The sequence below is a fragment of the Heloderma suspectum genome, chromosome 1, assembly GCF_057233095.1.
Source record: "Heloderma suspectum isolate Gila_16-S chromosome 1, 16-S_ref, whole genome shotgun sequence".
In the NCBI taxonomy this organism is placed as follows: domain Eukaryota; kingdom Metazoa; phylum Chordata; class Lepidosauria; order Squamata; family Helodermatidae; genus Heloderma; species Heloderma suspectum.
Genome location: NC_139458.1, coordinates 123,894,371 through 124,038,549, shown reverse-complemented (window position 1 = coordinate 124,038,549; position 144,179 = coordinate 123,894,371).

The window sequence follows — 144,179 nt, the reverse complement described above, 5'->3', positions numbered from 1 at the left end:
ATACCCATATTAACATAAGACCAAACTGAAATATACTAAAACCTTGCCAATTTGCCTAGAGTCTGCTCTTCTTCCTAAGCAAACGTTTAACCATTTTGAAATTTGTATATTAAAGTTCCTTGATCTCAACTCACTGACTCACTGGAGGGGAGCATTGTGTGAACATTTCATATTCATCAATGGGACAAGGTGGAAGCACTACATGAAACTTCTTGTGTTTTTTATGTTTGTAAATACAAATAAATTTGTGTTTTGGCACCATTGTATGATTAAGTAGCCAGTTTTTACTTCTAAGTAAGAAAATGAGAAACTGGGGAAGGGGCAGGGGACTCCATCTCAGAGACAAAAATGCTATTGCAGCAATTAAATTCAAGAAGGACCAGCAAGAGGGCAGCAAGAAAACAAAAATGTTGAAAAGCCATATTGATGATTCAAACAGCAGTGTCAAGTTCAAAATAATGGTCTGTTCAATCAAGGTGGAAGCAGTTAAGTATAATTTGGTTTTTCAAAAGCCTGGCAGTAAGAAGACAGAAGAAGGGTGAAGGCAGAATAAAGTGATGATTAGGGTTGGCGGAGAATTTCTCCCCGAAACTTCGGGGGGCCGAGCGCCAACGTGTTCGGCCCCCCAAACAAGTTTCGGGGAGAAATTCTCCGCACCCCCCCCCCGGGACAGGACTTACCTTTCCCGAATGTCCCTCCCAGCGGCAGGTCCCGGCGGCGGTTCGTCGGGTCTTCGTCAGGGGCGGGGGTGGCAGCCGATCTTTTGACCGGCTGCCGCCGCCGCCATTCCAATAAAACTAAAAAAAAAAAAATGCCCCCGTGATAGGCTATGTGACGATTAATGTAGCCTATCACGGCTAAATTTGCAAAGTCAGCCGTGATAGGCTACGTAAATCGTCACGTAGCCTATCACGGGTGACTTAAAAGAAAAAAAAAAGCGTGTACGGCTAATGGCGGCCCCCATAGGGAGCCACCATTCCCGTTCCTTATTTGGTCGCTGTAGTCTACGTAAAGATTTACGTAGACTACAGGGACCAAATAAGAAACGCGAATGGCGGCTCCCTATGGGGGCCGCCATTTGCGTACGCGCTTTTTTTTTTTTAAGTCACCCGTGATAGGCTACGTGACGATTTACGTAGCCTATCATGGCTGACTTTGCAGATCTAGCCATGATAGGCTACGTTAATTGTCACGTAGCCTATCACGGGGGCATTTTTTTTTTAACTTTTAATTTCGCTGCCGGGCGAGGCGAGGCACCTCCTCCCCGGCCTGAATTTCGGCCGGGCGAGGTGGGAAGCCTCCCCCCCCGGCCTGAACTTCGCGGGGAGAGCAGCAAAGCGCCTCCCCCCCACCGCGAAAAGCTGCGAGACCAGGTAAGTGGGTTTCGTGCACCCCTAGTGATGATGGGTGAACTCCTCTTGGCTTGATTTGGAACACCATTCATTTTCAAAATAAATTGGAACACAATCATTTTTAAATGAAGCCCATTCTAAAGTTTGGCTCCATGAGCACAGCAGGCTTCCCACAAGCCCATACCACCCTTTCCTTGAATCACACTCTCCCAGTAGTGGCAACAAAGGATCATGACTCCATTAAGCCCTTGATGCTGAAAAAGGCCACTGGTTACGATGGGAAGCATTGTTCTCATGGCTGCTGGTGGGACCTCAGCAACATGGAGGCTCTAATGGAGGGCCCTCCCCACCTGGTAAGTGTGGGTCAGGGAAAGGGACAGTGGTGGCAGCAAGGGTTTGCAGTTTGGAGTGCCCAAGTGAGCCCATGTTGCTGAGCCTGAACTTTAGAGGCATCTGGGTTCAGGGGGCTAAAACATCAAAGTTCATATGTTGAATCCCCCTGCCCCAGAAACAAATGTTGCCACCTTACTAGAATAAAATGCACTTTCTGATGCATGATGGTAGTTTTTTGACCAGTGTAAAGATTAATCATTGGCATGACCTCATAATGGCAAAAATATCACAATCAGAAATTGAATATTGATGGCCTATGAGGCTGGGCAGTTTTTGTCGGTAGAAATCCAATCAGACAATGCTGTGTCCACCAGTATTGTCTTATGAAACCTATTCATGCGCCCCCAAACCTCACACATATTTGGCAGAACTTTCATCTAACCAATGTCTGGGTTGTCCTCAACTTGATCCTTGATTTCAATGGCAGCCCCTTACTAAGGATGGCTGTGTGCACTCACTTGCTATGTCTGAGCACAGTGGTTTGTCTGAATGTGTGCAAGCAAGGCCAACAGCTGGCAGCAGCACACACAGAATTGCATATCCACATGCACCATTCATGCCACCAAGAGCATGTCACCTAAGAGGAGCCACAAAGCAACATTTAGAGGAGAATTCCTAGAGGCCACTTTGTGGTGAGCACATGTCATGTTAAATACATACTGTGCAGCTCCCTTTGTGGTTGTGGTTGTCTTTTTACTTAAAAGTGTGGAGGACCCACCACTGCTCCTGTCCAGATGGGAATCCCAACAATTTTCCATCAAAGAAAACCCCTACAGAGTTGCATACTACATAATGGAACATGAAGTTTGGCCATCGGGCGAGGTATGGAACGAAAGGCAACCTGGGTTGTAGCATACTGTACAGGTTACGCTGTAGGAACTAGTTTTTCTTCCACATGTATGTCCTGATCCACCATGATCAATGCCACTAAGAGGAGGCAACAGACCAAGCAAGAGGGAGAAAGGCAGGGCCAGGGTTCTGGAGCTGACTGGCGCTAATACAACATCAGGACCCTGGACAGAGACAGAGGCTCTGGTTCAGTGGCTAGAGTTCAGGACCATGGGCAGCAATCCTGCAGCTGAGACAAAAGGAAAAAGTGGCCTCAGCACTGGCCTGGCGCAACTCCCAGAACATTATAGTCTGGTCTACAGAGTCAAGACTAAAATCATGCCCCCTGAGTGTTGCACTGGGCCAGTTAAAGGTCCAGTGCCTTTTAATGCAGCAGTGGGGTTTTGAATTGTGGGGACTCATTCGCAGCTCTTCTAGGCAGTGGGGTTTTGAATTGTGGGGACTCATTCGCGAGATGCTTCTGAGGACTTTCCTGACCTTCCAAGGTGTCTAAGGTCCATTCATTTGAGGTCCATTCATCTGAGAATAGTAGCAGAGCTACCTCCTTGGTGTTCAGGGGATAGGACATGGAATCTGGTGCTGGAATGGAGTCTGGTACTCAGGATGGGCCAGGGAGTGAATCCATCTCCTCCTGAAAGCTACTATAATTCATGGACTCCTTGTCTGGAGCATAGCAATGTATGCACATACATGCTCACACGCTATGTCCACAAACCAATGGGCATAAACACACCTAACTTTGTCTAGCCTATACATAAGGTAACTGTAGTACTTCCAGACTTCATTCTACTACTTCATCAGATGAATTGGTTAGAGAATCTATTTGAAATCTAAAGCCATTCCTTTGACTGGACAAATGATTTTGGCACAAGAGTTATGCAAGCTTTTCACTTACACAGAATTCTTCCAAACAGAATTTGCTATCTTAATTTCAGTGTACACCATGAAATCATCACCCTCTTGTTTTGAACTTTGGGCAAATCACCAATGTGGCAAACAATAAGTGATGTTCCAGATGTGTTACAGACTCATTAATCAAACAGGCCTATCTATCAGCAGCTGCATTGTGACAAGGAATCATGGGTGATTACAGTTGGCATGGTCTCCCCCTCCCCCCCCCACTCGCTCTCATTCCAGTGTTTCCCATCCTGTTTCCACTTTTAACTACATTTGCTACCTTCTCATTTTTGACTGAGCAAACTGCACTGAAAAGCACTAAAGCCTGTTAAATATTCTGTAGCCTCCGGGGATCTTTTCAACAACCATATAGGTTCCAGGACTAGGAAATTGTTTGGGGAGTTAGGCTGCTGCTGCTCGGTTATTTGAAATTAATATTTATGCTGAGAAATCAAGAGATAGAGAATACATACATTGCTACGATAGTGACCAAATACAAAGTGATGAAAGGTGGGTATTGAAGAAAGGGGTGGGGGGGGTCATCTGATATCAAGTAGGATGCTAGGCACAGAGGTCTGTAATCTTTACGTGTCCATGGATTCAATCCAGAGATAGGGCATAAGTAGGTGTTAGGGACATGTGGCTGTTGCCAATCTGCCTCTCTCCCATGTGTCACCCTGGTAATGTCTGGTACAGAAAGTATGTGACATGATGCCATAGTGTTACCTATTTTCCTCCCCCCCCCCCCCGTGGAAAAAGCAGCCAATGAATCAGAGCATAGGTGGGGAAATACTGAACATGAGGATGCCCAATTAATGTTACATATTAATTTTGCTAGGTGTCACCAGAGAAATACATGGGAGAGATGTGAGATAGTGGCAGCCATGGCTGTGTCCCTTGTAATGTTTAATTAGGCTCTTAGGCATGTCTCAGTCCCATAGAAATCCATGAGACAGGGTACAGCTAAATGCCTGAGGCTATGATCCTATGCACACTCATTGCAGAAAAAATTCTCGCCAAACTCAGTGTGCTCTCCCTTGTTTCAGATGCTCAGGGGTGAATTTGAACTGCATTTTCTACAGGATAGCAAATGCAACTCAACACCCCTCAGTCGACCAAAGGAGCCACTGGGTGGAATGACTATAGGGAGGCCAATGGTGCATCCCATGAGCTCTCTGGCTACAGCACCAGCCTCCTCCAGGATTCTCCCTCCTGCTACCAGTTCTCTATCAATGGATCCTTTCAGCACCCTCTTTCTTCACCACTGAAAGGACTGAAATGGGAGGGGAAGTGAGGGTGCATATCTTGTGTCCATCCTTGACGTCCAACCTTCTCCACAAGGGATCTTGGGGGGGCGGGAGAGAGATTAGCTCTGAGGACATATGTCCGTGAAAACCAAGGAAAATTCCAGTGATGGTGAGAGGCTGCTTCTTCACCCCTGAAAGGATTGTGAGGACAAGGTGGGTGGGGGATTAAACTCCCCCATTTTCACAGGTCCCCATTTGTATATCATGCTTTCAGTGTATGGTCACTGCAGCTGCTGTCTTCTGTCTGCTGTGCCATGGCCTTGTTGATGATGTCCATAATAATTTGGGGGTGGGGGGACATAACATGATCTTGCAGTATTCGCAACTATGAAAAGCACCAGACAAAGCTGTGGATGTGACATAAATAGATGTTTCCAGCATACCATGGCACACATGAATAACCTTTCCACAAGCAACATGCCCTAGCTCTCGTTGCAGGTGCAAATGGAAAATGGCAGGGTCAGGAAAGGGGCACCATTTTCCCGTTATTCAGTCTCTTTGTCACTGTTTGCGGCACAATTTCTTTCCCCGATGACATATACTTATGTTGTTGAAATGCATATATCTCCCTGCCCTCCCCCATCCTTTCTGCTCCCTCTCTCTACCTTTGGGCAGTGGTTTAAAGTCAGCCAAGAAAACAGCAAGTGCAGCAGTGTTACCAAGTAATACTCCTGGTGGACTTACAGCAGAAAATGGTCTACCTGTCATGGTGCAGAACCATTTAATTCTAGGCTCAAGGGTCTGAATTCTTACAAATACCATCATTTCAAATGAAGATAGCCATGAGTTTAGTCATATGTGGTTATATTTAGAACATTTTATGCACAAGAATGAAGGAACATAGCTGAGGTGATTTATTATGGCAGTTGGAGTAGATCATAATTAGAATTTATTGACAGCAATTTTTATTTATTTATTTATTTCTATACCACCCAATAGCTGAAGCTCTTTGGGCAATTCACAAAAATTAAAACTACAGAGTGCAGCATAAAAATAATATTAAAATATAAAAGCTTAAAACCACAATATAGCAGTGCAACCAGAATAAAATCTAGCAGCAATGTAAATATTTAAAATACAGATGTAAAACACCAGAGCTAAAAGATTAGGAAGCTAAAATGCTAAAATACTGGGAGAATAAAAAGTTCTTGACCTGGCACTTGAAGGAGAACAATGTAGGCACCAGGTGAACCTCCCTAGGGAGCTCATTCCACAGCTGGGGGCCACAGCAGAAAAGGCTCTTTTCCTGGTAGCCACCTGCCTCACTTCCTTTGGCGAAGGCTCCTGGAGAAGGACCCCCTTTCATATGGATGGGTGAAAGCCTCTGTTGGCTGAAAACATTATTTCCAGAAGGGAGTAGATCAAGGAAATAGCTTACACCTTCTGTATAGGTACTCAGAGATTCTGGTACTCTGGAATATTTGATGCTTTGATATTGTAATGTAAACTTCCTAGAGAACCTTTCTTATTAAACATCCTTAAAATAACATTAATCAGCCTTTCCCAACCTGGTCCCCCTCCAGATATTTTGGACTACAGCTCCTATCAACCTCAGCCACAATAGCCAATGGTCAGGATGATGAGAGTTGCAGTCCAAAACAGTTGGAGGGCACCAGGTTGGGGAAGGAGGACCTAAAAAAAATAAATGAATAATATTTCCAGACAAAAAAGTTTCTTGCTTTCTGGATCTTATTCTGTAACATCCCCATGAAAACTTTCATCACACAAATTATTAACCTATTCCCCAAATCAGACATGGTATAATTCTCTGCCTCTAGGTATAATAATGATTGACTCCACCAATGGTGACAGATTCACATTTGTGAAGGAACAGAACTATCTTCTTTTTTGTTTATAGTTTTTTGGACATTATGGGGTAAATTTCCTTTCTGTGTGTACTAAAACCAAAAAGTCAAAAGTTCATACTTCAGTGTTGCCAAGTCTAGAGAAGTAAAGGAGAAAAAGGAGGTTCCGCTAACAGTCAGGAGTCTTGCTCAGTTTTTTTGGTGCTGAAAGGTCTACTCTGAAGGGGAAATAGTTTTGCAGTTCTGTAAGATGTTTAAAAAAGTGTGCAAAGTTCAGCAGAAGGAATTTAGGACAAAGGTGAGCCCTCCTGATTTGTTAGAGTTGCTAGAGCTCAGGCTAGCTTTAACATACAAATAGAAGAAAGTCAAAAGGCTGGAAGGAAAGAAGAATCAGAGAAAAAATCTGAGAGCTGCTTGGGAGAAGCTGAATGCTTTGGAGAGCTGAGAACTCTTGAGAATAAGATATTGCTGGAGAAAACTTGAAAAAGAGGGACACAGTCCAGTTAGGATTAGCTGAGTCTATTTACCCTGTTTCTTACCCTTTTTGTTTTTATGGTTTTGGTGTGTGTGTGTGTGTGTGTGTGTGTGTGGTAACCATTCAGATGTTAAACCCTGCTTCCAAATAATAATATTTTTTCAGTAAAACTTTAAAATTGTGTGGTCTGCTTTCCTGTCAGATTACCTACCCAACACCTAGAGGCCAAACCCCACATTACCTAAAGGTATTTACAAGAGACCCAGCAGGTTTCAAGGCTGTTTGGTGGAGACAACAAGGGGAAATAAAGAATTCCACCTGAAAGGTCTTTGGAAGGGAAGGGCAAACAGCAGTGTATCAGAATCAGGGCCTAGGAGGTCCAGTGACAACATTTCACTACCATTACTTTGGGACAGGGTCCTAGAATGAGGCTTTTGCAGGAAAAGGGAGACCACAGCAGGCAGGCCAGTGGCCACAAAGACAGAGCTGAAAGGAAATTCAGGCCAACAGCAGCTTACAGGAAGGACAGCACTATGTAGAGCAGGCTCCCCCAACCTGGGTCCCTCCAGATGTTTTGACTACAACTCCCATCAGCCCCAGCCAGCCTGGCCAGTGGTCAGTGATGATGGGAGTTATAGCCTAAAACATCTGAAGGGACTCTGGTCAGGAGAGGTTGAAATAGAGAATCCCAGGCACAGAAAAAAGCAAGCAAGTCTATTGTTGCTTTCTTTTACACAGAAAGGCTGGGACTCACCACCCCAGGGCATCCTCATCCTCATTATCATCATCCATTTCTTTGTATGTTGCTTTTCCATGGTAAAACCTCCATGGCAAAATATGGTAAAAAAAATGGTTTTTTAAAAAAGCTTTAAAAAATGGTTAAAACAAAGGTTAAAAAAAAATGGTTAGAAAAAAACATGGTAAAAACATGGTAAACCTTGGTAAAACCTCCATGGTAAAATCTCCTTTTCCATGGTAAAACCCTGCTGAAAACAGTTAACAGCCACATCAGAAGAAACATTGATAAAATAAAGCAACATTTCCAGATAGTTAATCATTACAAGTCATACCAACATTGAAACAGCCATACAAATAGGCTCACATCTCACAATAAATATATACCAAGATTAAACAATCCACAAATGATTCATGTTTAACATGTGAGCCTAACAAAAGAGAAATACAAAACAAAAATCTAACTAGGAACAAAAATGATACATCTCGTTGCAAGGTAAATGTTGCCCCAGCCACAAAACCTAAAGGAGACCTCGCCCTGAGGGTCTCTAGGCACCTTCACCATGATGGGCGGCCTTTGGAGCTGGAGTCAGTCGGGCAGCCCCACCCTCCCAGGTCAGCTGGAAGTGAGCCAGCCAGAGGAACAGGCCTTGCAGCTACATGGGCAGTCACTTTACTCAGCCATTCTTTAACTGAAAGTCAGCAGAGCCAGTAAGCTCAAGAGGTGCTTCCTGACACATCAGGGCTTATTTTCCTCCCAAACGCAAGGAGTACCCTTGTTATTCTTACCCCCGTGAATCCCCTCTGATGGTCCCCTCTGACAGTTCTCACAATGCCATGCCTTCCATGGAGCTTCCTGAGTCCTGCTCTGCTGCAGTTCCCTTTGCCTGAAGGGGATTCCATGATTATACCCTTTCGTTGGGGTCACATTTGACTCATTTGTCTCACCACTGTTGGGTTCATTGTGCTTTGTTTCCCTGTCTTTGTTTTTCTCTCTCCCTCATGGGGACGTGCCGCCTTGGGGCCAGGCAAGTCGAGAGGGTCCACATAAGTGACATGATAACTGCAGGCTTTCAGTGAATCTAAATTCCTTCCTGACATTTCCCGTCTAAGGCTCCCACTGACTCAGCTGCTGCTTGTGATATTTAAACAAGGATTATCTCGTTTGCGATTCTTTTTCTTTGGATCATAAAGGGCAGTTATTTTAACACTTTCCTGTGATCTCCCTTTGGTATTGGAGGCATATCTGGTCAGGCTGCTGCTAAATCTCTAGTTTCTTCAATCACTGGATGGAGCAAGGCGTCCCATCACAGACTCTGATTCGCACCACCATGCTCAGCTCACTGTGGTTTCTGTTGGTGCTTTGGAGACAGGGAGTCAGTTTCATGAATGCTTTAGTGTCTTTCAAGATAATAGCTTTCCATGGCTAAATCCACTTTTCAAACATATCCAGGACACGGGAAGGTGATTCTTGACAGAGATCAGTGCATTCACAAAAACTGGAAATCATGTGAGCTGCCATCCAATCTTAACAAGGCTTAACTACGTCTGGGATATTATGATTATGGATAACCCTACCCCTCCAAATCAACTAGAAATCCAACTCAGGCCCATGGTTTGATGGCTACTTAGTTCTATGGAATCCTTTCCATTTAAAGGCCAAGTACCCTTTAAATACAAACATGTATTTACCTTGACCTAATTAATACAGTATCTTGTATTTAGATCCACCTCAAGTGGGACATATTATCTCTTTTGTCCTATATATGGTTCAGTATAAGCCACCTTGGGGGCCCCGGTAAGGGCTAAAAAACATGGTATAATTTATTTAAGAACAAACAAATAAACATATCTTCAGTTTATTTGTCTTCTCATTACCTTAGGGAATTCATTTTTTCTTTTATTATTTTTAAGTTACAATCTTCAGATTTCCTTGCTGTATGCATTGTGCTAATTTTTTCTATGTCTATTTTGCGTGTGTGATTTGATTACCTCTTGCTTTTGGTTGTGTGCATTCCTGACAAAAAGTTAAATAATGTTTTAAAAATTGCGAAACTGGTCAGTAGGAAAGCCAATCTGGTGTACAATCTGGGGTTAGGTGTACAGCTTGCTTTGTATGGGGTAGCATTCCCCTTGAAGAATCAGATTCACCACATGGGACTGCTCCTGGCCCAAACTGTGCTCCTGCTGACCAGGCAATGGCTGTGGCCAGAAAGACTTTCCTACTGTGCATCCCACCACCATTGGAGGTGTGGCTGGCAGGTACATGGTACAGGACCTTTGTGATTTTGGTCCCCAGGCTATAGAACTCCTTGCCCCAGAAGGCTCATCTCACCTTCTTGCTGATGGTATTTTGGCATTTGGAGAAAACGTGCACTTAAAATCTTGCACTTTGGCTCTGCTCTGTTGCTGGTTTTTATCTTGATTTTATTCTGATGCTGTTTTAATTTCTTTCTGATATTCGTTTGTTTTCAACTTTTATGCTGAACAAGACTTTTTGTTGATGGGCAGTATACAAATGGTGCAAACAAGCAAGCAACGTTATTCTGCTGTGTGTATGGCCTGAAATTATTATTCTTCTGTGTTACTTTCTGCTGCTGTTGGGCTTTTGCTGATTTGTTATAGTATCGTTTTCTTTTGTGACCTGTTTTATCGATTAGTTTTTATTTGTTTTAAACTTTGATTGTTACTAGCCATGTTGTGAAAGGTTCCTCTCAGGACAGAAAGATGGGATACAAATGTTTTAACCAATAAATACTTTAAAAAAACAACAACTACCCAATAGCTAAATGTAACTTTGGTTGTTAAAAGATATTTTAAAAACCCACAAAGCATGTTCTTAAAATATATTGTGTTGTTCTAGTTTGTTGTTATTTTTGCAATAATATAATTCCAGAATCAGGTCTTCAAACCTTGCTATGAATCTTGCTTCCATTCTGAAATGTTGTTGCCTCCTCGCCGACTACCATACCTTGAAATGGCACCCTGACTGAGCTTTCAGGCACTTCCCTTAAAAACATAGTGTTATGGAAAGCTTAGAGGGCACATCAGTCAGGAATCTAGACCAGGGGTCCCAAACACAGCACCTACAAATGGGTCCCCAATGCATTGCCTGTGGGCACCTGAATTTTTAATATTTCTTTTTGCATTTTTAAATATACATACATGGATTTGTATGAAGTGCATACAACTTTCTAGCAATTATACATGGGCTTCAACAAAGTGGACCAAATATCCAAAGAAGTATCCATTTTAAGGTGATGTCTATATGCAACCCCTTCAAATACTGTATGGTCCTCAATCCATTGTGCACTGGAGGAGGTGAATGTTTATCCTTCCAATGTTGTAATATTAGTCTTTTAGCTGTCAAAAGGCTGCAGAGAATCCATTCACTCTGATCATTTGTTAATTTCCATGAAGCAGGTAAATAATTTAAAAGAGCGTGTACATCAGTGAATATTAAAGACTGTTCCAGTGCAAACTTTTTCTGTTTAATAACATCCCTGCAAAAAGAAGCAGCAACTGGACCCTGCCAAAACGTTATGTTTGAAAGAAGCATTGGCTGTATCGCACTGTCAGCAATTAGCCAAATTACACACTCCCTTATTAAAGAGATATTGCAGTGCCCAATAGACAGGAAACCAAAGTTTTTGCTGAATAAGACACAGCCTAAGATGCATAGACGTGAAAGGTAAATGCCAAAGCGGCGATCCACTGATTTTGTGGTGGTGCCCACAGCAGTATCTCATATTCCCAAATGTGCCCATGTGTCCAAAAAGGTTGGGGGGCCCTGATCTAGGTCATTTATTGATTTACTCCAACACAAATAAACAATTGCAGGAAACTCCAGACTCCACCCAGATACAACTAAGTCCAGTGCCATCTAGTGACTTAACTAATGACACTATCCACACCCTAACTTCCTTTGAAATTGTCCTTTCAGTTTGTGCATATTATTTTAATTTTTAAAAAATCTATCCTGCCTTTCAGCTCTAATTTTCAGAGTGGTTTTAAACAAAATCTAAGTAATTAAAACACCACCGCCACCACAATAAAGGAAATCAGTATAGTAAAACCACAGCAAAATACTGCAATTAAAAGCAGCATAAGAAGTAGTTCTGACCATTTTAAAAGCCTGGAAGAATAACAAGGTCTTTGCCTGGCACTGAAAAGCACATATGTCCAACTCCTTCAAGGGAGCTCATTTTGAGCTGGTGCAATGAGGTGCACAGCTTCTCCAAATAAGTTGATCTGCTTCAGGTGAGGCCTTGGACTGGTGACTGCGGGGGTAAGTTGGTCTTTTATTGCATTTATGAAAAGAACAATGGTATTACCTTTAAAATAAAATGGGTTTTTTAATCCTTGAGAGAGCTAACAGGGCATGAGGATTAGGCGAAGCTAGCAAAAGGTTTAGTAAAATATTATTGTTCCAAAAGTTGCTCTAAAACATGGCAAATGTCACTTTCAGCCAGATCTGAAATATCACTGAGACTAATATAAGCTGAAGAAGTAGAGAAAGGGGCATCATTGCTAAGAAGATAAATAAGAGAACTTTTCAAAACCCGTGTGAAAGAGGGATATCTCAAGAATATCTGGGTGATCTGAGAAAGAACCAAGGGTGTGCCTGAGGTGGTGCTGAAGCCTCAGAGTTGGATCGAGATCTGTAGTTCTGCCAGCAGAAGGATACTAGTTGCAGAATGGGACTTCTGCGTCCTTTTCTCCCCCCTGCAGCCCCCCCATGCCAGATTTGGAGGGGGTGCGCAGGGCTGCAGAGAAAAGGAGAGGATGCAGACGTCCTTCCACTGGAGCAGCAGATCTGGATCCAACCCCACATGTGATGATTATTTATTTGATTACTCTGGCATGACACAGACCAATGGGGGGATCTTCAATCCCTCCTCCAGGAAAATTTATAAAATCCCATGTGTATTAGGAGGTGGCAAGCAACAATAATATCTGAAAAGGGCCTTTTCAGTTATAACACCCTATCTCTGGAATGTTACCCTTGAGGAGGCTTATCCGGCACTGTGTCTGGGGTTGGTTTTGGCACCAGGGGAAGACCTTTTCAAGAGCATAAGAAGAGCCCTGCTGGATCGGACCAAAGTCCCATGTAGTTCAGCATCCTGTCTCCCACAGGGGGCACTTGGCAATCCCACAAGCAGGACATCGCCCTCTCCCACTGTTGCGGTATGCTGAGGCGTGCTGGTATTCAAAGGCATGAGGCCTCTGATCCTGGAGGTGTATATTCACCCAGGCATTTTAGTTTTGCTCCATTTTGGCCCCTCTCTTGGCAGAGTTGGACTGGCAGTGGAGGGAAGAGGGTGTGGAGTTCTGCTTGTGTATCCACGAAGATGCACCGGCGGTTCTCCGCTGGCAGAGGCTTATCTCAACATATGCCAGTGTAGCAGGGTTTCTGCCATGTCCTGAAGCCCCACAGCCCCACCCCCTCAGCATTTCTTTATTGCCGTAATCTGGCTCATATTATTTCTCTGCTGCTCTTGTATTATGTTGTATTTATATGTAATGATGATTCCTTTATCGTTATTTTACTGTTATTTTAGCCACTTTGAGAGCTGGGGGCTGAAGTGTGGGATATAAATTATCATCATCATCATGTTATGTCTGTGACTTGTTACAACATTAAAACAAAATATGAGCATGGCCAAAAATATCCCGCAGTCGTGGCTTGTCCATCTCAGACATTTGAATCTACCCATCATCTCAGGCTGATTTTGAACAAAACAAGGTATTTTTTTCTGCAATGGGCATTGCCATTGCCAAATTGTACGATCAAGTATATAAACTAAATAGTGTTGTAAGTACAGGGTTTGGACAGGAGAAGGTTAATGGGGGCAGAATGGCTGCAAATATTCCAGAATAGCAGCAAAGCTGCTAGGCACATCTTCTGTTAGGGAAAATACAAGTAGATGGCCTAGAAAGGCTAGGAGATGGTTGGAGAAGATGACTCATCCTGACCACTGAAACAGTAAGAGGGGAAGGCACTTATGTGTCCCAAAATGGAAGAGAAGACATTGTGAGGTGGTGCCTGACAAAACCTTTATTGTGCCCAAAACATTTTAGAAAGGACTATCCTTCCTGAGCTTATCTTTCTTCAGCTGTGTTGCAAAGAATCTTTCCAACACTTCTTCTGTCTTAAAATGCTTAAACATGAGCATTTTAAGACTGAGGAAGGATTGGAAAGATTCTTTGTGATGCATTTGGACTAATATTAGAGGTCTCCAAGGGAGGAAAGTCTCATCCTGACCACTGCCACCTTCCAGCCAGTGGTTGTGAGTGAAAAAAATGAGAGAGCATTTGGGAAGATAAACTGCAGTTCTGAAAGAGAAACACAGAGAAGCATAGAATAGTAGGGTTGGAAGGGGCCTATAAGACCAGTGAGTCCAACCCCTGGTCTCGAGAGCTGAGATTTGGGATGCTGTAAGCTATCAGCATCTTTGTGGGGCCTGGCTGCCTCTCCGTGGAGATCTGAGCTGGGGCAGTGGACTGGCCTCTCTGTTGGAGTGCTTCAGCTATGCCTCCACCTATGCTCAGCCTGTATATCCACAAATAAACTTGAATGTTACAGTAAGCAAGGGGTAGGCAATGTGGTGCCCCCCAGATCTTTTGGACTATGATTCCCATCAGCCCCACCCAGCATGGCCAGTGGACAGGGACAATGGGAGTTGCAGTCCAAAACCTCTGGAGGGCACTAGGTTGCCTAAGCAACCTATTGCCTAATAAGCCTCAAACAACCTCTTTCCAAAGGAAACCAGGCCCAGGTGAAGCCCTGCACCCCGGAACCTCTCAGTGCTTGGAGAAGTGGGGTGAACCTAACTAATCATGAAATAATTAAAAAAACAACCCTAGGTTCTTTTTAGGACATTCATCATGTAACTGCCACTGGATAAAGAAGTAAGATTTGCACCGCTCTTTTCTAAAATGGTTGCCCATATACTGGTGGCCTCTTGCTTCGACCACAATAACCTGCTCCTTATTGGCCTCTGCTAATCCCATTTTCCCTCTCCTCAGGGGCCTCCGCTGAGTCTCTGTCATGTTCCATCGATAACCACTTCAAGTTTCTAGTGCTTCTTGCTATTAAAACTCTTCACTCTCTGCCTCGGATGGCTCCTCCCCTTACACCCCCCCCTACTCTTGACTCCTCCCTGTTCTGCACAGGCTCATTTATAGCTGCTCCTGTTTTCTGTTCCCATCTCTGTGGCTCTTCCTTCTGGTTGGAACAGCTGCGCCCTCCCTCTGCAAGGGACATGGCGGGACCTCAGGTCAATATGCTGTAAGGGCCGTACCTGGTGAGGGGCTAGTAGCAGCACAGACCAATGAGGTCATTTGAGCCACCCCAACACAGGAAAGTTTTCAAGCTGGCGTTTGGTAATGCAAAAGTGGCCATTTGTGCCTGATAACATGCAGTTACAATGCGCTCTGTATTGCTTCTTCCTTGTAAATCATCATTAGAAGTGGCCCTCCATTAGAGAGCAACTGGGGACCCATTTATTTCTGAAATTGGCAGAGAAAGTCTTGCGGCATCTGCTGAGGAAAGAAATCCTGATAAGTGCTTGGTGTAATTTCCTGTGGCCTCAATATCACCTTGTGTGTCCGGTGTTTGGTGCAGTACACCCCGCCCCCCCATTTTAGATTTCCAATGGATATCAAAGGATTGAGATGCATGACAGGGGTTCTCCAGTCTCTGTAATGAAGATGAGCGGGGGGGGGGGGCTACATCTGCCACAGAAAGAGAAAGCTGAGCGGCAGTGGCACCAAGGGAAAATATTGCAGGGGAGGGGAGACCGAGAAGGGCCAAAGTGAATTTCAGTGGGGAAATCTCATATGTTAGATTTCTAAAAGAGAAACGGCAGGATGGTTCACATTAAGAACATATTGAGAGCCCTGCTGGATCAGACCAAGGGTCCATCTAGTCCATTTTGTCACACAGTGGCCAACCAGATGCCTGTGGGAAGCCCACAAGCAGGACATGAGATGAGTCCAAGTTTCCCAGCCAAGAGACTGAAGAACCACCACCAGGCCCACCAGACTCGGAGCACAGTAGTTCCTGGGCAGGAATTTGGCAATCATAGCAATGCAAATGTGGCTATTGGCCATTAGGCTTTACACAAGCCTTCCTCATGATGAGACAAACACTAAACAGGCCAAGCAATCGTGGGGGGACAAGGAGAGAAAAGTCACAGGACCACTAATACAAACCTACCTTTCCCTGGGCTATCTCACAAAAGGGAGAGGTTTAGCACTACCTCCACTGGGGGACAGGAGTCAGAAGAGACCTTTTCAGCCCACTCCTCATTTGCAAGATTAAAACTACCCCGCATTTGACCGCATTTTTCCTATTCACCAGATGGAACCCCAAGGAGGAAAGTAAGTAGCCTGAGGACTGCAGCCTTAATGTAATGTATTTAAACTGGACAATAAATCCAGACAGAAATGGAAACAGGAAATGCAGGCTAGATCCTGTGTCAGTAGGAGGACATAAGCACACACGTCACAACAGAGATAAAAAAGGAGGGGGAGGAAGCACCATGTATCTCTTGCCAGCTCCTATCGCTCTGCCACATTCAGTCTAAGCAAACATAGCCCTCAATGAAGATACTTGAGTGGGCCCATCATGAGCAATGTAGGGCAAATGCAGAAATGGCTGACTGTTGGTTCCTGCCACCGTTGACGCAACTCCTGCTTTCAGTGAGAACACAAAGTGGCAAAGGTCTCTTTATGAAGCCCCTGTTTGATCAGAACCAGGGCTAATTTGGACTGCATTGGGAACAAAGGGGAAGGGTCCAGCAAAGAAGGCCGTCGGCGCTTTACAAGTAGCGTGCCGCCACCGCGCTTGGCTCCAAGCTTCTGTCTTCCTGTCGCCCTCCCCACTTGTTCCAGTCATGCACGGGGGATGCTTGGGGGCCACACAGGCCAGAGCAGGCTCAGTGGGGTTGCCAGAATGTGCAGGTTTTTGAAGGGAGACTAGTGAGAAGACAAGGGAGTATGGACTCATGCCCGTGCTTGGTGCGCCACATTTGATCCAGATTTGAATTGTGATGCCAAAAGGGAGGATGTCTCGAGGAAATCTCCCCTGACATCCCCCAGATCTTATCCTTTTTGAGCAGATTGCAGCTGTTTACACGGCTTGCATGTGTAAAGCAGCCCTAGACCAGCTCCGAAGAGAAGCCAGTCCAGAACACGAACCCGCTGGATAGAAAAAAAGAACATCTTCCAGCTTTCCCCAACTTGGTATCCTCCAGGTCTGTTGGCATACAAGCCCCATAATCCCCACCCAGCACAACCATTGCCTGCCCTCTCTGGGGATGATGGGAGTTGGAGTCTAATACATCTGGAGGGTGCTGGGTTGAGGAAGGCTGGCTGAGGACTCCCTGGGGGAAGGGGGAACAGAGTCCCTCTGAACTCTGACAGATGTAGGCCTCTTGACAATATGACCAGCCTATTGCCCTGAAGCCATTTGTTGTGTCTTTGTTTTATACATCTGAACAATGCTCTTCAGCTCAACATTCCCTGAGGTGGTTTGCAGAAAAATGCAAACAAACATAACATCTGTACAATAATAAAAAAAATCAAATCACATTGCTATGAAAAGCAGCCATCCTGACAGCAGTGAAAATAATTTACAAGCTGGGGACTTTAAAAGGCAGGGGGGACCAAAGGATCTTTGCTCAGCACTAACAAGACTGCCAAGCAGCTACCAGGCAAGCCTTCATGGAGGAGTTCCATAAACAGGCCACCGCCACCACCAAAAAGCCCCCTCCCCAGGCACCACACACCCCACCTCATCCTCCGCAGATGACTGCAACACTACAGCAGGCTGATGCAGGCACAGGCATCCCTTTGGATACCCAAGTCTCAAGCCATGTAGGGTTTTAGAGTTAAGCACCAGCCACTGGATTTGTGCTTGGAAATGGATTGGAAGCCACTCCCACATTGCATCACATGTTCCTGACATTCAGTCCCAGTTAGTAGGCCAGTGGCCATTTTTCGGAATGAACTGTAATGTCCAGGCAGCCTTCAAGGTACTGTCTCATATAACACGTTTCGGTATTATTGCTTTACAGTAGTCAATCCTGGATGTTCCCAGAGCATGGATTACCACGGCCAAGTTATCTCTGTCTGGGAGACCCAGATCTGGTGCACCAGACTCAGCTGATGAAAGGTGCTCCATCCAGAGCTCACATCAGCCTCTGGTGACAAAGCTGGATCCAGGAGCAACCCCAGACTGATACTTTAGGGCAGGGATGGGCAGCTTTCAGGGCTTGGGAGACACATTTCCCCCTGGAACCCACCCGAAGTGGGTTCAGTTAGAAGAATTCCACCCCTGCCACTGAAATTGCGTCGCTGCTGAATTTGCAGTGGCAGCACACACACACATACACCCCACTGTGTTTTTAGAAGGAAACAAGTCACATGGGGAGTATGCGCTTGGTTTACAAGCAGAATCATGCTCCCAGGAGGATTCCAGGAGTGTGATGCTGCTTCCAAACACGCAGCTTCCAAAACAAGCTTCCCTGGGCACTTTCTTTTCTTTCAAAAACAGTGCTATTTTGCCACCGCTATCACCATGGGGGACTTTGGTGGTGGGCGGGGGGCCTTGATGGTGGGCGGAGGGCTTTGTCAGTGAGCAGGGGGGTGGCGGTGGCAGGTGGGCCCATTGGCAACATTATGCGGATGGCCCACTTGAGTCTGGTGCCAGCCCTGCTTCCCCCAGCCTGGCGCTTTTGACCTCCAGATGTTTGGACTTTAACTCCCATCAGCTCCAGCCAGCATGGCTAATGGTAAGGAATGGTGGGAGATGTAGTCCTGAACATCTGGAGGGCACCATGTTGAGGAAGTCTGAAATACACCAATGTTTAATTTATCCCTCACCTCTATCAGCCCACCTAGCAGAAGGTGTTGAACCCAGTTTCTTCCAGTTGCTTCAGCTCCCTTCAGTGGAAAGTCAAAAAACATACAGCACACGCTATCTTCCTTAAGTTCAAGTACCATCCTGAACCTCATTTGCCATACTCTGAGGGCTATTTCACCTGTTACACAGAGGCAAACCCAGTTTTGCCACAGAGGGCCAAACTATGGGGATCATCACACGGAGCTTTTATCCTGCTGTTGAGACGGCTCTCTCTCGGAAGTTTGCGGGCTCTTTAGATGATGCCGTTACCCTCCAGGGTGTGTCCCGCCATTTCCTCCAGCCTATCCCGTGTTTTCCCCCAAATGCAAAAAATGTGGTATTTTTTCCAGCCCATGGAACAGGAGCACCCTGACCTCAGTGTGAAATTCTCCAATAGCAGAAGAAACCGCTGTGTCTGCCTGCTGTGGGCGTTTGTTTTCAGTTGTTGGGGGTGCCGTCAGGATGAGATTTGACAAGAGCAAGGGCAAGAATCACCTGCAGATTGTGTCTTCTGCACCTGCATTTCTCAGTTGGAGGGAGAAGAGGGGAAAATGCCTCCCGGCAATGAAGGGAGACACATCTGATTCCCCCACCCCACCAAGCTCAGAAGCAACGTTCTCTGTTGTTTCAGATCACCCCATTAAGTTAAATGGGGCTTACTCCCAAGTAAGAGTGCTGAGGGTTGCAGGCTTACAGCACAATCTTACATTTTATATCTACTCAGAAGTAAGTCAGAGGCTTCCTGAGGGCTGCAAGAAGACAACACAGCAGAAGTTAAGCTACAAAAACAAGACTCCCCCCCTCCTTTGCACACATGCCAGGAAGGGAGGGAGGCACTCCCTCAGTTCAAACCATGTGGCTGCCATGTAAAGGAGCCCTTCCTAATCCTGCAAAGAAACCGAAAGCAGGAAGCTCCAGAAAGGATGTGGGTTTTTGTGGTTTTTTTGCTTAATGTAGAAAGAAATGTCCTATATGTTACATTAAATGCACTATTGCATTTAAATAATGTCACTTCACACACACACACAAAAAGTGGAAGCAGGAAAAGGGACCAGGATGAGTGGGGAGCAGGAGGTTTGATCTTTCTCCTCCTGTTGCAGTCCTGGCAAAAATCTCCCTGCCAAACGAATAGCAGCTTTGGGAGAGGAGGCCATTTTCAGTGGGCTGCAGCAGGAGGAACGGGTTAGACTTCTGGTTCCTGCCCACCCTGGTCCCAATTCTGAGTGTTTTGGTTCTTCTAAACACACGCGCACGCACACACACGCACACACACACACACACTCAGTACCATAACATATTTCACAAAACATGTCGTTTGGCCTTGAGTATATACACTCAACAGGGGGCTGCAACAAATCCTAGCTCCCTGCCAAGAGAACCTGATGACAGAAGTGTTTGTCATATTCTTACTTCAGAGTTTTAGGTGTACACTAACATCCTGCAAAACATAATGTAAGAGAGGTGGTTCTGGACTAGATTGCCTTAAACAAAAGGGCTGGTTGTGACTGTACATTTTTAAAAATAAAACAACACCACAATTAAAAAAACACCACTCTCCATAATAATCCTTTTTAGCCTCTTTTTCTGATGCACATTCCCTGTAAAATGCAGTTTGAATTTCTAAGGTTGAATGACAGTAATATTGATGCAATTAATTTTTAGAGGATTGCCTTGAAAATGTCAACAGGGGAAAGTGTGCCCATAATTTGCAGCCTGTCAATAGGTTTTTGCAGAGTTTTTAGTCACTCTTTGATAAAGGACATGGCGTTGCTGATTACACAGCACCTGTCTTTCTCCTTCTACTCTCTTCTTCTCTCTTCTGCTGCTGCTGCTGCTGCTGCTTTTTCTTCTAATTGGTGTTAGTCATTAGGCTTGTTAATGGATCCACATCCTCATGCCAATTATGGCTTTCCACAGATGTGTTCTCAGAGCTGGGCTCTGTAATTTCCAGCCCTCTTGCACATCTGTTATTTCCGTGACATAAAATGCTTGATGATCATCTATATAAAACAACTATTCTGACAGGTGGCCAGGAAAGAGCAAGTGAAGAAATGGCAGATGTGGTAAATCTCTTTGGCTTCAGATCAGGACATCTATGCTCACTTAGAGCAGGGATGGTGAACGTTTTTGTTTTGTTGAGAGCCTTGGAGGTGATCTGCTGAGCTTCACATGCCAGTGGTGGGTGGGATCAGAGTTAAAAGCGGGTGGGGCCACCCCTTCCTCTCTCTCTGTCTGCCACCTCCCTTCTCTCTCTCTTTAGGATCATAGGGGCTTCCCCCCTCTAAGTCCCAGCCCTGAATTAGATGGCTGGGGGCCTCATCTGGACCCCCAGAAGCTTCCCATCTGGTCTCCATAAAAGCCCCTGATCTCAAGGATCTATGATGCACCTCAGTTGTTTTCTCTTGAGCTAAGCTATAGGCCGGGAACGGGTGGCTTTCCCCATTTTGCTGGACTATAACTTCCATAATCCCTGACCATTCTCTATGCTGGCTGGGGCTATGGAATCCTAGTCATGTGATGTTTCTAACATGAAAAGTTCATAGAAATGACAATAACCTTTGGCCCTTGGGCATGCCAAGGTGTTTCTGTCGGTTATAAGATAACCAGCGATTTCCATTGTTTTGAAGCCCCATCTGGAAACATGGTCCATCTACACAGGCAAGTCATCACCTCCAATAGCCTTCCCCCATCTGGCTCCCTCCAGATGTTTGAGACTACAACTCCCAGCATTCCTGAACATTTGCTATGCTCGCTGGGGCTGATGGGGTCACAGTCCAACAACATTTGGGCCACAGGTTCGGCAAAGGGCTCTTTAACCCCCTTACTGCCTCTTGGACTGTGAAGAGCAGTAGGGAAATCGGCTTCTGCTTCTTTTATAAGTACGCTTTTCTAGATTGCAGCCGTGTGCCAGTCCCTGACTTTCCTCAGAGAGTCATGTTCCCTATCCGAGGCTTGCTGTGGCACTGCAAGAGGAGCTGCCACCTCTCCAGTAATGGCTAAGAAATGTAGCACTTTTGTCATCTGGACTACTTTGGAGGCGAGGCGATTCTCAGAAGCTTCAGAGCAGCATGGGCTTCCTGGAGCAATACGGGGCTGGCAGCAGGTTCTTTCAGTAAATGCTAATTTGCTTAATGGGTGGGGAGAATGCGTTGCCTTTTTAAGGCTGCACCCTTTCCTCAATAAAATTACGTGAAAGCAAGCACGGGGCTGCTCTCTGTCACTGGGTGCCAGGATTTGGGAGGGCAAGGCTAGCAGAGAGGCCTCCTTGCCCCTTCCCTGCTAATGACAACAGACTCTCTTTCCATCTCATTTGGATGCTGTTTTGGCCAAAGGCGATTTGCGATAAAGTGGAGCAACATGAGTCCTGGCCTCTCCCTCTCCACTTCTGTTTCCACCTGCAGCCCTGGCCTATGTCACAGACAGCGATGGGGAACAGCGCCGAGCGTCGATGTGCTCCGTCTCCCTCACCCACCTCATTTTGGAACAGCAGGGGTGTCCCAGTGGCTGGCTCCGCCCCCCCCTCCAGTGGAGGCTGCAGGCTCCAATGTCAGTAGGGCGGTGAATCCACTCCGGGTTTCAGTCAGAACCAGTCAGAACTCTAAAGGAGCTATCCAAGATGCACCTGCTCAGGTTGCAAAGGTCAGAAGTGCAGAAAATACCAGGCCCGGTATTTTCCCAGTGCACCTTGGATAGCTCCTTTAGAGTTCTGACTGGTTCTGACTGAAACCCGGAGCGGATTCACTGCCCCACTGCATCAGAGTCACCGGTCTCCCCTGCCCCTCTCCTTTGATTCTCCCATCAGATCACCTCTCATCAGCGTTTTTCCAGCACAGCTGACATGGCTCCTGGCGGAGCGGCAGAGGCTGCTTCATCGGCAGCGCTGCCCATTCCTCATAAGCTCTCCCCTCCGGGCCTGGTATTTTCTGCACTTCTGACCTTTGCAACCTGAGCATATGCACATATGATCCATCCTATACACCAGCTCAGCTACCAGCCACCTTAGGCCCTTTGGCAAACGGCAGATTATTTGCAGGGTGGGAGGGAGTGGTCACGGAGAAGAGATGTGGGGAGCGCAGGTGGAAAATAAATCCTGTCTTTCTAGCTGTGTGCCTGTGCCTGTGGTGTGTGTGTAATTAAGAGGCGTGAGCAGTAGCACGCTGAAGCAGAGCAGAGCTGAACGTGTTTTCCCTCATGACATTGGCTGGGAAAAGTTCATTTTTCTCAAATATGTGGATGTGGGAGATGGTTTTCCAGTTCTGGATAGTATCTATTGCATTGTTGGTAGAACATAAATATTCACTCATGTGGTCACTTTGCTTCTCTGAATTTACACAGAATTGCCACAGACTATTCTCTCTCTCCCCACCCCCACATTTCATGGCCATTTGACCCCACAGTTTCCCTCCTCCCCCATTCCTATGTATGCATATATGTATGTTTGTGTATGTGTGTGAGTATACACACATGCACAGAGAGAGAGAGAGAGACAGGCACACATACCTAGAAACAGAAGATGCATTTGCAGAAATGGACTCTAAGATGTGATTTATTCATTTTGATTGATTGATTGATTGATCTCTATACCACCCAATAGCTGAAGCTCTCTGGGCAGTTCTCTAAGACCAAAAAAGCTCATATCATAATACATTTGTTAGTGCCACAAAATTTTCTGTTGTTTTCACTCATCGTAGCTGCGAGCCCCCGTCTTCTTTCATTTTCTTTCATCCAATTCTCAGGGTCTCCCCACACATTTTTTTTTTAAAGGAATGGAGAACTGCACATTATTAGAAGCACAAGGCTGCCACCAGAAATGCCAGCCTATGTCCTGTTTCTCCTCCTCTGTAACACACGGAAACTCATGTTCCGGTGACGCACACTGTCATGTATTTCCAGCAGTGGCCAATAATGTGAAGCTTGGGCAGAGAAACACACAGAGAGGTTCATGTGCCGCTCCCCCACATGTTGAAAGGATGCCTACCAGGACTACGAGGTTGCCTGGGCAAACCCTGCCCCCTGCGAACAGGCACTGCGGCCGCACACCCTTCCATCCACATATTTGGCTGGCATGAGAAAGGGTTCGATGGGCAGCATCCAACAGGGCACTTATGCCCCCACCGATTCACCTGCAGATTCCCTTGCACAAGCGCTGCCCACCACTTGTACAAAGGAGGTTTAGCGGTTCCAGGAGCAACCTGAAACAAGCAGAAACGATCATTTCCGGAAGACGGCGGGTCAGTGGAGCTCGCAGAAGGGAGCTCCGCCAACATGCCTCTTTCCAGAAATGAGCATTTCTGCTCATTGAGGAGCTTCCCCTAGGAAGTGCTAAATCTCCCTTGCATAAGTGGTGGGTCCTGCTTGTGCAATGGAATCTGTTTGGCCCATCCAGCCCAGTATTGTTGACACTGACTGGCAGCAGCTCTCCAGGGATTCAGGCAGGAGTTTTTCCAGCCCTACCAGGAGGTGCTGGGGATTGAACCTGGGTCCTTCGGCATGCAAGGCAGGTGCTCTGCCACTGAGCTATGGCCCATAAACTGATTACAAGGAGGGTAAAGAAGTACTTCCTTTTGTCCTGAATCTCTTGCCATTCAGTGTCATGGGATGACGTCCCAGATTCCAATATTATGCGAAGATTTTCTTCCTCTCTCTTTCTCCACACCATGCATAATTTTATATACCTCTGTCATGTCCCACTTCATTGCCTTTTTTTCCAAGCTGCAACATCCCAGCCACTGTAATCTCTCCTCATTGGGGAAGGTGCCCCCTGAGCATTCGGAGGGTTCGCTGGAGTGATCCCAGAGGTTTGTGCCTTTCTCTGCATATAACTGGTGCATGCAATGTTTTGTACTTTTAAATAAAAGGACATTTTGCCCAGTAATGTTACTGTAGATTTTTGTTGTGATATGTTGGGTTTTTTTTTAACTGTATTGCAAAGTACTCTGGGATTATAAAAATGTATGAACTGTGGAATACAAATGCCTTAAATTAGGGGTGGTGGACTTCTTTCAGCCCAAGGGCAGAATTCAGTTTTGGAGAAGTTCTCAGGGACTGCATTCCAGTGGTGGGCGGGGCCAAAGGGGGCAGGGACAAAAATATCTGTATATTTTAGTTTAAAATTCTTTCAGTGCCAGTAACTCAGACTGAGGGGTAGGGCAGATTTCAGCCTTTGAAAAGCGGGGGGGGGGGGACACTGCACAGAGGCCAGGAAACCACCAAATGCTCAGCAATGGGGGCGGAAGGGGGGGACAAAATCAATAGAAACCTTCTAAGGAACCACGGACAGACAGATTGGGATGTGGGTTGAATTTGGCCCACAAGGCTGATGCTCAGCACCCCACCTTAAATAAAATAAATGCACAGTGCTCAGCATCTGGGTGGATGCATCTGCCCTCTTTTCAACAGATGCACTAATCTTCATCCCGAGGCTTCTGTCTATGTTTGCTGAGCACTCCCTCATGTTTTCTGTTGCCTGAGAGTTGTTTTACGAGACAATACTTTGTATTGGGGCAGCATTCCCTCAATAACTATGTACAACAACAGCTGGTTAATAGTGGCATTCTGATTCCAAGAGGTCAGTAAAACTGCCACACTTTTGTGTGTGTGTCTTTTAATACTCTTGTATTACTCATACATCCGATTACAAAAGGGAAGAGAATTTAACTGGAGAAAATGTCAGCAATCAAGGAAATGTAATTGAGCCTCCAGACAGCGCTTCAATATCTGCACCTGCTGTGAACGCCAGGCAGGGGTATTGATTCGCTTTTGTCAAGTGGTCTATAACTCCTATTAGCTGTTTGATGGGTGTTGAATGTGCTGCATTGAAGGACTATGGATTGTTCACTTCTTGTTTGCATTCTAATGGTAAAAGATGGTTCTGGAATCTTTCAGGCCACTGAATAAGAGGAAGATCGTGGTACTGTTGCTCTTCTTAAAATTAAAGTTCAGAATGGTGTGTGCGTGCTTTTTTTTTAACTTTGAGGAACATGGCCTAGGGTGGCCAGGTATCCCCTTTTTCAGAGGACAGTCCTCTGTTTGAAGGGCTGTTATGTCTAATTTTTGGTTTAAAGAACCATAAGAACTGTTGCCCATCAGCAGTTGGACAGTATTTGGACAGCACTTGGATCAGCACTTGGACAGTAGACTGAACAGGCAGGTGCACCCAGGTCACCTGGTCACAGTCTTCCATGCTATTTTTTTATTATATTATTATTATTATTATTATTATTATTATTATTATTATTATTATTATTATTTGTATATACTGCCTTTAAGGAACACAAGGCAGCTTACATAGTCCTCCTCCCCACCCCATTTTATCTTTGCAACAACCCTGTGAAGTAGGTTAAGCTGAGAACTAGTGACTGGCCCAAAGTCACACAGAGAGCTTCATGGCTGAGTGGGGATTCGCATTTCTCTTTAAATTACATTAATTATTTGTAAATTTGCATCTACACATATAAATTAGCAAATTCCATGCCAGTTGCTGTCCCCATTTCCTCTTCTTTGGCGATTCATAAGTGGCTACCCTACTCCTTCGTTGTGAAATCCCCCTGGGACCCACAAACTCTCGTCACGTTCGCTCACGTAGCCCTGAAACCTGCATTTAGGAGGGCATTCTGCAAAGCCTGATTATCTTCTAGAAGGGATGGCTATCCTTTTATTTGAACGAGAATGTTGTGATTATAGAAAAGGAGTGAACGTATAACGTTTGTTTGTTTGTCCAACTGGCAAATGCCCTCAGGGCAGTTTATAATAACTGCATTGTTGCCATTTTAACTTATGTGGCCTTTTTTCTAGCTTAGCAAAGCATGATTTTAGATTCTTTATTGTTTTTTTTTTCACAAGAAGTCATTTTTGGTAAGTAACCCTAACTTTCAGAGTGGGAACTGACAGCCACCCAAGGCTGTGCCATTAACCTACAGCATAAGTGGGACCTGATCCTAAGTAGCCTAGATGTAACTAAAACTATCTAATCAGTGAACTATACTGTTTTGACTTTTGTGCTGTAGCAGCCATATCGGGGGTCAGACTAAGTAGCTTCATGCAGTCTCATGCTTCATGTTCTTGCTGAGCTCTTTCTCCCTTGAATATATTGTTGTAAGCTGACAAGACACAGGAATTCCTTATCTTGTCAAAGGTCATACAATTGTATATCTTGTTCTGTGCTGTTCTCTTCTGTTCTCTCCTTATCATGGCTACCCTATAACCCAGTTCTTGTATTATAAACAATGGTGCTAGGAGAAGAAATGTTGAGGACTGCAACCCCACGCGGGAGGGGGAGGAGGAGCCGTTTCATATGTGTCACAATGTCTATAAAAACAATGTGCTAATGTATTTCGGGGCTTTTGGCTCTTTGGAAGTGATTCCAGCCTTAAGCCCACGCGTTAAATAAAGAATCTCTTTTTCCTTCACTCCGTGGTCTCTCTGACTCTGGGTTCTGCAACATAAATGGTGCCGTGACTCGGATCTGGCAGGCTCTGAGCCAGACAGGTGGCAGTTGCCTGCTCTTGATCACCACACTGGGAAGACGAGCTCGGCGCATGCCTCCCTTTCTTGGCGCCACCGACCTTTTTGTCGAGTGAATGGGAGAAAGCCTGCACCGGGATCGCCCAAACGGCAGCGAGCGGCAAGAGAACCTTGGGAAGCGGAGGAAGGAACTTGAGCCCTGCCTGTATCACAGCTGCAATTGAGTTGAAACCCACATTGGAAGCCTTCAGGAGAAAGGCAAGTATATGGGAAAAAGAGGGCCCCGCCTTTAGGGAGAAAGGCCACAGGGCAGAAAAAAAGAGGGCCCCGCCTTATGAAGAAGGTCAGTGTTGATGGTATACGTATACAAAAGAACCTACTCCTTGCGGGTAGAAGGGGGGCCTGATCACACCCCCGAGTGGGCGCCAGTACCCAGCACGCCAGTACTCAGTAGGAAGCTGAGGAAGCTGGGGAAGCCGTTTTCTGCTCTGGTAAGAAGTGGCAAAAGTGGGTGGCAGGGACATATGGATGCAGTGGAGAGAATGATGATTGTGTGAGTGGCTACTGCGGGTTCTGAAGCATACCGTTGACTGTCCAGGTGCCCAGGCCAGTAGCAAAGTGCGTGGTGTGTAAAATCCTCTTGTGTCGGCCAGTGAGACCCCTTACTCACTGACCAATTCCCATTCCCTAATTGTGTCTGTCTTCAATTTAAGAGGGAGGCTATGGGTGGTGGGGAAAGCAAACCTTGCACCCCCTTGAGATGTATGTCAAACAAAGAAAAAAAAAAGGGTTTTTTTAAAAAGATTCAGAATAGAGAGAGAAAACAGCAAAAAGCTCAAGGTCGAGCTGAGACCTTGTACCTCATCGTTTCCTGTTTTAAGCTTGGGATTTATAAATACAAACAAACTGAGAAGCTTGCCTTTGAAGTCCTGCAAATCACCCCACCGCCTCCCCAAAGATTAATGGCTGCCTGAAAAATGGAAGTATAAGGCGATGCCCATCACCCCCCAGCATCCTGAGTTTCGGCACTCAGTGTTTCAGTGCTTTCGTGTACCAGGTTAAAAGAGAAAAAAAAAAGAGTAAGTTTTTAAAATGTCTGTGAGAGAACCTGACAGAAGTAAAATAAAATTTACAGAAGAGTTGCCCAAGTTAAAGCGTCACGGCTAGAGAGCTGAGCTGTGCCGCTCTGTTTAGACAGAGGCCTTGCTAAAAAGTTAAAGGCCCTTGTCTGTCAGAAGGGGTGTAGGGCCACACTTTCCCTTTTTAAACTGATGCAAAAGTGGAGAGCCTTTGCTGGAAACATCGCATCTTCATTGCCCAGAGCCTTCTCTGTTTGCCTCCATCAATGTCTGGGCTTTTTAGAGACACTCTGCACATGGACTAAAATTTTAAATTGTCAAAGACTTGCCATGGACAGTGCTGTGAAGCTTTTGATAAACTTGAACTCTCATCGCTGTGGACCGTGTGTCTATGTTTGTAGTCAGCTCAGTGTACAGCAAGCTGAGTTTGATCTATGACTTTTAGATTTCCTTCTGCCAGAACTCATGCAGCATAGAGTTGCCGATGCAAAAATGGTGACCTAGAACTCTTTGCGTGTGTGGGTATGCCCGTCCCTTAATTTTAATGGGCCCTGAGCTTTCAGCCAGAAGAGCAGTATAATTGCTGGATCTGCTCCATCATGCCTTACCCATGCAAAAAGTGTTTTCCATTCATTGTGTTAAATTGCAGGAAAAAGTTTGTTGTGTATATGAAGCTGAAGCTCCAATATTTTGGCCACCTAATGTGAAGAGAAAACTCCCTGGAAAAGACCCTGATGCTGGGAAAGACTGAAGGCAAAAGGAGAAGGGGACAGCAGAGGATGAGATGGCTAGATAGCATCACGGATGCAATGAATATTAACTTGAGCATGCTCCGGGAGAGAGCGGAGGACAGGAAGGCCTGGCGTGCTATGGTCCATGGGGTCATGAAGAGTCGGACACAACTGAACGACTGAACAACAACAACAAAGATATCATAAAATATATGTGATATTTGCAGATTATTGTTAGTTGCAACACCAAATAATACTAAATGTGGTTCCCAATGGATGACAAGGAAAAAAGACAAAAGCAAGTAGAAAAGAAGAAAATAGAGAAAGTAAAAGACAGATAGAAAAGGGGGGGGAAGAAAGAAAAGGCAAGAGGCAAAGAAAAAACATTTGTAAAAAAGAAGCATGGCCATAGTTGCCCCCAGGGTAAATTAAAAGCAGCTGATTGTGCCTAGAGCTTATTACCTGGGGTAAAGTAGCCACAATAATGTAATAGTTCTTTAAGATGAAGAAAATGTAACTAGAAGGAAAAGAAGAGCCTATCCCAAATGTGTGTCATTGGGACTAGTGTAAGGCAGAAAGGTTTAAGTAAGTGAGTTTAACTTAAAAAAGACAAATAAAGAGACAAGGCTGGTGCATGGAGCAGAAAGTTTTATATAAAAAGTTTGAAACATGATCTGCAATACAGACAGATCAGCAAAGAAAAAGAAAGAAAAAGAAAAAGAAAAAATTTGTCTTCCCATACTAATGAATAAAAGTGTTATCAAGCACTTTGAGAAGCGAAGTTGTTTACAGGAAGCTGTGCCTGAGAACCAAACACTTCTAGCCTATGCTAAAAATGCTTGCTAGTGTTGTGTTGCCTCATGGGTAACATGTATGGTATAAAACCCATTTAGTCCAATAGTTCGTGGTTCAGAGAAGCTGTCTGATCCAACCATTAGGTACGCCTGTGTGCTGTAAGTTACCCAATAAAGTCTCCTTGTAAGTAACCCCCCCCCCGCTGGAATCCCAAAACACAAGTGGGGCTACAGCGCCTCACCCAGTATCAAACCCTGCTGTTAGAAGCCATGAAAGCAGGTATAAAGAAGTCAATTAATATGACCAAAGTGTCTAAAGTGCTGCAAGGTGCCACCGAGGCCCCAGAGCGTGCTTGGAGCGTCTTTCAAATGCCTATTGCCAGTATACCCCCCTCCCTCAACCCAGAGGCCCAAGAAGACGTAAACGAAAAAAGAAAAAAAGAAGACCCGGCAGAGGCAGAAGATTCTTAAAAAAGAACCAGTGTGCCCAGTGTGGACAAGATAGACATTAGTGGCATGAATGCCCAAATAAAATAAATCAAATACACAAAGGAGAAAACCAAAGGGGCCAGAATGGGCGAAGAGGGAGACAGCTTGAGAGGGGCCATGACATTGACTGTGAGGGGCCGTGACATTGACTTCATGATTGACACTGGAGTGGTATCAAGAGCAAGCAAACCTTAGCCTTAAACAAGAAGTCCAAACACTGAACAAAGTTCTTCAAGCCCAGCGTCGCTTTGTCTTAGAAAATAAGCCCCCAATTCCCATCACAGAAGTTCATCCTTTCCAACCAAGAGTTAAAGTATGAGTTAAAGAGGGAAAAATAACCCTTTGACTCCCAGATGGAGAAGACTGAAAACTGTCATACTTTCCACCCCCGCAGCTATGAAAGCAGCTAGAATTAAACCCTGGATACATTGGACACGAGTCAAGAGAGCGAGAGGGGGAGAGTAGACTATAAACAGAAATCCTGAAAATCCTTTAAAAATCATTCTGAAAAAGCAGTAAGAAGACTCAGGCTAGACCTTACTGTAGACACACCAGGAGACTGTCCCCCTGCGTACGGTCAGACCTGCAACTGGAGAATTGAAGAAGGGGACTAGACCCTACTGCAGTTTGCCAGGTGAATAGCTGCCCGGCGTACGGTCAGATCCCAAAGAAGATCAAACATGCGTGTTGTAGTGTTAGTAGTGTTGCATTGTGTTTCCTTAATAAGGTGCAAAAAGGGGGGTCTGCCCCTGGAAAGAAAAGTTTGTCCCAGTGATTTGCTGATAATTACTGGCTTCACCTGGCTAACATCACGAGAGTAAAACATGTTTGTTTGCCAAGAGGTATACCTGCAAACAGGCTTATTAGCTCTTGCCTAATACCTGTCTGTAGACATCCTGGGAAAATTCAAAAAGATACCATGTTAAGAGTTTATGGTGTAAGTTTAACTTATTCCCAAAATGCTAATTGGGGCATGGTTGCAAAGATCCTACCCCCTACAGAGTTCACTCTACACACCCCATCATTGCTGAAACAAATGCTATGTGTGCACGAATGCTTAATTGTCAAAAATTTTCCAGAAAATACAAAGCTATCCCTGGCCCCCTTCCACTGTAATAAAATTCAAAACATATCTTTTAATGATGCCCACATACTTTTGCCTCATGAATAGTTTTAGACATATAGTTCCCGCACTTGGTCATTCATTCCTGCCAACTTGTCTAATAACCACCCATGTTGCCTCAGCCGCCAATTGAACTGGTGCCAATTCTTCCCCTGTAGCCAGAGAAAATCCATCGACGGCAGCCTCGAGCACTCCAACTAACTAAAAATTGTAATAGTCATGTGCTGTTATATTCTAACTCAGAAAAATTGGCCTTAGCAATGTCACTGGTTAGGGTTCCAGGTTTAGCCTTGGCTAATGGTCTAAAAATCAACTGGTTAGCTTGCAGCTTAGCCAAAAGCATAAATGCCACCTCTCGAGCATTGTCATTGTTAAATAAAGAGTTGCGTGATCTAAGAGGTGCAGTTCTAGAAAATAGAGCTGGTATAGATTACCTCTTCCTTCTTCATCATTTAAGTTGTGAGACACACCAAAAGCTCTGTTGTTTTAACTTAACTGATAATGGCAATGCTGTAGATAAACAGATCAACAAGCTGCACAATATAGTAGCTAACAAAACAATAAGACAAAACAATTAGCTCAATTAGTTAACCCCTTGGCTTCCACATCTTAGCTAGCTTGAAGCATTGTTCATCCTAATTCTACCAGTGTTGTTCATAGAGATACTGTTATGTCTCTGCGTTCCTTGTCTTATGCACTGTTTAACCAATCTGTTTTATGTCTCAGCTAGTAAAACTGCTGCCCTCTATGCTCTAATAGCCCAACAAGAGGCTAAGTAATATGTATGTCACAAAAAGCTTTGTATAGTTATCAGAAGTGCTATAATTGTAATGAAATTATGCATTTAAGGGGGGAATGTAGCAGCCATATCGGGGGTCAGACTAAGTAGCTTCATGCAGTCTCATGCTTCATGTTCTTGCTGAGTTCTTTCTCCCTTGAATATATTGTTGTAAGCTGACGAGACACAGGAATTCCTTATCTTGTCAAAGGTCATACAACTGTATATCTTGTTCTGTGCTGTTCTCTTCTGTTCTCTCCTTATCATGGCTACCCTATAACCCAGTTCTTGTATTATAAACAATGGTGCTAGGAGAAGAAATGTTGAGGACTGCAACCCCACGCGGGAGGGGGAGGAGGAGCCGTTTCATATGTGTCACAATGTCTATAAAAACAATGTGCTAATGTATTTCGGGGCTCTTTAGAAATGATTCCAGCCTTAAGCCCGCGCGTTAAATAAAGAATCTCTTTTTCCTTCACTCCGTGGTCTCTCTGACTCTGGGTTCTGCAACAGTGCCTCACGCTTCTGTTCATTAGCCATAAGTAGCAAATGAGTTTTGCGGGGTCAGACATTTTCAAATGCCATAGGCAGTAGATACTGTAGACAAGCCTTAGTCTGAGGAAGCTTGACAGAAAGCAAAGCCCATCGTCAAAAGACTAGGACTTTGTTCACATGAATGTTATGTTCATCATTTAATTATTGCAGCCATTAAGGGAAGGGCTGTAGGCCAGTGGTAGAGAACCTGCTTGCATGCAGAAGCTTGCAGGTTCAATTCCCAGCAAATCCGGGCAAGGTGGGCAAAGGCTCCTGTCCAAGAGAGATGCTGCCAGTCAGTGTGTAGATGATACTGAACTAGATGGACCAACGATCTGAGTCAGTGTAAAGTAGCTTTCTATCTTCTAAGTCCCCCTTCCCCTCCATTTTCCAGATGATAAAAGCACTACATTTCTTGACCATTACTTGAGAGTGGAAGCTCCTCTCTCAATGGCACAGCAAGCCTTGGGTAGGGAATGTGACTGTCCAGAGAGAGTCAGAGATTGGCACATGGTACCTGTGCAATCTACAAAAGTTTACATACAGATATGCAGTTTTCCTTCTTGCTCTTCACAGTGTGAGAGGCAGTACAGGGGTTAAAGAGCCCTCTGCCGATAGCAAGCGTGGGGAACCTGTGGCCCAGATGTTGAACTCTGATTCCCATCAGCCCCAGCCAGCATAGCAAGTGTTCAGGAATGCTGGGAGTTGTAGTCCCAAACATCTGGAGGGCACCAGGTTGGGGAAGGCTATTCTAAGTGACAACTTTCATTTGTGGATGGACCATGTTTCTAGGTGAGGCTTCAATAGGGATGGTGTAAAATCCACTCTGCCTGTGTTTCATGGATGGCCAGGTGCCTTTCCTTCCATTGTCGGCACATTGACAGAATCAGAATGTTTTTGTTCCCAGATGTGCGCAAATTTGCTATTACAGAAATGTGCATTTGAGCAAATCCGCACAAGTGAAAATGCGCAAATCCCTCCCACCCGCACTCCATGTGCATTCTCATGCTTTAGCCTATGGGGGAAATGCACATTTTTGGCCAGGGTTTTATTGTGTGTATTTTTCCAGGGCAAATCAGAAAAATGCTCTGCAAGTCTGCTGAATCTGCCCATCAGGGGAAAAGCCAGTCTGCTGAAGAATCCACAGGTCAGATTCATGAAAATCCAAACTCACTTGGTTCTGTTGCAGATTTCTCCAACATCCCTAGGCTTTGGAGCAATGGATGAGAAATCACAGGTTATCTTATAACCAACAAAATCATCTTAGCATGCCCAAAGGCCAATGTTTGTTTTAGTTTCTATCAACCTTTAGTGTCAGGAACAAAATGTGACTATGATTCCAGCAGGTTGAGCTGGGGGGGATGAGAGAGGGAAGTGGAGCCATTCCACCAGCCCTCTTCCCTCCCCTTTCATTGTATGTCATGTCTTTTAGATTGTAAACATGTGGGCAGGAAATGTATTCTTTTATTGTAAGCCACTCTGGGAGCCTTTTTGGTTGAGGAGCAGGATAAAAATGCTATTAATCAGGGGTGGTATTGCGCAGCCCACGGTGCCCCCCACCGTGGTCCCCACCACCCCCACCGCCCCCCAAATTGTAAGAACATTTTAAAAATGGCTTCTGGAGCTGCCATTTTGAACCCCCCTTTTTTACCCTTTTCACATTCCATAGTTATTATGGAGCACCAAAATTGGTGCTTTGTAACCATCCCAGATGCCTTTTTAAAGTTGCCCATCCCTGTCATTTGCGTATCATGTTTTATAGGAAGCTGGAGAGCCACTCCGCCAACTCTGGCAGATGCGGGAGGGCTCTGCAGGGCCCCAAACAGCCCAAATTGCCCCACAATGGACCCAGCCCGGACTGCACAGTGGGGGGTTCATACGTACCTAGACAATCCTCTGGCAGCCTTACAAACAGAAGAGTGCCCTGTGTAAAAGAGGGCACATGGCCACCCTAGCAACTGCCCTGTGGCAAAAGAAGATTAGCTGCTAGCTCCTGCTAAAGTGGAGCTAGTTTTGTTTCATTTTCGTTTTAAGTGTGTGGTTTTTGCCACTACATCCATTGTGTTTCTACATGTTGTGAGCCACTTTGAGGGCTGAAGTCAAAAAGAAGGATATAGATCTACTAAATAATAAAGGAGAAATAAGGCCAAAGTCAAAAAATTTAAAGAGGAGCTTCATTGCCATGGCAGACTTTAAAAATGTTTTTTGAGACTATCTGGAGACCCACTGAAAGATATCTGCACAATGAAGAACACTATTAGTAAAAGATAGTGCAAACCTTTGTGGCACATGGATATTGTTTCGGGAAATAGCATCACCTTATTTAACTCGGACTTCCAAGTAGTCAAAGGGACTGGCACACACAGCACAGAATCAGATATTGCAAATAAGGCTGATGAACATACTTGGGCAATACACAAAGCTGACCACAAGATGGGGCCAGGAGAACAGCTTTTTGAGCAAATGGTTCCATTACAGCCCTTCAAATTCTCAACATCTCCACACATCTGGGACTCGTGAAAGAATCCTGCTCTTGAGAAAGCAGGTGTTTGGGACTCCTGTAAATCCCTTTCAGGTAAATGTCTGAGGCAGGAAAGGTCCCTGATGTTGGTATTCTTAATCACATCTCTGATGCACATTTCACTATAAAAATGGTTTAGAAGCAGTGTAGGTCTTAGACACAGGAATTGGGCCAAGCTTTCATGAGGATTTGAGCCTGCCCCATTTTCACCCCAAACACTATTCATTGCACTGCAGACAAGAAATGTTTATGCCTGTCATTTTAAAACAAACTTACCTGGATTTGTTTCAGGACCTTTGAATTGTCAAAAATGAATGTTTGGGGCTTCTTGACATTCCTTTTGTCCTGCCTGCTGCCTCACTAAGATGGCCAGGAGAACCCGAGGACTTATTGACTAGTAGGGCTGTGCACCACTTCGGTATGAAGCCTGAATAACGAGTGAAGCGGGCTGATTCAGAGGTGCCTCATCGTGATATGAAGCACATCAGACCAGCACCGAGGCACCCCGAAGTGAAGCAGCTCCTCCTCAAAGCACCTTGTCCACCTCGTATATTTGGAGCTTTTTTTTATGCCTTCTGAGCAGTCTAGACAAGCTGTCTCCAAAATGTATCAACTTCTGAAAGATCATGCGGAGGGGCAGGAGGAGGGAGGGGGGAAGGCGAGAAGATGCCGAGGTGCCAAATGTATCAATTTTAGAGAGATCTGGCCACCGGGAGAGGCAGGGGAAGGGGAGACGAGAGGGAGAAGGAGGAGGGAGTGACCTTTGCTGTGAGTCAGTCTCCATTTGATCATTGCGAGAGAGGTGGTTTACTGGAGAGGAGACAATTGTCTGAACATGATTTGGCTAGAGCAGTGGTCTCCAAAATTGGGTGCACGCACCCTGGGGGGGGCGCAAGATGATCCATTGGGGGTGCATGAGCTGCCTGATAATTGAGCAGCCTCCTGCTGCCCTGATGAGCTGCCACTGTGTGCAACTATGGTGGTGGCGGTGGCGGCAGGATGGGACAGGAGCTGAGAGGGAAGCTCCATGGCACTTTCCTCTCCGCTCCAGTCCTAGCATGGCAGAGGAAACCTTAACCTTTCCCACTCTCCTTTGGTAGAACAAAGCTGAGAAGAAAGTGTGTGCTAGGGGAACTGGGTAAAACAAGGATCCATAAAATCAAAAAGGGATCCTCACGATTTCATATGATTTTTAAAGGGGAGACCCACAAAACCACCATCCATTCACAGAGCACATCTGCCTCCGTGGACTGAACCAGAAAAATCACGGCTCTGCCACTCATGGGTGCAGCCATGCTGAAAAAGCAGGGATCCTTGGCAGGCATCCTCTTGATTTCATATGATTTTGGCAGAGCAAATCCCCCAAACCACCAACTTATCGCAGAGCACATCTGCCTCTACAGACTGAACCAGGAAAATCATGGATCTGCCACTTGCAAGCACAGCCACGGCGCAAAAACAGGGAAAGCAGCTCCCCCATGCCCCGGAAGAAGACAGCAGCTGGTGCGCGTCCAGCGGGTCTAGGAGCTGGCAGTGGTGGCAGCCCGCCCGCGCTGCAGGAGTCGTCCTTCAGCCAGACGCGAGGAAGGGAGAAAGTGCAGTTGGAGGGTGATTCTGGCCTCCGCCGCTTGACTCAAGCCTTCACAGGCTCCTCGCAAGCAAGGAACCCATGAAGGCTCAAGCAGAGGCAGGAGTCGGCCTCCAACTGGGTGCCCTCGCCTCCTTGCAAGGAAATGAGAGAGCGCAGTTGGCGGGTGGCTCCTGCCCTCGTGCCTGGCAGTGGTCGGTGGTCTGCAGTGGGCAGCGCCTTCCCCAGCAGTGCCGGCAGCAGCCTCCCCAGTGGCACCAGCAGCCGGGGCAGCGGGGGCTCCCCTGGCAGCAGCTCACCCCCCCCATGGAACAAGGACCCGGGTAAGGAGCTGGGGGCTGGGTGGTGTGTGTGTGTGTGTGTGTGTGTGTGTGTGGAAGCAGGATTCAAATGTCCAAATCCCACTTTGGCTTCGTAGGCCGAGGAGGGTCAGGGGGGTGAATAAGCCCGAGTCAAATCGGGCCCACCTCGGAAGCCCCAAGGCAGCTTCCGAGTCAGATCGGGGGGTCCATGCACAGTCCTATTGACTAGTGTGCATCATGACATCAGTAACCCTAGCAGTCCATCATTATGACGGGCAGGGGGAAGGGTTGTATGGAGCAAGGGACCCTGCGGGCGGAGGGCTTGGGGGGGGGGTGCATGCAGCAGAGAGGCACATTGTACTCAGCAGCAGCAGCAGATAATAAGGCAGTTCTCTGGGGCTGTAAAGGCAGCTGCTGCTGAGCAGTGATCAAGGGGAAGGAAGACCCAACCCAAGGCCCTTTTCTATAGGGGCAAAATGAGGTGGTAGCTTCAAGCATGCCAGCTGTTATCTCAGCACTGTGGATGCTGAGGGCCAAACTAGATGTGACTTTAATTTATACCATGCCTGGAAATAACAACAACAACAACACAACAACAACAACACAACAACAACACAACAACACAACAACAACACAACAACACAACAACAACACAACAGCAACACAACAGCAACACAACAGCAACATAACAACAACAACAGAAGGAGAAGAAGGGTGGGTGTGATTTTCTTTATTACTTCTCTCAGAATACTCTTATGATTCTAGAAGAAAACTCCACAGCTAAGATCCAAGCCACCTTTGGTCGACGCACCCTCCCACTACTAGTCCAAAGATGGGGGCTTGTATTCTTCTGGTCCATTGACTTCCTCTAGCGCTCGTGCTTAAAGTGGCCATAGTTCCAGATGTAGCTGGTGATCACATAGCCCAGCCTTTTTTTCCTTTTCTTTTTTGTCCTTAGAGAGACAAGAATATGAGGCTGCTCTCCAGAAGCTGCGTGCATAAAGAACCAAGAAATGCCTAGAGAGCAAAGAACAAAGCAATGTAGCCTCAGAGGACACAGAGAACGCTGTACAATGATGGTGTGGCACAAATCAAGGTAAGTACAAACTGAGGGACCACATGAATTTGAGTCTTTGCAGCATTGCAGCCAGGCTACTGTGACACAGCTCTCTGCATAGGATTGCATCTGAAGGCTGTTCAAAAGATGCTGGTGATATGTATAGCGATAAGGAGATGCTCTGCCTCAAGCAGGATTCGAAACAGAATGACGGCTTCTGGTTGGGGCAGAAATATTTTCAGAGTAGATCCAGAGCTGTCTGCTTACTGGCAAGTTCTGGACCCGTTCTAGAAATACATGAGAAGTGAGCATAATGTAGCAAGCCTGGCTGATCTTCAAGCTGTATTAAAACAACACAAAATATTAACAAAAATACAGTGAATGTAAGAGGCATAAAATTAATCATCCAGATACAATGTAATGAATATAAAATGCCTGAGCAAATAAAAAGGCTTTAACCCGCTGCCGGAAAGAATGCACTCATGACAACAGACATCCAAAGCCAGGGTGCAACCACAGATAATGCATTGTCCTTTGTACAAGCACAATGAACATCTTCTATAGATGCAACAGAGAGAAGTACCTCTCTTGATTATCTTAATGCACAGTCAGGTTGGTATGGGAGGAGGTGAGGCTTCAGATGGTTGGGAGCCTAGCCATTTAGGACTTTAAGCACCAGTACCTTGAATTGGGTTCAGTAGCAAATAGGGAACCAGTGTAGTTCCTTCAGAACTCATATAACATAGCTCCATCTAGACTGACGAGCCAGAATTATGGCAGCCAAATTTTGTATTAGTTGAAACTTCCAGGCCATTTTCAAGGACAGCCCCATGTAGAAGGCATTACAGTAAACCAACCTGGTAGTTACCAGAACATGGGGCACCATAGTCAGGCTATCCCTACCCAGGAACTACCTACCTACAGTGCTGTCATCCTGTCAGGATTCCGCTTCAGTTTATTTGGCCACATCCACCCCTAATTGAGTCCAGGCAACAAATCCTCTGCCTCACTTCACTCAGATGACAAAGAGAAATATGGCTGGGTGTCATCAGTATGACCAGACAACCTCACCCGGTGGCTTCATGTACATGCTTAAAAGCATGGAGGATAAGATGGAACCTTGCAGGACCCCACCACGCAAATGCCATGGGGGGGGGGGCTGAGCAGAATTCCCCCACTACCATTTTCTGAAACTGGCCCTGCAGGTAAGGGTGGACCCCTTGTACCACCACATTCCCAACTCCAACCCACAGAGCCAGTCCAGCAAGATATCATGCTCAGTGAAATCAGAAGCTTCTGAGAGGTCAAGCAGCATCAACAGGGTCACACTCACCAATGCTGGCTCCAGGCTTTTGTGGGCCCTTGGGCAAGACACCCTCAATGGCTCCCCTCCGTCAGTGAGTCCACTTTCTCGCCACCTTTGTCACCAGCTGCTATTGCTCCTCCTCCTAGGGAGGGTGTAGATGCCTTGGGCTCCCCCCCCCGCCCACACCCCTGGTTGGCTCCCTGCAAGCCCCTGTCCTCAGCGGCCCCCACGTGCACCTTTCAGATACTCCCCGCACTCACTCAGACCCATCCGTGAGCACCTGCCATTTTGCAGAGGATTTTTTTTTTTAATGAAAAAGGAGTTAATTAAACTGCTCATATTTAAATATGCGCACATTCAGGCTGGGTCTGGGGGGGGGGCTCGAGCAGGGTTGGTGCTTCAGTGGGCACCCGCCAATACCGGGATGGGGTGGGTTCGCACATCCCTACCCCCTCCTCATTCCCCTCATTGCTTCCACTTGCTTGCTTGACAGGCAGAGAGCCGGTGCGCAAGTAGGTGGTGGCATCTCCTGCTCCTCCTTCCCATCACCACTGTTGTCCGGGCCAGAGCAAAAGGCAGGTGAACAAGCAGGTTGCAATGGGGAAGATCATAGGTCATAGAATCGTAGGATTGGAAGGGGCCTACAAGACCATCGAGTCCAACCCCCTGCTCAATGCAGGAAGCCTGATTCCCAGGCGGTCTCCCCTCCAAGTACTAACCAGGGCTGACCCTGCTCAGGATCAAACAAGATCAGGCACATCCAGCAACTCCAGGGGGCTCTTGCCAGTGGGCCCCTAATGGGATGTGGGCCCTGAGCAGGGCCCAACCATGCCTACCCTTGATGCCGCCCGACACTCCCCATTTCTCTCCTGACCAAAGTCATTGATCAGGGTGACTAGCTCTGTTTCAGTGATGGACCCCAGCATGAACCCAGGTTGATATGGGTCTAGATAATCTGTTCCATCCAGCTGTGCCTGGAGTTGTGCTGCCACCACCCTCTCAAGCACCTTGCCTGAAAAGAGGATATTTGCAAGCAGGTGATAATTGTTACAATCTTCCACATCTAGTGAAGCCTGTTTCAGGAGTGGTCTCACAACCTCCTCCTTCAAGACAGCTGGACCCACCCAGTCAGTCCCCTTGAGCTCAATATACCAGAAGCCTTGGAACATGTGAGGGGAGGTCTGTGGCAGCCCAGGAAACTGTGCAAGACCTTGCCTTGTCTAGAATGGAACCTCATCTTCTCTGGCATGAGGACGTCAGCATGCTGAGTGGGGAATAATATCACCACCCATTCAGTGCACTGAAGGCCTCATGTTCAGAGCTGGGGCTTTCCGAATGCTATAATTCACTCTGGAGTTTCAGTGGTACAGGCTGAATTCATTCCACTCTCCAAAAGTGTTTTGGATCAAAACCAACTGGTGCAAAATGCAGTGGCAGAATGGGCATGGATGCCCTCATTTTCCATAACTATAAAATGGAGATAATGGAATTGTGCTACCTTTGTTAGGCATGCTAAGCTATCTGCATGACTAATATAACATCAGAGTCAAAGTTCACAAGTCCATAATGCAACATTCCATCCTGCATTCAAGAAACCATAATTCAGTACAGCAGCCTTTCCCACTTCCACTAGCTAGAAGCACATTTTCTAATCCTGGCATGTAAACTGACAAGCTTGAAAAAGAAAATAGGCCCTAGGTACAGTGTTTCCTTCTTGAGCAAGCTTTATGGGGCAAATAAAGATGTTTAATGGTAATGATGGATGATTTGTTGCCAGCTAGGGACAAGTCCCTTCTGTAAAAACTAAGAAGTTTACAGTCTGGGCTATAATAGTAATCCAGAGTCCTTTGAACTTTGATTACTTGAGGCATTTCAATGACAATGGATCTATGTTGGCATGGTTGGAGTTTGGGGAGAAACACAAAGAAGGAAACTGATACCTTTTGCTGGACTAGTTCTATTGGGGAAAGAAAATGAAAGCTTACATGTATTATGAAGTTCCCAGCTGCAAACAAACAAACAAACCTTCAATTGTCTCTGCCTGATTGTTTTAAATTGTTTTAGATACATGTTGTTGTGTGTGTGCTATTTGTTCTTTGCCCTCACGTAAATGGTTTAAACTTTATATGATGCATCTTAATGGTTTTTAATTTTTGTGAACTGGTCAGAGAGCTTCGGCTATGGGGCAGTATAGAAATAGAATGAATGAATGAATGAATGAATGAAATGAAATGAAATGAAATGAAATGAAATGAAATGAAACCTGAACAGAGTTGGGTGAAATACACACCATCAGCCCTGTGTCAGGAATGACGTGGAGAAATGTTACTGTGAACCAAGGTTGGATCCAAAAGCAAAGAGCAGGGCAACCCCACAGTTCATTTGGAGTGCTCCAAAATGGGAGTGATCTGACATTTCCTGGGCTCTCGCTGGCATGGAGGCATGGAGGAAGGCGCAGCATTTGCCAGCCATAAGAACATAGGAAGCCGCCTTATACTGAGTCAGACCCTGGGTCCATCTAGCCCAGTATTGTGGGCACTGACTGGCAGCAGCTCTCCAGGGTTCCAGGCAGGAGATTTTCCAGCCCTCATTGCTGGAGGCGCCAGGGATTGAGTCTGAGGCCTTCTGCATGCGAGGCAGGTGCTCTGCCACTGACCCATGGCCCTTTTCTCCTAGTTTTTCATTTTCCCTCCTGAATTTCACCCTGTGTTGGGGGCATGGTGGAGGGCTTTGGATACTGCGCATACAGAGCTTCCCCCATTCCACCAACACCACACCCCCAATCTGCCCATTTCCCCCCTCCATTATCAGAGAGGGAAGGGCTGCAGGAAGATCTGCAGGGATGGGGGGGGAGGTTCTGGGGTCAGATCTTCTCGGAGGTCAGAGCCCTCTCTCTGACCTCAGAGGAGGAAATCCAGTCTCCCCAGTGGCCCCTGGGATGCTGTCCCAGGGGGCATAGCACTTCAGTCTTAATGAATAGGCAGAATGTTATATGGCAAAAAATATCTGACTAGTGTAGAAAGATGTACATTTTGTTGTTCAGTCGTTAAGTCGTGTCCGACTCTTCGTGACCCCATGGGCCATAGCACGCCAGGCCTTCCTGTCCTCCGCTCTTAATGCCAATGCTAAAAAGGGATTTAGATAGCATTCTGCGTTGTTTACATAGGTGTTATGGAATTCCATTCATGAGAGAGATCATATGGAGAGAATGAGTATCTGGAACATGAGAAGCTGTCTTATATTTGATGGTCAGGCTCTTTGTCTATCTAGCCCCAGTAATGCCCATTCTGGCTGGTGATGGCTTTCAAGAGTCTCACTCTCAGGCAGAGATCTTTCACATCACCTGCCACCTGATCCTCTTTCAAAACAGCAACAACAACCTGAGATATGCCAAGGATAAAATCTCAGACCTTGTTTAGTGCTGAGCTATGGATGCTGATTGCATATGACAGTTGGTCCTTAGCTGCAACATTTCTGAGAATGGAACCATTTGGGGCCAACTCAAGTGCATCTTCACAATAGCTTTTAACACGTGCACAAACTTGATCAGGGCAAAAACCAGTAAGGAGTACTATAGTCCAACTTTCCCCAACCTGGTGCCCTCCAGATGGGTTGGATTAAAACTCCCATAATCCCCTGGCCAGCTGGCTGAGAGTTGTGGGAGTTGTAGTCCAACCCATCTGGAGGGCACCAGGTTGGGAAAGACTGTACTCCAGTGAGTGGCTCAAGAGTCTATGTCAACATCTGCTGTAGCTGTGCATGAAGAGCTTCCTGGAAAAGGGAGAGACCTACCAGTTAATTTATAAGCCCAAGGCTCAGCTTTGCAGCCTATTTCAGGTCTCCCATCTCTTGTCCACAAGCTTCAGTGCAGAATATTGCCTGCCTTACAATGGACACAGATTTCAATGATGAAAACTGGAACATCCAAGGCCAGGAGCTGTAAGGCCAGGCTGAGTACTGGAAGAGAACATGTAGAGCACAGAGGGCAAAACCACAGCTGGAACCTATATGGCATCCAATACGAGCCTGTTTATAAACTGAGCTCGTCTTCAGAGGCTTTGCTCTAGGTGCGACTACTATCTGAGGTAAGGCAAATGGAAAGGGCTCTCTTGCCCCACTTCTGGAATGCTCTCCCCAGGGAGCTGAACCTGCCTTCTTCTCTGATATCTTTTCAGTGCAGGTGGACATCTTTTTTTTTTAATTTCCCCAGGTTATTTCCCCCAGGAATTTCCCCCAAAGAGGAAATACATAATAAAAAGTGGACAAAAGAGGACAGTGATTCACATAACATGTGCATATGCTAATTTATATGCATAGATGCAAATATAGAAATAATTATTTAAAGGTAAATAGAAACACAGTACATCTCACCAGAGATGTGAAGGCCCAGAAAAAAAAACACAGAAAAATTCAGGGGGGGGAACTGTTGTTGTTGTTTTCATTTTTTTTCCAAGGACTGCTTTTATTTTTCTCCAAAAAATTGGGAAAATTGAAAAGCTTTCGATTATGAATTATTTCCTTTTAGAATTTAAGACATGTTTATATATTGTTACCTAGCCCTTACTCCCCGCAAAATTATTTCTAAAAACTGTAATAACACTTTTATAGAAAGACTAGAAATGTAAAATATCTGGAAATAGTGAAGCCATGGAGAAAAATGCTTTTTTAAAATCCTCTCTGTAAGATTCCCAGCATAGTTGTTTCTTTCATTCCTTATTAAAATTATTGATTTAACGTATATTTTACTGATAGACATTCCTAAGCTGAGTCTTTCCTGGCTAAATAAAATATCAGAAGCTTTTCCTTCAGATCAGATTTTCCTAAGCTCCATCCCACCCACAGGAATATGTTTAGGAATTTTGTTAAACTCCCTAACAAATAGGAACAGATGCTGTAAAAGAGGATATGTGGCCACCCAGGCCTTTTAATGCTCAATTTTATGTGTTGTTTTACTGCTTTTATTTGCTGTTTAGGGTTTAAGCACCTTGGATAACCCCTTTAGGTTCAGCACCTTGGATAGCTCCTTTAGAGTTCTGACTGGTTCTGACTAAAACCCAGAATGGAATCACAGCCCCACTGAAATCGGACTACCAGGCTCAAATGGCTGGGGGAGGTCATCCAGAGCACTGGAGTAAGATGTCATCAACATGCTGATGACACTCAGCTCTATTGCTCTTTGTCACCTGACTCCAAGGAAGTAGTCGACACCCTTGAAGGTTGCCTGAGTTCCATAACGGGCTGGATAAGGACAAACAAACTGAGATTAAATCCAGAGTAGGCAGAGGTGCTGTTGCTCAGTAGAAAGCCGGTCTCGTGGACTGGGATTCAACCTTTCTGGATGGGGTTGAGGAGTGCATTTGCACAACTATGCCTAGACTAGTGCACCAGCTACAGCTGTTCCTGTGTTGGTCTGATCTGGCATCAGTTATCCGTGCCTTGGTAACATCACAATTAGACTAGTGAAATGCACTCCACATGGGGCTACCCTTGAAGAGCATCCAGAAGCTTCAGTTGCTGCAAAATGCAGCAGCTAGGCTGCTACACAGTGCACAGGACTGTGATCATATCACCTCCTAACTAAAACAGCTACACTAGTTGCCAGTTGTTTTCCAGGCTCAATTCAATCTGTTGGTTTTAACCTTTAAAGTTCTAAACGGCTTAGGGCCAGGCTATCTGAGGGACCGCCTACCTCACTATGAATCTGCTGGGTTACTAAGATCAGCTGGAGAGGCCCTCTTGAAGACACCCTCGCTTACAGAGGCCCACTTGTCAGGTCCACAGGAAAGGGCTTTCTCCTGTGTTGTGTCCAAACTCTGGAATGCGCTCCCTCTGGACTTGCCACTGGCCTCTGCTTTCTCTGCATTCAGGAAGGGGGTCAGGACACATCTTTTTAAGGTGGCATTTAAAATTGTTTTTATGGTTTTTAAGTTTGTCTTTATTTGATTGTGATTTTTGTTGTGTAATTCATTTATTTTTTGTAAACTGCCTTGATTCGTTTTTCCAGAAAGGCGGTACAGAAATGTTTTAAATAAATAAACAGCAGGGTCAGGAAAGACTTGTTTATGACACTGGAGACACTATAGGGCTAGATGGACTCATGGCTCCATATAAGGCAGCTTTATATTTCCATATGAAACTACTTAATTGGGGTGGGTCTTGTTGGTCACAAAGAGATGGATGCGCAAACCAGGAGCAACTGACATTATGACTGGGCTTTGTGTATCATAGTTCTGCTCTGGCTATAATTCAGAGTAGGCCCAGTTTAATAATTATGTGTGACGCTGGTGGCACAGCTGTTGCCATGATCCCAAACTATGTGGGTGCTTCTGTGCAAGGTTTGCTGATTGAATGTTTAGGGTTTTATTGTTAACATATAAAGCCCTAAGCATGCTGGGACCAGGTTACTTTAGGGATCACCTAACTCCTTATGTCCATGCCCACTTGGATGAGGCATGGCTGAAGGTGTTGCACACTCCTGAGGTTCATCTCAGGAGTGCTTGCAGTAGAGCATTTAGAGTTGCAGCAGCCGCCCTCTGCAACATGCTCCCCACTGACATTAGACAGGTGCCCACAGCTCTAATCCTTAGATACCTGCTTAAGGCCTGCCTCTTTATGCAGGCCTTTCCTGGGGTGTGGCCCAACCAATGTCGCTATAGTTCTGTGGTTGAGACTCGTTATTTTATTGTATTTTATTGTTATATTATTATTATTATTATTATTATTATTTTAACTGCTTTGAAGAATTTATTGGAAAGCGGTATTCAAGTATGTGTAATAAAACAAAATAAATAATAAACGAAGATGTGCCCAAATGCAGTTATATTTTCTTGGGCTCCAAGATCACCACAGATGGTGACTGCAGCCATGAAATTAAAAGATGCTTGCTCCTTGGGAGGAAAGCTATGGCAAACCTAGACAGCATAGTAAGAAGAAGAGACATCACCTTGCCAACAAAGGTTCGTATAATCAAAGCTATGGTTTTCCCAGTAGCAGCGTATGGCTGTGAGAGCTAGACTATAAGGAAGGCTGAGCGCCGAAGAATTGCTGCTTTCGAACTGTGGTGCTGGAGAAGACTCTTACGAGTCCCCTGGACTGCAAGGAGGTCAAATCCTAAAGGAAACCAACCCTGAGTGCTCATTGAAAGGACAGATACTGAAGCTGAAGCTCAAATATTTTGGCCAACTAATGCAAAGAGAAAAGTCACTGGAAAAGACCCTGATGCTGGGAAAGATTGAAGAGTCACGAAGAGTCGGACATGACTTAACGACTGAACAACAACAGGAAACCCTTGCAAATGAAGGATTTCCTAGGCATGGTTATAATGGCCCCAAACCACTATTCAGACTTGGGCACATCATCACAAGCGCTGCACCACCAGCCAGCATGACCTGTAAACTGAGCCTTAATCAGGTTGCTGATGAGCTACCTCAGCCTTCCCCAATCTGGTGCCCTGCAGAGGTTTTGGGCTGCAACTCCCAGCATTCCTGGGCATTGGCCATGCTGACTGGGGCTGCTGGGAGTTGAAGTCCAAAATATCTGCAGGGCACCAGGTCAGGGAAGCCTGAGCTACACCTATATAAGTTTACAGTCTGAAATGAATGGACAGAAGTGAAGCCAATGGTTTTCTAACCATGTCTGTTCACATCCCTGAAAGGGAAGGTATCATCCTGTGTTCTTGTTTGTTTGTTTTTTTATAGACCGTATCTCTACAGACAGACCACTATGCATGCTGAAGCACAAACCCCAGCCCAATAAGGAGCATTCAGGAGGGACAATGCCGCTCCATGGGCTGTGTTTGTTTGCTTCCAATCATGCAAAAGGACCCAGTGCTTTGAAAGGGAAATGGGACGGTGTACAAGTGTCTCTTGAGTCACCAGGAGAGCCTTGGTCCTATTCCTATTCCTGTCAGAGATTTATCAGACATACATTGTCAGGGTCTTTAACTTCCCCCCAGCTCCTCCTCCTCCAACCCCCTCTCCCCAACACACACACTCTGACCCCTAAATTAGCAATGAAAAGAAAGATGTTCTTTTCATCGCTCCCACAGTGGCTGCTTCCCTGCACTCCTTCCTTCCCCAGTGGTCTTTCAGGAGCTCCTCAGAGGCGGTGGCAGCCTGACAGTCAGCAGATGGTCTCCCAGCAGGGGAACAAGTATTAAACAGAGGAGGAGGAGGCCTCAGCACTCCTCGTCTGTCTCGCCTTGGTATCTGCTTGGTCTTTCTGAGGAGCTGGGCCAATGCTGAGACTGCCATCCCACCCTGCACCTCTCAACACATACTAACCAGAGCCACTGACTGATCCTGAAACCAAACCCATCGTTCTTGCTTTTTCTTGCTCAACCTTCTTTCGCAGATCAGGTGAATTTATTTATTGATTTGAAATCATGTATTTAAATGGGCCTCCACTGTTTTTCTCATACAATATCCAAAATGATGAGTAATATCCCCTTTTAGGATTGCCATCTCCTGCCGCCCTTCTCCATCAGGACTCTTGTGCCTTCTGAATTATGGAACTTTTTATGGGAAGAAACCCATAAGACCAGCTTTCCCCCATTTTGGGGGGGGGAGCTGCACCTGTTGAATTTCTGCCTGAAGCCATTAAAAGAATAGGATGATTTGTTGGAGAAGAAAGGAGAGCAGTCATGTGCCTTCTCCTTCTGTATCATCTCCTTCTGATCCCAAACAGCATTCATTTGGCCTATTCACTTCTGCACTCTTATGTCAGCAAGCAAGGCAGAGGCCTGGTTCTCTCACACAGCAGATGAGGTGTGTGATAAACCTGTGTCTTAGCGATAGCAATTCAGACTACAGGTTTTTGACTCCTCTGCCATACAAAAGAACACCCCCACCCCCACACATATTTCCTATAGATGGCCAACTAAGTGTTGGGGAAAGGGTTCTAGCCTAGCTTTCTTCCTGACATGCTCATTTTCTGTGTGAAGGAATCAGGCTGGGCTGGTCCAAGATGTTCTGCTGAGTTCTGCTGCCTCAGGCAAAGAACAAGATGGTGCTTCCCCATTCCACATGCAGAAGCCAAATGGGCTGGCCGCTGAATCTTATTTCAACGTTGGCAACTGGCCAGCATCCTCCATTGCACCTGAGGGCAGCAGGCTAGCTGAAGGGGCCTCAGGGCAGGGCACATGGCACACACAGTTTGGTCTTTCCCCTTGCTGACTCTCCCAGCTCCCTGCATGTGTTGCCTGAGGCAGCTGCCTCCCTCTGCCTAATGACAGGACCAGCCCTGGAATCAGGGCGGAGCATTCCATCACTGTGTGGCCTGAAAAGCTACAGTTGCCCACCTTTATTAGTTGCTTGGAAGAACTAGGCCCAGAGAGACCCAATGCTCTGGATTTCCCTGTTCATTTCAGCCCCTTTGCTCCTAGCTTTCAAAAATGGCTGTGCTGTGAGATAATTCCCACCTCACTGGCCTCTGGAGCCAATGAATTTGTTTAAGCCGGTATCAAAAGGGAGGGTGGTGTGTGGAAAGGGACCCTTGTGTATCTTGCTTAGCTCCATCCTTTTTTTGACTGCCAGACAAAGCTGCAGCTGCTGACATCATGCTGAAGTCCTGCTCCTTACAATCTTTCGCTTGCATTCAAACTAAACTCATTATCACAAGCAGCCTCCTCACGGGAAGTGGTGGCGACTGGCCGGCTGCCTGTCTGCCTGTAAGGCTTGCATGCTAGTGAATGGACTGAGGATTAAATCTTTCAGCCAATGCTTCCCCAAATTGTGGGTCAGGATGACTCAGGATCCTTGTGGGTGGGTTGTTCAATTGACAATATTGAGCGTTGGGGACAACATTGCACAAAGGTCCTGATGAGGTTGCTAAATTAGAAGCTGGGGCTGACAGGTGGACACCCTTTGTGAAAGATTGAGCAAGACTTTCTCCATCCAGAAAAAGAAATGAAGATGACAGCATTTTTCCTCAACACAAGGAGAGTGTGGGGGGAAAAAAAGAATATTCAAGATCATTGTCAGGGGCTGAGCTACACCCAAAATAGGGGTGACAAGAAGGTTGGTTAGAACCAGATTCTCTTGGTATCCCCAAATAGCTTGAGCATTGATAATCCAGTATAAATATAAAGGTTATGATCTATCCTTTTAGTAGTTATGCTGTTCCTTTAGGGTTTGCATTTTCCTTCAGCATGAACAATTCAGAATTGTGGATTTCATTTCACTTTTCCTTCTAATCAACAAGCCTGATTTCCAGGAAGTCAGAGTGAATTCATGCACATGACTCATTCTTCCCTTACCATGAGATGATTTTCCAGTCACCTTGTTTTAAGATTCAGGTACAGACTGATCATATGAATGGGCCCAAAGTATGCAGTTTCCCACTATAGCACATCACAAACTCTTCTAAGGGGTGTCAAGTGTATGATGGAATTCCTATTCCAAAGCCCGTGTCTTTCTGGTGGATCTTGCCATGAGGGGATCATAAATATTACTTCATGCTCAGGACACTATACAGTATATACTTACGTACCTTTACCTACCTGGCTAGGTAAGTGTGGCTGAAATATATACCTCTCTGTGCTTAGTGCTCATTTCAAGTGCTACACCAGAGTATTTGTTTAAGGCTGCAGCTATGTTTAAAGGGTCATTATTTTAATCAAACTGAGTGAAAATCCCAAGTGTGTGTGTGTGTGTCTGTGATGGTGAGATTATTTTCTACGACAATAAAATTTTGGGCAGAGAAATAACAGGCACAATTTATGCCTGTTAATTCTTTAAGTTACACTGCAATCACGTTTTCAATTTTTTTCCAAGCCAAGTGAACTAGAAACATAATGTTTTTAAATGAAAACTCAGGCTGCAATCCTAAACCCATGTATTAGGGAGTGTGACCCATTGAAATGAGTGGGATCTATTTCTGAGTATGTTTACTTAAGATCAGACTACATGCTTCTGTTGATTTCAGCAGCTGCAAACTGAATGAAATGAAATCAACCAAAGATGTACATTGAAAAGTTCACAACCCTCAACATTTATTTGGTTTTTGTGTTTGTACAATTTAGCATACATTTAAAATTAAGTTCTTAAAAAAAAAAAAATGCTCTAGCTCCAAAGGCTGTACATTGTTTTGGGATTTTCCTCCTGTGCTTTAGAAAGGCAGAGATAAACTTTCTAAATGTGAGGCGTGAAAAGAAGACTGAAATTGAATCAAACAGTGAATAGCAGGCAGGCACCATCCCCACCAACAAAGCCAAAAAACAATGGGACAAAAGGCAGCAAAAGCAAAAGTGGGAGGAGACCAAAGCAGGGGGAAAGTACTTAAAGTTTGTTATGAATGCGTCGTGGTCTTCTCTTTTTTGTAGACCAAAGGCCCTTCCCAGGAAGCATGCAGCTCCATTATCACACACTGAGAAGGAGTGATAAATGGTCACTGCTAACATTGACTCTGGCTGATAAACGTTCTGTTCCTCGGGGAGGCATCAGTGGGGGTCCACACTACGCCATCACTGTTTGGGTCACTGACAATAAAAGGAAATTAAAATGCATCTGCTCTAATGGTGCTCAGGGAAGGCTGGGGTAAGGAGGCCTGTAGGTAACACCGCCTTCTCCTCCCTCCCTCTCTCCTTATAATTCAATCGTCCCCTTATTGGGATCGATGATGACGTTCTTGCTGTGATTTCACGCTTGCCACATCCAGCTGCTCCTGTGCGGAGAATGAGGCATACCCGTTTCCCCCATTCCTCGCCACACACCCCGCCCCCAGTACGTATCTCTTTCTTTCTCGTCTTAGGCCACAACTCATCGCAGAACAAAGAATTCAACTTCTGCAAACAGACTTGAGGGGATGGGTATTAGAGAGACAAGGCAGAAGTCTGCATGTAAGGTAATGTTTGTTGGTAACAGCAGAGCAAAAAAGTTTGTCTCTAGAACAAACTGAGATTTCTAATTCCACTGTTGTTGCCGCGCATAGTTCCAGAAAACCTAAATATTCAAAGGTCACCCAAGTTCAGGCCCCCTGAATCATTAGTGTGACTTTAAAACCATGGATTAATTTCAGCTGGTCTTCCACGTTCTGCTCTCAAATGTATTCTTTGGGCTAATTCATTCACATAATATGTTTTCTGTCAACACAAACAGCCCCAGACCGTCCCAGGGTATAAATCCAGACTGCAAATAGAGTGTGTGAACTAGGCAAGCACAGATCTGGCTGACAGCAACTCCAGATATCAGTTATCAAGTCCAGAAAAAGTGCCATTAAAATCACAGGAAGTATATATAATAGCCTGGGGGGGGGGGTGCTGGGAAGGTCAAAAGTGCCTGATTACCTCAACAGAAAATAAAATGTGTAAACTGCCCCTTTTATGTTTTATGGATTCTATTCCTTAAAGCAGGGGGAAGCAACCTTTCTGGGCCATGGGCAGAACTGGCAATTTGAGAAACTGTCCTGGGTACCACCACAAAATGGCTGCCATGGGAGACATGAAAAGGACAAGTAACCTGCCCCAAAGGCTGAGTACAAGGCAGAGACAGGATCTGAGCTCCAAGACATGAAACAACCCTTTGGAGTTTTCAGCAGCAACAGAAACCTATTTCACAGTGATTCCAGCTGCCAGTAAGAAAATGTGTTAATTTCCTCTTCTTTTTAATGGGGAGGACACCATGGCAGGCACCAACTGAGGGGTCTGCAGGTGCACTGGTGCCCGTGGGCACCACATTGCCTATCCCTGCCTTAAGGTACAAGGATTAGAAACCTGATCACCTTTCCAATGGAGCGCACATTGGGGCTTCTAGCTTTTCAAAGATTCAGCTTTAATATGCAGGTTTTTAAAGGAGTTTCCACACTTGAGAGAGGAAGAGCAGGTGAAAGCACCTTTTCAAAGTGGTCAGAAAGGACATCCGCCATGGTCTTGCCATCCAGATGGTTTCTCAGTGCTGCAAAACAACCTTAATCCAGCATGACTTGGACAAGAGAGGTCTGTCAAGGATATCTTCTTAAAGGAAATCTGGCCCTCCAGGGTTCCCCAGATGGTCACACCCCCTTTCCCCCAACCACCAATCGTTTCATAGTTAACCAGCTTTTAAGCAGTTTTTCCCCCATTCTAAAAGATAGAAATGCCTCCCCTAAGGCTTAGTTGCTGGCAGTGACAGCTTTACATTACAATACCTTGATTTTTTATTTTTGGCCCTGCCCTGTTGTGCCTTTGGCTCTGCCTTGAATACAGCCCTCAAGAGCTTCTCTGAAATTGAATTCAACCCATGAACTGAAAGGCGTTTGACACCCCTGCCTTAAAGCGTTTAAATATTTCTGCTTTTGGAGCTTGAATTGAAAACATTTTCTGTTGCTATTTCTTCCTTCTTATCCTCATCAAATGTGGACACTCTCTAATGTTCACAGCATGGCTTCCCATTCTGAAAGGGGCATTTCCCAGAAACCACTCAGTTCTAAAACACAACTCTGTCTGAAGGCGCCCTTCTGGCTCATGAGCAGTTCCATCCCTCCTCCCAGTGGAGGCTGGTGGCTCCGATGTCAGTGGGACAGTGAATCCACTTCAGGTTTCAGTCAGAACCACTCAGAACTTTAAGTGAGCTATCCAACCTTGGATAGCTCCTTTAGAGGTCTGACTGGTTTTGACTGAAACCCGGAGGGGATTCACCACCCCACTGACATTGGAGCCACCAGACTCCACTGCCTCTACCCTGTGCATGTCAGACTCAGAATTCAGGTCTGTTCTGTTTGGTAACAGCTCTACAATTTAGCCATATTGCTTTTGGTAGGCTGGCAAGGCTAGACTGGCGAGCTGACTAGGGATGTCAGAGAATTCCACCACGGATCTCGGTGATCCCCTGAACTCCGTGGCGGAACGGCCTGCCGCCCCCCCGCCCGCCCCCCGCGGATCCCCCCCGGGACGAGACTTACCTGTGGCGGATCTTCCGGGCGGCGGCGGCTCCGGCAGCGGCTTCAGCGGCGGCAGCTGGTCTTCCGACCGGCTGCCGCCGCCATTTCCAGCGTTGTAAAAAAAAAAAAAAAGACGTGATAGGCTACGTAAATCTTTATCATGGCTAGGTTTAAAAAAAAAAACAACGACGTGATAGGCTACGTAAAGATTTACGTCTTTCTATCACATCTGACTTAAAAAAAAAACACAAAACGCACATACGCAAATGGCGGCGGCTATGGCCGCCGCCATTTGCGTACCTTATTTTTGCCTGTCTTAGTCTATGTAAATATTTACTGAACAGATGTGAGTTTTGAGTCTGACATACATAGAGGAAAAGGGAGGCAAGTTATCATGAGCCAGACAGTTGCATTTAGATTGAGTTGCCATTTAGAGTGAAATGGACCTGGGAGCAGGATTCATATAAATGTAGGGATGTACGGATTCCCCACTGTCTGTTCCGGTGGGGAATCCATGGGGGGGGGAGGCAATCCATTCATCCCCCCTGGAATCCTCATGGAGTGGCTCCACTCCGTGAGGATTCCGCAGAGCTGAGGGCCACCACTTACCTGAATCAACCGGAGCCCTTCGCCTCCACGCTGATTGCCATTTAAAAAAAAAAACAAAGGTGATCGGCAGGATGTGCCCATAGACTTATATGCAAAATAGAGCAAAATAGATCAAAATAAGTCTACATAGACTTATACGCAAGATTCACGGCTCTATTTTGCATATAAGTCTATGGGCACATCCTGCCAATCGCCTTTTTAATTAAAAAATGGCGATCAGCGTGGAGGCGAACGGCTACTGGTGCAACAAGCAGCCTTGCCGTCCCACGCGGAATCCTCCAGGAGAGGAGGTAAGTGGGGCCAATCCGCCGTGGATTCCTGAGGCTGGATTCCAAAGAATTTGGCCTCATTTGAATCCGTGGCGGATTTCTCTAACATCCCTATATAAATGTTACGGAGTATGCACATATGCTATATGGACAAATTCCAAGATACAGCAATGATGATCCCTATGCAAAATATTCTTGACAAAGGCAAGGAAACCTGCCTTGGCTGTGGATGCTCAAATCTGCTGTGCTCCTGGGGAAAGGCCTATTTCTTTTCACTTTTTTTAAAAAAAATCCTTAAAGGAATTCTGCACTCTTCCATCCCATCCCCATTGTATCCTCACAACAATCCTGCGAGGTAAGTTACACTGGGAGTGACTGGCCCAGGATCACCCAGTAACTTTCACAGCTAAGCAGCGATTTTGATTCAGGTCTTCCTGGCCAGGGCCGGCCCTACCACTGGGTTGAATTCAGCAGCTTCCTCAGATGGTAGATACGGTGGGGGGGGGCACACAACAGCAGAAGGTGTTGGAGGACAGAAATGTGTGTGTGCCAGCGCCACACAACCCTGGTTTCCCTAAGCTAGCTTGCTTCCCTCAGGTGCAGTGAAAGATGCTGTCTAATCATGAGTGTTGATTCAACAGGCAGTCCAGTCCCGTTCTGTACATGGAATGGTGTGTGCGGTAGCATCTTGTCCTTCACCTCAGGCAGCAAAATACCTTGGTCCAGGCCTGTTCCTGGCCCAAGAAGAACACTCTGTCTATTACACCACACGTTTTGCCTCCCCACCACACCTTTTGTTTTTGCTCTTCTCCCAATTTCCCCCCACAATTCACATGTCATCTTTTCTCCTTCTTGTACAAGATGAAGACATGAGGAAAGATGCAAAGGAAGAGAATCCTAAATTATTCAAGAATCCCCCCCATCCACATTCTTCAGGTTGTATTGGAGGGGTGGGCAACTTGTGGCTTTCCAGATGTTTCAGCCAACAAGTCCCATCATGCCTCACCATTGGCTATTCTGGATAGGGCTGATGGGGGTTGTAGGTAGGGATGTTGAAAACATCCGCAATGGATTCAAATGAGTTCAGATTTCTATCAATCTGACCTGTAGATTCTGCAGCAAACTGGCTTTTTCTGAGTTGTGCAGATTCAACGGAATTGCAGGCAATTTAAAAAAGCAACAACACTTGTGCTAAAGCACATTAGCGCAAGCAGAACAATATTCTTGTATGTCCCTAAAAAAATCCAGTTCCATAAATGAGTGGACAACGGAATGAAATACACCTGAAAATCTGCGAAACACAGACAGGACAGATTTAACAAAATCCGTACATCCCTAGTTGTAGGCCAAATCATCTGGAGGGCCACCAATTGCCCGCTCCTGTTGTACAGCTTTGAGCCTTGGAAGAAGTCAAGGAAAGACTCAACCACAGACCCTGCATTTGCCCTTCCACTCAACCTCCTCTAGGAGGGAGGAGCTGAAAGGTAAACTCCATGACCTTTAGGGATCAATGGCAAGCTTGCTTGAAACGACAGGCCCTAAGAGGCCGCACAAAGTGCTGGCCTTGATCTATTGTCTGTCTTCCAGACTCTCTGTGAGCCTATGGTTTGCTTAGCAACCAACAAATAGAGAACAAAAGGACTGGCCTTGCTTCTACCAGCAGGATGGCATAATTTAGCAAACCTGCTCTTTGTGTCATAACACATACCCCAGCACTTTCCTCTGGACTCGCTTGCCTCACCACATATCCTGATGTAAACTCCCCTGAAAGCACAATATCAAGTACAGATGACCAGTCATTAATTTAGGGTGCCATCCTATGTAAGTTTAGATGGAAAACAGTCCTACAACTCCCAGCATCCCTCTAACTAGCCATGCTAGCTGTGGCGTGCTGGGAATTGTAAGACTTTTCCCTGTCTAAACATGCATAGGATTGTCACCTTACTCACTTAAAATGTGTATTTTTATACCACCCATCAGTCATATCCCAAGGGTGGTTTGCATTCTTTTAAAATTAGGGGATACAACCAATGTCACGCCAGTGGACGTCCACTTCTGCAATGGGATTTCCCCTTCCTCTCCTCCCCCCTGCACCCTACATCTGCTCTAGAGGTCCCCCAACCCTCCATAGCACATTTGGGGTGTATGGAGGGGCAGGAATCCCACCAGCAGTGTCTGCTCCACTGCTGGACAGACACCATTGTGTGCAGCCCTAAGATACTGAAGCAATATCGGTTCAGAGTGGCCAACAGGAATGAAAAGTAAGCAGAATATTCCAGAAAGAGTTTTATACTAGAGCTGAAACGACCATTGAAATTTGGCTGATATTCCAGTTTTGTCTGTCATAAATATGAAATGAGATAAATATTTAATCAAAATTATTTATTTGTTTGTTTGTTTGTTACATTTCTATATAGCTGAAGCTCTCTGGGCAGTTCACAACACAGAGCAAGCAAGATGATGGTTTCTCTAAAGCTCCAAAAGTCCTATTTGTTCATGTTTGCAACAGCCTGGGACTCTTTGCAAAGAAGCATCTGCAGCCCGGCAGCTCTTCTTGAATGCCTGTAAGAGAGGACGAGGTCATGTGGTCACATTGGAGTTCAGGAAGTGCTGCCCAGCTGAAGAAGCCTCCTTGTAAAGAGTCTTGTGCTGGGGTTGTTTTTCAAGTAAAAAACAATTTAAAAAATAGAAAGAAGACTCCTCAGCCACTGCCTGCACTTAAGAAGGTACAGTCAGGGCCAGAAATATTGGAACAAGGATCACTGTTTTGGCCGTTGGCCTCTGTACACCACCACATTGAAGTTGAAAGGAAACACACCCAGTTGGGAGCAAAGTCAGGACTTTCAGCTGTAATTCAAGGGGTTTGACTGAGGCCGAAGAAGCTGAGGTTGATCGGTTCTATGAAGACCTACAACACCTTCTAGAACTAACACCAAAAAAAGATGTCCTCTTCATCATAGGGGATTGGAATGCTAAAGTAGGAAGTCAAGAAATCACCGGGATAACAGGCAGGCATGGCCTTGGTGTACAAAATGAAGCAGGACAAAAGCTAATAGAGTTTTGCCAAGAGAACATGCTGATCATAGCAAACACTCTTTTCCAACAGCACAAGAGGCGACTCTACACATGGACGTCACCAGATGGTCAATATCGAAATCAGATTGATTATGTCCTTTGCAGCCAAAGATGGAGAAGCTCCATACAGTCAGTAAAAACAAGACCTGGAGCTGACTGTGGCTCAGATCATGAGCTGCTTCTTGCAAAATTTTGGCTTAAATTGAAGAACGTCAGGAAAACCACTAAACCGTTCAGGTATGACCTAAATCATATCCCTGATGAATATACAGTGGAGGTGAGGAATAGATTTCAGGGATTAGACCTGATAGACAGAGTGCCTGAGGAACTATGGACGGAGGTCCGTACCATTGTTCAGGAGGCAGCAACGAAATCCATCCCAAAGAAAAAGAAATGCAAGAAAGCCAAGTGGCTGTCTGATGAGGCTTTACAAGTAGCTCACGAAAGAAGGGAAGTGAAAAGCAAGGGAGAAAGGGGAAGATATACCCAACTGAATGCAGAGTTCCAGAGAATAGCAAGGAGAGACAAGGAGGCCTTCTTAAATGAACAATGCAAAGAAATCGAGGAAAACAACAGAATGGGAAAGACTAGAGATCTCTTCAAGAAAATTGGAGATCTCAAGGGAACGTTTTGTGCAAAGACGGGCATGATAAAGGACAAAGAAGGCAGGGACCTAACAGAAGCAGATGAGATTAAGAAGAGGTGGCAAGAATACACAGAAGAACTATACAGGAAAGATCTGAATGTCCCTGATAGCCATGATAGTGCGGTCACTGAACTTGAGCCCGACATCCTAGAGAGTGAAGTCAAGTGGGCCTTAGGAAGCATTAGTAACAACAAAGCTAGCGGAGATGACAGTATTCCAGCCGAGCTATTTAAAATCCTAAAAGATGATGCTGTTAAAGTGCTGCATTCAATATGCCAACAAATCTGGAACGCTCAACAGTGGCCACAAGACTGGAAAAGGTCAGTTTACATTCCAATTCCAAAGAAGGGCAACGCCAAAGAGTGTTCAAACTACCGCACAATTGCGCTCATTTCACATGCCAGCAAGGTGATGCTCAAAATCCTACAAGCTAGGCTTCAGCAGTATGCGAACCGAGAACTACCGGAAGTACAAGCTGGGTTTAGAAGAGGCAGAGGAACTAGAGATCAAATCGCCAACATTCGCTGCATCATGGAGAAAGCAAGAGAATTCCAGAAAAACGTTTATTTCTGCTTCATTGACTACGCTAAAGCCTTTGATTGTGTGGATCACAACAAACTGTGGCAAATTCTGAAAGTGATGGGAGTACCAGACCACCTTACCTGTCTCCTGAGAAACCTGTACGAGGGTCAAGAAGCAACAGTAAGAACCAGACATGGAACAACTGATTGGTTCAAAATTGGGAAAGGAGTACGACAAGGCTGCATATTGTCACCCTGCTTATTTAACTTATATGCAGAGTACATCATGAGAAATGCCGGGTTGGATGAATCAGAGGTCGGAATTAAGATTGCCGGGAGAATTATCAACAACCTCCGATATGCAGACGATACCACCCTAATGGCAGAAAGCGAAGAGGATCTAAAGAGCCTCTTGTTGAGGGTGAAAGAGGAGAGTGCAAAAGCTGGTTTGAAACTCAACATTAAAAAAACTAAGATCATGGCATCTGGCCCCATCACTTCCTGGCATATAGAAGGGGAAGAAATGGAAGCAGTGACAGATTTTACTTTCTTGGGCTCCAAGATCACCGCAGACGGTGACTGTAGCCATGAAATTAAAAGACGCTTGCTCCTTGGGAGGAAAGCTATGGCCAACCTAGACAGCATAGTAAGAAGCAGAGACATCACCTTGCCGACAAAGGTCCGTCTAATCAAAGCTATCGTTTTCCCAGTAGTAATGTATGGCTGTGAGAGCTGGACTATAAGGAAGGCTGAGCGCCGAAGAATGGATGCTTTCGAACTGTGGTGCTGGAGAAGACTCTTACGAGTCCCCTGGACTGCAAGGAGGTCAAATCAGTCCATCCTAAAGGAAATCAACCCTGAGTGCTCATTGGAAGGACAGATAATGAAGCTGAAGCTCCAATATTTTGGCCACCTAATGCGAAGAGAAAACTCCCTGGAAAAGACCCTGATGCTGGGAAAGACTGAAGGCAAAAGGAGAAGGGGACGGCAGAGGATGAGATGGCTAGATAGCATCACCGATGCAATGAATATGAACTTGAGCACGCTCCGGGAGAGAGCGCAGGACAGGAAGGCCTGGCGTGCTATGGTCCATGGGGTCACGAAGAGTCGGACATGACTGAACGACTGAACAACAACAACAACCATTCAGGAAGGACAGCCAATGGCATACACACACACCCATCGGTAATGGCTCATAAGTAATGGAGCGAATGGCTGACAAGCAGCTGCATGGCCAGGTGTGGCCTGTTTCCTGGGTACCCCGTGACCAATCAAGCAGATAAAAGGCCTGGAGGTGGTTCTGAGTGTTGCATTTGCATTTGGTAGCTGTTGACTAGAACTCCCAACATGAGGTCCAAAGAGGTGTCCATGCGAGTGAAGGAGGCCATCATTAGGCTGAGGAAACAAAATAAACCCATCAGAGAGATAGCAAAAACAGTGGGAGTGGCCAATACAACAGTTTGGAACATCCTGAAAAAGAAGGAATTAACTGGCAAGCTCAGCAACAGCAAAAGGCTTGGAAGACCACTAAAGTAGATGACTGCAGAATGCTGCTCATGGTGAAGAGGAACCCTTTTACAACATTTAGCAAGGTCAAGAATGCTCTTGTGGAGGTAGGCATGACACTCTCAACATCTACAGTCAAAAGACGGCTTTATGAATGTAAATACAGAGGCTTCACAACAAGGTGCAAACCACTGGTAACACTCAAGAACAGACAGGCCAGATTAGCCTTTGCCAGCAAGCACTAAAAAAGCCTGCCCAGTTCTGGAATAAGATTCTTTGGACTGATGAAACCAAGATGAACTTGTACCAGAATGATGGGAAGAGAAAAGTATGGAGAAGGAAAGGAACAGCTTATGATCCAAAGCATACCACATCATCTGTCAAACATGTTGGAGGCAGTGTTATGGCATGGGCATGCATGGAGCCGGGTCACTGGTATTTATTGATGACCTGACTGCTGGTAAAAGCAGCAGGATGAATTCTGAAGTGTATAGGGCTATACTTTCTGCTCAGATTCAGCCGAATGCTGCCAAACTGATAGGACGCCGCTTCATATTGCAGATGGATAATGACAAAAAACATACAGCAAAAGCTACCCAAGAGTTTCTCCAGGCAAAGAAGTGGGATGTTCTTCAAGGGCCAAGTCAGTCACCTGATCTCAACCCAATAGAGCATGCTTTTCACTTACTGAAGACAAGACTGGAGGCAGAACGACCCACAAACAAGCAGCAGCTGAAGGTAGCTGCAGTAAAGGCCTGGCAAAGCATCTCAAGGGAGGAAACTCATGTCCATGGGTTCCAGACTTCAGGCAGTCATTGACTGCAAAGGATTTTCATCCAAGTATTAAAGGCGATCCTTAAGTTTGAAATGATGTTGGTTTGTTCCATTACTTACTATAAGCCACCGACAATGGGGGGGGGGTGTATGCCACTGGCTGTACTTCCTGAATGGTTAGTGCCCCACTTCTGTCAAGCCCCTTGAATTACAGCTGAAAGTCCTGACTTTGCTCCCATCTGGGTGTTTTTCCTTTCAACTTCAATGTGGTGGTGTACAGAGGCCAGCTGCCAAAACAGTGATCCTTGTTCCAATATTTCTGGCCCTGACTATATATGGAAATCCTGTCCCCCTCTCCAAGGAGAAAATTCTCTGAAATTCTCCCCCTCTCTGTGAAAGAGGCAGAAAAAACAATGTCTCTTTCACAGGAAGAAACAGAATTCTGGAAAATAGGGGGCAGGATTCCACACAGCACTAATCTAATACCATTGTGCATTATAAATGCTATAAGATTTTTTTTGAAATCCCCTTGCATATCCACTGTAGAATATGAGATAATGTTAAATATGAGATAATGTTAAATAAGCCACCAAACCATCATCCAGTCCACAGAACCTTCTGTTTGGCCACAGAGTGGTTAAATCTCAAGAGTTCTCCCAATCCAAAAATGTTGCATTGAGTGCAATATGCACACAACATAAGATTAAGCTGGGAAAACAACAGCTTCAGACTGGAAGCCTTCATAAAATGATTTTTTTTAAAGAACACCCCAAAATGTGGATCTCATTTCTCCATGAATGGCTTGGAATGAAAACCTTCAGAGGCGTGTGTGTGTGTGTGTGTGAGAGAAAGATTTTTAACATACTGTCCATCCTCTAACTTCACTCCCATCTGCTTATTCTGAATGTCATCTGTGTGCGAAAGACTGTTCCTCTAGGGTCTGAAGGCAACTTCTGTGACTGGTGCCCTCTTAAATACCAGAGGGAAATCTAGAGCTTGGGCAGCTTTCTGACTCTGCTTTGAAATGACACTTGGAAGGGGAAGAAAAGAGCCAAAATGTCATGGTGTCACCCCGATGAGCTTGAGGGTCCCTCACCCTCCCTGAACCTAATCTAAAGGTGCAACTCACTCCTTCAGGGAGCAACGCAGAGGCCCAGAGCCCAAGCAAAGGTGTAGCTATCCCTCAACTTGCTCTTTTCATGTTTGCAGCAACCTTACAAAAAATGTTAAGCCCAAAGGCTTATTAATAATTCTTGGAAGGGGATCTCAGGCACAGCACCAGACTTGGTATTTTTGTTCTTACCAGGAGCAATGTCCATTCACCATGGAGCACAGCTGACATATTAAAACCCAGAATCATCATAAAAGCAAACAAACTCAGGCCATCTATGAAAGGAGAAAAAGCTCCCTCCTCATCCACTTACCCCTGTAAGAATATAGGGTCGTGCATGGGCCCCCCAATCTGCCTCGGATGCCACATCGGATCCTCTGAAGTGACCCCTATTCTCTTCAGACCAATTCAGGCTCCCTCCACTCCGACTCGGATCCGAATCCAAAGTGAGATTCAGATATCCGGATCATCTGTTTTTGCCGTTTTCCCATTAACTTGCATGGGAAAATGCAAATAGTCATAACTTTTTAGTTTTTATGATACAGACATGACATTTGGGGAGCCCTCCACCCCCCTGGAGAGGAGGCCACCTGCAAGACTTCAGACAGTTTGGACCAGGGGATTTTGTGCTAGGCAGACTTAAAATCTGATGTTTTCCACAGGAACTCTCAAAGCAAAGAGCTGTAACTTCTCCCTGTTACACACACACACACACACACACAGAGGACACCTTAGCCTCTCCCAGGCCCCCTTGAGGGCATTGCACCCTCCAAAGCCCAGGCAGTTTGGCCCACTGGCTTGTGTGCTAGGCGCAAGTGAAATTTGAGTTTTTCCAGAAAAACTCCCAAAGCAAAAGAGCTGTAACTTCTCCCTGTTTCTGCAGACATGCATGAAACCTTGGCCCCTCCCAGCCCCCCTTGAGGGCATGCCACTTGCCAGATTCCAGGCAGTTTGGCCCACTGGCTTGTATGCTGGGCGCAGGTCACATCTGGTATTCCCCAAAACTCCGGCCAAACTCAGAAGGGAAAGTGCGTTGAAGCAGAGGTAGCTGTTCCTAATCTCTGCTGCAGGTTTCTTTGAAGTGCAAAACAGCCCTTATTCAGAAGAGTCACCAGCTCAGCCTCTCTATGGCTGAATACACACACTACCTGGCAGGCAGGCTGGAAGAGGTTATTTTTTTTATCTGCTTTTGTTTATTTCTAGCACACCCTAAATGAGTATTTTGAATGTATCTTGAATGAACATAGTCAGTGCCTAGCCTAGAAGGGCCCCTGATTTTTGAACACTAGAAACTTCCACCTTGTGGACCCATACTTCCCCCAATCCCTCTCCTCCATGGTGGCCCGCCTAAGCCTCTTGAGGGTGAGAGACGGAGAGCTTGCAGGAGTTCCGGCAGCACTACCTGCTGCTGTCCTGCTGGGACGTGGCCTCCTCCTTGCCTCTTCCCCGAGCAAGGCCGATTGGTGCTGCCTCAAGTGCAGGAGCAGGGTGCTGGTCCTGCAGTGCCCTGGCTGCTCCCCCTGCTCAGAGACACCTTGTAGAGGCGGCAGATGGCAGTGGTGGGATCCACTCCCACCTCAAAGTGGTCCCACACGATGCTGCCCTGACATTTCCGTGGAGGAGACACAGGCTGCCTACCCTGAGTCTGGGGGGGGGGGCAATGCACGAGCAGGGGGAACAATGGAAGATGGGTCAGGTGCCAGAGCCTCTGCCTGCTGCTCCTCCTCTGACACACCCTGGAGTATCTCCTCCTCTTCGCCCTTCACCACACTGAGCACATTGGACACCCCCCGACCAAACATCCAGCAGCAGGCCCCCCTCTTCCACTACAGAAGGAGATGCTGCTGCTCCTCCTTTGCCAAGCGTGCTACTACTGCTTCCGCCGGCGCCCTTGAATAGTGACCTCCGGGCACTGCAACTGGCCTCCTCACTCTGCTGCCCTACTGCAGCGGGATACACTATCCAGACTGGGGAGAGCCAGCTTGCCTAATGGCGCTGCCAACGACAGCATCACCTCGCTGTCAGGGTGGAAACTGAGCCGATAGAACCCCAGAGCAGTTCTGATTCTGAGGAGGGACAGCAATCCATGGGAGAGGAACGCGCTCATCTCTCACAGGCACAGCAGCTGGCAGAGATTCCTCCTGCCAGCATTCCTGAGATAGTGACCCTGGCAGCGAGAGAGTGCAGGAGGGGGGCTTGCTGGACGCTCAACAGAGACGCCAGGAGTGACGACAGCTGGAGGGCGTGGAAAGGCGGTGTAGTGCTCATTTGGTGCGCAAGCAATGGTCGTGTCCCGAGGACCCAAGGGAAAGAGGGAGGAACTCTCCCTAGCCCATAAGTTCAGGGTCTTCCCATGATTCTCCTTCAAACAGGGACCAACTGCCTAACCTGGAGCATAGGCTACTTTGCTGTTCCTTGTTTAGTCGCTGGTGATTAGCATCTGAAAGAGTCATTAAGTTGTAAAAGGATTACAGCCTTGAACAGAATCCTTTTGTCTGTGTCTTGAGTTAGCTATTGGAGAAGACTGAAAGAGGCCGCCAGGGCGCTCCTGACACTCGCCCACCTCTGCCCCTGCCAAGACCCCGAAGAAGATGCCTCATTGGGCTGGCTTGTTTTGCCACACAGAGGAGTATTACCGGAATAATTAGTTAATAATTGATATAAAATAGTATGCTGCATGGTGCTTTGCTCACTGTATTGAATTTTGGATGTATTGCTCGCTTAGTATTGCACAAGCACACACACACACGCGAGCAAAAGAAAAAACAAATACAGAACTACCCAAGCAAAGAAAAGGGATTTTTATTTGTTATTTTATATTTAATTTTATTTTAAGGAAAACAAGTTCAAGAAATACAGGATAGCAGAGGAGGAGAGATGGTAAGAGCCCAGAGAAACCAAAGAATGGGGCGGGGGGGCTTTCTTTATGTTTATGGAGGATAAAGCTAGAAAAGACACAGACAGTTCATTTCTGAACTGGTGAGGGAGTAAAAAAAATAAGGCAAGGAACAGGCAGGCTGCTATATTTCCTTATGTTAGAATGTAGAAAGAAAGGAAAAGCTAAATGGTTAGATAATAATTAAAGGGGTGGGGGACAGAGGAGCAAGCCCAGAGGTAAATATTTGTTTTGTAAGCTTTGCCCTGACTGCAGCTTGTTCTATTATTCCTTCCTCCTCTACTCTTTCTTTCCTAGATTTTTAAGAACACAGTCCTATCTAGACTTTTAAAAACAAACACAGCCCTCTCCAGAGTCCCCAACTGATGCCAATGGAATAGCCAGGGGCAGGGGAGGTGGAGCAAAGGAACGAGAAAAAAACAAGCAAGCTAATAATCATTACTAAAGGTTTGTTTTTTAATAATCAAGGACGGACAGAGTTAGATAGACAGCTGCAACTGCCAAACTTAGAACACAAATATGTGCTGCCCTCTACCGAGTCCGAACTGACCAACACAAGCAATGGAATGGGGGGGGAGAACAAGGGAGCTAACTAACTGCTACTAATGGTTTGTTTCTAACCATGAAGGAAAGACAGAGCTCAGTGGAGAAGAAAGAAGAATGAGCTGCAATGAGTGTGCACACCTCACCCCAGATCTTACCAGACAAACACACTCCTCTCCCAACCAACCACCTCACGCAATAAACAAATGCAGCCTTTTGCCAAAGTATATGTTCCCCCTCCTCCACCACTCTCTCTGATTGGAGACTGCTGGTGTCAGTTCTGGCTGAGAGTTCCTATTCATCAAGGCACACTCCCTCCTCCTCCTGCACTCAGCTTCCCGCCTCTACCTGCCTCCACTCGCCTTCCGCCTTCTGCCTTCCCCCTCCTCATGCCTGTCTGCCCATGTGATCTTTGAGAAGTTGATACATTTTGGAGACAGTCTGTCTCAGCTGCTCAGAAGGTATAAAGAGCTACAACTCTCAGAGACGGACAGAGGCGCCTCGTGTTGGGGGCACTTCATTTCGTGGTGCTTTGGTGCTGGGCTGATCTGCTTCGTATCACACTGAGGAACCTCCAAAACAGCCCGCTTCACCTCGCTAGTCAGGCTTCGTACCGAAGCGGCACACAGCCCTAGTAAGAACTTTTCCTTCTGGTCAACATCAGAAGTCCCCCTCCTCCGTGTTCTCCAGCTGTCTGGATTTAGCCTCATGGTGGTGACCAGTTATTGGGTTTTCTTAGTTGTGGCACTATACATCTGAAATTCCCTCCCAAGCTTACTTGACACCAACTTTGATTTCTTTTCAGCACCAGGTCATGACGTTTGTTTGTTTAGGGGATTTTTGAGCTGTTCTTCCACGTAAACTGCCAGGACCACATACACCTGACAGCAGTGGTGTCCCCCACATGGGTTCAGCACCCTGGATAACTCCTTTAGTGTTCTGACTGGTTCTGACTGAAACCCGGAGTGGATTCACAGCCCCACTGACATCAGAGCCACCAGCCTCCAGTATCTAAAAGGGGAAACAAATCCTATGCAACAAATACTCCACCGTAAATGCAAAGCATTCCAGCATGTTGTTTTCATGGTGGTGATTTTATAGCCTTGGTTGGTTTTCTCTCATTTTTAAAATTTTATTTTATGTACTACAAGAAGTTAAAGAAGTGTACATGGTTCCCACACACACACTTTCTTTATCCTCACAACAACCCTGTGAGATAGTTTAGGATGAGTGGTACTGACTGGTCTGAGGACATCCAGTGAGCTTCATGGCAGAGTGGGGATTTGAACCCAGATCTCCACAGTCCTAGTCTAACCACTACACCACACCGGATCTCTGGTAAGGGCTGCTGCTCTGCAACCTTTATTGAGTTCATGTTTAAATTGTATTGTATTCATTTTTATTATTTTACACATTATCTTGGAATCTTTATGCTGAAGGGCAGCTAACAAATCTACAAAATGAATGTATGAATGCTATCTTGCTGGCTTGAATAAAATGCCATTTTAAGGCATACATGTATGCCTGACAAACCAGCAGGGATGGCGGAGAAATCCGCCACAGAGTTCAGTGAGGCCGAATGCACTGGCATTCAGCCCCCTGAAATCCATGGCGGAATGGCCTGCCACCCCCCGCCACCCTGCGGATCCCCCCCCGGGACGAGACTTACCTGGGGTGGATGTTCTGGATGGCAGCAGCTCCAGCGGCGGCTGCGGCGGCTGGTCTTTCGACCAGCTGCCGCGGCCGCCATTTGCAGTCTGGTCTTTTCTTTTTTTTTACCCAGACGTGATAGGCTACATAAAGACTTAAGTAGCCTATCACGTCTGGGTAAAAAAAACAGCATACACAAATGTCGGTGACTATAGCGGCCACCATTTGCGTTCCTTATTTTTTGCCCTTTTAGCCTACGTAAATATTTACGTAAATATTTACGTAAGATAAATCGGTGAAAAATAGGGAATGCAAATGGCAGCCGCCGTAGCTGGGGGATTTGTGGGGGGTTAGCTGTGATAGGCTATGTAAATTCTTACGTAGCCTATCACGGCTGCCTGGCTGGACACAAATGGCGGCCACTACGTCGGCCGCTATTTGCGTCCGCAGCAGCCCGTCTGCAGCTGGAAATCCGGCTGCGGACGGGCCTGGCCGCGGAGCGGAGCTGGCCATCGAGGATTCCGGGGGGGAGGACCAGATTGCCTCCCCCCCATGCCCCCCCACCGCGAAAGATTCCGCAAAAAAGTAAGTGGGCTTCGTACATCCCTACAAACCAGGAGCCTGGCTCTTAAACCAAAGGTTAATTTGAGTGGCATCTTGGGCCAGCAACCTTGTTTGAATTCTAGAGCTCAGACAGATGGAAAATGTGAAAAAATAATACTGTGCAGAGCAATCCTAGCCCCCTCAGACAGCCATCCAAAGGGGCTCAGGATACAGTGGAAGCACCCCTCTCCCAATAGAGAGGAGCTTTGGCTGCAAGGGATGTGTGTGTGTCTTCCCCAGAGGCCTCCATTACTCACACCGAAAGATCCATGGTTGCAAATCTACAGCTGGTGGTGTTCCTGCTGGTGGAAGGCCCTAAAACGGGGCATTCTGGGGTGGGGCAAATTCTGTTCCCCCTTCAGCTAGGCCAGCCTGAAGCTGGTGTAGCTAATCCCACACACACACACATACAGACATGATTGGCTCAAAGGAGGGGGATTCCAAGAAATGAAGATCTGCCAGGCTAAACAACCTGGTCAAGCCACCCCACACTTCCTGCCCTGTCTGTTGTGAGCTGCCCAGGATTTGGAAGCGGTGGACCACTTACAAAAAGAGGAAATGCATCACTGAAAAAGAGGACAAAAAAGAGGACAGCAGTGTGCATAAAATTTGCATTTGCCAATTTATGTGTAAAGATGCAGACTTACAAATAACTATTATAACTTAAAGAGAAATGCAGTACATCATACCATAGTGTGGAAGACTGTGACCAGGTGACCTGCCGTGTGCCTGTCTGTGTCCAGTCTTCTGTTCAGGTTCTCACTGTGGATAGGCAACTTCAAGGTCCCTGCTCTCCTTTTTTATGGTTATCTTTAAACTAGACTTCGGACAGCCCTTCAAATAGACGACACCTTCAAATAAAGGATGGTCCTCTGTAAAAGAGGACACCTGGCCACCCTGTCTTCTGAGCTGGCTGAGGACCACAGTCCTTAGGAATTTTCCACACATGGGGAAACCAGCAGGACTTCATCCTGAATCAATGCCTGAGATTCCTTTTCACACACTGAGGTTTTCTTCTGGTTTCCAGTTCCATCCAGTGTGAAGGAGAGGCAGTACTTTTCAGCCTACTGTACGAGCTCTTGCAATTTGGTCCAATGCAGAATTGCAACTGTGTGAGCTAGAATAAGGTTGCTGGCTTAAGGTGGGAGTTGTAGGACTTTTTTCTGTCTAATCATTGATAGGATTGTGCCTTAACTAATTTCTCAACTGGCCACTTTAGCTATATTTAGAGTGAGGACTCAGAAGGGGCAACGTGCACCATGATATTTCACATGAACACTCCCATTATAAACATATTTTCCATGACATACAGTCAAGGCCAGAAATATTGGTACAAGGATAACTGTTTTGGCAGTTGGCCTCTGTACGCCACCACATTGAAGTTGAAAGGAAACACACCCAGACGGGAGCAAAGTCAGGACTTTCAGCTGTAATTCAAGGGGTTTGACAAAAGTTCAGGAAGGACAGCCAGTGGCATACACACACACACCCATCGTTGGTGGCTCATAAGTAATGGAACAAACCAACATCATTTCAAACTTAAGGATCGCCTTTAATATCTGGATGAAAATCCTTTGCAGTCAATGACTGCCTGAAGTCTGGAACCCATGGACATGACCAAATGCTGAGTTTCCTCCCTTGAGATGCTTTGCCAGGCCTTTACTGCAGCTGCCTTTAGCTGCAGCTTGTTTGTGGGTCATTCTGCCTTCAGTCTTGTCCTCAGTAAGTGAAAAGCATGCTCTATTGGGTTGAGATCAGGTGACTGACTTGGCCATTGGAAAACATCCCACTTCTTTGCCTGGAGAAACTCTTGGGTAGCTTTTGCTGTATGTTTTGGGTCGTTATCCATCTGCAATATGAAGCGGCGTCCTATCAGTTTGGCAGCATTCGGCTGAATCTGAGCAGAAAGTATAGCCCTATACACTTCAGAATTCATCCTGCTGCTTTTATCAGTAGTCAGGTCATCAATAAACACCAGTGACCCAGCTCCATTGGCAGCCATGCATGCCCATGCCATAACACTGCCTCCAACATGTTTGACAGATGATGTGGTATGCTTTGGATCATGAGCTGTTCCTTTCCTTCTCCATACTTTTCTCTCCCCATCATTCTGGTACAAGTTAATCTTGGTTTCATCAGTCCAAAGAATCTTATTCCAGAACTGGGCAGGCTTTTTTAGGTGCTTGGTGGCAAAGGCTAATCTGGCCTGTCTGTTCTTGAGCATTACCAGTGGTTTGCACCTTGTTGTAAACACAGAAGCTTCACATTCATAAAGCCATGTCTGGAATGTAGATGTTGACAGTGACATGCCTACCTCTGCAAGAGTGTTCTTGACCTGGCTAGATGTTGTGAAACGGTTCCTCTTTACCATGAGCAGAATTCTGCGGTCATCCACTTTAGTTGTCTTCCCTGGTCTTCCAGGCCTTTTGCTGTTGCTGAGCTTGCCAGTTAATTCTTTCATTTTCAGGATGTTCCAAACTGTTGTATTGGCCACTCTCACTGTTCTTGCTATCTCTCTGATGGGTTTATTTTGTTTCTTCAGCCTAATTATGGCCTCCTTCACTCACATGGACACCTTTTTGGGCCTCATGTTGGGAGTTCCAGTGAACAACTACCAAATGCAAATGTAACACTCAGAACCACCTCCAGGCCTTTTATCTGCTTGATTGGTCATGGGGTACCCAGGAAACAGGCTACACCTGGCCATGCAGCTGCTTGTCAGCCATTCATTCCATTACTTGTGAGCCACCAATGATGGGTGTGTGTGTATGCCACTGGCTGTCCTTCCTGAATGGTTAGTGCCCCACTTTTGTCAAACCCCTTGAATTACAGCTGAAAGTCCTGACTTTGCTCCCATCTGGGTGTGTTTCCTTTCAACTTCAATGTGGTGGTGTACAGAGGCCAACTGCCAAAACAGTTATCTTTGTTCCAATATTTCTGGCCCTGACTGTAAGTCCTATTGATTTGGATGGAGCTAATGTTCAAATGAGCATGCTCAATGCTGTATCTTAATTCCCAGTGGATGATTTAGTTATAATTTATATGTGAAATGTGCCTTTCCTTCAAGTAAACACGGGATTCCAGTGGCAGCCGGGGGGTGGGTGGGAGTGGATTACTTTGGGGGTGTTTGCCATCCTCTCACATACCACTCTCATGCCCCCTATGGTAGCTGGGTTTATGGAGCAGTCTGATGTTCAGTGGCCAGCCCCAGACTCTGGAATTCCCTGCACAGAGGGATCCACCTCACCTACCCTCTCCTGATCTTCCACTGCAGTGTAAAGACCTTCCTTTTCTAGGAAGGCCTTTGGTTATTAGTGACATCCATGAACTTGTGGTTGACAGGTTTTTACTGCTGATCTTAGGGTTTCATCTTTCTGGGTATGGGAACTGTGTTTCTTCTTGTAAGAAACTGTGTTTCTTCTTTTAAGTAATGATGTTTTAGTGTTTTATTGAATTTTAATCTCTATGGATTGGATCTAGACCTAGTCATACTTAGAACAGAGCCACTGAAATCAGTGGGACATAAGTTTGCCAATTGAAGTCAATGGGGATTAAGTTGGCCATGACTCACTTAAGTCCCATTGATTTCCGTGGGTCTACTCTAAGTATGACTAAATCTGGACCCAATGCTATATATTCTATTTCTTTTTTATTAGATACCTTAAATGTTTTGGAAAGGTGGGATAAAAATGTGTTTCTCACAAGGTCTGCAATCACAAGGACTGCACTTTCCTGGGAGTAACTTAAGTCCCATTGAACGCAATGTGGATTACTTCTGAGTAGACATGTCTAAGATTGCACTGTGAGTGTTCCAGGTGCTGATTCATATTTTGCTTCCAAATGTTTGGCTGCCAGAATACTAAAGTCCATGGCATCAGCTAATCAATATACTTGATCTCACACTAGCTTTGTGGGCTGTGCGTTATTATTTCAAGGCCTTGGCAGTGCAAATGTAAGAAACAAAACAGGCCTGGATTCTGCAAGTGAACTTCCATTTCTATGACGTTCAGTTAGGGTTGGGTTTGGGCGAATGTCTCGGACTGTATTGTTGGAGTGGTCTGGGACTGCACAACTGGCAGGTTTAACAGCTCTACCTGTGCACACAGAATGTGTTTGCTGGATTGGGGCAAAAAGGTGAACAATTATAGATTATAGTGCTATAGAACACAGATTGGGAAAAGGTTAGATCTCCAGGTATTTTGGACTTCAACATCTAGCATTCCTGACCACTGGCCATTTTGGCAGGGGCTTATGGGAGTTGAAGTCCCAAACATCTAGAAATCCACCTTCTGTGCACCCCTGCTATAGAAGACCCCAGCATTATCAGGGCTGGATCCAGGTTTGAGGTGGCCCTAGAAAAAGGACCCTCTAGGGAGGCCCTGTGGCCTGCCTCCATCAGTGGGGCTTCCCTGGTAGACAAGTACAAGCAGCACTCTGAACAGCACCATTTAAATTTCCCACAATTTCCACTGTGCTGTTCAAAGTGCCAAGCGTTTGGTTACCTTTGGTATGGAATGCCATGAGTGTACATTTTGACTATGCTTTCTTGTTCTGTATGATAATTGCATGTTCTTAGCCTCTAGAGATAAAGGTAAATGATCAGGCATTTTGGATATTGTTCATTTTCTCCAGTTTACTCATCCCAATTGATTTATACCTTCAATGTGCCAAGATGGACATTTTTATTTAAAGGGGATGCCCAAGGAAAGCATCAGCGTTGGGGCTCTGCTGGGGTCTTGGGACCCTATGGTGGCTGCCCAAGGAGGCCAAGTGCTACAGTCAACCCAGAGCACTATGCACACTTGTTAAAGTCCATTTAAAACTTAAGGGACTTATAGTCTATTCCTTAAGCCAGCCTTCCCCAACTTGGCGCCCTTCAGATGCATGGGACTACAGCTTCTATGATTCTCAGCCTGCAAGGCCAATGGTCAGAGATGGTAGGAGTTGTAGTCCAACGCATCTGAAAGGGAACAGGTGAGAGAAGCCCACCTTAATGTATTTGCTAAGTAGAAGGCCCCATTGAGTTCAATGGCCCTTGCTTCCTAATAGATTGGTTTAAGATGATTACATGTGCAAGCCTAGACATGTGTACTCAGAAGTGAGCCCCACTGAGTTCTCAGGTAAGTGTGCGTAGGATTGCAGCCGAAAGCTTACCTAACCATGGGTGGGACTGTGGCCTAAATGATTCAAAATAATTCATTCAGACCCTGTCTAAAATCAGATGTGTTCACAGTCTGTCTTTCATGCACGCATCCTGCTGATTTATTATAAAGCTGTATAAATGTCACGGTAATCAAGCAAGAAGACTAGCATAAACCTCAGCGTGAGTCTTGATTTGCTTGAGGACGAAACTGAGGTTAAATCAGTTTGACAAGACTCTGAGGCCTTTGCAGGGCAGTTACTGGAGGGGGGATAGTTTGTCATCACTACGACAGAGTCATATCCATAATGCTGCAATAAAGGAGCAAAGGCCAGGCAAAAGGCTAGTATTCCCTAACTCCGTATTATTTGACTTTATGGATCCTGTTCATGGAATGGGTGGCCATGTGTCCTACTTTACAGAGGTCAGTCCTCTATTTAAAGGCATTCTATAATTGAAGGACTGTCCAGTCCAAGTCCAGGTTAAAGATAAAGAACAATAAAGAAGGAGAGCAGGGGCTTTGAAGGTGCCCATCAGGAGTTAGCAGTAGCACCTGGACAGCAGACTGAGCGAGGCACACAGGTCACCTGGTCACAGTCTTCTACACTATGGTGAGATATATTGTATTTCTATTTAAATTACAGTAATACTTTATTTACTATAATAAAATTATAGTAATTTTATGCAAATCTGAACATCCTCTTTTTTCCTATTTTTTTGGTAATGAATTTCCTCCTTTTTTTGGAGTGGTATTAGTAGCTACCCTAATGCTTTCTGGAATCAGGTTGTACAATGATTCTTGGAGTGAGTGGCTGGCTGAAATGTCATAGACACTTTCAGTTGTTCCAATTACAACTGTGCTATCAGGATCCAAGTTCTTAATGCATATATGTTTCTTTTGCTTCATACAAGGGTTCCTGTTTAGCCAGTTGCAACAGTGTACAGTTCTATTATTAAGAAACTTAGGGAGCAATCCTAGACTCTGTCTAGAGGGCCATAGGATTTTTTGGTTTCTGGGAACCAAGGTTGGAGCCTTGGCTCTGAGCTCAGTTCCCAGAAACCATGCTCCCATCATCTCCCCCACCACCTCATACCTGGCACGGTTCTCTCCACGCCAGCTACATCTCTGCACTTGGAAGTGGAACATGGAGACGGGGAAAAGAGGATGGTCCCATGGGAGGGGAGGGGAGGGGAGGGGAGGGGAGGAGAGGAGACCACGGAAGCTGCTTTACATAGCTTCCTATGCACGTCCTGACCTCCTTCCCTCCCTGTCCCCAAAGCGATGGTTAGACAAGCAAATTCGGCCATCTAGCCAAAAATGCAGGGCAGCCAGAGCACAGAGGCAAGAATCGCCTCCGTGCTCTGTCCGCCCTGCTTTGGATATGCAGCACCCTCCAACTTTGGAGGCTGCTGACTATCTCCATAGGATTGCACCCTTAACCAGATGACAGAAGCATACTTTTGCAACATTTGTCAGATTTTAAATTATGGCTGGTGTCAGGACTCCTCTCTTCTCCACGCAGTCACTCCTTTTTTTAAAAGGGGAAGACACATAAATTAAAATACGATACAGATAACAATGCTGGAGGAGAATAAATGTTTTATATATTATTTGAACTAACACATGGTCCTGACACACAAACAACTCGAATTACTCACTGAACAACTTTTCTCTTCTCACAGCATCTACCATGTTTTCTGTTGCTTCTTTTCCATAGGAGCGCATACAAATATTTTGTCCAATGTGCTTTTCGTTGTGCTATTATACAATGTCACCATATACCATTGGTTCCTTCTGGATTTTCTGAAATCACAGTCATTTTCAGTCATATGATTACAGGAAACTTCATTTTCCATGCTCACCAACCACCCTCAAAGAAAGATAGGCAGTTGTGATGACACAGAACAGCGTCTCCAGCAGCTGCTGCCTGTTTGCAGGGGACGGGGGCAGTCGAGGCCAAATTGGAACTTTCATCCTTGATGTCAGCTGTGTTTGAGTAGATTTCGGCCAACCCCCCAAACCCCACTTACCCAGTGAATTATAATTACTTTGCAGAAAAAAAGTGAACTTTTTTCTTTTAGAAAATCCCTATTTTGCCTAATTTTGCCTAATATATACATTTTCCAAGCAATTTCCCCTAATATGGTGCTTTTTGTATGTTATTTTCAAGAAGAGATGTGTTTTTGCACAATTTCCCCTAATATATGCATTTTTGTAAGCTTTTTTTTTTAATTGGAGAATTGCATTGCAAAATTCTGAGATGTGTGAATTCTGAAGGAGAACTATATTTTGGTTTGCTTATTGATTTAAAAGTGCAAAATTAGGTAAGTTCACACTGAAAGAATTTCTCTCCTGTCTTTAGTTGCGGGGCACCTAAGTTTTTGTTTTCTATAGATGCCTCTGATGGAGGCTTTTTTGAATGGCAGGCATGCTGAGTCCGTGGGATTTAGTGGGATGGGCACCCAGTATCTACATGGGGACTGTGCTGCTCGCCATTCTGATGACTACTAGTCCCCCAAACCAAGTAGCAAGATCTGCATTGCTATTACAGCAATTGTGGTACAAAACCAGCATGGTAGCACCAAACCCCAGTTTGAAATAGTACCTCTTCCTTGAGGGACTTCCCCCCACTTCCTGTTTGGCCCCACCAGTAATACTGGAACCAGGCTTCTGGGAGTGTTTAAATCATTAAGGACGCAAACCTATGCATGTCTAGACAGAAAAAAGTCCTGCAAATCCCAGCATTCCCCAGCCACCATGCTGGGAGTTGTAGGACTTTTTTTCTGTCTAGGATTGCACCCTTAAATTTTTTTATTTGAGGATATTCCTTTGAAGGTTTTAAACTAGGGGTGGGCTGACTTCAGGCTTGTGGGAATCAACTTTTTTTGTTTTTTTACTGGAAACCAGAGATTTGCCAACTGGAACCTGGAATTAAAATTATGAGCTCAGGCATTTATTACAAGTCCAAGAACTGAATGTCAGTCACACTCAGTCTACACTAAAATCCAGCCCTGGTTACCCCAGTCTTTCAGTGGTATAATTTAGAAGAATCATGTTGCTGCTACTCTCCTTCAGAAAAGCAAAGCATTTAACTATGGGCATTTAAGTATGGACATACCCCATTGCCTTCAGCAGGGTAATACTTAAAGTTACAGACATGCTCAGTTATTTTGCTGGATCATGTTCAAGTGCTTGTAGAATCAAAATGAAGCGAGGATCTCTCCAGGCCAGGTTTGGTGCAGTGAGTTGTAGCAACTTGTAATCAGGGAGCAGATCTCGGGTCCTACCTCCAAATATAGTTTCAAAAAAGGAGTGCCTCAAGAGCCTGGACTCACACATCGTTAAACTAGATCAGGAGATGGGAAAAGGCTTGGCCTGAAAGGAAAGGGTTTGGCTTGCTGCACTCCAAGGCAAAAGTGGAGAGAGTAGGTGGAGTATTTATTCTTCTCACTCAGAAATCAATAGGAAACGGAATGAAATGGCTCATTGTTTAGGGGCCCTTTCTTGCAAAGACTTGCGCCACCCAACAGGTACCATTCCATACAAACATCAGTATAATCTGATCACAAAATAAGAGCTGCACGCTTATTCAAGTTTTCTCCTGTCTAAAATCCCATATCCCTCCAGGCCACCATCTACCAATTGCACACATGAGTGTCTGTGTGTACGTGCATGTGTATCAGAATTTATTCTAACATGCAGCTGGACACAGTTTGTGCAGTGGGGGGAAATATGGTGCACTGGGAACTAAATTGTGAAATTTGGCATATGGATTTTAATAAGGAGCTAGGCTGTTTTTTTAATATAAATAGATGAGGGGACAAAAATAAAAATAAATAGATGAATGCTACTTTCAGATGAATACTACTTCCTTTCAATCTTTGGAACCTTATGCTACTAGTATATTAGAACCTCGCTACCACAAGACATACCACAGGTCACCAATTTGGATGGCTTTAAAAGGGGGTTAGACAAATTTCTAGAGGAGAAGGCTATCAATGGCTACTAGTCCTGATGGCTAGTATCGGAGGCAGTAAGCCTACAGTATCGGAGGCAGTAAGCCTACATACACCAGTTGCTGGGGAACATGGGCAGGAGAGTGCTGTTGCATTCATGTCCTGCTTGAGGGTTTCCATGGGCAGCTGGCTGGCCACCATGTGAACAGAATGCTGGACTAGATGGACCTTCGGTCTGATCCTGAATGGCTCTTATGTTCTTAACCTTCTTTTATTTTTTCATTCCTTTTAAGGCACCTCCACTTCTTTCTTAGGTGAAGGCTGGTGGCTCATTGGTAGAGTAGAGCACATGTTCACATGCAGATGATCCCAGGGTTCAGTCCCTCGTATCTCCAGATAGGGCTGGGAAAAATTCCTGTCTGAAATCCTGGAGAGCTACTGCCAGTCATCACAGACAATACAGAGCTAGAAGAACCAAGGGTGTGACTTGGGGGGCTTCCAGGCACAGCTTTTATTGTGCACTTGCCTTGCCTCATTCACAGAATTTTGGAGATGGTCAAGATGAAGTTCTGAGTCATTTGTAATCAGCCTGTGTTTTCCCTGTGCTGCATCCAGAGGTTTTCTAACCACTACCACCCCCAAAAAAAATCTGGCAAGGAAGATAAGTGTTGAAGTGCATGCAGTTTTTCAGCAGGTGTGGACAAAAGAGGTGCAAATGAGGCAGGGTGAGAGGAGCAGGGATGTCAGAGAAACGTGCAGTGCAATCAGATGAGTTCAGATTTCTATGAATATAGCCTGAGGATTCCGCAACTTTTCCTGAGTTTCATGGATTCTGCAGATTTGTGCACTGGGTCTTTCTTTCTGGAATTTTATGCAAATTTAGTTGTAGAAAAATAAATTAAATTTAAAAATGCCAACCAAAAATGTGTATTTCCCACACAGGCTAAAGCATGAAAATACAATGGAGGGATTTGCATATTTTCTCAAGCATAAATCTGTGCAAATGTGAATTTGCGCAAATTCGGGAAATTGGGAAAACCCAATTCTGCCAATGAGTGGACGATGGAACAAAAAGCACCTGACAATTTGTGAAATGCAGATGGAATGGATTTTACAACATCCATACATCCCTAGGGAGCTGCTGTCCCTGGGGGAGATGGATGAAGTGTTGCGGGTGCCCTTTCTGTCTCCATTGTTTGCCTTGCATTTCCAGTTGCAGAAACATTTCATGTCCTGCAAAGCAAGTCATCTCCTCTCCGAAAGATCCTCTGAATCCACAAAGCACAGAGATCCCACTGAACACAGTAGTGCTTACTTCTGAGTACACATGTATAGAATCTGGCTGTAAAGCTGCAATTACTGGTACTCAATTTCTATATTTTCATGTTCTTTTCTTTTTAATTGAGATTTCACTATGCTGGAATAAGGGCACTTGGAAATTGTGCAAGAGCTGCCTGGGCATAGCGGATGCTTATGGATTGGGGGGGGCGGGGAAGAGAGGGGTTGTGCCAGCTGCTTGTGCAGTCTGCGGGAGGGAGGGGGGAGGAGATATTAGAAGCAATCTTGAGATTTCTTCTGTGTTGCATACAGCTGTGAGGGCAAACCTCAGGCTCAGTGTTTTTGGTGACCCAGTAAAGTTTAAAGTCTCTTGAATGAAATGTTCTAGACACAAAAGGGCTGTTACCCTAGTTGGCAGCGTGACCATTTACTGACTTGCATAATTTTTCCCCCTCTTTTAATTGCACTAATCAGGAGCAAGTTTGGACATATGCCCCTTTACGGGCATCTGAGCTGGCATGAGGCTGAGTCCACACCTTGTCCTCAGGAACAAACAAAACCTCCCGTAGAGATATGCTAATGCCAGGTCTCACCCTTCATTCTCTGGGCTTGGGATTGTTTAGGTTTGTTTCTTCTCCAGATTTCCCTGAAAGCCCTTCTGCTGCCCATCGTTACATTCTTAGGTATGAGGAAGAAAAGTGTTATTTATGGCCTGGCAACCAAGTAAACCTGCATACAAGTTTCCAAGTTAGGAAAGGGGTATTTTGAACTCCCACATTCTCCATTTTATCCTAAAGCTATGAGTTCTGTTGCTAGCACTATATGTGCATTTATCTTGATGGAGATATCACTATTGGAATACGATACACTTTTTCCATGAGATTTGCCTTGCATTGGGGAACTTATTGATTTTTTAATGTTAAATGGCTAGAAAGGGCCACAACGAACTAAAGGGATATTCTAATTTTTTTTACTTCTAGCATCCAAAGGAAAGAGCAAAAGAGGAGGAGGAGGAGGAGGAGGAGGAGGAGAAGGCGAAGAAGAAGAAGAAGGAGAAGAAGAAGAAGAAGAAGAAGACGACGACAATGACGGAGAGCATTTTACATTATGAAAATGTATCACCCCTGATGTATCGTATACGGTTAGGCTTGCCAGGTCAAAAGCAGGAGACATGCACCTTGAAACACCGTGATGAAGAACATAGGACAAATGTCATTTTTCCTACCCAGTCCTCCTCAACCCTGCCCTCCTCCTTCAGACAAGTCAAGTGGGGATCTGAGTTGTCAAGGGACATGTGATACAGAAGAGTGTGCTTACATAAGAGCATAAGAAGAGCCTTGCTGGATCAGACCACGAGTCCATCTAGTCCAGCATTCTGGTCGAATAGTTCACCAGCTGCCCACAGGAAACCAACAAGCAGGACATGAGTGGAACAGCACCCTCCCACCCATGTTCCCCAGCAACTGGTGCATGCAGGCATGCTGCCTCTGATGGTGGAAGCAGTGTATAGCCATCAGGACTAGTAGCCATTGATAGACTTCTCCTCCAGGAATTTGTCTAACCTCCTTTTAAAGCCATTGAAATGAGTGGCCATCACATCTTGTGGTAGTGAATTCCATAGTTTCACTATGCACAGTTTGAAGATTCTTTTATCTGTCCTGAGTCTTCTAGATGAGGCTTTTATAACACCATCACCCTGCCTCATTCACATAATTTTACAGGGTCCCAGTGTGTGGGGGGTATGTTTCTAGATGATAACATCTTCCATATCTAGCCCTCCTGCATTCCCCCTCACCCCAATCCTTCCATCTTTTTTTTTAACACAGAGACTCCATGAAGAAGAAGAAGAAGAAGAAGAAGAAGAAGAAGAAGAAGAAGAAGAAGAAGAAGAAGACAGAATTGCTGCAGCATGACTTCTAATTCGTAGCACTAGGAGCATCCAGAGTCATTCTCCTGCCCATTGTTTATTCTGCCCTCTTACCTAGTTATCTGTGCCTTATTTTCCTCAGTTACTTTCTTATAACATTCTCTGTTTTTTCTCCATTCTGGGGACTTTGGTTCAGGCCTACACTTAGGCCATTTCTCCCACACTATCATTACTGCTGCTTGTAGCTTTTAAAATTTTCATTAAAAAGTGAGTAACTACAACAATCTGTCACCCCTTTACCTGCAACTTGGTAAAATGGTAATCTCTCACAGCGCAGTGGCAGGGTGGGGGGCATTTACACTTTCTCTTCTGGTACTGCCTTTGTGCAAATCCGCAGGTGGGCTTGAACTACAGCAGGGGTGTCGAACCTCTTTCAGCCCGAAGGCCTAATTCAATTTCAGAAAAGCTATTGCAGGCTGCATTCTAGCGGTAGGCGTGGCTGAATTCAAAAGGGGAAGGGCCAAAATACCAGCAGATTTAGCTTGAAGCTCTTGCTGCCTTAGGAGAGGCATTTCAGTCTTTAGAATGAGAACAAAACTTCACAAAAGCTGGGAAACTACCACATGACTGGGAAAGGGGGTAGGACCAGGGTGTGATGCCCCAGCCATGGGCTTTGAACTCTTAGGTTAGAGGTGCCAAGAAAGTGATAAATCAGACTCAGGTTTACTTACAAGGAGATATTTTATTGAGTACAGTCAGCACACAGGCATACCCAATGGTTGGATCAGACAGCTTCTCTGAACCCAGAGCCATGGGGTACAATGGGTTTTATACCATACATGTTAGCAATAAGGCAGCACGAGAGCAGCAAGCACCCCCTAGCATTCATTCCCAGCATAGCACTTGGTTCTTAGCACAGCCACCTGTAGCTTTACAGTAAACAAACTTCACTTCCCAGGCACATCTTGATTAGATACTTTACTCATTAGTATGGAATGTGCTAGGCCATGTTATCGGCCCTTTGATTCATCTTCACATGCTCAGAGGCTAATTAACAAGGGAATTGCATTAATAATGAACTTAAGCAAGGCATTACAGATCTCTAGGCCCCTCTAATACTACAGGTGACTTGGTTATGCTCCTGGGGCCAATACACAGGGGAAGGGGACATGGCTTTCTGGAGAACCCTGTAAGGCCAGATTGGGTCCCCAGAAGCACCAGATGTGGCCCACCGGCCTGAGGTTCAGCAAACCTGATCTAAAGGTTGAAGTCCATTAGCGGGGACCAATAGCAGGCATTTGTCTCTCCTGTCCTGGGCCAGCAGCATGGGAACCGGATGCGGAATGCATGGCAGAGGCTTACCTGCTTTTAAAGGTGGCAGAGGTGCTGCTCATTCATCCAGCAAATCCAAGGAAAGAGCCACTGCCTGAGGCTCTGGGGGGATTGCTTGTCTGGGGTGCTGGCATGTGTAGCCTTTGTGGGTGCCGACTAATGTCAGAAGCACACACAAGCTGCCACAGGGCACACCTGTACTCCAGTCACAGACCTTAAGATGCTTACTGTGCACTGTTTTACATGAGAAAGGACTAGATCAGGAAACACTTTTGACTTTTGACTCAGTGACTGCAGGAAATAGGCCAGCTAGATTAGTGATGTTGCTGAATGGAGTGCTAAAGAGTGCTAAATATGAAAGCGGGTTCCATCCTGCCCCTGCTTAGTGGTGGCTGTTGTTTTTGCTCAGTAACACTTTTTAAATGTCTTTATTCTGCAGAGATATTAAGTTGCATCTCACAATTTCTGCCTGGAGATAGACAGCAAAGGGAACCTGTCATCTTTCCAAGTTCCTCATTCTTTGGAGGTTCTCAGATCTCCCACCTGCTGAGGAACGTGAGGCCTTCAATAGCTGCATCTCTCTCTACTAGCTGGGGCCAGGACTGGGACCTCAAGAGCATAAGGACAAAGTTAAATTCAGGAGATGGTTTCTGCCTGACAGAAAGCTCCATGATTGAGATATTCCTGTAGATTCTATAGGATTCTATAAATACTATAGATTCCATAGCAGGGGTAGGCAACACCTTTCTTGGTACCTGCCAAGATGCCCCACCCCTCCCCACTTAAAAAAAATAACACATTTCCTTAGCAGCAGCTGGGGTTGCTGTGAAATAGGTTTGTGTTGGTGCTGAAAACTGTGGATTCAAAGGACTAGTTAAGTGTGTTGGGGCTCAGACCCCACCTCTGCCTTCCACTCAGTCTTTTGGCCAGGTTACTTGTCTTTTGACATGCCTCCCATAGCAACCATTTTGTGGTGGTGCCCAGGACCAAACTGCTATATGTTCCCATGGCTCAAAAGTTTCCCTACCCCTGTTTTGTAGTATAGAAGATGACCGACAGGATTAATTATGAAATAGGTGTCTGCGACAGGGACAGATTTGAATCTCTTCATTAGTTCATGCTTGCTGAACTGTCAGTTTCCACTGGACCCAAGGACAGTGGCAGCACCAGAAAAGAAAGAATATGGGGAAGGTCACAGAAGGGGCAAAGTACACTTGGGGGGCAAAGCGAGCTTTGTCCCACGTGTTAGATTCCTGAAAGGCAAATGACATTTTTCACTCGCTTAACACTTGCTTCCAAAACATTTCATGAAGTCCTACACATTTTGAAGGCATTAACTTTCAAGTCAGCATCCTTAGAACTGCAGTCTTCTTTTAATTGTTAGTGTATGATTCTGTTATAATTTGTACGTGAAAAGTTCCTTTCCTACAGTGGGGGGGGGTATTTTCCCCTCCCCTCCTCTGGCACCACCTATGCCCAAAGACCTGCTGACATCTCCAATCTCTTCATTGTAAAGACTACGATTTCACTAGCAGTACACCAGTGGAAGGCCAGCTGTAATGCCTACACCTGGAACGCCATGCGGGTCTCTTGCCTAGTCATGGAATGTCAAGAGGTGAGTCAGGGGGCCTGAAGGGAAGAGTCTGGAATGTTTACGAAGGGCAGCAATGACAAGGAGGAGCCCTTAATAGTGGTTTGTAAAAGCCGGAGGGGTGAGTAAAGCAGGGGAGAATAAGAAAGGACATAGAGAAGGAACAACAATGTTAAATGTATAGGACAATATACAACCAACTGGTGAACAGGCACACATCATTTCTGCAGTTACTGTCTGATCCTAACATTCACCATAGTTCTCCTGAAATGTAGACATCTGCATTGGCTGTAGGGATGTACAGATTTTGTAAAAGCTGTTCCATCTGCATTTTGTGGATTGTCAGCTGCCTTTCGTTCCATTGTCTGCTCAGTGGCAGAATCGGATTTTTCTCAATTTCCTGAATATGCACAAATTGCACTTGCACAAATTTGCACTTGCAAAAATGCACACACACCCCCCTCCCAATGTGCAAATCCCCTCAAAATGTGGATTTCCATGCCTTAGCCTATGGGGGAAATGCACATTTTTGGCTGGTGTTTTGTTTATTTTGTATATTTTTGTACAACTAAATTTGCATAAAATTCTTAATATTTACTGTACGTAAGATTCCCAAAAGCTGGCATTAGATGATATCAATGAAATTGTTGGGTTTATATATGCATTTTTTTGTTTCCTTACTGCCCTCTGTTCAAAAATGTTACTTAATTGTATTGTTCCAAAATATTTTGCTTCCTATTGCATGAAGTCACTGCTCAAACCTTCTAGGCAGGCCTGAGTGTGGTCGCATCTCTGCCTCTCTTTGCATGCATCACAGCCTAGAACAGCCTTCCCCAACTTGGTGCCCCTCAAGTCGCCATAATGGCTGGGAATGGTGGGAGTTGAAGTCTAACACATCCAGAGGGCACCAGGTTGGAGAAGGCTGGCCTGGAGGCTTGGATTCATTATGCACCTATGACTATACATTCACAACACATTGTTGGTGAACCAGTGTTACATCTATATTCTTTTCTCTTTCTTTTTTTATCCCAGCCAATGGGAAGATGGGGAATGAGAACACACCCTGCCATCTCAGTCATACCGATTAGGGTTTACATGACAACAGAGAAATTGTAGATTTGCAGAAAAATATTTGTTGCCTTTTTTCAAAGACCTCTAAAAAGACCTCTATATCTCTGCCCTTTCTGCTATTCTATCATGCTATGAAAACTGGGTTCAGAAATACGGTGAACGTGTGTTGTCTGTAAAACCTGCAACACCTGTCTCCTGGAAATTGGACAAGCCCCAACTTTTCTAAATGCTGCCCATATAAAATTTTAAAAGGCTAAAGTGCATAGCTAGCAATGAACACTTCCTCCACAATTTTGTTGTTGTTGTTCAGTTGTTAAGTCATGTCCTATGAGGCCCCAAAGAGATGAACATGTAAACTTCCTAGTGTCTAGTCATCTAGAGAACATATCCTAACACTAGTGCAACACTGTGTAGAAAGCCCTAATACTGGTGAGGTCCTGGGGAAGGGGATTAACACCCACCCCACACACCCACACACCCACCATTTTCCTAAGCTAATATTTGTCTTGTGGGGGAAAACACCTAAGAATCCATACAGTTCCTATATGTTCTCCCTCAAAGGGGAAACAGAAACTTGGGGACAATTTTAACTAGGAAAATGATGTGGGGGAAAAGTATTAAACCCATTCTTCCAGTGACTGTATCCAGTCTGAGGATCCCACAGCTGCTAATAACTTCTTTTTAAAGAGTGATCCTGAAATGGCTCTCCCATGTCACCTCTAGCTTGGCCTTCCATTCCTTATTGCACTCTGAAATCAGATTGCAAGATAAGTTAACCTAGCTAGTGTCCCACCTCCTATAGCATTTATGGTCTGGAAGTATAATCCTGGCACCACCAAAGCAGCTCATCACATAATCAGTAACAAATAACAACATGCTAGAATTCCAGTTTTTTAAACAGAAAAGCAATAACAATACAACAACATTAAAATTACCAGCAGCAGATAAAACAATTATTAAAGCACAGTTACCCAAATGTAGGCTGGAACAAGAAAACCTTTAAAGGTCTTCTAAGGGACTGTGTAGACGGGCCAATACATATTTCCCTGCAGAAGGGTGTTCCAGAGATATGGGGCCACCACAGAGAAAGCCCTGTCCCTTGTACTAACCAACATAACAGCTCTTACCAACAGACCAGGGAGCAGGGCCTCAGATGCCAAGGTTCACATGGGTCCACGCAGTCCTGGTCACAAACCCCTTAGGGCTTTTAAGATTAACAATATGAGCGCCTTACATTGGGCCTGGATTTGGCAGGTAATGGAACTGGTGCAGAATACATGTAATATGATCAGAACGCCTAGCTCCTGGAGGTGTTCTTGTTACCACATTTCTGGAGTGTCTTTAAGAACAACCTCGCATAAAGCACATTACTGGAATCTATCCTGGAGTAACCAAAGCATGTTTTAAGGATCAATAATAGGGGAGAAGCTGAAGCGTGTTACAAAGCATGAATAATAGGAGAGAAACATAACCAGGGGCAATGAGATTTCAGAAAGAGATCTAGGTTCAGGTTGCTGCAAATAATGAGCCTTGAGGCTGACAAAATACTGAATTTCTGTTACATTTGAAGATAGGAAAGCGGGTTCCTTCGAGACAGCTGCTTGCTTTCCTAGATCCTAAAAAAAATCCTTTCTGGAATATATACCTTTTGCTCTGGGTACAGATTGTATGTGTTTTCACTTCTTCTGTGTAAGAATCTTTCCTTCTTTCTCCCTTTCTCTCCCCGCACCCCACTCCAGGTTTTGTAACTTTAATATCATCATAACATGTTTGTCCTGTTTGTAAAAGTGCAGGGTAGGGCTAGGGAGTCGACACTTGACAGGCTCTGAGCAAGCTACGCCTCCAGCTAACCCCATTCTTTATGGCATACTGGAAGGAGAGAAAAGCCTTACGGCTTTATATTTTTGTGTACTGTTCTCTTTCAAAATGAGGCTGCGAGTGAAAATATGACCTCATAAACATCTTGTGCATTCCCAATATATACATTTTTAATCCCAAGGACTGCATGTAAACTCACCTCTCATTTTAAGATGTTTGTGCTTTGGTCCTTTGCTTTACATAATTGTCATAATAACAACCCAGCTCTTGTTCCCATCCTTTACAGGGCAATGTCAACTGGCTCAAACACTAGATGCCATGCAGGATGGGTGGATTTATAGCAAGGTGATCGAAATCCTCGGTTATCATGATTTATCATGATGCGAATAAGCCTGTGTGAGTTACGGCTTGTGCGATCTCCGCTCTCCACCCACCCCTCTCTTCCTCTGGCCTGGCTGGGAGGACGTGTTTGGAAGCTTTGGCTTCCATTTCTGATCGACCACTAAACATTAGTGCTACATCCGAACTCTAAACTGTGATTAATCTTAACTAAGATTTGTTGAAACAAGCCAGCTTCATAATCTATGGTTTGAAGTTGGCTTGTTTCAAACAAATTATAGTTAAGCTTAAACCCAGTGGGTCAGATTCAAACAAAACAACAAGCTGTGACTAATAAAAAACAGAAGCAAAAGCTTCTGAACTACTCCTCATGGTTGCACCAGAGGAGAGAGCATGTGAACTCAAGGCTTGCACAGGCCAATTCCTATCACGATAAACCATTACTTATTGTAACATCCAAACACTGCTATTATGCAGCCTAGAAATATAATCCAAAACTTTGGGCCATGCATGCTTTTTGGAGTGCAGAATTATCTCTGCTTAGAGACAAGGGGTTGGATCCAGATTTAGTCATATTTAGAGCAGACCCATTGAAATCAATGGGACTTAAGTTAGTCATGACTAACTCAAGTCAGTTTTTGTCAACCGGACAACTCTAGGAATGACTAAATCCAGATCCAACTGGAGCAGCAGAATTCTGTTTGTCAGTCTCTAAACACATGCAAGTTCATTTACTTGAAGGTTAAGGCTGCAATCCTATGGACACTTATTTCCACCCTGTTGTACAAAGTGGCAGTTGGGTAATAAGTATTCAGGATGTACGCAACCAGAAATCTGCTGATAGTTATTAAGGAAAATGGTCTTCTTCAATGAGATGGAAAGAATCTGACCATGTGGTTTGGTTAGCAGAATCACAAACATTCATAATTTGAGAACTGAACACATTTCAGAGTGTAGCAAAATAGAGGGTAGGAGGGTAGCAAAAGTCCCAGTGGGGTGGGCGGGGGAGGGACTTAGGCAGGACCCCACCGGACGACACTTCACACTGTGACATTTTGCCATGGCTCCAGAGAGCAGGGACTGTCCCAGGGATGAAAGCAGGGTGAAACGTCTTGCCAGGAAAGGAGATAATGTGCAAGGAAAGATCAGAGACTGCTTGACACGTGCCCCGAGCTGGCTTCGTGCCTTCTGTTCATAGTACTGAGCAGAGTGCCGCCACTTTTCCACAGGAAACGTGTGCAATCATCAGAACATCAAACAGAGCGGGCCTAGGTTTTATTATTATCCCCTCCCCCCGTCCCCATTTTATGGCAGCTTAAAATGTTACGCTCACTTTGAAACTGGCTCTCCGCCTTTTCGTGGGGAGGCACTTAAAGCAAACTGGTTTATGGTATCTCTGATTGCAGGTGGCAGAGGCGGGCCAAGTTTGATAAGATGACTGATACAGCACAAATCATTCTTCTGGGTCAATGTGCTTGTTAAGCAGGAATCTTACATCGTTAGCACAGCCTTCCCCAACCTGCTGCCATCCAGATGCTTGGGGCTGTAACTCCCATCATTCCCTGCTGGCTGGGAATGATGGGAGTTTCAGTCCAAAACATCTGGAGGGCACAAGTTGGGGAAGGCTGGGTTAGGGCATTGTTTTGTGTTCCTGTTTCCCCATTTGCTCGCTTGCTGGACACTACCTCAGGGGTACTGAACCCACACCTCAAACAAAGCTGATGAGAAGTGGGCCTTGTCTCTCATTCCTTGCCCTACTGTATGATCAATCTTGGTAGTCATGGCCAAGTCATCTACCTCCACCTTGCCCTACTGTAGGAATCCCTGCAACTTCTCAGGTTTCTTCTTTTGAATTCTACTGCACATGCATGGCTCAAAGAGAACATGCATACTAGAAAGAAAAGTCTCTGATTAACTTGATCTGAGCTCTGGCACATGCGTGCACGTTAAGAGTGAGCACACACTGGCAGCTGCAGACAGGCATCCTATAGGAAGATGTGGCTGCTGTGGTGAGTAAGGAATTCTCCAGTAGCGGGAAGAAGTGGATGGGGAAACATTGTCCCAGTTCGCACCATGGTTGGCAGAGGAATCCATCCAGGAGGGTCAAGTCTGCAAAGCTTTTGCCAGCTTGGCCCACTGGACTCTGGCTCACTTGTCTGCAAGCTGGCCCAACTCAACTAGTGCCGATTCAGGGCAGCTCATGGACTTCCGCTGCTGGCACCACAGTGCACAAACACTTCAGGCTCTCCTGCCAATGCTGACACTGGAAAGGAAAGCACAAGGGGTTTGCACACAGTGATGGCAGAAGTGCGCAAATGTCTTCTTCTCCCTCCTGGGTCCTGGAGGGACCCAGGAGGGTCACTGTGTGCGAGCCACTCTTTCTCCCTCCCAGAGCCTGAGAGAGAGAAGAAGAGACTTGCACACAGCAGGCCCGTCACTGGGCACCAATGTTTGCTTCTCCCTCCCAGCCCCAGGAGGGAGAAGGAGACAATGACGCACAGCGGGGTCGCTGTGCGGAGTCCACGAGTTCTGGTAGGGATCCCTGGGCTTGGCTTGTTGACACAAGCTGAGCTGGGGACTCAAGGGAAATTTATTTACTTATTTATTTACAATATTGATATACCGCTCCATATCTAGAACAGATTTCAGAGTGGTGAACACAAAAGATATAACAGTAAGAGAATAAAGATTAAAACACCACATTAAAATTACACTTGTTTAAAAAAAAAATGCCAATAAAAACCGTAATTGGTCAATTTTAGGAATGCATCTTGGAAGAATGCTGTTTTCAGGAGGCGCCAGAAACAATGCAGTGTTGGTGCCTGCCTGACCTACAAGGTCCAAAGAAAGGGGGCCACCACACAGAAGGCTGTTCTCCTGGTGGACTCCAATTGGGCCATAGGTCCACATGGAACCATGACGAGCATGCCCTCCAATGACCTCAGTGACTGGGCACGTTGGTAAGGGAGAAGGCATTCTCTCAGGTATCCTGGTCCCAAGTTGTTTAGGGATTTGTACACAAGTACTAAAACCTTAAACCTGGCCCAAAAGCGAATAGGCAGCCAGTGCAGTTCCCTCAGCAGAGGAATTACATGCTGAAAAGGGGCAGCTCCCAACAACAGCAGAGCTTCTGCATTCTGCACTAGCTCCAGCTTCTGGACCAGCCTTAAGGGCAGCCACACATAGAGCGCAGTGCAGTAATCCAGTCTTGAGGTTACTAATGCCTGTACCACCATGGTGGTACAAGCTATCCCTGTCCAGGACAGACAGTAGCTGGCGAACCAGCTGAAGCTGGTAAAAGGCAGTCCAAGCCGCCATGGCCACTGGGGCCTCCAGCGACAACAATGATGGATCTAGGAGTACCCCCAAACTACAGACCTGATCTTTCAGAGGGAGTGGAACCCCATCCAGAACAGGCAATGAGCCCATCTCCTGGACCTGGGAACCACTCACCCACAGGGCTTCCATCTTGCTAGGATTCAGTTTCAGTGTATTGGCCCTCATCCAGCCCATTACTGAGTCTAGGCACTGATTCAGGACTTGCACAGCCTCTCCTGATTCAGATGTCACAGGGAGATAGAGCTGTGTGTCATCAGCATACTGATGGCACTTGGCTCCACATCCAATAATGATCACTCCCAGTGGCTTCATATAGATGTTAAACAACATTGGGGACAAGAACCCCATAGTTCAATTGCCAAGGGGTCAAGGAACAGTCACCCAATGTTACTTTCTGAAATCAGCCCTGCAGGCAGGACATGAACCACTGTAACACAGTGCCTCTGATACCCATCCCATGGAGTTGATCCAGGAGGATACCATGGTCAATGGTATCAAAAGCCAATGAGAGATCGAGCAGAATTAACAGGGTTGCACTCCCCCGTTCCTCTCTCCATAAAGGTCATCCATCAGGGTGACCAAGGTTGATTCAGTCCAGTAACCAGGACAAAACCCAGACTGAAATGGGTCTAGATAATCAGTATCCTTCAAGAGTGCCTGCAGTTGTTCCGCCACTACCCTCTCTAGAACCTTCCCTAGAAAAGGAGTATTTGCAACTGGGCAGTAGTTGTCTAATAACATTGGGTCCAGAGTGGGCTTCTTCAGGAGTGGTCACACTACTGCCTCCTTAAGAACAGCAGGGACCAACCCTTCCCAAAGGGAAGCATTCATCACACCCTGGACTCACCCAGTCATACCCCCTGAGCTAGCTTTTATTAGCCAGGAGGGGCAAGGATCGAGTGGGCACATGGCCAGTCGCATTACTGCAAGTACCTTGTCCACATCATCAGGGCAGAACAACTGAAGCTGATCCCACAAAATCAGGCAGATGGTGGTATCAGACACCCAGACTGGAAATGCTCTAAGAACAGCATCACGTTCGCTGTGGAGACAAATGATTTTATCCTCAAAGTGTGATGCAAAAAGGTCACAGCAGGTCTTTGAGGGGACCAGGGCCCCATTCACTGCAGAGAGGGTTAACAGACCCTGGACCACCCAAAAGAGCTCTGCTGGATGGTTACTTGAGGACACAATGGTACCAGCAAAGTAAGCCTTCTTTGCTGTCCACACCACCACACAATAGGCACGATTATGTGCTATAAAGTGTGTTCAGTCATCTTTGCTTTGAGACTTGTCCCATTTGCACTGTAGCCAACATCCAGCCTGTTTCATTGCCTGTAGCTCCCCAGTATACCAGGGAGCAGAACAGGTTCCACAGCACCAGGAAAGGCAGTAAGGTGCAATCGAGCCAATGGCCCTCTGCATCTCACTGTTCCTCAGCTGGATCACCAGCTTTCTCCACTGGGAAACCCCCAAGAGCATTCAGAAATCCCTCAGATTCCATCAGTGTCCTGGGGTGGACCATTCGAATGGGTCCCCCACTCCTGCAGGAGGGAAGTAACTCCATGAGTTCAAATTTCACCAGGAAATGATCTGATCGTGACAATGGGGTTACTTGGACACACACACACACACACACACAAACACCGATTTTCAGATTACTCATCTCACAACTTGGAGCAAAAACCAAATCAGGGGTATGCCCTGCTTCATGTGATATGCTGATGACAAACTGAGACAGCCCCATGGTTGTCATGGAGGCCATGAAGTCCTGAGCTGGAGCTCCAGAGACAGCCTCAGTGTAGAAGTTGAAGTCACCCAGAACTACTGTCCTGAGTTCCTCCGACACCACACTTGAGACCACCTCTGCCAGCTCAGTCAGGTAGGCTGCTGGGCAGCAGGATGGGCGGTACACCAGCAGCATCCCCAATCTGTCTCTATGACCCAGCACCAGTTGCAGCCCCTCATAGGGATGTTAAGAGAATTCTGCCACAGATCCCAGGGAGGCCAAATTCCAGTGAATTCGGCCCCCCAGAATCCGTGGCGGAACGGAGCAACCCGCCCCACTACCCCGCGAAACAGAGCCTACCTGGCTGTGGCTCTGGCGGCGGAAGCGGCAGCGGCTCTGGCGGCGGCTCCGGTGGCAGATGAAGCGGCGGTGGCAGTGACGGCAGCGGCTCTGGCCGCTGCCAGGCTGCTGCGGCCGCCATTTGCATCCCGACGCTGGCCCATGATAGGCAACGTAAATATTTACGTAGCCTATCACGGCTAAAGCGGGAATGCAAATGGCGTAGGGGATGCCATTTGCGTCCCTGCTTTAGCTGTGATAGGCTACGTAAATATATACGTAGCCTATCACGGGCCGGCGTAGGGACGCAAATGGCGTCCCCTACACAGGATGCCATTTGCGTCCGCAGCAGCCCAGCAGCGGCTGGAGGCCCCGCTGCAGGTTGGCCCAGCTGGCGGCTCCACGGACTGGCTGCGGATCGGAGCTGGCCGGGCAGGATTCCGGGGGGAGGAACGGATCACCTCCCCCCACCTGTGGACCCCAGCGGAGCCAGGTAAGTGGGGTTTCGTACACCCTTAGCCCCTCCTGCTCCAAGGTGGAGTGGTCTCCTGGTGATAGTGACGGAGGTTCTATGAACCACGGTGACCCCTCCCCCAGCCCTCCAACCTATGTTGGTGCTACACCAAGTACCCAGGTGGGCAGAGCTGAGCCAGGTCAACCCCACCCAGCTCACCCACCCAGTTCTCAGTAAAACACACCAGATTGGCCTTCTCATCCATGATTAGGTTGTGGATGAGTGCGGTCTTATTGCAGACTGACCTGGCATTAAATAGCAGCACCACAAGTGGATGAGCTACCAGGCACATGAGGGCAAGAGGAGGGGGGTAGAAGGGGAACACTGTATAAACATCTATGACCCATTCTACTGTGATGTCTCAACCCCCTCCTCCTACCATATCTCCTTCTGCCCCAAGTCACTGAGATAGAGGCCCCATCTCCATGGATCCCTGTATTTGTAAGCACACCCTTGCCACACAACAGAGCTTCCCACATACTTTCAACACCCATTCACAACTCAAGCATACCCACAACCATACAAAACTCACATACTCCATTCATCCAATCAGTCACCCACAACCAACTTAACACAGTCACAGATAATAGTTAGTGGAAATGGTCCACATAAAGGACATCAGCCTTGCCAACCCACCAACAAACTATTTCCCAGTCATTCAGAGCTACTTCAGCAGGTTCATGCATACTCCATCTCTCACCTGGAGTGTTATAGTCACTTCTCCCTGCTGTCTCTCACCCAGAGGGAGACCAACTTTAGCCACCACAGGCTCTCACCTGGGCAGAGGAACATTTATGACACACAAACTCCCTAACCCCTGTCTCTTACCCAGGGTGGCCAACTAGTGATAGTAGCTACTATTATAGGAGGCCCCTGCTCTCACCCTGGGAACCCCCTCCCACGCACAACAGATATTGCACTGCACAAGTAGACAGAGAGGTGACAAGCAACCAAAGCAGAAGGTGGGGTGCCCCCATCTTTGTGGCTTTGGGGACGACCCTAGCAGGGTGGCCCACCAATGGTGGCCCACCACACCACAGCAGGGCTGCTGCTATCTCTCTCAGAGGCCTGGGGATGTTCTATGGCTGAGAGAGAGAGCATCCTGCCTTGATAAGAAGGCTTCACAGCAGATGTTTCCACTCAGAATCCACAAAGAATACCAAAGGAGCGGGTGGGCAGTTCAGTTGCAAGCAAGTTGGTAAAGTAGCCATTTTCTTAAATGCAGCAAAAATAGTTCACACAATCACCATGGCTTAAACAAGTCACGGTGACTCGTTTAAGCTGTGGCATGTGCCAGGTGCCATTTTCCTAATTACCTGCCCAGGTGTGGCCTGTCAGTTATCCAAACCCGAGCAGCATGGCTTGTTGCAGGAGGAACAACTCTCAAATAACCCATGGGCTGTTGTCATTTTATTACAGGGCTATTGCCCCCTCCAGCAAGCCATGCCACCAGGATTTGGATAACATGACAAGCCATGCCCAGGAGGGTAATGAGGCAAATGGCACCCGGTACATGCCGGCACGTGCTGCAGCTTAAACAATCAACTGTGGCTTGTTTAAGCCATGGTGATCATGCGAACTGGGCCATTGTTTCTGTTGGGATAGCCATCTTTTTCACAGGACCTCGTCCTCTGACGTTCAAAGCAGAGAAATTTATTCTCTGCCGATAGTTAGGGATGTGCAAGCACACCCCAGCATGGGGTCTCTGGGCACCCGCTGAAGCACTGCCTCCACTCATCCCCACCTCCCAGACCCACATTCGCACCCGCTCATGCCCGCTCACACCCTCCTGGACTCACCGCTATCCCATCCGGTGAGCGCCCGCCATTTTCCCTCCTTTTTTTCTGTGCAAAAAAGGGAGTTTTGAAAATGTGCATATTTAAATATGCACAGTTTGGGGGCCAGGAAAGCTTAATAGGTGCAATATTAAGCTTTCCTGGCCCCAAACTGTGCATATTTAAATATGCACATTTTCAAAAACCCCTTTTTGGGGCAGAAAAAAAGGTGGGAAAATGGCAGGCACTCATTGGATGGGATCGTGGTGAGTCCAGTGGGGCACAAGTGAGTGCGAGCAGGGGGCAAGCAAGGACAGTGGCTCAGTGGGCACAGTCCAGGGGTTGCGGGGGGCGATGGACTCCCAGACCCAGTCGGGTGATCGTGACCTCCCTAGCCAATGGAGAAATTTAGCAGGTGAAGCTTTTTGTACCCCCCTTCTCCATGCCAGAAAAGCTTCCCTTGACTTACTAAATTTCTGCTGCTCAGTTTGCAGTTTAAGACAGAGGAGCAGGGGCTGCAAAATAATTGTTTTTAAAAAGGCAACTCTAGTTTCCATCATTCTTACATTTGTAAAACAATTGCACAGTCCTCAGAAAAGCTATATATTATTTATCTTGAAATATATATCATAGAATTTAAAATCTCATGTTTGCAATTGCTTTTCTTTATCGAAAATGTAGAAAGTTTTATGATTTGGAGGGGATGGTTCTTGTGGCAACTTAATAAGTAATCCTTTGTTTATTTTTTAACTCTAATAAGGAAAGATGAATCAGAACTTTGGTGACTATGGACCTTGTCTTCTTTTTGAAGTGCCCTACGATATTAAGCAACTAATATAGCTGATCTTAAGGCATGCGCACTTTCACTTCCTTATTCTAAGAAAACTAAACGTACAGAGATTCCTGCTTCATGTGTCAGCCACATTTGCATGAATGAAGTAGGAAATCCCTGGTCCCTTTCTTCCGGATTAATTAATAAATGTGGCAGTTACATTGGTGTGGACTTGTTTATTTTCCAGGGCTTTAAGCTGCTGGCTCTGTAGTTCATCTCTAGGGATTCATAATGGTCAATGAAAGTTTCAGCAAGAGTTTCACTAAGTGTAAAAATCTACTGCTAGGATACCTTCTGTACCTACATCCACAAAGCCCCTTGGTCAGCCTGACCACACATCTGTGGAATCCCATTTCCCATTCCGGGCTGGTGAAGGCCCTCACAGGAAAAACGATGCTTGATTCATAGCACATCCAAGCGTGTGGAGCTGAACAAATATATATTCCAAACCAGGTCATTATGAACTTTGGCTACATTTCTATTCTGGAGTGGCTGAGACTATGTGTCTCTGCCTCCACCTCTTGCCCCCTTTAAATGAGCAGCCCTGGGGCAAAGAGTGTGGAGTAGGGAAGTGCACATCAGCCAAACCCGAGCTTGCTGAAGTTCTCTGAATGCCCTCTCAAAAGCTCGTTTCAACTCAAGTTCACATCAGATGGCAATTTTTTTTCCAGCGCCAGGTGAAGACCTTTTTATTCTTCCAGTATTTCAGCATTTTAGCTTCCTAGTCTTTTAGCTTTGGTGTTTTAAAGCTGTATTTTAAATCTCTGCATTGCTGCTAGGTTATAATCTGGTTGTACTGTTGTATTGTGGTTTTAAGGTTTCATATTTTATATTGTTTTACACTGTGTTTTATGGTTTTAATTTTTGTGAACTGCCCAGAGAACTTTGGTATTGGGTGGTATAGAAATGAAATTAAAAGAAAATAAATAAATAAATAAATTTTGCATGAAGATCTGTGCGTATTTTCATGCGTATTTTTCCAAATGTATGCATCAATTGTGTGTATCGTTGAAATGTACACACTCTTCTCCCACTGATTAAAACTTATTTGTGCACATTTTTCAAAAATACCAATTTTTTCATGCACATTTGGGGGGGTCCGCAAATCACATTCCAGGCTCAGAGATATACAGGCTTTGACTGCAGATTGCACCTGAGTCAATGTTCGGTCTGGAAGGTGCAAACTAGATAAATCCTGATCAGAAACAAATCGAAATGAATTTCGCATGCCTCCCTAGTGTGGAGTGCAGAGCAGAGCAGAGGATTTGCAATTTGCCTCTGTTTTTCAGCCAAGGGGAAGGGTGTGAAATGAGGAGGTAGGGGACTGTGGAGAAACCAGCTTGGGTGACCTGGGTGCTTAGGGTGGAAGGACTGTGAGGAGCCATTTTGGTCTGTGAGAGGATTTTGTAGGTAGGGATCTTGGGGAAATCCACAGCTGATCCAAATGACCTAGATTCTCTGAATCTGACCTTTTTCCAAGTCACACAGATTCTGTGGACTTGCAGACCGGTTTTTCACTTTGTGGGAGGGATTTGCACTAATTTGCATTAGTGCTAATGCCGATTACCACACTACTGCTAATGCACATTGACTAATATCCATTAGCACATTTGGGCTATTGTACATTAGCACTAATGTTCGCTTGCTCTGAAGCTATTGCGTTTAGCATAAGCAGCACAAAATTCAGTAAAAAAAATCTGATTCCATCCATGAGTGGACAACAAAATGAAAGGCTCCTGACAATCCGCAAGACACAGATGGAATGGAGGAGTGATCTAATGCCGGGGAGGACCTGTGGTGCTGGTGAATTGATTTTTTGGTAGGCAAGGCATGGAAGGATGGGACATCGGGACTGGGTGGCACTGACAAGGGATAGTTTAGAAGTCTACTCCTAGCCCTACCACTTCTCCCACCCAGTGAAAAAATATTGGGATGGCTCCTTGGGCATCCGTTGGCACTCCAACCCATATGTTATTGATGTTCCTGCTTTGGTTTTTAATATTTTTTTCTATCTCTTTCAAATGTCCTTGTTGCCTGTGTGGATCTTGCTATGCAAAGCCAGTGCTGGAATATTCTCCCAGCAACAATGTGTAACCTTCCTGTCCCCTGCACTGCTCTTTCATGGGTTCCTTTAGGTTCTTCTGCCAACTCCCCTCCCCGCTCTTTTTGTTTTTTAGAGGTTGTGTGCTCCCTGGCCCACCCCAAGATAGGCTGTAATCTCCTACTCTGTACTGTGCCAGGCACACTCAGGGTGTCATATAAATAAAACAACAAATATCCAGATTCAGAAATAAACTGACAAACAGCAGCACAGCCGGCCTTCACCAGCAAGGCTCTCCCCACAACCCCTTACATGTACCCCAAATATCACACCATCAGCACAGTACTGAAGCTTGAAGGAGAACTGCAGTTAAAACAAAATGCCCTGGATACACTTTTTAATTATGTAGAGAAGCCATTCATTTACAACGGACATATGTAGTATCAAAAGATGCTTTTCTGGAGGGAGAGGGAGAGAGAGAGAAACCCTCTACCTTTATTTCGATTTTTGTAACTGCGTATTTTTAGACATGTCAGTATTCCAGCCACTTTCTAAATTATGCAATAAGACAGACCCACACTTAATATGACATGCTGTGATGGATGCATATTTTTTAAGTTCCTTGCTTTCAAAGAAGGCACTCGGCCATGGAAGCTCACTGGGTGACTTTGGGCCAGTCACAGACTCTCAGCCCAACCTACCTCACAGGGTTGTTGTTGTGAGGATAAAATGGAGGAAGGAGGAGGATCATGTACACTGCCTTGAGTTCCTTGGAGGAAAAAAGGCAGGATATAAATGCAATAAATAAAATAAATAAATAATAAATATTGAAGAACAAGCAGCCACAAGACTGAATAGGACACTCAAAGTAACAGTTAAAAATTTAATCCTGTCCTTTCCCATTATTACATTCTTCCCCTCTTAATTCACAACCCAAGGATAATCTTTCCAATAACTAGGAGCTCTCCTTTCCCTTGCTGGATAATGCCTCTCCTCAAGAGCAGACATCCTCTGGAAGAAGCATGCCTCTTGGCAGCAGTCTCTCCTCCATTTTTTCCCCAGAATCCCCTAGGAATGAGGGCAGGAAGCATTGTCCTTGCTATGATTGGCTTCAGAACATAATTCTAAGGCCAATAAGAGGGAGGGCAATGCTTCCTGGCTGTACTCTAAGGGGGTTCTGGGGGGAAAATTGTGCCCATCAGCTGCAAAGAGGCACACTGTTACCACAAAACTAGTATTGGTGGTTTTGTTGAGGTAGCAGGAAAAAAGGCAAAAATCAAGCAGGCCCTTTCAAATACAAATGCCTTTTATTGCTACATACTATGTTTGGAATAAATTCTTCATATGAGCCAATGCAACAAACAACTAGAGGAACTCAAGAGGTCCAAAAAGCACTAACACTGAACCACAGCTCCCCCTGCCCCCGGCAGCGGTGAAAAATGGTGAGAATGGGAAGTGTCAATTCACCTCCACCCATAATGCCCCAGATTTTAGGTGAAACTCCCCCAATATGAGCAGAAAGATCTTCAAGAGGAACCTTTGGTTCAATCTTAGTTCAATGATATGAGGCACCTAATTAGCATTAAGTGATCTTGAGCAGGGATGGTCAACATTTGGATTCTTGGAGGCCCCTCTACTTTTCAGACTGTAACCCAGGGGCCAGGTGCATTACCCTGTGTGAATTAACCTCTCTCACTAGTTGTCAGACTACACAGTAAATTTTGATGTCACTTATCAGTCAGGGGTTTCAAACTATGGAACTGATATACTCAGGATTACCATTAGATATAAATAGGGACGTTGGAGAAATCCACAAGGGAATCAAATGAGTTCGGATTTCTATTAATCCAACCCATGGATTCCAAAGTGGACTGGCTTTTCCTCGATTTGAGTCTCGATTCTGTGGGTTTGCAGACTGCTTTTTTTTAACTTTCCAAAATTTTACACACATTTTGTCTTAGAAAATATGTAAAATAAAAAAACACCAGCTGAAAATGCATATTTGCTCCATAGCATATGTGCATTTGGGGGAATTTGCACATTTTCATAAGTGTGAATTTGTGCAAATGCAAATTTGCACAAATTCAGGAAACTGGGAAAAATCTGATTCCATCAATGAGAGGATGACAGAACGAAAGGCACTTGACAATCCACGAAATGCAAACGGAATGGATTTTACAAAATCCATACATCCCTAGATATAAATATATACTGTCATATATTACATGCATGGCAATGTGAACAGTGTGACCTTAAAGTGTGGTGACTAGTGAAAGCCTATTTCTAAAAGCCAGAATACCCCCCCCCCCGCCACCTGCTTTCCTGGCAAGGAAATTGTAGGCAAACTTTTTAACCTTGATTAAAATATGAGAGAAATACCCAGGGAATGAATGGGGGGTAGCAAATAAAACTGCCCCAGGGGCAGGATCTGTTCCACAGGCTACCTCTGTTCCTGAATATGCTGCTCCATGAGGAACAACACTAAAAGAGGGGTCTGAAAAGAAGACTCCACCATTTCTGCTGCAGATATGGGATGGTGCCAAGTAGAACGGGAAATACTGTGGGGATGCGAGTCAGACAATCAACTATATAGACATCACGAATAAAAGAGCAAGGAAGTGTTGGCTGGCTGCGAATCTGGTTAACAGTTCTTTTTGTGCATGGCAAGAGAAGCTAACTCATCTGACATTCCAGAAACAGTGCAGCTATATCCCAGAGTGAATAAGTCACTGGGCCGTGTATTCAAGCCACAACATGCCAGATGTTGGTATCTACTACCACTGCATTCAGCAGTTCTCCACAGAAAAGCGCCCGTGCCAGTTCCTCTCAGGTTATAGACTCCCCTCCTTGGACATCAAGAAAGACGCCCAAAATTACTAAGAGCCAAAGGGGAGCCTCGCTTCAGGCAAAAGCATTTGGACAGGTCTGCCGCTGGGTCCGTGAAAAGCAGCCAGCGTGAGAGGACATGACACAACCTGCCGCAGGAATTGTACTGAAACTCCCAAGCATGTCAGAGCAGGCGAACGTCAGCACAGTGACTGATGAAAATTAGTTGAGATAGGGAGGAGGAATGGTATGTCAAAGCGGGGGGGAGCTGTGGGGAAAGAAGGGTGGAGTGCAGCCCGTAGTTCGCCTTGGTGCCTCGCCAAAGTACATATATGTTAATTGAGCAATCCTGTTCCACTGCTTTTTAGAGCAAGTAACAAAAGGCCAGAGTGTGCATAGTCGGATAGGCGGGGGGGGGGGGCAGGGGGGAAAGGAATTAAGAATGTACCACTGCCAGTGCGGAACTATCTTCAGATGCAGTTTTGCCTCACAACATGCCTGATTGCTCTGGAAAATTCCAGAACTGGTCTCCAGACAGTCAAAACAACAAAAGACTCATTTTGCAATGTCTTCGGCAGGCTACCCTTTAACTTAAGCTGAGGGGAAATTACTTCATTAACCACTGATTTGTCACTTAAGACGTGCAGCGTACTTTTGAAGCTTTATACCACTTGGCAACCATCACCCTATGACAGGGGTTTGAACCGTAGGCCCATGGGCCAAATCCAGCCCTCCAGGGTTACCCAGAAGGCCATGTCCCTTTCCCTGACCCCCCTTTCCCTCATTCGCCAATCATTTGGCGGTTTCCCGGCTTTTGTGTAGTTTTTTCCCATTCTAAAAAGTTGAAATGCCTCTGCTAAGGCTTAAGAGCTTTAGGCCCCAAGCCTAGGCATGTTTAGACAGAAAACAGGCCTACAATTCCCAGCATGCCCCAGCAAAAGTATTTTGGGTATTTTGCCCTCCCCCCTTTGCCTTTGGCCCCATCCACCACTGGAATGTAGTAATGTATGGCTGTGAGAGCTGGACTATAAGGAAGGCTGAGCGCCGAAGAATTGATGCTTTCGAACTGTGGTGCTGGAGAAGACTCTTACGAGTCCCATGGACTGCAAGGAGGTCAAATCAGTCCATCCTAAAGGAAATCAACCCTGACTGCTCATTGGAAGGACAGATACTGAAGCTGAAGCTGAAATATTTTGGCCACCTAATGCGAAGAGAAAACTCTCTGGAAAAGACCCTGATGCTGGGAAAGACTGAAGGCAAAAGGAGAAGGGGACGGCAGAGGATGAGATGGCTAGATAGCATTACCAATGCAATGAATATGAACTTGAGAACGCTCTGGGAGACAGCGGAGGACAGGAAGGCCTGGCGTGCTATGGTCCATGGGGTCACGAAGAGTCGGACACGACTGAACGACTGAACAACAACAACAACAACCACTGGAATGAGGCCCCTGAGAACTTCTCTGAAGCTGAATTTGGCTCTCAGGTGGAAAGAGGTTTGACACCCCTGCCCTATGAGGTAGACCATGTTTACTATTTTAGAGACAGGGGACAAAGATTGAAGAATGGTGGCTTGCCCAAGGCCATCTAGTGAGTTTGCGGTTGAACAAAAATCTTAGCCCTGGCCCAAATCTAGTCTTTGATCCATTGGCCTTAATTCCAATCTTTGGGTTACAAAAGGAAGATATACATGAAGGTAAAAAATATTCCCAGAGAAATGACTTTATATGACTGATGGCATCTAAATTTGTGTCATGGTGGCATGCTCCATGGAATGAACAAGAACCCACAATCTACATAAAAGGAAATTGTATTATTATTATTATTATTATTATTTACATTTCTATACCGCTCCATAGCTGAAGCTCCACAGGCAGTTTACAGAAGTTAAAACATTAAATACAATATAGAAAGCCATTTACATAAAAGCACACAGACAATATACACAAACAGCATAGAACTAAAAACAACGTTGAACAGTCAGTCACAACTAAAGACACAACCAGGACCGATCAAAACTCATCACGTGCTACCAAATGCCTGGGAAAAGAGATGGGTTTTAACTCAGCGCCAAAAAGATAACAATGTTGGCTTATACTCAAAACATTTATTCTTTGAGTATAGCAGAACTCCTTCAGAAGGAGTTTTGGAGATGACGTTTTGTTGTCGAGATTGCACAATGGCCACATCCAGGAATATTTATTTTAAGGCAGGGGCGTTGAATCTCTTTCAGCCTGAAGGCTGAATTCCATTTTGGAGAAGCTCTTGGGAGCCACATTGTGGGGGGGCGGGGGTGCTGAAGGCAAAAAGGGTGGGGTCAAAAGTAAAGGAGTGAGGCCAGCATTGTCAAAAATACCAACATATATACTAGCATCACTTAAAACTTTCACTGCCAGTGACTAAGCCTGGGGAGAGACATTTCAACATTTTAGAATGGGGGGAAGCCACACGAAAGCTGGGAAACCACCAAACAATCACTGTTTGGGAGAAAGAGAGTGGGGCCAGGTGACGAGGCAGGAGCCATTTTGGTTGCCCTGGAGGGCTGGATTTGGTCCCAGGGCCTGAGGTTCTTCCCCCTTGTTTTAAGGATTCAGGATCACCAATGCTCAACTACTGAAACAGTTTGCTGTGCACAAACTGACCTCTCAAAATTTTCCACTCTATTTCTGGGCAGAGAAATTGGGAGGAGAATTTCACTGAATTTCTCCAGTGGAAGGAGAAATTCTCCAACAATTTCTCAGACATAGGATTCTCCATTGGCAGGGGTTGTAGCACAGCTTCCTTCTTTTCTTAAGTGTTTTTGCACAGCCATGGGGGGCGGAGGGTAAGAAATAGAAAAATCTCAGGATTTTTCTGAGAAAAATACTGCCTGAGAGATTTTGGCTCAGCTCTAGTTGTCATTCTTCAAGGTTCTGCACTTTCCCCAGGACTATCCAAATGTTACATTTCTGAGGGGTGATTGTGGATATATGTCATCTCTAACTAATGCAGGTGCAGAGAGATGATTGTACAGTGAAAGACGGGACAGTCGTACACACTCCTCAGTCACTCCTAAGTAAAGGAAGCACAAGAACCCTGAATGCAACCCATGAGAATATCTCCAAAATTTCTTCTACTTTTTCATTTTCGAAAGCAATTTTCTTTCTTCTTTCTCTCCCACACTGGAGGCATTCAAGACGAGGCTGAACAGCTATCTGTCAGGGATGCTCTGACTTGGATTCCTGCATTGAGCAGGGGGCTGGACTCGATGGCCTTGTAGGCCCCTTCCAAACCTACTATTCTATGATTCTATGATTCTTTTCTGTCAAACTGAATGAGAATGGTCAAAAATAATGTGGGAGAAATTTTCGGCACACTGCTAATTGAAACTCCCTAACTCTTCTGTGTCTTACATGAGAAAGTGCATGTGATGTACTGGCTAGCATGCTGGAGTCGGACCAGATAAGCAATGTTTCCACAGCATTGTGACTGAAATGATCACAACAATATCTGTGGTGTTATATCTGCGATGGTCCACTGTACATGGAAGTTGGGATGAAGGGAGACACGCTCTCACCTTCCTTGTGAGGTAGGACAGGTTGGGAGGCACCCTTTGCGTTATGGAGGGAGCAATCCTGTGGCCACTAGTCAGTGGCTAGATGGCCATAGGATATCTGGTTTTCTGGGAACTGACTTTCCCCCACTTCCACGCTGCCTGTGAGGCAGCGCGGAAAAACCCCATACTCCACGCTCACAAGAGGAGTCCGGAGCGGCCAAAATGGGGCATTCCCAGGGGGCATTCCAAAGTGGGAAGGGTGGAAATGCCTGTATGACACATCCAATGTGTTGTATGGCAGCCTCCTCCCCCACTCAGCCCTCCTGCAGCTAGACAGCTGCAATCGGCTGTCTAGCCGAAAATGCAGGGCAGAAGAAGCACGAAGGGAACGATCCCCTCCATGCTTCTCCTGCCCTGCATTGGATAGGCAGTCACTTCCGAGTTCGGAGGCGGCCACCTATCTGCATAGGATTGCGCCCTTACTCACGAACAGAACTGCCACCACCCATGTATTGTTACCTTTAGTCTGAACATGTAGGAATTCAGCTTGCAGTATTGTTGAGGGGAAGAGACAGTTCTGAGTCCACTTCCTTCTGTTTACTTGGTAGCTTAGACCCAAGCAACCAGCCCACGAGTGAAAGCATGTGCCAGTAATGTTCATTAATCAACCCAAGGCTTTGAATTCAAGAAATTTATTAAATGATTCCAGCAAAATAAGAGAAACCAGAAACTGCATAAAAAGAAAATAAACAGCCATTTCTAGCTGATGTCTACTTTGATACTGTTCCGAACTCAGCTCCAACTTACATAGCACAGAGCATCCTCACCTGTGCCCTGTGGCCCCTTCTCTAGGGTGCCTAACACTCGGAGAAGAGGGGGCAAGAATCGAGGTGTTATTCCCCCTGGCTCATAGCAAGAAGGGCTCTAGCACCACAGAGTGCTAGACCATAGCTGGTCTTGTGTGTACTAGCTCAAGTCTGTATATATTGCTGGCTTCTCCCTGATGGAGAGGAAATCCTTCAGGGGACAGAGGGCGGGAACTTTGCTTTGTCACAGAAGTCACCACTCGGACCTTGGGAAGCTGCCCTATACTGAGCCAGACCATTGGCCCGTCTAGCTCAATAGTGTCTACACCAGCCTTCCTCCAACCTTGGTGCCCTCCAGATGTTTTGGACTACCACCCTCAGCATTCCTGACTATGGGCCATGCTGGCTAGGGCTGACGGGAGTGGAAGCCAAAGACATCTGGAGGGTACCAGGTTGGAGAAGGCTGGTCTACACTGAACAACAGCAAATCTCCAGGATTCAGGTCAGAAGTTTTTTCCAGCCCTATGTGGAAATGCCAGGGCTTGAAAGCATGTGCTCTACCACAGAGCTATGGCTCTTCCCTGATGCATGGGCCAAGAATGTGCTCAAAGTGCACTGCCTAAATGATCTCAGTAATCCTTACAACATCCCTGTACAATACCTCATTATTCCACTGCTATTACTCCCATTCCAAGACTTCTTTCATTCCATTGCTACTACTCCCATTGTTTGGGAGAAGGGAAGAAGGGAAGAGATTATGTATGTATGTGTATTTAAAATGGTTCTGTGCTGCCTTTCCATAGCTCAAGGGAGCTTATAAAAAAAAAGACAAAGCAGTTTTAAAATCACAGCAAAAAAAGAAAAACACACACCACTACCAGAAATAACACAACATCACACAAGCCTCACCTTGTACTAAGTAGGAACACAAAGCAGAGGAACGCAGTGGGGAGGGCCAGAGCTCAGTGGGAGAACACCAACCTCATATGCAGAAGATCTCAGGTTCAGCCCCTTCCATCTCCATTTAAAAGCAGCAGGTGAGGTGAGAGACCTCTACCTAAACCCTGGAGTGCCGCCACTGCCAGTCAAAATAGTAGACAATGCCTCACGAGAGGGACAAATCGTCTGTCCTAGTAGAAGACTAGCCAACATGATCATATTATGCCAGTACTTTTCCATCTGAACTGGCTGCCAGGCCATGTCCGGACCCAATTCAAAGTGCTGGTATTAACATTAAAAGCCCTAAATGGCTTGGGGCCAAGTTACCTGAAGGTAACTCCTCCTATATACCCCTGCCTGGACCCTAAGATCGTCCTCAGCTGTCCTTCTCTGGGAGCCTCCACCAAAGGAAGTGAGGTGGGTGGCTACTAAGAAGGTCTTTTCTGCTGTGGCACCCTGGCTGTGGAATGAGCTTCCCAGAGAGGCTCGCCTGGCACCTACACTGTGTTTTTCCAGTGCCAGGTGAAAACTCTCTTATTTTCCCAGGCATTTTAGTCTTTCAGTTTCTGTTTCTTTAAATCTGTATTTTAAATCTTTGCATGCTGCTAGGTTTTATTTTGGCTTTTGCTTTTATTCTATATTGTACTTCTAAATTTTTATATTGTATTGTGTTATATTTTATGGTTTTAATTGTTGTGAACCACCCAGAGAGCTTCAGCTATTGGGTGGTATAGAAAACAAACAAACAAACAAACAGGCATCTTCCTGTGTTCCTAATTGACCTGGAGGTTGACATGAGGTGAGGCAGCCTCTAAGGCAGCCTTCCCCAGTTGGTGCCCTCTAGGTGGTTTGGACTACAACTCCCAGCATTTATAACCAATAGCCATGCTGGCTGGGATGGATGGAAGTTGAAGTCCCACAACATCTGGGGGTGCACCAGTTGGGGAAGGCTGCTCTGAGAGCTTCTGCAAAACTGGAACAGCTAATACTTCCAACATCTTGAATTGGGCCCAGAAGTGAATTGGCAGCCAGTGCTGCTGATAGAATGCAGGCTGTCTATGTTCACATGTCCCAATATCTGTATGGAGACATGCAGCCACATTCTGCACTAGCTGAAGCTGCCTTGTCATCTTCAAGCACTGCCCCATATCTCCAGTTCAGCCTGAAGGCTCCCAAAGCAGGGATCAATGTTGCACATTCTCCTCTATTCAGTTATGGAGGAAGCCGGCACAACAAATGGAGACAATAGGAAGTGCTCCTACCTACCATTGCCACCCCCACAAATCAAAAAGAAGAGCTAGGTGAAACAAATCAACAAGACCCCAAAACTATCTGGTGGGGAAAGCATAACCCCATTGATCCCAGCATTCCTGTCCCGTCCAAGTCCCCAAAGCATCCCACAGACATCACATCCAATTTGTCTGGATTCAGCTTCAGTGTATTTGCCCTCATTCATCCAACTACCACCTGTTAAATATGTTCAATGCAATTGGTATTAACACCAAACCTTGTGTGGAACACTACAGTCCAACCCCCATGGATCCAAGGTGGCATCCCCAGTGGCCACCCTCTGCATCTGCTCAGGCCAAAAGGAATGAGAATATCAGAGGGCCAACCCTGAAACCCCAACAGGAGGTTGAAGAAGGATAATATGATCCATGGTATCAAAAGCAGCCAAGAGGTCCAGTAGCATCAACAATATGCATTGCCCTTATTAATCTTCTAGAATTCAGCCTTCCCCAACGTGGTTCCCTCCAAATGTTTTGGACTACAACTCCCATCAGGCCTAGACAACATGGTCAATTATCAAGGATGGTGGGGGTTGTAGTCTAAAATATCTGGAGGGGAACCCACTGGGGAAGGCTGCACCTAGATGGAGATGTCTGTGTCCCATAACCAGGTTGAAAGCCAGACTGAAATGGGTCACAATGGGATGTGTCATCTAGGAATGCCTGTTGTTGCTTCACTACTGATAGTACTACTACACGTGGCTTGCTCTATGTTTCCGTTTCTTTGTATTTATAAAAAAATCTCTGCTTGGTCTGGCCTGAATATTATAAGAAGCCGCTACACACGCGCGCACAAGATTAAAAATCTTGCACCTCTTGGAAAGAGCTCAGGGAAGCAAATATAACCCCCCTCCCTGCATTCTGTCCTAATAATAACACTATGTAGTAGGTTAGCTTGAGAGATAGTGACAGGCCCAAGATCACTCAGTGAGCTTCATGACTCAGTAGGGAATTGGACCCAGATGTAGGTGGTCCATTTTGACCTAGCTGTGCATATGTCTTAAAACTATTCATGGGCGTAAATGTCAGTTACTAGTATAACTGAACCCATAACTGGCATACTGGATAAGAACGAAAAGTAAAGGACTTTGTTTGGGGTTTTTTGAAGTGTATACATCAGGGCTAGGGAATCTGGTGCCCTCCAGATGTTTTGGACTGCACCTTCCACCAGTCTCAGCCAGCATGGCCAATGGTCAGGGATTGTGGAAGTTGTAGTCCAAAACATCTAGAAGGTACCAGGTTGCCTACCTCTGATGTACATGAAGGACTTTCTAAGACAGGTTTGCTTGGCTCTGGGTTATATATATATATATATATATATATATATATATATATATATTCTATATAATACATATACAAGTGGCTGTTTGCATCAGCTCATCCAGCAGGCACAAGCAAGGCTTTAGTTGCTGAGCAGAAAGCAATTCAGGACATGCACAAAAGGGAATAATCCTTCCAACTGAAACTGTAAGGTGAAACTAATTGAAATGCCTGTTTGTCTAGGGCTATGTATGCATATGAAAAATGCCCAGAGCAGCACCTCTGAAGGCACAAGGATGTTGGTTCAGCACAGCCCTGACTCAGAGAAAACAGCGAGCTCAGCTGAGTCACAGGCACCTCCATCCTGTTGGGCAGAGAGTGGTTTTGCTGCGCTGGCCCTAGCTGATGAGAGGCACGAAACAAGCAAGGCATTTGTTGATACTGCCCAATTTGTCAATCAGACTGGGCCAGCTTTCAGGTTCTTTCCACCCTGCCTGGAATATGAGCTCCGTAAAACTCAGAAGATGGTGCATTTTCATCAACTAATAAAAGGCATCTCTGAGTTGTCTCTTTCTCCTCTTGCCTTAAGTAACATATTGCCTATCCAAGCCTTACCAACCCATGGTTTGCAGTTTGCTTGAGAGAGCAGAGCAACTTGTAGGGCCAAATAAAACTTGGTGATGGCCACACTGAGCTGCCAAAAATTAGTTACCCAGAGCTGCTCTGCATGACAAGCATCACATTGAAATCAATACTTAGAGGGGAAGCTTTAGACCAACAAGAAGACAGATTAGAAGAAGGTAGAATCTTGTATGACCATCAAAGTTAACAATCAACTTTGTTTAGATGTTGGAAGAAGAAACCAGCAGATGGAGAAATGAAAGCTGGAAGAAGTAGAACTTGACCATGGTCATCAAGTGACTTATGTGGGATTTGAACCTCTCCAGGTTCATGTCTTATACTGTACCCACAAGACCACAAGTTCCTCCATTTCTGATGCATTTCATTATCTCTGATTATCGCAAGATTGTTCTTGTGAATTACATGGACCACCTAAATCAGCACGGAGCCTCAGTCCAGAGTTTGCTGCAATTCTATACACCTGAGAATAAGCGCCATTGAATTCAATTAGACTTACTCTTGAGTAGATATGCACAGGATTGCACTGTAATGCTGCAGTCCTATGCACACTTACCTGGGAGTAAGTCCCATTGATCAGTAAGAGGTTCACTTCCACTTCGAGCAGTTCTGGAAACCTATGAAATACCTAGTAGGTAGGGCTTACCTAAGCCTATTGGCAGCAGCACATAGGGTTTTCTTTCCAGCCAGAGCCTGTTAGCTACTCACCTGCCTTTTAAGCATAAGCCACCTGTTCATAAAGCCAAGCTACTCAGGCAGCCATTATAAAGAAACAGAGTGCTGTGTTGAATTCCAAGGCAAAACATATTCAGCTTAACAAAAGGTTTATTTTAAAGGAAGAAATAAAGCTCTGGGCCAGAAAACAAAGGGAAAAACAGGTACTCCGAACTGTATTACCAATCTTTTATTTGGTTGCCCAGATTTTTTAAAAAAAAATAAAAATCAAGGTGACTCTCAACTTAATTTCCATTTGAGAGCTCTTAAGCAATCCATCTAGAGAGTAAATTCATTTTCTCCTCTTCAGAACAGACTTTGTGCAAGTAAATCAAATGAAGCAGCAACCTCAGGCAAGTAGAAGTCTACATGGGGTTGGATATCTGTCAAAGACTCATTTATATACTCAGAGAATCAAAGAATCATAGAATAGTAGGGTTGGAAGGTGCCTACAAGACCATCGAGTCCAACCCCCTGCTCAATGCAGGAATCCAAGTCAGAGCATCCCTGACAAGTGGCTGTCCAGCCTCATCTTGAATACCTCCAGTGTGGGAGAGCCCACCACCTCCCTAGGTAATTGGTTCCATTGTCGTATTGCTCTAACAATCAGGACGTTTTTCCTGATGTTCAGCCGGAATCCAGCTTCCTGTCACTTGAGCCCATTATTCCATGTCCTGCATTCTGGGATGATCAAGAAGAGATCCTGGCCTTCCTCTCTGTGACAACTTTTCAAGTACTTGAAGAGTGCTATCATATCTCCCCTCAGTCTTCTCTTATCAAGGCTAAACATGCCCAGTTCTTTCAGTCTCTCTTCATAGGGCTTTGTTTCCAGTCCCCTGATCATCTTTGTTGCCCTCCTCTGAAGGTTTGCCTGCAACCTTCTTAAAATGCAGTGCCCAGAACTGATAGTCCAGATGAGGGCTAACCAGTGCTGAGTAAAGTGGGACTAGTACTTCCCGGGATTTGGAAGCTATGCTTCTATTAATGCAGCCCAAAATAGCATTGGCCTTTTTTGCAGCCACATCACATTGTAGGCTCATATTCAGCTTGTGATTTACAACAATTCCAAGATCCTTCTCGCTTGTTGTGTTATTGAGCCAAGTATCCCCCACCTTGTAACTGTGCATTTGGTTTCTTTTTCCTAGTTGTAGAAATTGGCATTTATCCCTATTAAATTTCATTCTGTTTTCTGCCCAGCGCTCCAATCTATCAAGATCACGTTGAATTTTGTTTCCTTCTTTCGAGGTATTAGCTATCCCGCCCAATTTTGTGTCATCTGCAAATTTGATCAGCATTCCCTGCACCTCCTCCTCCAAGTCATTAATAAAAATGTGGAAGAGCACTGGGCCCAGGACTGAGCCCGGCGGTACCCCACTCATTGCCTCTCCCCAGTTTGAGAAGTTCCCATTGATAAGCACTCTTTGAGTCTGATTCTGTAGCCAGCTGTGGATCCACCAGATCGTTGTTTCCTCTAGCCCACTTTGTGCTAGTTTGCTCATCAGGATATCATGGGGCACTTTGCCGAAAGCTGTGTTGAAGTTGAGGTATGTTATGTCCACAGCATTCCCACAGTCCACAAGGGAGATGACTTGATCAAAAAATAAGATCAGATTAGTCTGGCAGGATTTGTTTTTGACAAATCCATGTTGGCTTTGAGTAATCACGGCATTGTTGTCAAGGTGCTTCCAGATGGATTCCTTTATCATCTGCTCCAGAATTTTCCCAGGGCTTGATGTCAGACTGACTGGTCTGTAGTTCCCAGGTTCCTCCTTTTTACCCTTTTTGAAGATAGGAAGAACATTAGCCCTACTCCAGTCACCTACCACTTCACCTGTCCTCCATGATTGCTCGAAGATAATAGACAGTGGCTCTGAGAGTTGTTCTGCCAGTTCCTTTATTATTCTAGGATGCAGTTCATCTGGCCCTGGAGAGTTGAACTCATTCAAAGTAATCAGGTGTTCCTTGACCATATGCCTATCAATCTCAAGCTGCAATCCTGCCCCTTCAGCCTGTACTTCGCCTTTGCCAGGGGGCTCATAGACCCTCTTTTGGGAGAAGACTAAGCCAAAGTAGGAATTGAGCACTTCTGGCTTTTCTTTGTCATCCTTTATCCTTTGTTATCATTTTGCCCTCCTTATTTAATAGCTGAACCACCATTTCTTTCCTTTGTCTTTTATATGCATGTAGCTGAAGAAAGCCTTTTTGTTGTTTTTACCATCCCTTGCTAACCTCAGCTCATTCTCAGCTTTAGCCTTCCTGACGCCATCCGTGCATTCTCCTTGATTGGGTGGCTGGTAGTAGACTCTGACCACCATGTTCCTTTCATTCTTTGCTGCATTTATTTTAACCCAGATCATGCTCTTGATGGGGCTACCAAGCTCATCCTCCTGTATTTCTGTGGAGAGATGTGTATTTTTAACATATAGTGCAACCCCACCTCCCTTTCTGTACCTCCTGTTCTTTTTGAACAAGTTATATCCTTCAATTGCTGTATTCCAGTTATGAGAGTCATCCCATCAAGTCTCAGTTATACCTATCAAGTCATAATTTCCCTCCTGTATTAAGAGTTCAAGTTCATTCTGTTTGTTTCCCATACTCTGGGCATTAGTATATAGACATCAAAGACCATGTGCTTCATGGTCTGGCTTTCTTCCTACATCTTTGTGAAGACTATTATTGGGCGCTATTAGAGCTGTTCTCTCCATTGTGATGCATGAGCCTTCGTCCATTGCTACCCCCAACTTTATGTCTCCCCCTTCCCCGTAGGATTCAGTTTAAAGCACTCCTGATAAAGTTCTTCATGCTGTGGCCAAACACATTCTTCCCAGCCTTTGTGAGGTACAACCCATCCCTTGCCAACAGTCCATCTTCCAGGAAGTATAGCCGGTGGTCCCGGAATCCAAATCTCTCTCATTGGCACCACCTTCGTTAACGGTTCCCCAGTCCCGCTGCCTCCACTGGTGCCAAGTGTCTTCTTCTGCTCCTAACTGTCACCTTTTTCCAAGGAGTATCCTCTACTTCATTTTTCCTCACCTCAGCAGTTTCCTCTTCTGCCTCAGCTTGCTGTTGCTCTTCTAGCTTCTTTTCTTCACTTTGCTGCTGTAGTTCCATTCTGTCCAAGAACTCTTCATGTTCTCTTATTCCCTGGAGGTTCGCCACTCGCCACTCCAGTCCTCTTACCTTTTCTTCCAGCAGCATGATCAACTTGCACTTGTTGCACGTGTAGGCCATGTTGTTCTCAGGCAAGAAAACAAACATGGCACACAACTTACAGGTCACCACCACTGGGGAGTCTTGTCCTTCTCCTGAGATTGCTTTTTAAATTCAAGGTGGCATTTGTTTCTTCTTCTGTTTAGAGATGAATGTGACAAGTGCTCATTTTCAGATTTCCTGTTCATACCTGGCTAGACAGTTACTGACAATGTGAATGTTCAGGGGGAAACTTTAATTAGAAAGTGATAATAGGATAGGCTATATCCATCTGTAATTAACCCATGTAAATCTATAACCTAACACTGATAGGAAAACAAGATCATAAGCAAACTGGAAATAGATATTTACCCTGGTCAAGGAAGATGATCAATACACAGAAAATGGATTTCATAGAATCATAGAATAGTAGGGTTGGAAGGGGCCTACAAGGCCATCGAGTCCAACCCCCTGCTCAATGCAGGAATCCAAGTCAGAGCATCCCTGACAAATGGCTGTCCAGCCTCGTCTTAAAGGCCTCCAGTGTGGGAGAGCCCACCACCTCCCCAGGTAATTGGTTCCATTGCCGTATTGCTCTGACACTCAGGAAGTTTTTCCTGATGTTCAGCCGGAATCTGGCTTCCTGTAACTTGAGCCCATTATTCCGTGTCCTGCACTCTGGGATGATCAAGAAGAGATCCTGGCCTTCTTCTCTGTGACAACCTTTCAAGTACTTGAAGAGTGCTATCATATCTCCCCTCAGTCTTCTCTTCTCAAGGCTAAACATGCCCAGTTCTTTCAGTCTCTCTTCATAGGGCTTTGTTTCCAGTCCCCTGATCATCTTTGTTGCCCTCCTTTGAACCCTCTCCAGCTTGTCTGCATCCTTCTTAAAGTGTGGTGCCCAGAACTGGACACAGTACTCCAGATGAGGCCTAACCAGTGCTGAGTAGAGGGGAACTAGTACTTCCCGGGATTTGGAAGCGATGCTTCTATTAATGCAGCCCAAAATAGCATTTGCCTTTTTTGCAGCCACATCACATTGTTGGCTCATATTCAGCTTGTGATCGACGACAATTCCAAGATCCTTCTCGCTCGTAGTGTGGTTGAGCCACGTATCCCCCATCTTGTAACTGTGCATTTGGTTTCTTTTTCCTAGGTGTAGAACTTGGCATTTGTCCCTATTAAATGCCATTCTGTTGTTTTCTGCCCAGCACTCCAGTCTATCCAGATCACTTTGAATTTTGTTTCTGTCTTCCAAAGTATTAGCTATCCCTCCCAATTTTGTGTCATCTGCAAATTTGATCAGCATTCCCTGCACCTCCTCCTCCAAGTCATTAATAAAAATGTTGAAGAGCACTGGGCCCAGGACTGAGCCCTGCGGTACCCCGCTCGTTACCTCTCCCCAGCTTGAGAAGGTCCCATTGATAAGCACTCTTTGAGTCCGATTCTGTAGCCAACTGTGGATCCACATGATCGTTGTTTCATCTAGCCCACTTCGAGCAAGTTTGCTCATCAGGATATCATGGGGCACTTTGTCGAAAGCTTTGCTGAAGTCGAGGTATATGATGTCTACAGCATTCCCACGGTCTACAAGGGAGGTGACTTGATCAAAAAATGAGATCAGATTTGTCTGGCAGGACTTGTTTTTGACAAATCCATGTTGGCTTCGAGTAATCACGGCATTGTTGTCAAGGTGCTTCCAGATGGATTGCTTTATGATCTGCTCCAGAATTTTCCCAGGGATTGATGTCAGACTGACTGGTCTGTAGTTCCCAGGTTCCTCCTTTTTACCCTTTTTGAAGATAGGGACAACGTTAGCCCTCCTCCAGTCATCTGGCACTTCCCCGGTCCTCCATGATTTCTCAAAGAGAATAGACAGCGGTTCTGAGAGTTCTTCTGCCAGTTCCTTTATTACTCTAGGATGCAGTTCATCTGGCCCTGGAGATTTGAACTCATTCAAAGTAATGAGGTGTTCCTTGACCATATGCCTGTCGATCTCAAGCTGCAATCCTGCCCCTTCAGCCTGTACTTCGCCTTTGCCAGGGGGGTCATAGACCCTCTTTTGGGAGAAGACTGAGCCAAAGTAGGAATTGAGCACCTCTGCCTTTTCTTTGTCATCTGTTATCATTTTGCCATCCTTATTTAATAGCTGAACAACCATTTCTTTCCTCTGCCTTTTACTATGCACGTAGCTGAAGAAAGCCTTTTTGTTGTTTTTAGCATCCCTCGCTAACCTCACCTCGTTCTCCGCTTTAGCCTTCCTGACGCCATCCCTGCAATTCTGTGCTACCTGCCTGTACTCTTCCTTTGTTACTTGGCCTTCTTTCCACTTCTTATATGTGTCCTTTTTTGTTTTCAGGTCATCCCTAAGCTTTTTGTGAAGCCACATTGGCTTCTTCTGTTGTCTTCCACCTTTTCTTCTTGTTGGAATTGTTTGTGATTGTGCCTTGAGAATTTCCTTTTTTAAAAGTTCCCACCCATCTTGGACTCCTTTTCTCGCTAGCATTGTTTGCCATGGGACCTTACTGATCATTGTTCTGAGTTTATTAAAATCAGCTTTCCTAAAATCCAGGGTACGCGTTTGAGTACACTCGGCTTTTGCTTCCCTTAGAACCAAGAACTCAAATACAACATGGTCGCTTTCCCCCAGAGTTCCTGTAACTGCTACTTTATCCACTAAGTCATCTCTGTTGGTTAGGATCAAGTCAAGGATAGCCGATCCTCTAGTTCCTTCCTCTACTTTCTGTAGGAGGAAGTTATCCGCCACACAAGTCAGGAATTTCCTGGAGGGGCCATGTTTTGCAGAATTTGTCTCCCAACAAATATCGGGGAAATTGAAGTCCCCCATTACTACTACATCATGCTTCCTTAAAACATTGGCTATTTGCTTTTCAAAAGTTTCATCCTTGGCTTCTCCTTGATTGGGTGGCCGGTAGTAGACTCCGACCACCAGGTTCCTTTTATTCTTTGCTCCATTTATTTCAACCCAGATGCTCTCGATGGGGCTACCAAGCTCCTCCTCCTGTATTTCTGTGCAGAGATATGTATTTTTCACATACAGTGCAACCCCGCCTCCCTTTCTGTTCCTCCTGTTCTTTTTGAACAAGTTATATCCTTCAACTGCTGTATTCCAGTCATGAGAGTCATCCCACCAAGTCTCAGTTATACCTATCAAGTCATAATTTCCCTCCTGTATTAAGAGTTCAAGTTCATTCTGTTTGTTTCCCATACTCTGGGCATTAGTATATAGACATCGAAGACCATGTGCTTCATAGTCTGGCTTTCTTCCTACATGTGTCTGAAGACTATTATTGGGCGCTATCAGCGCTGTTCTCTCCATTGCAGTGCATGCGCCTACGTCCATTGTTACCCCCAACATTACATCTCCCTTCCCCGTAGGATTCAGTTTAAAGCCCTCCTGATGAAGTTCTTCATGCTGTGTCCAAACACATTCTTCCCAGCCTTTGTGAGGTGCAACCCATCCCTAGCCAACAGCCCATCTTCCAGGAAGTATAGCCCGTGGTCCCAGAATCCAAATCTCTCTCGTCGGCACCACCTTCGTAGCCAGTCATTCACCCGGAGTATTTTTCGTTCCCTTTCTATCCCTCTTCTAACTACTGGAAGGATGGATGAGAAAACTATCTGGGCCCCGAAGTTCTTGAGTTTCCTTCCCAAAGCTTCAAAGTCTGACGTGATCTCTTCGTAGCTCCGCTTGGCGGTATCATTTGTTCCCACATGGATGAGAAGAAAGGGATACCTGTCAGTGGGCTTTATGAGTGCAGGCAACCTTTCAGTCACGTCTCTAATCTGTCCTCCCGGGAGACAACATACCTGGCGAGTCCACGGGTCTTCGCGACATACTTGGGTCTCGATCCCACGCAGCAAGGAGTCTCCCACTACTACCACTCTTCTCTTCTTCTTCTTGTAGGCCTGGGTTTCATCGCCTCTGTTTGACTGACCTTTAGCCTCTTGCTCACTCTCATGCAGGTTCCCCTGTGATTCTTCCTCTGCAGGCTGTCCTCCAGTCTCATCTGCAAGTACCTGGAATCGGTTCCACAGCTCCACCGCTTCCACTGGTGCAGAGTGGCGTCTAGTTCTTCTTCTCCTAACTGTCACCGTTTTCCAAGGAGTATCCTCTACTCCATTTTTCTTCTCCTCAGCATTTCCCACTTCTGCCTCATCTTGCTGTTGCTCTTCAAGCTTCTGGTCTGCCCTTTGCTGCTGTAGTTCCCCCATTCTGTCCAAGAACTCTTCGTGTTCTCTTATTCCCCGGATTTCTACAAACAGATTGCCCTTCTGGGTCTTCCCAAGCAAACAGATTATTTGTGCTGTTAGTATTGACAGTATGCTGATCTTCTGCTTTGGGGTGGGAGCAGTGGGGGGGGTATGTGTGTGGGGGAGGGGGTATTGAATCCAGAAACTTCCTTAATAGGTGATCAGTACTGTCTGAGCTGACAGCACCAGTAATCTGTTTAACGTCAGCAGAGCCAGGCAAGTAATTTTGCTGCCTGAGGCAAAGGACAAGATGGCACTCCCTCTGTTCCATGAAACCAACTGGACAGGCAGTTGAATCTTACCTCAACACTGGTAATGGGGTAGCATCTTCTACCACACCCAAGGTCAGTATGCTAGTTTAGTGGGTGCAGGGTGAGCCGTGTGGCACACACAGCTCTGAATGCCAAGAGAAGGGAATGGCTGGATGGCTCAGGTGCCACTGCTGCCCCCCAACATCTGCCGCCTGGGGCTATTGCCTCACTCTGCCTCATGGTAGGGCCAGCCCTGAGCTTCAGCAGAACAAGAGAGAACCACAACCTACTGTGTAGGAGAGAATCTCTGGATTGGACCTGTGCAGCTCAACCTATGCATGTTTGAATCCAGAGAGGTTTATTCTCAAGCAAGGGTGCATAAGATGCCATCGTTGCTGCAAGGAGAGGAAGCCCTTCAGTGTTGCAAGGCAGGTGGGATCCGGCGCTCTGGCTGCTGCTGCCTCGCTGGAGCTGTACCTCCACCTGGGGGACTTCTACATGAAACCACTGGGGGAAGATGTCCGGAGTTTTGGGGTTCGGTGTCACCAGTATGCTGATGATACCCAACTCTACTTTTCCTTTCCATCTAATTCCAAGGAAGCTGTTGGGGTGCTGAACCGGTGTCTGTCGGCAGTAATGGACTGGATGAGGGCAAACAAATTGAAGCTTAATCCAGACAAGACAGAGGTGCTCCTGGTCAGTCGAAAGGTAGATCAGGGAATAGGGATACAGCTTGTGCTGGATAGGGTTACACTCCCCCTGAAGACACAAGTCTGCAGCTTGGGTGTACTTCTGGATTCAGCCGTGAGCCTGGATGCCCAGGTTTCAGCGGGGGCCAGGAGTGCATTTGCACAGTTAAAGCTAGCGCGCCAACTGCGCCCATTCCTTGAGATGTCTGACTTGGCCACAGTGACACATGCCTTAGTTGCATCCCGTTTGGATTACCGTAACGCGCTCTACGTGGGGCTGCCTCTGAAGAGTGTTCGAAAACTTCAGCTGGTTCAAAGAACTGCGGCCAGACTGCTGACTGGGGCTGGTTACAGGGAGCATACAACTCCCCTGTTAAAACAGCTTCACTGGCTCCCAGTCTGTTTCCAGGCACAATTCAAAGTGCTGGTTATGTCCTATAAAACCCTATATGGCTCGGGTCCAGATTATCTGAAAGACCATATTTTCCCTTATGAGCCTACTCGTGCCCTGAGATCTTCAGGGGAAGCCCTTCTCGCCATCCCGCCATCATCACAGGCAGGCCTGGTGGGAATGTGGGAGAGGGCCTTCTCGGTGGCTACCCCAAGGCTCTGGAACTCCCTTCCCAGGGAGGCGAGAGTGGCACCCTCCTTGATATGTTTTCGCAGGCATGCAAAAACTTCTTTGTTCCATCAGGCCTTTGGGGATAACTAGTCTGGACCTGGGAAAATGCGACGTATGGATACCATTTTTGTTGTTCTGGTTGTCTTTTAATGTTTTAATATCTTTACAATTTTAATATTGATGATTTAATTATATTTTTAACTTTTATACAGTTGTATTTATATTTCTCCCCTTCATGGATCACTGCCTTGTTGTGGCGAAGGGGCTTGCGTAACTCAGTGAAGCCATAAGCTATGCCGTGCAGGGCCACCCAAGACGGACAGGTCATGGCAGAGAGTTCTGACAAAATGTGGTCCACTGGAGAAGGAAATGGCAACCCACTCCAGTATTCCTGCCAAGAAAACCCCATGGAACATATCACAAGGCTAAAAGATTTGACGCCGGAAGATGAGCCCCTCAGGTCGGAAGGTGTCCAATATGCTACTGGGGAAGAGCAGAGGGTATTTCCAAGTAGCGCCAGAAAGAGTGAAGCGGCTGGGCCAAACCCGAAAGGACACTCAGCTGTGGATGTGTCTGGCGGTGAAAAGAAAATCCGATGCTGTAAAGAACAATATTGTTTAGGAACCTGGAATGTAAGGTCAATGAATCAAGGTAAGCTGGAGGTGGTCAAACATGAGATGGCAAGATTGAACATCGACATCTTGGGAATCAGCGAACTAAAATGGACAGGCATGGGCGAATTTAATTCAGGTGACCATCATATCTACTACTGTGGGCAAGAATCCCTTAGAAGAAATGGAGTAGCACTCATAGTCAACAAAAGGGTGGGAAAAGCAGTACTGGGGTACAATCTTAAAAATGATAGAATGATCTCAGTACGAATCCAAGGCAAACCATTCAACATCACAGTAATTCAAGTCTATGCCCCAACCACTGAGGCCGAAGAAGCTGAGGTTGATCGGTTCTATGAAGACCTACAACACCTTCTAGAACTAACACCAAAAAAAGATGTCCTCTTCATCATAGGGGATTGGAATGCTAAAGTAGGAAGTCAAGAATTCACTGGGATAACAGGCAGGCATGGCCTTGGTGTACAAAATGAAGCAGGACAAAAGCTAATAGAGTTTTGCCAAGAGAACATGCTGATCATAGCAAACACTCTTTTCCAACAGCACAAGAGGCGACTCTACACATGGACGTCACCAGATGGTCAATATCGAAATCAGATTGATTATGTCCTTTGCAGCCAAAGATGGAGAAGCTCCATACAGTCAGTCAAAACAAGACCTGGAGCTGACTGTGGCTCAGATCATGAGCTGCTTCTTGCAAAATTTCGGCTTAAATTGAAGAACGTCGGGAAAACCACTAAACCATTCAGGTATGACCTAAATCATATTTCTTATGAATATACAGTGGAGGTGAGGAATAGATTTCAGGGATTAGACCTGATAGACAGAGTGCCTGAGGAACTATGGACGGAGGTCCGTAACATTGTTCAGGAGGCAGCAACGAAATCCGTCCCAAAGAAAAAGAAATGCAAGAAAGTCAAGTGGCTGTCTGATGAGGCTTTACAAGTAGCTCACGAAAGAAGGGAAGCAAAAAGCAAGGGAGAAAGGGGAAGATATATCCAACTGAATGCAGAGTTCCAGAGAATAGCAAGGAGAGACAAGAAGGCCTTCTTAAATGAACAATGCAAAGAAATCGAGGAAAACAACAGAATGGGAAAGACTAGAGATCTCTTCAAGAAAATTGGAGATCTCAAGGGAACGTTTTGTGCAAAGACGGGCATGATAAAGGACAGAGAAGGCAGGGACCTCACAGAAGCAGATGAGATTAAGAAGAGGTGGCAAGAATACACAGAAGAACTATATAGGAAAGATCTGAATGTCCCTGATAGCCATGATAGTGCGATCACTGAACTTGAGCCGGACATCCTAGAGAGTGAAGTCAAGTGGGCCTTAGGAAGCATTAGTAACAACAAAGCTAGCGGAGATGACAGTATTCCAGCCGAGCTATTTAAAATCCTAAAAGATGATGCTGTTAAAGTGCTGCACTCAATATGCCAACAAATCTGGAACACTCAACAGTGGCCACAAGACTGGAAAAGGTCAGTTTACATTCCAATTCCAAAGAAGGGCAATGCCAAAGAGTGTTCAAACTACCGCACAATTGCGCTCATTTCACATGCCAGCAAGGTGATGCTCAAAATCCTACAAGCTAGGCTTCAGCAGTATGCGAACCGAGAACTACCGGAAGTACAAGCTGGGTTTAGAAGAGGCAGAGGAACTAGCGATCAAATCGCCAACATTCGCTGGATCATGGAGAAAGCAAGAGAATTCCAGAAAAACGTCTATCTCTGCTTCATTGACTACGCTAAAGCCTTTGATTGTGTGGATCACAACAAACTGTGGCAAATTCTGAAAGTGATGGGAGTACCAGACCACCTTACCTGTCTCCTGAGAAACCTGTACGAGGGTCAAGAAGCAACAGTAAGAACCAGAGATGGAACAACCGATTGGTTCAAAATTGGGAAAGGAGTACGACAAGGCTGCATAATGTCACCCTGCTTATTTAACTTATATGCAGAGTACATCATGAGAAACGCCGGGTTGGATGAATCACAGGTCGGAATTAAGATTGCCGGGAGAATTATCAACACCCTCCAATATGCAGACGATACCACCCTAATGGCACAAAGCGAAGAGGATCTCAAGAGCCTCTTGTTGAGGGTGAAAGAGGAGAGTGCAAAAGCTGGTTTGAAACTCAACATTAAAAAAACTAAGATCATGTCATCTGGCCCTATCACTTCCTGGCATATAGAAGGGGAAGAAATGGAAGCAGTGACAGATTTTACTTTCTTGGGCTCCAAGATCACCGCAGACGGTGACTGTAGCCATGAAATTAAAAGACGCTTGCTCCTTGGGAGGAAAGCTATGGCAAACCTAGACAGCATAGTAAGAAGCAGAGACATCACCTTGCTGACAAAGGTCCGTCTAATCAAAGCTATGGTTTTCCCAGTAGTAATGTATGGCTGTGAGAGCTGGACTATAAGGAAGGCTGAGCGCCGAAGAATTGATGCTTTCGAACTGTGGTGCTGGAGAAGACTCTTACGAGTCCCCTGGACTGCAAGGAGGTCAAATCAGTCCATCCTAAAGGAAATCAACCCTGAGTGCTCATTGGAAGGACAGATAATGAAGCTGAAGCTCCAATATTTTGGCCACCTAATGCGAAGAGAAAACTCCCTGGAAAAGACCCTGATGCTGGGAAAGACTGAAGGCAAAAGGAGAAGGGGACGGCAGAGGATGAGATGGCTAGATAGCATCACGGATGCAATGAATATGAACTTGAGCACGCTCCGGGAGAGAGCGCAGGACAGGAAGGCCTGGCATGCTATGGTCCATGGGGTCACGAAGAGTCGGACACGACTGAACGACTGAACAACAACAACAACAACAATTTATATTTCTATTTATAGGTTTTAATTATAGCAGTTTTAACGTTGTAAGGCCGCCTTGAGTCCCAGTATTGGGAAAAAGGCGGGATATAAATAAATATAATAATAATAATAATAATAATAATAATAATAATAATAATAATAATAATATTACAGCTGTGCAGATAGATCCTACCTACTCAGCAGTAGGTCCCACTGTGTTCAGTATGGCTTACTCTTCCAAGAATAGCAGCCTTAGGACACAATCCTATGCACATTTAGACAAAAAAGTCCCACAGCTCCCAGCATCACCTGGGAAATGCTAGGAGTTGTAGGACTGTTTTCTGTCTAAACATGCAAAGATTGTGCGGTTAGTTTCAAAGTGACCTTCTAAAAATATATACACTGCATAGATTTTATTTCACTCATATATTTCACTCATGAGGGTCCCTTGAAGAACTCAAATTTTGAAACATGTATGGAGCAAAGGCAAGTTCTAGTATAGGAACAGTGCTTCATGGTTGGATTTAAATTAATATAAAATATTATTATCATTAAATTAATATAATATCATTATATTAATATTAAATTAATATAAAATATTATTATCATAGACGGTAATAAGGAAATCATTCACAGCATTACACTTCCAATGTATGCCCTCTGCCTTTTTGGAGGGGAGATTTGATAACACTCCTGCCCACCAAAGACTTTGTATTTGTGGGTCTGCGGAGATCGAGAATGTTTCCTATGGTTTACTAAGATGTTCCCTCTATGACCATCCTAGGCATATGTTTCTTGCTATGATTCTCTGGTCCCTGTGAAATAGACCCCTCTTAGATCAGATATGTGTTCTTCTCTCTGGCACTGATGGATTGTCTACTGTCTGGGTAGCAAAATTTGCCTTGGTAGCAAGGAAAATATGTGCAAACTACCAACAGGCCTAGGGGGGATGTTTCTGTTGCATATGTGTATGTATGTACATATAAATATGTGGCTGTACTCTTTTTCTTTTTTTTTCCTTTATGTACGTGGCGGCCTGTGCCTCCAAGCAATGAAGTTACTGCTATCATAGATGATGAAGGCGACAATGACGACAACAAACCGATCACCTGTTTGAAAAGGCCTAAAACCTCTGCCCACTTACCTGAAAGTAAGCCCCACTGAACTCAATAGGATTTACTTCTGAGTAGGCAGTGATAGGAATATGCTGTTCGAGGAGGTGCTGTCCATTAGCAGCTCTGTCTTCTGCCATTATCTTCCTCATTCTCAAAACAGCTTTCATCAGCTCTCATTAATAGAACACCAAGCATCCAAGGAGCCAGACCTTTGGTAACAATAGATGCCTCACTTCTGCGCCTTTCTAGCTTCACCTATTTGCTGAAGTCACTGGAATGCAAGGGTTACTGACCTCCACGTGGGCCCACACCTACATTCCAGCACAGAGAGTGTGCCCTCCGGCAAGCTGGAGAGAAAAAAAAAGATCGCAACTGGGCGTTTCCATTCTACCAAGCATTTCTTTGGATACCTAGCCGGAGGCTTCATTTAAAAAAGAAAAGAAAAAAAGTATACATACACACTGATGACACCACTTTAGTACTTCTAAGTCTTTGAGAAATATTTAACCCTCCAAGGCACAGGCACAGTGGCGAGAAGAGCAGAGGTATTAATTTTCTGTGGTATTTGCCTGCAATCGTCCCACAATTATTGATCCTGCCTGATAGAGAATACATCCCTCCAGGCTATCCACCAATTTGGGGGATGTCATTTCTGTTAAACAAGGAGTCGAAATTAAAAGGCAGCTCTTCATATCAGTGGCATGGCCAAGTAATGGTTTAGCAATATCTGTGGATAATGGGAGTTCAGAAATTAACTGTCCAGTTCCTACTGTTATGGCCCCAGACCCTGAGAGCTGGACTTGGACCTCTAACAGGGAAATCGGCTGCATTCCAATGGCTTCAGCCTGGAACCTCCTGACTGCACAGTAACAGTCTGGCATTTGCAACAAGCCAGTGCTGGGGCAGCTTGTTCTCAGCTGTAAGATTGCTGCCTGTCATCTTGAAACTCTTGAACTCCAGTCCAGCACCCTTTGTCCAGTCCTCACTCCAGCATGAAGTGGGCTTGGGCAGTCCTGAGCCTGCATCCCGCCATCTTGTTTGGGCGTTTTGCCTCCTTGTGGTGATGGAGATTGCTATGAATTGGGGCACCTATGCAAGTTTCCTCGGAAGTAAGTCCCCACTGTGTTCAATGGGGCTTAGTCCCTGGGAAAAGTGTGTCTAGGGTTGCAGACTAACAACAGCTTTGTTCAGTGGTGTAGTGGAACCACGGCTCACAGAAACATGGTGCCAGCACTTTTTTTGATTAGCGGGGATGCTAGCATCATCTGCCACCCCCCCCCCCCCAGACATACCTGTTCCTTCTTAGCTTAGCTGCAATCACAGTAGCTGGGGGGAAGTGAATTTTCCCAGCAACAATATATTGTTCCCTGTTGTGATGCAAAGTATTGGGGGGGGGGGCGTGCAGCCTGGTCTGGAACGGGCAATTAAGACCCATTTGCTTTACAAAAGACCTAACAGATGAAAACTCCTAGAACTGTTCAGCTGATATGGATCAATGCAGCTGCCTGCATTTTTGGACTCTCCTTGGGGGTGTGGCTATGGGGACTGTCATGATGAGCCACTGCACTTCACAATGGACCACAACACCTCTGGCCTTATTTGTGAAATACTCCATTGGGACATCTAGCTCAGTATTGTGCTCCTCAAATCATCTAATAAGAAATGCTTGGGAGAGCAGCAGAGGCTCTAACATTACTTCACATACAATATTTCTTACTCCTAAAATGTCCTATGTGCATACATAAAGATATAATGTATGGACTCATTTACCAGGGTGCTATGGCAGGCCCATTTGGCCAATGAGTGTTCACAACCAGTCCACCACTCCAGCCAATTTTGCAGTCCCCACTGCCCTGCTGCTGCTGAATTTGCCACCAACATTCGGCGGTGTGGTGGCAAAGGTGGGGGGAAACGCCATTTTCCCTTTGAAACAAAGCACGTGCACCTTGTTTTAAAGCAAAATTGTGTTCCTGGAAACATCCAGGGAATAAGGTTCCCTGCACACTTTGTTTTAAAGGGACATCTGTGGGGTTTTCCTGCCACCCCAGCAAATTTTCAGCAGCAAATTTGGCAATGTGGCAGTGGGGTGCAGCCCCAGGTGGGTTCTGGGTGGGGGGAAATTGGACCCCGGAAGTTGCCCACCCCTGATTTAGTCACATTGCTTTGCTGCTGTAGAGTGTGTGAAGTGCCTTCAAATCCACTGTCCCTAAGCCAACTAATAATCAGACTTCCTTCTCAATAGGTGGGTCATACATTTTAGCCATTCCAATCCAGGGAAGAGGAAGTGGCAGAAACCCTGAATTCATAGAGTGATCCTGGAACCAACAGGAGGGTGTGGTGGGGCTCTATCGCTTTATCCATACTTTTGCCTAACTTGTTCCTGCTTGGTGTAGTGCCAGCTCAAGGGGGAAAAGAGAGCCTCCTAAAACAGAAGGAATATGATGCACTATTACTCAATAGCTTCTCTATATCCAGCCCCACATCCATCCAAAGATTCTTGCATCTAAACATTTGTCTGAGTTTTGGACAACTGTGCCTTTTGATCATGCTATTCTCCTCGATGGTGCTGAGTATGAAATTGGTTTAACAGTGCAAACCTACAAATGCCTCCTTTGCGGTAAGTTCCTTTGAATCCAATTAACACTCTTTTTCATGGAGAGGCAGGATCTAAATTAAATAATAATAATAATAATAATAATAATAATAATAAAGAAGTGTAGGATTGCAGCCCTAGCCTTCCCTTATTTTTCTTTTTCTTGTGTGCATCTGGCAGCATGTGTAGCTGTGGCAACTGCATTCCAGAACTGAGCTGGATAAAAAAAGAATCCACACAAAGTCTCTACTTTACTAAGGGTGCAATCCTATGCATGCTTAGACAGAAAAAAGTCCTGCAACTCCTAGCAAGCCCCAGCCAGCCATGCTGGCTGTGGCATGCTGGGAGTTGTAGGACTTTTTTCTGTCTAAACATACATAGCTTGTTGTTGTTGTTCAGTCGTTAAGTCGTGTCCGACTCTTCGTGACCCCATGGACCATAGCACGCCAGGCCTTCCTGTCCTGCACTCTCTCGCAGAGCGTGCTCAAGTCCATATTCATTGCATCGGTGATGCTATCTAGCCATCTCATCCTCTGCTGTCCCCTTCTCCTTTTGCCTTCAATCTTTCCCAGCATCAGGGTCTTTTCCAGTGACTTTTCGCATTAGGTGGCCAAAATATTTGAGCTTCAGCTTCAGTATCTGTCCTTCTAATGAGCAGTCAGGGTTGATTTCCTTTAGGATTGACTGATTTGACCTCCTTGCAGCCTTCCTTATAGTTCAGCTCTCACAGCCATATGTTACTACTGGGAAAACCATAGCTTTGATTAGACGGACCTTGGTCAGCAAGGTGATGTCTCTGCTTCTTACTATGCTGTCTAGGTTTGCCATAGCTTTCCTCCCCAGGAGCAAGCGTCTTTTAATTTCATGGCTACAGTCACCGTCTGCGGTGATCTTGGAGCCCAAGAAAATAAAATCGGTCACTGCTTCCATTTCTTCCCCTTCTATATGCCAGGAAATGATGGGGCCAGATGCCATGATCTTAGTTTTTTTAATGTTGAGTTTCAAAGCAGCTTTTGCACTCTCCACTTTCACCCTCAACAAGAGGCTCTTTAGATCCTCTTCGCTTTCTGCCATTAGGGTGGTATTGTCTGCGTATCGGAGGTTGTTGATAATTCTCCCGGCAATCTTAATTCCGACCTGTGATTCATCCAACCCGGCGTTTCTCATGATGTACTCTGCATATAAGTTAAATAAGCAGGGTGACAATATGCAGCCTTGTCGTACTCCTTTCCCAATTTTGAACCAATCGGTTGTTCCATCTCTGGTTCTTACTGTTGCTTCTTGACCCTCGTACAGGTTTCAAACATACATAGCATTGTGCCCTAAATGCGGTATGTAGCAACTGTGTGTGTGGCTCTCTGTGGCCGCAATCCTTTACACAAGGGGTAGGCACCAATGCACTCCTGGATACCTTTTTGGCACCCACCAAGGTTCCCTAGCATCCACTTTAAAAATAAATAAATACCACATTTTCTTACCAGCAGCTAGGATTGCTGTGAAATAGGTTTCTGTTAGTGCTGAAACTGGGGATTCAAAGGAGCTGATTAGCATGTTGGGGCTCAGACCCCACATCTACCTTGGGAAGGTAGAGGCTTTTGGGGCAGCAGGTTACATGGTTATCTGTCTTTTGGGCAGGTTATGTGGCTTTTGCCATGCCTCCCAGGACAGCCATTTTGTGGCGATGCTGAGGACAGTTTCTCAAATTGCCAAATGTGCCGACGGCCCAAAAATGTTGCCTACCCCCTGCTTTACAGACTTACCTGGAAGTAAGTCAACAGGGAGTCCTTTACATGTTTACCTGAATCATTGAACTCAGTGGGGTTTACCTCTGAATAGACATGGATAGGATTGCCACCACCCTCATAAGAATATGTGTGTGGATGTACACATTCAAGCCTAATGAAACGCTGCTTCTACCATACCCAACCTCAGCATATTTCCTTTGAGATTGTGGACCAGGTACTGGATCAATTTTGATCGTTTTTGCACCTGAAATGAAAAATCAAAATGATGCAAATGCACACTCCACACCTCACTTTGAGCTGGGATGGGTGGATGGATGGATGGATAGATATGGATATTGGTTGCATGCTTTCTGCACTTTGCCATCCAGGCTGTTTATGCCATTCACAGCAAGGCTGGCTCTAAGACTGGAAAGCCCACTTCAGTTGCTGATTGCACCATGTGCTCTTTTTTGGCTCACAGAATTTGCTCTGAGCAATTCCAAATAGAGCTGTCTTCACATTGGCTCCAACTGCTATCGTTTGCAGGCAATCTACCCTGTACTGGTTCTCCAACAGCCATAAATGCTGGAGCTTTTACAGCATCTTAGGCAAACATTTCCAGTTCTTTGTAGAACATCCACTCCCAGCAAAACCATTCCCTCCACTGCTTTCCAGTGAGAATGACATTCATGGGTTAGAACATAAGAAAAGCCATGCTGGATCATACCACGCGTCCTCTAGTCCAGAATTCTGTTCACATACTGGCCAACTAGCTGCCTGCAGGAAACCCACAAACAGGACATGAATGCAACAGCACCCTCCTGCCCATGTTCCCCAGCAACTGGTGTACATAGGCATTCCGTCTCTGATACTGACAGTAGCATATAGCCATCAGGACTAGTAGCCATTGATAGCCTTCTCCTCCATGGATTTTCCAAATCCCATTTTAAAGCCATCCAAATTGGTGGCCATCACTATGTCTTGTGGTAGTGAATTCCATAGGTTAACTATGTACTGTGTGAAGAAACACTTTTCTCTATCCTGAATCTCCCCTCATTCAACCTCATGGGATGATCCCAGATTCTAGTATTATGAGAGAGGGAGAGAAATGACCTCTGTCATGTCTCCCCTTACTCACCTTTTTTTCTAAGCTAAACAAACCCAGATGTTTTCACCTTTCCTCATAGGGGAGGTGCTCCTCCAGCCCCTTGAACATTTTAGTTTAGGGTTGTTTGATTATGTGACAAAAGTTCTCTTTATCCAATCATAACTGAGGAGAAATTGGGACTGAGCATCATATGTATGTACTTATTTATTTATTACATTTCTATACCGCACAATAGCCAAATAGTGACTTCTCTTTAATTTATGTCAAAAGCCATCCTGGGAAGCTAGGCTACATTCCCAATATTGCCAGTGAAGTTTTATTTTATTTTTCAGTTCAGGCAGATTCCTGGATGCATCGCTGTACCCTGGAAGTTCCAGTTTACATTGTTGTCTAGAGGCATCATTTACCAACTCTGGTGGAAAACGCTGCAGACCCTCCTGATGGATTCAGTCCAAGTGATTGTCAATTATGATGACTCCATAAATCATAATCTTGAGGCTAGACTGTTCAAATGAGTCCTATGCAGAGATTTCCCTTGATGACTGTACAGAAGCTTTAAGCACAGTGGCTCACTTCCTCATGCATATAGGGCACTGATTATGACGCCGGAAGATGAGCCCCTCAGGTCGGAAGGTGTATGAACTTGAGCACGCTCCGGGAGAGAGCGCAGGACAGGAAGGCCTGGCGTGCTATGGTCCATGGGGTCACGAAGAGTCGGACACGACTGAACGACTGAACAACAACAAATATATTATACCAGTGATCCTGCATCTGCATCCACTTTCCATTGTTTTCCAAACACAATTCAAGGTCCGTATTTTGACCAATAAAGCTGTAAATGGCCTGGGCTCCACATGTCTTAAAGACTTGTCTTGTGTTCCATCACAGTCTTTAAGATCAACTGAGAATGGCCTTTTGATGACCCAAATTCCAACAGCAAGTCTACATCACATGGAGAATCAGGCATGGAGATTTTTACTTGATTTTACTATTGAGGTAAGTAAGTATATTATATACTTCAATGAGTGCTTAATTTTGTTGCTTTATTGATTGTTTGGTTGGTTTTCAAAGGTGGTTTTAACCAGAACCCTCAGAATGCAATGGGATAGAAATATATAGACGTTCCGAGGTTTAACTCTTACAATTACAGGATTTTAGAGTTAGAAGGGACCTTGGAGGTATATGGGAATTATACAAAAAATGGTAAAATGGAAATGAAACTATAACAGAAATGTCAGTGTATATTTATGATATATCTGTCTAGTTGCACACACAAAAATGGGCGGTGCGTGCGGGGGAGAGGGAACAGCAAATATGATTGTAATGATCCAGGTGAATATGCTTACAGAGGTTGCTTATATATGCGCATGTTTACAGTAGAATGCATAACTCCCTGGGTGCAATCCATGGAAAGCATAAGTGGAATTTCACCACATCATGCAGTGGAGGCTGGTGGCTCTGATTTCAGTAGGGTTGTGAATGCATTCTGGGTTTCAGTCAGAACCAGCCAGAACTCTAAAGGAGCTATCCAATGTGCTCGATCTAGTCTGAGGACAGGGTTCAGTACCTTGGATAGCTTCTTTAGAGTTCTGACTGAAACCTAGAATAGATTCATAACCCCACCAAAATCAGAGCCTCCAGCCTCCACTAACACCAAGATACGCACAAAGGCATGCCCTGATGACAGCTGTTCACACTCCAAGGCCCGGGCTGTAGCGCAGTGGTAGGGCACCTGCTTGGCATGCAGAAGGTCCCAAGTTCAATCCTTGCTGTCTCCACTTAAAAGGACCCAGGAGCAGGTGATAGGAAAGACCCTCAGCCTGACACCTTTGACAGCCACTGCCAGACAGAGCAGACAATGCTGGGCTGAATGGACAAACCTGGTATAAGGCAGGTTCCTATGTTCTGTGTGTCTGTCTCATAATGGAAGAGCAGGAAGCATCCTGGGATAAGGTAGGCAGGGCTGGTGTGCAGTGCAGGTATACTTGGGCACCTGCTGAGCCCCCCCACCCCCAGCCCAAGCAAGGGCTCACTGATAAAAGCTCCTGGAGCTGCTCTTCCTCCTCACCATTGCAACCTGCTTGTTCATCTGCCTCTCCCTCTGGCCCAGACAATGGTGGTGGTGAGGAAGAGGAACAGTAGAGGCCACTGCCTACTTGCTCACTGGCTTTCTGCCTGCCAAGCAAGCAAGTGGTAGTGACGATGAGAAGGAGGGTAAGGAGCTGGTGACAATGGCAGTGAGAGGGCAGACTCACTGAGGGAAGGGCCCACTGAGGGTGTCTTGCCCAAAGACGGACAAAACCTTGCACCCAGCACTGAAGTTAGGCAGCTTTTCCCACTAGGATCAGCATTCCCCAACCTGGTGCCCTGCAGATGGGTTGGACTACAACCCCCATCTTTCCCAGCCAGCATGGCTGTGCTTGCCATGGGAAGCCAAGCATGCAAACTGCACAATGTGGTCTGGTCTGTACATATCCCTGTTGTTTGTGTGGACTGGCAGGGAACCAACACAAGTGAAGCAACCGTGGATGTACTAAACCAGGGGCTCTTACCCCTCGGTGAGCGACAGGTGGATATATTGTGGGGCTTGTGCGCACCCAGGTTTTTTTCTGTGGTTCGGTGGATGTGTGCGCATACAGCCTCCCTTCCCCTGCCCCCGGGCAAAACAGCAGGATTACAAATCAGAAGGGTTTCATAAGCCTGTGATCTGCATGTCCAGACTTTAATACCCTCAAGTGCACTTTATTTCCCATACAAGTACCTTTTGTTAAACCACAATTGTCAGTTAAGATAAACAATGGCAGCCTGTCATAAACCTGCATGGTGCACATGGAGGAGTGGTGCATGTTTGTTTGAACTAGGTTTTTTTTTTTTTTAAAGAATCCTGGTACACTTTTTATAGCACCAAAGACAGCTATGTTTTCCTGACAACATGCATTAACCTCCTGGGCTTGCTCATTCTGAACCATGCAGGCTTCAGCCAGTAAAATTCATTTTGTCCCAAGAACATGAGCTTTTATCAGGGTGATAAAAAAAAGATTGTCACTGAGAAGAATGACTTTTATATGAATTAGAGAGAACGCCATATAAAACTGATGAAGGTAATCAACCCATTCGGATGTGAGTTGAGCAAAAGTTGCAGAAGGCATGTTTAATTGCTCAGCTCTACAGTAAACTCTTGTGATGCCCGTCTGTTATCAGATAACATACAAAGTAAAGAGACTGAGAAAGGGTAGTGAAGAAACGGGGCAGGGAGCAGAGCTGCTCTCCTGCAGAAACTGTGACTGAGAATCATGCAGAGCAATGCAAGATTTGGAGATGATCAGCCAATCAGGTTAGCAGACACTAGACTGGACAAATATTAACTCTTTCATTCCATGGTTCAGAATGACATTTGTGGAGTCGTCCTGCCTTTGCTACCCCTGTTCTCACCTTTGCACAGAGTTGAGCCAAGGAAGGAACAAGCCAGGGAGTCAGACCTGTGAGATGCACTGAAGCACATCAGAGCCAGGAGGAAGATCTTGTGTCACAGGCAAAGTCTCGGCCCTGATTAGAAGCCTTTTATAGCTCTTCCTGCCCAAGAGGGCCCAAAAGCCAGCTGGGGTGGATGGGGCCCGTCCAGAGCCTTAGAGTACCTCATTGCCAGGAAAACCTTCCAAGCTGCTGTTCTGATGGCTAACCACATGGAGCAGACACACACACACACACACACACACACAGAACTGAGGGTTCCTAGTTCTAATCCGGCCAGCTCCTGACACTTATTATTATTAATATATTACAATAACAACAACAACAACTAATATATTATTATAATGACTACAAAGGCTTGGGCATTTCTTTTGCCAAAGATGATGATAATGATAATAACAATTAATAGTATTAGTATTAACGACAACAATGGTGCAGGAAATGCCTGAGCCTTGCTGTGGACATTTATATATATATATATATATATATATATATATATATATATTTGTGATCTTTATAGCAAAACACCAAAGGAAAATGGTCTCAACGGCATTTGCAAGGAAGCAATAAGATAAATAGTGTCGAACTAGGCAGGGCAGTCCCCCATCTTCGAAAGGCAATTGACTTGCATCATACATTTAATCAACCTGTTTGTATTTCATTTCCCCGAGTGGTTGGAGATACCAATCCTGAATGGGCAGGACAATCTACAAATGAAAGTGCAGACCAAGGTTTTGCTTGTAATGGTCACGCTTGTGCTGGAGCTGTCGGAGCCATTTCTCATCATAGTCCTCTGTGTGTCAGGCAGGCCAGGTGATCTGGGGGCAGGGTGTGGTGAGAGGGCTGGAATCCTTGTCTGCAGGTGAGGTCATCAGGGAGATTCTTTTCTTATCTTCACAACAAAGCTCTGCTGCTCCTAAGACTTTCTAAGAGAAAATTCCCCTGTCACTTTAGCAACATGCTAGAGGTCCTGTTCTGAATGATGACTAGTTCACCGTGATCCATGGGGTTGGGGGTTGTGTGGCTCTTTCCCCAAAAGTCACAGGAGCTGTGATCTAGAACAACGTGCACATACCAGATCTACATGTACATAAGGGGCTTTTGTTTCTTTTATGGCACAGCAAAATCCTGCCCCCATTTATTTGGTCCTGGGCAGCATGCCCTTTATCTGTTTTTGACATTCAGGGAAAGGTATGTATTGTGTTTCAGTCTTGTATGGGTATGTACTGTATTTCCGTCTTGTGTCTCGGTCAGTGGTGGCCCAAGACATTTTGCTCCCTGAGGCGAAGGACAAGATGGCGCCCCCTCCCATTTCATGTACAAAAGCCTACTGGCCTGGCAGCTGAATCTTACTTCAACACTGACAATAGGACACCATCTTCCACTGCACCTGAAGGCAGCAGGCTCCTTTAGGGGGCGCAAGGAAGGCTGCATGTCACACAGGTCTCTCCTTCAGTACCTTGCTGCCACCTCCCAAGATCTGCTGCCTGAGACGACAGCTTCACTCTGCCTAATGGTAGGGCTGGCCCTGGTTTCAGTATACTGTTGTGTGTATGGGGGAGGGGTCTCAAGTGAACCTGCATTCCCTTTTGGTTTGTTGGATCACAGTCAATAGTCCTTGTACTTTTAATTAAAATATGTAGGGTGAGCAGAAGTATCACTCTTTCCCTTAACCATAAAGAGCTATTTGATATTAGGATTTGGAGTAGTAGGCAGTGATGCAGTGGTTACTTTTGCAGGTGCTCAACAAGACCGCTCCCATAGCCACACCCCACCAAAGAGAATCCATAATCATGCCCCCTGGAGATATATTCACTGTTTTTCTATTATTTATACTTAAAGGAGCTAAGACTCTGCTTAGAAGCTCCATCATAAAGCACAGACATCTAAAAGAAACAAACCACTAATAAAATCTTACAATTACACTTATGGGCCGTAAACACAATCCTATGCATAGTTCCCTGGATTTTAGCTCCAATGACGTCAGTGGTGCTTACTTCTGACTGCATAGGTTCAATTTGTAAAACACATTGAGCTTTAAAAAAAGATCTTCAGCCACCTTTAGTTCAACTTTTTCATTAGAAATGCAAGCAATCCTGCAAATATGTATTGCTATTTAAACTGCTAGTGCGAACGAGAAACCCCATCAAAGAAAAGGAAAGAACGTGAAGGGCCGCCTTCACTCTTACCAGTTTGCCCACCCTGTTGGTTCAGCAACAGAGGCCCTTCTCACTTGCCCACCATGAGGGAAGTTAGGTGAGCAAGTACACAAGAGAGGGCCTTTTCTGCAGTGGCTCCACACCTCTGGAATGGGCTCCCATGGGGAGTCTGTCAAGTCCCATTATTACAGCCTTTTAGGAAGGTCCTGAGGATTTACTTGTTTACTCTGGCCTTCCCCTGGTTATGTTTTACTGGACTGTTCTGGTTTGTGTAGCAATATGAAGGAACTACTGCATTCAGCCTGAATGAATTGTGCTTCCAGGGAAGAGCCAGGAAGTACTTAAGGGCAACACCCACTGCTTCTGGCCTGAGGAGAAAGAGGCCACAGCCTGAGAGAGCTGTGTAGAACATAAATAGCTCTTATTTAAATAAAATAAATAAACAAGAGCTCTTGTTTAAATAAAAATTAAAAGTTTGTTTATAAAGGAGAGTGTCTGATTCTATAAGGTACAATCCACCAACTTTGAAACAGTTTGTAGCTACGTGTTGTAGGTTTTTAGTACTGTCTAGGCCAGATGTTTTATGGCTGATGTTTGTTCTTTTTATGAATTTTGGCTATTTAGTCGCCTTTTATTATATGGGATTTTTATTGTTGTAAGCCACTTGGGGAGGGCTCCTGCCCTGAAATGTGGACTGAATTAAATAAGGGTGCAATCCTATGACTTCTGCCCTCAATGTTCATAACACACTGAACTTGGGGGCTTATAAGCATCCAGTGCAGAGCGGGAGGAGCAGTGGAGGGCAGCCACTCCCCCTGCTCCGCATTTTTGCTAGATGAGCTTTTTTGCCCGTCTAGCTGGAGCATCTCAGAGGGCGAGGGAAGGAGGATGGAGAGGCCTCAGGAGAGCTCGCATCCCACCCTCTCCCCTCCCCTCCCTGCTCACCAGAACGCCTCCTTTACCCCCTCTCCAAGGTTGGGTTCCCAACCTCGGAGAGGCAGCCAGCATGGTTCTTTCCTGGCTGCGAGGGGGGAAGGGGCCAAGCGCGAATTCCTGGATCAAAGGTAGGAGCGCTGTCTCCGACCTCGGATCCAGGCATCCGAAGTATCCCATGGCCCCCCAGGTGCTGTCTAGGTGCCATAGGATTGCTCCCTAAGTAAATAAAGTATCCAGCCTCTGGTTGATTATTTTCTTCATTCTCTGACTTCTGTCCTAACCTGTCACAAGCAAACTTGGAAGCCTCAGTATCACCTCATTCACTTGCCAGAGCAAGGAATGTCTGTGAATTACCCTGGCATGCCGGAAGATGATGCCATTGTTCCTGCTCTGAAAGAAAGCCCCAGAGGTGTGCCCTACAATGCTCCCCCTCCAGTAGCGGTAGGGCCTACATGCAGATCTCCTAAAGCTAAGGAGACTCTGAAAAGAATAAGTGTCTACCAACCATAGTTCTTTTGCCATTGTTCCTCCACTTCCTCCCTCCCTGCAGCCTGCCCCACCCCTGTGTTTCTTTTCCTTGTAAATTCTCATTCTGCACTGTCTGTGTTTATGAGCATTAAGGAGCAATGTGGAGAAGCAGGCTTGTATCCAAAATCACAAATTCAAAGAAATCACACGCACAAAAAATTCTGAAGGGAGAGGTATCTTGCCACTTGTGGAGCAAACTGGTTGCAAATTTCACACTTTTAAAATTGTCTCTGTCGGTTGTCATTTTATAACAAAACAGAGAAATAGCATGAAAACTACAACAAATGAGAAAGAACTACACACCGGAAGAAGCTGAATGATGCATTTAGGAGCCTGATAGATCAACAATACCTAAAGGAATATCTCCTCCCGTGTGTACCTGCTCAGACCCTTAGTTCATCTTTGGAGCCCCTCCTCTGGGTGCCCCTGCCAAAGGGAGCTATGCAAGTGGCTGCAAGAGAAAGGGCCTTCTCAGTTGTAGCACCCCACTTATGGACCCCCCCCCCCAGAGAGGTTTGTCTAGCACCTACGTTGTTATCTTTTCAGCACGAGGCAAAGACTGTTCTTTTCTCCCAGGCATTTTAGAGACCTAGTGATAGATTTTTATGGCTGTTTTATCCATTCCTGTGCTGTCTGCTGTATTATATTGTATTCTTTTGAATATTTGTACTGTAGTTTATATTTTTAACAGCTTGCATGGCATTTTAGTCTTTTAACTATTTGTAATCCACCCAAAAAAACATTAAATTCTCGGATTTAAATATATTTTCTTAAAATTAATTGTTTAGATTAAAAATATAATTTTATATTGAAATTATAATAGATAAAAATAAAATAAAGCAAATATCCAAGTGGGCAGCAAGTGTACTATATTGCACTCCCCCTCCCCTTCTTTCCACTCGAAACACCACTGGTCTCTCACAGGAAGAACATAGTGCTTGCCTCTAAAACTGTACATTTTGTGTCCTGAATGAAAGTTTGGCAGCATTGAGACCTAATTAAGTAAACAGGCATTGTGCATTTAAAATTAATTCCAGAACATTACGATTTGCTAAATGATTTCCTATTGCTTCTATTTATTTCTTTTGCCACTGCTCTCAGCTACTTTGCAAATGGCCCTCTCCCCTGGAGCCTGGACCATCTCAGAGTGGCCCTCGGCAGGGAAATCTGCTGCACACTTTGAGAACGGCGGCTGTAATAGGATACCGACTGAAGCCTTCTCACCAAGTAAAAGGATCTTCTTTATCAATAGCAATGGGCACGAAGAAAAATCCTTCCCAGTGTGGAATGGATGGGAGCTCTGGTTTTAGAGGTATTGAGGCAGCTGCTCCTTTATGGGGGACGGAGAGATTTGGATGGAGAGGTTGATGGAAAAAGGAACATTCCTTTAAACTGAAGACAGCTGAAAGGGGGAAAAGGAGGCACAGAATGGCTAGACAATAGGAAGGTCAGAGCTAATGAGTTAAAAATATACATGCCCTCTCTCCAGTTTGATTCTGTTTCCTGGAAGAAGTTTTATTTTATTGCCGCTGAAAGGCTGAAAACTCTATGAAGGCTTTGCCAGCTGGAATAGCTTCTTTGCACCTGTCTTTTTGTTTACACAAATCCCTTCTCTAATAGAGCTAATCACTGAGCTTTGATAAATTTGCCAGGGCCCCTGATAGGAGCTCCATTCTAGTCCTCAGTGCTAAACAAACAGACCATTGTCTCCATAGGCTAGCCAGCTTGTTAATAGTTAAACGGGGGGGGGGGAGTGGGAATGGGGGCACCCCATGCGGGATGCAGCATCAGAGAGTTGGACTGTGAACCGTCAGCTTGTTTATGCAATTTTATTCTGAATACATTGAAACACGGATATTTTCCTCATCTGCTAGCATGGTGCACAGAGCAGAATCTGGAGCAAAAATTGGCTTCCTGTGAATCCGATTACTTCGCTTTAAAAAAAAAGGAGACAAGATTCTTGTCCTTCTGGCTTCCAATGGGAAATAAAGAAATGTTTAGGCAATGTCTGTTGAGGTCTCAAGAGCAAGGGACAAAGGTTCCAGTGTGTGGGGGCCAAGCTTTGCTGCCCTACACAGCTGCCCCGGCCCAAATCCCACTCCCCTGCTGCCCACCCCAGCCCGTGCCTTCTCTCCCATTCTTGCCTTGGAGAGCACCAGCCCCTTGGCAAAACAGTCTGGATTCTCTGAGAATGCCAAGATTGCACCTGGAAAACAGTCAACTAAATATGATGTTTTATACAAATGGGGCAATTTGCGGCGTTCATTTGCAGCCTTCCACAGCCTAGGGGACCTCCAGATGTGTTGGAATACAAATCCCATCATCCCCCAGCCAGCATGGGGAAGGCTGATTTGCACTGTTCCCGTTTATTAAAATTAGTGGTGCTGGCAGGGAGAGGGGGACAGAGGCATCACTGGTGATGCCTGCCTGCCTCCCCCCCATCACCACTTTTCCCTGGCACTCCAGTGTGACAAGCACCCAGCAGCCCCAGGGAGAACCATCATTTCAGTTGGAAGGGACTGCTTAATTCTTAGTAAATTGGCTTGCGAATAGGCGGAAGGGAGAACAATTTCAGGGAAGTGGGGCTAAGATTGTAAGCAAAGTTTAAAGGCATACTTTCCCCCTAATTGGCAGGCCCAGCATCAGAAACTGGAATTCTTGAGCAGCTGCCAGGGTTCCAGTACTATGGTAGGGCCCCTGCCTGCCTTGTCCCCCACCAGCACTTTTTTACCGGCATTCCAATATGATGAGCACCCAACTGGCTCTGGAAGAGCCACCATTTTAATTCCCACAATGCCCCAATGCAGTATCAGTTTGGAGCATTGTGGGAAATGTAAATGGTGTCCAACTGCCACCTCCTGCTTAGTCCACCATGGAGGGGCCACCTTTGTAGGAGGAGGGCCACAAGAGGATACTTTGCATAGAGCCCCTTGAAACCTGGAGCCTGCCCTGCTGACTTGTACCTCAGCAGGCAAGGGATAACGTATGTTCACCTTTCCCCCCAGCCACCCACATGACAAGGTGGGGTTGATATCTACTTGCAAGTAGGTGCCTCATCCTGCCCTTTCAAATAGCAAAATGGGACACCTATCCACAAGTCAATCTACTAAGAACTAAGCACTCTAATCTGCCTTCTTAAGACACAGATGAGGGCACTTACACAAAGTGATGGAACAGAACTGTACTCAAATTTTGTGTTTAGTTTGATTTTAGGATATTATTGAGTTAAATCATTTGTGTGTCCATGTGCTACTCAGTTTCAGCCAAAAGGTTAGTAGTTTAGAGGTCAAATGTTTAGTCAGAATGTAAAGGTCAGGAAGTTTATTAAGGAAGCCAGGAGATTATAAAGTTCAATAAAAGGTCAGAAGAAGAGGGGGAGAGAGAGAGAGTTTTAAAGTCAGGAAATAGAAACTTAGATTGCAGAAATGAACAAGAAACTACTCTCCTGATTGGATGAAGTTGGGGAAAGAAAAACAGTAATTTTAAGAAATAAAAGCCTAAGACAAAAATGGCAGAGGAGCAGAGAAACAGGAAAAGAAAAAGGAAGAGGGAGAAAGAAGATAGGCAGGCAGGTAAGAGTTGCTGGAACTGGGGAACTGAACCAATGACAGTTACATATTGCTTGGATAGGGGACCTAGATAAAGTAGGGACATGATCTAGTTAGGTTAGCTGGATTTTACATTCATATTTTAAATATTTTTCCTATTGATATTTTTCTTTAGTAAAATTTAAACCTTGTTGTTTGAAGTTTTGTGGTCACTTTTTATGTTTACAACCCCATGTTGAACAGCCAACCCCACACTACCTAGATACCTGAGACCAAGACAGTTTTCAGGCTGGTTTGGTGCAGGCAGCCAGAGAAATAAAGATTTCCACCTGGTGGCAGTGTAAAAGGCCTCAAGAAGGGAAGAGCAAAAAGGAGGGCGGGCACTCAATCTTGACTCGGTTCCCTTCCACTTATGGAACAGGGTATTGCCAGCTCATGACACACACAGAAACAGATCTGCTGGGAGGGGAAGGCTCAATCCTGCAGCTTAACACATCAAGCTGGGGGCCTTCTCTGCCAGTGAATCTTCTCATGCGTATGTGCTCTAGGGTGCCTCTTGAACCAGCAGAGTGTAGGCCCTTGTTCACAAGTAATTTCTGCACTGTTCGCTGTGCATGAAGATTGGGCAGGTACAGAGACACACAGAACCATACAGAGAGAAAGAAAAGTATTTCATACAACACCCAGTTGATCTATGGTATTCATGGCCGCTAACATAGATGGCTTTAAAGCAGGATTAGCCAAATTCATAGGGATGGATCTATCAATAGGGGATGGATCTATCAATGGCTATTGGCCAGCGAATAGCAGCCGCTGGGGAGCATCAGCAGGGGACAGCTATTCCAGCCCTGCTCGCAAACTTCTTGGAAGCATCTGTTTGGCCACTCTCTGGGAAGCAGGATACCAGACTCAAGGTGCAATCCTATGCATGATAGGCAGAAAAAAGAGTCCTACAACTGTCAGCATTCCCCAGCCAGCACAGTTGTGCTGGCTGGGGAATGCTGGGAGTTGTGGGACTTTTTTCTGTCAAAAAATGCATAGACTTTCACCCTAAATTCATCTCTTCATCTGTTTCAGGAGGGCTGTTTTGGTTAATTTATTATTATTTTACTATGTTTTCTTGCTTGTACTTCGCTTCAGGGTTATGTTCTAATGAAAAGCAGGTAAGAAATATTTTAAATAAATTACATTGGATATACAGCCCATTGTTTCCTCAAGAACATTTTCCATATTTTTTTTAAGAAAGCCATTACATACCAGTTTAATCAGTCTAGCCAGTCTAAATTTCTCTAATACCCCTTTAAAGCCTTGACAAAATGGCACATGATGGTTGGATCAGGGCCATGGTACTAGAGGAAGGGGGTTAACCCTTTCCCACTCTGCCAGGACTCAGGAGCCTGCAGCTCTCTGGATTTTTTTGGAATCCAGCTCCCATAAGCCCCAGTCAGCATGGCCAATGGTTAGGGATGATGGAAACTGTTGTCCAAGAATATCTGGAGGGCCACAGGTTCCCCACTCCTGCACTATGCCATTTTCCCTATTTAAATCACCACCTCCAGCGCTGCTCTTTGTCCTACAGGGAACTATATACAGGTACCATACAAATACCTGCATGATATCCTCCATGGAGCAAGTAGCAGTTTCAGGGAGGATTTAAACCAGAAAAATGGCATGGGGTGGGGGGAGGGAGTGTTGCCTCTCCTGCCCTGTACAGTGGCCCCAATCCAACACAGCTATATTTATAATTAAAAAAAAACAGATCCAGTCATGGTTTATGTTTAGTTTGGCATGTTGAACAGGCATCTCCTCCTGTATGAGGGGAAAGGGTGAACATATCTTCTGAGAAGTTTAATCCTACGCCTGGATTAAAAATAGATTTCTTAATTTTTTTAATGGACCTGCTGCCCAGTTAATCAGGGGCATCCTTTTTAATTGCTCAGAAGGTTATTTAATTGATAACTCAAACCCAGTCATTGACTGCACGCTGCAGTCCTCTGTCACAATCGCATGCAGATGCAGTGTACAGATTATACATGGGCCATTAGTTCCCTGGAAGAAAAGTGCGGTGTGCGAATCAGCCCTTGGGTGACAGTCACCGAGATATGGCCAGCCGGGGAGGCAGTTCCTTTGCTATCTCTTGCAAGAGATGTTTATTGCTCTGAGCCTTTGGGGTTTGAAGCTTTGCACGGATGCTCCCATTCCTCCCAGAGATGGGGATTACAGATCTTTGGAGCCTAAAGGGGGAATGCAGCAAATGGACTCTCTGTTTTCCTTCACCCTCAACAGCCTCTCCCATCATATCAAAACCCTGGGAGAGCAGCTCAACAGACCAGGCTTTTCTTCTCTTTTCATTTAAATAATGTATATACCCTGCCATTGCATTAAAAATGTCCAAGGAAGCTTACAATAATATTAAAGGGGGGGGGTAAATAACAAAATCACATGAAAACTAACATCATAAAATATGGACAGTGCGAAAATAACCAAATAAAGAACACTGGAAGCAATAAAACCAGCAGGACCAGCAGGACCAGCAACAATTACAAAAAAATATAGCAGCAAGAACAAGTATCTCAAGCATGTTTATTTTCCAGTTACCTTTACTGAAATTTTCAGCAGAAAAATGAATAATTGGGAAAAACATATGAAGAGCTCTTCTGGATCACACCAAAGGCCTATCTAGTTCAACATTCTGTTTTTGGAGTAGCCAACCAGATGCCTATGCAAAGCCACAAGCAGGACATGAGTACAGTAACACTAAGTAATCAGTTTGAATTGCTTGCTGGGTAGAATTGATTCACAATTGAATCAATTATGAATTAATCACAATTGATTCATTTTTTTGTACACATTTCTCCTATTGTATACATATTTGTGTGGAATTCTCCATAATGTCCACATTTTTACACCTTTTTTTTATCAGAGAACGGCATTGCAAAATTTGGTGAAGTGCATAAATGGAAAGATGATTGCATTCTGGTTCACATATTTGTTTGGGAAGTGTGAATTAGATTGGTTGGTATTAAAATGTGAAACAAACAAATTTCTAACCCCATCCCTACTCTCTCTGCAGAGGGGAAGGTCTGTAAACCTTGTCACTTCCCTTTTTTCTTATTGAGATTATCATGATAGGTGTAGATATAGATATAGATATATTTGTTGTTCAGTCGTGTCCGACTCTTCGTGACCCCATGGACCATAACACGCCAGGCCTTCCTGTCCTGCGCTCTCTCCCGGAGCGTGCCCAAGTCCATATTCATTGCATCAGTGATGCTATCTAGCCATCTCATCCTCTGCCGTCCCCTTCTCCTTTTGCCTTCAGTCTTTCCCAGCATCAGGGTCTTTTCCAGTGACTTTTCTCTTCGCATTAGGTGGCCAAAATATTTCAGCTTCAGCTTCAGTATCTGTCTTTCCAATGAGCAGTCAGGGTTGATTTCCTTTAGGATGGACTGATTTGACCTCCTTGCAGTCCAGGGGACGTGTAAGAGTCTTCTCCAGCACCACAGTTCGAAAGCATCAATTATTCGGTGCTCAGCCTTCCTTATAGTACAGCTCTCACAGCCATACATTGCTACTGGGAAAACCATAGCTTTGATTAGACAGACCTTGGTCGGCAAGGTGATGTCTCTGCTTCTTACTATGCTGTCTAGGTTTGCCATAGCTTTCCTCCCAAGGAGCAAGTGTCTTTTAATTTCATGGCTACAGTCACCATCTGCAGTGATCTTGGAGCCCAAGAAAATAAAATCGGTCACTGCTTCCATTTCTTCCCCTTCCATATGCCAAGAAGTGATGGGGCCAGATGCCATGATCTTAGTTTTTTTAATGTTGAGTTTCAAACCAGCTTTTGCACTCTCCACTTTCACCCTCAACAAGAGGCTCTTTAGATCCTCTTCGCTTTCCGCCATTAGGGTGGTATCATCTGCTTATCTGAGGTTGTTGATAATTCTCCTGGCAATCTTAATTCCGACCTCTGATTCATCCAACCCGGTGTTTTTCATGATGTACTCTGCATATAAGTTAAATAAGCAGGGCAACAATATGCAGCCTTGTCGTACTCCTTTCCCAATTTTGAACCAATCGGTTGTTCCATCTCTGGTTCTTACTGTTGCTTCTTGACCCTCGTACAGGTTTCTCAGGAGACAGGTAAGGTGGTCTGGTACTCCCATCTCTTTCAGAATTTGCCACAGTTTGTTGTGATCCTCACAATCAAAGGCTTTAGCGTAGTCAATGAAGCAGAAATAGACGCTTTTCTGGAATTCTCTTGCTTTCTCCATGATCCAGCGAAAGTTGGCGATTTGATCTCTCGTTCCTCTGCCTCTTCGAAACCCAGCTTGTACTTCCGGAAGTTCTCAGTTCACATACTGCTGAAGCCTAGCTTGTAGGATTTTGAGCATAACCTTGCTTGCATGTCAAATGAACGCAATTGTACGGTAGTTTGAACACTCTTTGGCGTTGGCCTTCTTTGGAATTGGAATGTAAACTGACCTTTTCCAGTCTTGTGGCCACTATTGAATGTTCCAAATTTGTTGGCATATTGAGTGCAGCACTTTAACAGCATCATCTTTTAGGATTTTAAATAGCTCAGCTGGAATACTGTCATCTCCGCTAGCTTTGTTGTTACTAATGCTTCCTAAGGCCCACTTGACTTCACTCTCGAGGATGTCGGGCTCAAGTTCAGTGACCGCACTCTCATGGCTATCAGGGACATTAAGATCTTTCCTGTATAGTTCTTCTGTGTATTCTTGCCACCTCTTCTTAATCTCATCTGCTTCTGTGAGGTCCCTGCCTTCTTTGTCCTTTATCATGCCTGTCTTTGCACAAAACGTTCCCTTGAGATCTCCAATTTTCTTGAAGAGATCTCTAGTCTTTCCCATTCTATTGTTTTCCTCGATTTCTTTGCATTGTTCATTTAAGAAGGCCTTCTTGTCTCTCCTTGCTATTCTCTGGAACTCTGCATTCAGTTGGATATATCTTCCCCTTTCTCCCTTGCTTTGCGCTTCCCTTCTTTCCTCAGCTACTTGTAAAGCCTCATCATACAGCCACTTTGCTTTCTTGCATTTCTTTTTCTTTGGGATGGATTGAGTTGCTGCCTCCTGAACAATGTTACGGACCTCCGTCCATAGTTCCTCATGCACTCTGTCTATCAGGTCTAATCCCTTAAATCTATTCCTCACCTCCACTGTATATTCATAAGGGATATGATTGAGGTCATACCTGAATGGTTTAGTGGTTTTCCCTACGTTCTTCAATTTAAGCCAGAATTTTGCAAGAAGCAGCTCATGATCTGAGCCACAGTCAGCTCCAGGTCTTGTTTTTACTGACTGTATAGAGCTTCTCCATCTTTGGCTGCAAAGTACATAATCAATCTGATTTTGATATTGACCATGTGGTGATGTCCATGTGTAGAGTCGCCTCTTGTGCTGTTGGAAAAGAGTGTTTGCTATGATCAGCGTGTTCTCTTGGCAAAACTCTATTAGCCTTTGTCCTGCTTCATTTTGTACACCAAGGCCATGCTTGCCTGTTATCCCGGTGATTTCTTGACTTCCTACTTTAGCATTCCAATCCCCTATGATGAAGAGGACATCTTTTTTTGGTGTTAGTTCTAGAAGGTGCTGTAGGTCTTCATAGAACTGATCAACCTCAGCTTCTTCGGCATCAGTGGTTGGGGCATAGACTTGAATTACTGTGATGTTGACTGGTTTCCTTGGATTCGTCCTGAGATCATTCTATCGTTTTTGAGATTGTACCCCAGTACTGCTTTTCCCACCCTTTTGTTGATGATGAGTGCTACTCCATTTCTTCTAAGGGATTCCTGCCCACAGTAGTAGATACGATGGTCACCTGAATTAAATTTGCCCATGCTTGTCCATTTTAGTTCGCTGATTCCCAAGATGTCGATGTTCAATCTTGCCATCTCATGTTTGACCACTTCCAGCTTACCTTGATTCATTGATCTTACATTCCAGGTTCCTAAACAATATTGTTCTTTACAGCATTGGATTTTCTTTTCACCACCAGACAC